Below are 144,179 nucleotides of genomic sequence, written 5' to 3' on the forward strand. Positions count from 1 at the left end.
ATGTGATCACCAGAGCAGAAATTTGCATTTTTTGGGATTTTCTAGCAATATCTCAGTATGAACGTGGGCAGTTTTAAAAATAGAATATTTTTTAGATAGTTTTCGATACTTTTATCACTATAAACACGGTCGAGATTTTTTATAATCGTTCATCGAAATTTTAATGGGCGAGGTGTTTCCACTGACGTCACTCTCGCTTTACCATGACATTCGGCCATAGCATTGTGGTCTGCGATAAAATGCGCGCCGGCTGCTCGTTCTTCTCATTCTGTAGGACCGGTAACTGAATACCGACATGTCGTCGCTTAGCATTTAGTGAAAGACCTATTTTCGCTATTGCAGTTATGCTAAAATGGCAGTCTGTTCACGTATTCAGTCAGGTTATCTTCTCGTTATTGGCTTTGCACATGTCTTACCGATAGAGTGACCTTTCTCTAGAGGCTTGCTGACATATACGGTACCTGTATCAGTACCGGTAACCTGGTAACGTACGGTACCGGTATTGACTTTACACTTTATGTAATACAGTAATATGATGGTTAGATTAATGTTTGTTTGTACCGTACCGGTATACGACTTACCGTATCCTACCTATTGTCAAAAATGCAATAAAAGTTTTAGTTTTCACTCTTTAATGCAATACTGGTGCCGGTACCGGTATGCTTAGGACTGTATGGTACGATAATTATTATACAGTTTTAGACTTAACAGTACCTGGTATGTGACAAATCAATTATCGTGTTGGAAATGTAATAATCAAATAATTTCTACATTAAGATCCTACTGTACGGTATATTATATAACATATCATTTACAAGATGTCAGGCCGAGTTTGCTGTGTCATCAAATGCACCAATCATGCCTATAAACTTCAGAAGTGGAAATCATCCCACTGCCCTATTCATAATGTATCGAAAGGTGAAGAAGGCTGTATTTGTACTCCACCGTTCGAGCATCATCCTTTTCCAACGGAACTCAAAGACCCGGAAGGTCGACAGAATTGGATACATAACATAAATAGAAAAGAACCGGGCAGTAGTAAGTGTGTACTTAATTGGCAGCCAACAAAATATTCTCGAGTATGTTCCATTCATTTCGTAGACGGGAGACCCACTTCAAGTAACCCATATCCAACTCTGTGCATGGGATATGAAACATCAATCGTATCAAATAAAAGATGCTTGCCCAGTTATAGGGCGTCTTATGCACCAAAATGTAAAAAACGTAGAACTGAAGTTTTGGCTGTTCCCACAAATTTAAATTTCGAACATAATTATTGCCTAAATGCAGATATGGGAAAACTTGCTCAAGTCATCAAAAGTCTTAAGATTGAGAATGCCAAATTACGAGGAAATAATAGAAATTTGAGATCCGAAGTTGCTAAACTAAAATGTTCATTTCGGAAAGTTACTGCTCTACCTCCATTACATACAGACAAGTCCGTGGCATTTTATACTGGGTTTCCTTCAAAAAAAGTTTTAGACAAAGTCACAAACCTTTTAAGAAGCAAGGCACCAAGGACAAACTTTTTAAAAGGCAACGCACCAAGAAAACGTATTATCAGCTCCAAAATCTTAATGTCTACCCGGATGCATAAACTGAGCTTTTCTCAACAACTCATTATGACTTTAATGAGGCTAAGACTCGGATTGTTAATCACAGACCTAGCTGAAAGATTTCATGTATCCCAAGCGACTGCATCAAGGGTTATCGGAAATATGTTGAAATTTTTGTCACATCAGATGAAAAGCCTAATCAATAATCCATCACGCTATCATATCATGAATTTACCCCGAAAGTTCAAAATAAGACCATACAATAAAGTCAGGTGGATCTTAGATTGTACAGAGTTGTTCATTGCGACCCCAAAGGACTTGCATATGCAGTGTATTACTTGGAGCGACTATAAACACCACAATACTGCGAAATATCTTTCAAGCGTTCATCCAAATGGAATGATTAATTTTTTGTCGCGTGGGTGGGGTGGCAGAGCGAGTGACAATCATATAGTCAAGAATAGCGGTTTTTTGAATTTGCTAGAACCTGGCGATATGGTAATGGCTGACAGAGGATTTCTCATCAGAGATGAGCTTCTCATTCGTCAAGCAGATCTATTGATACCTCCAGGAAAACAGGGCAAGGAACAAATGCCTCTAAGTGATGTGACAGCAACGAAAAACATAGCAAATAGGCGAATTGTGGTAGAGCAAGCCATAGGTCGCCTAAAAAAATTCAAAATTTTACAGTCGGAAATACCTATCAGACTATTGCCTCAATTGGACAATAATATGGTAATCTGCGCAGGTATCAGCAATATGAAACCACCCTTCTATTCCTAGGCGACCTAATATCCTGCCCCCCAATAATAGCCCTATGCTTTTGCTCTGTATTCGTGAGCTTTACCTATAGTTAGATATCTAAATTAATATACAGGGTGTCTCAAAAGTAAGTTACGTTTCAGGTACTTGTCTTTTCATTTCTTCAGAAAACATAGTATGGATAACTAGTAAAATTTAGGTAATGTTTGCATTTTTTAACAAACCATAAATGAAAAGGGGATTAACCTGAGAAATGAGGTGAAAATTCAAATTCTCTGAGGAAAACATTAATTAATAATTTTAAATTCTCTGTTTAATAGGCGCTAAGTTTGCCTTGCTAATCTACATGCTTTTTGCCAATCAGCAATTTTGCTCCTCATTTTTGGGGTTAATCTTATTGTCATTCTGTGGGTTGGGAAAAAGTGTAAACAATACTTATTAAATTTTACTACTTATCCATACTATGTTTCCAGAAGAAATGAATGCTTTATCACGAGTACCTGAAAAGCAAATCAAAATTGAAAGTGTATACCGGTACTTACTTTTGAGACACATACCTACATGCCTATTTGCAAAAACTACCTTTTATTTGTGGGGCTGAGCCATCACTGATTTCAATAAGTTTATTTCTATTTTTGAGCCCTATTTGTTTCTTGCAAAAACTGCCTTTTTTGTGAAGCAGAACCATTACTGATTTAAATAAGTTTATTTCTTGATATTTCTATTTTTGAGCACTTTTTGTTTATCTGCAAAAACTGCCTTTTATTTTTGAGGCTAAACTCTTGCTGATCTATTCATCTATTAAGGACTATTTGAGTGGAACCCAAATAATAGTTTATTTATATTTGCTTACTCCTCTGCTGCCTTAAATGATTTATTTCATATTCATTTTTTTACCTAATCTGACATTGAATGGTACTTCTAGTTCTGCTGTATATCCACATCCCCATTCATTAAACAATTCCTGTATGTAATCAGCATCATTTTGTTACTTGTACTCTTACAAATCATATGCCCACCCCAGGGATGGACCAAAAATTAAGGGTGATAGGCTCGCAGGACATATTTGTAGAAAGTTAAAAACCTTATTGATGGCCGATAAATCACAGTTAAGAGTTTGAGCAGCGCATGAAGTGACTGCGCCAACATGGCGTCTGACATTTAATGTGAAATTTTTGTTAAATGTTCAGATGCATATGTCTGGTCTCGTAGTAGATTATGGTGCTTGGAGTCGACTTTCTTTTGTTGTAATGGTGATTGCTTGGTCACCTTGATGTACAAATCGAACGTATTTAGTTTGATTCATCAAGTTCCTGTTAGATTTCCCAAAGGGTGCCCCCACTTGTATCAGTTTTTGGCATCTCTAAAATGCGATTTTTTGTGCAAGTTCATACTTTTATCATAGAGAAGAAATAAATGATTGTGTACTGCAAAATAATTAATCTGCTGAGACGGGAAACAGTTTGCTTTCAGTATGCAATAATGTTTGAAGCGAAGATAATATACTTCTTTAAGCCACATGGAAGCAAAGTAGCTGTATGGCTTGCCCAGCTTATACCCATCCAAAATCTTCTCCATCACTTCAGCTTCACCTTTACTCAAATACAGAGCAATGTCTGTAATGTGGAGGTTAGGCCAAAGAGCTACTCCATTTTTTTCCGCAATCCAGGGCAATGGATCAGATTCAGACGAATTAGGATCGGGTAACTTGATTCCATCTGGAGCAAGTAGGATATTTTGATATTCCTGCACCACAGAAGCTGAAAGCTCCTGCGGTGACTTTTTTATCTCCAGGTTCATTGCCTGTGTTGCATATGCAAGGGCAACCAACTCCGCTTTTGATTTTTTTGATGTCGCAAGTCCATATCTTCTCAAAAAAATCTTTAAACTGTCTACATTCCACCGCATTATGTCCTCCATAGTATATTGTGGCATTGTTGGATGAAGATTTTAGAATATATGTGTTAATTGTAAATAATCTGATAACAACTACAGGAAGATTGGCGAGGTGAAGCTTTTAGTCCTCGCTGCCGTAAGGTGGTTCACTAACAGCTGGTCGGTTACGGCTTGCTCCACCATCAAGTCCATGCTTCCGAAAACAAATAACTGGTTAACCAATACCAGACCTGGGCTGGTAACCGGACGAGAGGCCGTTGTTCGCCATATGATTAAGCCTCTCCCCCGGGATAAATATGTAAATCCTATTGCAGTATTGTATTCGCTGGACGAAAAGGAAGTTGCAGTAGCCTATACCGTTACTGAAAATATTAGGATCAGTTATGCATTTGTCTGTTAACTGAATAAAGATTAACTACCACTACCGATTTGTTCAAAAGGAATTATTTTAAATAGGATTTACATATATATCCCGAGGAGAAGAATATAAGACGGCCTAACTATAAGGCGAAACACGTCGTCTCATCTCGTCCATGTCGGTTACCGGTATGAGGCTGGTTAGTTAATTTTCTCCAAAGCATGGACTTGATGATGGAATAAGCCTTAACCGCTCAGCCGTCACTGCGTTACGGTATGTGAACCCCCCCCAACGATGGCGATGAGTCCAACCCGAATCGTACCGGTATTCCTACTTCAGTACCGGTACGGTACTGTCCTAACGCTTCTGAAACAAATGTTCTAAATCAAGTTTTTTTGGCCTGTCGGTATGGTACCGGTGGTTAAAATACGGTAACCTGTTAGCTTGTCTTCGGTATATGGTATCCAGCTGTACAGGTATAGATGCGTTAAACCTTCAACGCTTCCAGTATCCACGGTTACATTACCGCCTCCGTTGACGCGCATATTTGACGTACTGAAGCAATGTTGGCCGAATGTCATGGTAAAGCGAGAGTGACGTCAGTGGAAACACCACGCCCATTAAAATTTCGATGAACGATTATAAAAAATCTCGACCGTGTTTATAGTGATAAAAGTATCGAAAACTATCTGAAAAATATTTTATCTTCGAAACTGCCCACGTCCATACTAAGATATTGCTAGAAAATCCCAAAAAATGCAAATTTCTGCTCTGGTGATCACATTTCCCATAAGAGCTAATGTTAAAAAAAAAATTTTTACGTCACTTTTTTTTTTGCGCGTAGGATGGATTTTAAATGAATAAGGTCTATTACAAAAATGTTTTACAGTTGTTTTATTCTTGATGAGAGTTCTGAGTCCGCATTCCATCCACAAGTACTTTAAAATCCTTTTCCTTAGATCACAAACAGATGAATATGCAATTTTGAACTCTGGGTGAAGCTGTTCGTGGTGTCATTGTAAATTTGCTCGCCTCAGCACGACAACTGTTCTTTGACAAATAAGACACGTGGGTTTCCCATTTATCTCTGCAAAAGCAAATTCATTATTCCACGCAGGGTTAGGAACCCGGTTTTCGTCGTTTACTTCCCACCTCTTTGTCGCCATGACTTATTCCCTCCAAGCTGGACGCAGTGCAATACCGTTGTGAAGCGCATTTCCGAAGGTAGATAGAGGGTGCGAAGAGCGAGCTAAGTAACTCAATTTTTACGTCAACAATACGTAAATCATCTATTTGCTGTGATGACACAATCCTTAGTCTTATTATGCGCTGCCAGGGACGAGAAAAAGAATAACGAATTGAAAAATCGTTTATATTCGTTGCGCCTCGGATATTATGATATATGTTTGGGTTCATCAAAGATCTTTGGGGGGCCGCAAAATATGCATCGGCGTGCCGCATGCGGCCCGCGGGTTGAAAACCCCTGCTGTAAATTAAACTAAATGGTGCTAAATTAAATGCTTTTCAGGTTCAATATAATAACAATTCTAAAACTCCCACATTTTGGTCTTTGTAGGGAATAGGATTTGTTTGAAAACGAATCAGAATATTTTGTTCTGTTGCAGAAGATTGTTGCCATTCATTTTATTAATTCATGTTCACCGGTAATAGACTTCAAGAATGATTTGATTTTCAGCAGTGGAGTGGGTATATATTTTTGCGCTATTGCATTTACTGATTTATCCATGTGATTACATGGACATGGATTCTGAAGTTCTTTTAAGAGAGATATAAATTTTCAATTCAGTAATTAGTTGAAAAGCAAAGACAGAAGAACTGTAAAAGCAAACAGCATGTAAATGCCCATATCTGTCAATCAGATTATTTTTATCTGGTAATGCTGTGATTCGTTGATGTCTTTAACAAAATAACCTTAAGTCAGAGTGTGGAGTTACTGAGTCATGTATATATATGCAGTATATACATGATTTCTCAATTTTGGCATGGGTGAGTGGATTGGTATGCCAAACTATACCATATACCGTTCCTGTCTTTTATTTGCATATTTTAAAGGAACAAGAGAGCTATGCTCAAATATATGGACACGTAGAGTCACATAATTTTGATGACGTCATAGCGAAAAAAAAAGTAATAGCCTCCTGGAGAAAATTTTTATCTTTAACCACTAAAAATTTCAAAGCAATTGGTCCAGTATTCGAAGAGAAAAGCGACTTTTTAAAAACGTGACTTTTTAAAAGCGGTACTGAGTTAGCAGTCAGGCAGCATCTTACCTGTTCACTGTAGGCCATATACGGTAATTGATCACAGAACAGTTGTTCCCTTGCAAATTTTATGTTGTTTACACTTTAGGACAGATAATTGATCACAGAACAATTCTTCCCTTTCAAATTTTATGTTGTTTCCAGTAGACTCTCATCAAAATAAACAAATATAGTAGGCTACAAGTGCTACAACGCTTGCATTACTGCACTGGTAGGACCGTGAAAGAATAAGTTACGGTAATTTCATTGTGGTAAGACACCGGTACCGGCACCAGTACCGTACTTACGTACTGAGCTACCAGTACCGGTTAGCAGTCAGCCAGCATCTTACCTGTACACTGTAGGCCATATACGGTAATTGATCACAGAACAGTTGTTCCCTTGCAAATTTTATGTTGTTTAAACTTTAGGACAGATAATTGATCACAGAACAATTCTTCCCTTTCAAATTGTATGTTGTTTCCAGTAGACTCTCATCAAAATAAACAAATATAGTAGGCTACAAGTGCTACAACGCTTGCATTACTGCATTACTGCACTGGTAGGACCGTGAAAGAATAAGTTACGGTAATTTCATTGTGGTAAGACACCGGCACCAGTACCAGTTTCGTACTTACGTACTGAGCTACCAGTACCGAACCTGTAGGTCTGATATTCCGTTCCGCATACGATAGGCTATAAAACTTGCATTGCAGCATTAGTAATACCGCGGAAGGAATAAGTCAATTTCACTGCGTTACGGTACCTACCGGTATGGCAACTTACCAGTACCGACCTACAGTAGCTGTAGTACTGAGCAAGACAATCGATCGCGAAACCGCTTGAAATAAGTGTAAAACAGTGTTCCCATGAGTAAAAATAAATACCACGAAATTTTGTATGAAATATCATATCTCATAGGATTCATATAAAATTTAAGAATAAACAAAAGTAATAGCCTTCTAGCGAAAAAATTAATCTTTAACCACTGAAAATTTCAAAGCAATTGGTCCAGTATTCGAAGAGAAAAGCGACTTTTTAAAAACGTGTCAAAGAACAAGAACAAGAACAAGAACAACAACAACAACATAATATTGAAACGATCGTTATGTCCACTACGTGTCCAAAAATAAAATCAGCTTAATAGGCCACATGACGGGGCCGTTTATTTTTCAGTTTCGTAGCCCACATGATGGGACTACGTGGAAATAATTTTAAAATGTTCCTTAGAAATTTAGTAACAAATAATACCTTGTTTTATTTCCCAAAGTTGCACGTTTTACAAAAAAAAACGCTTTTACTACAAGAAATATGTGTTACCCTCTGTCCTATATTTTCTGCTTTTCCGACAACATTGGCCAATGAACGCAGACTTCTGCATAACGTAACAATTAAATTTAATCAGCTGTAGGCGGGCGGATGAATCTCAGTTTGTACTGCTCGATCTTGCGTTGAGTGGGGTAGACTTTCCACCGTTTTTTTTAGTTATTGGACACGTAGTGGACATAACGATCGTTTCAATATTATGTTGTTGTTCTTGTTCTTTGACACGTTTTTAAAAAGTCGCTTTTCTCTTCGAATACTGGACCAATTGCTTTGAAATTTTCAGTGGTTAAAGATTAATTTTTTCGCTAGAAGGCTATTACTTTTATTTATTTCAAAATTTTGCGTGAATTCTATGAAATTTGATATTTCGTCTAAAATTTTGCTGTATTATTTTTTATCCATGGGAACACGGATTTTAGTCAGTGTCATGACTGGCTGTACGTTTTGATTCTGCAAAATTCTTGCTACTGGAAATTTTTTGAGGGTACCGGTAGCGTCAAAGGTACCGGTAAGGACTGATTCGCTCTGGTCTAACGTGTCCATATATTTGTGCGTAGCTCTCTTGTTATCAGTTAAATTATGCTGAGACGATGTTGAAAAGTATAAGTAAGCTATTAAACACGTGTAGATCCTTACCATGGATAGCAATTTTATTTTGAGCACTAGCTCATATAACGTTGTTAAATAGGTATGGTGCGGTAACTACAACCCACTAGCTCATATATATAGCTCGTTCGCCCAGACAGAAATACAAGCATGGTTGTAAATAAATCATGCCTCGTTTTCGTGGGTTTGCATGTTATTTGTAAGTGTTTTTTTAAGTTTGTAAGTGCCACGTAACAGTGCAAAACACTAGCAAAATAAGCATCCAATAGTAAAGTATGGGGGAAATTTTTCCGGGGTCAGGGGTCGGAGAAACGTGTCAGGACGAAAATATCGCGATAACGGGAAAAACCTAGAAAAAGGTTTATAGGAAACGCTGTAACCAGCGCCTGTGACCATTTATCCATACTCACACAAGTGGAGAAACACGTCACGACAATCTTACGGAAAAGAATAAATTCATAAACAGCATACATGAACACGAAAAAATAAAATTCACGGACGAAGCTTACTTGTAAAGTTGTAAATAATTTTGGTGAGCAAAAGTGAAAATAAATTATGTGACAGTGCTTGTTCCGTAATGCGAACCCCAATAATAACATCTAAGCGACAGCACGCACCGTCAATTCGACAAACTTCCTGGGGAAACCGCCGAAATTTCACTGATACTTGCTCTCTGTTTTCGATCAAAATATTCAAAACTACAACTGCAACTACTTGGGTGGCGTAAAACGGCGAATGATGAAGAATAATTTTTTTTCTCAAAGTGAAAGAAACTCTAAATAGCAGGAGGCGTAAAAAGACGAGTTACAAATTTTTTTTTTTTTCAAATCTAGAATATAGGATAAGAACCCGATAAGACGGCTTAATCATATGAAGAACCATGACCTCTCCTCCGGTTACCAGTTGATGTCCGGTATGGGGCGACTCAGCCAAATATATAAATATATATATATATATATATTTACTTGATGGTGGGGGAAGCCGTAACGCGTAACCGAACAGCGATTACGTGGACCACCTCACGGCAGCGAGGCGTCCGGCAAACCTTTCGTACATATTTATCCCCCACAAGGTGCGAGCCTGCCGAGAAATATTCTTGGTCTTAATAAATACTACAAACTGTATTTTTTGTGTGTGTTTTCAAAAAAATTCAAGCCCTGCATATACGGGGTATTCCATCAATTAACCGCAATTGTATAGGTCATAATTTTTTTCCGATTACGAGTTCGAAACTGTCTGTGTTGGCAAGTGAATATAGCCCCGGCCCATAAATTTTAGCCCCTTTATATTAGATGTAAAATAGGCAAACAAAATTAGTTACCTCCATATGGTTACATATACTTTTGTAGCGCCGAAATTTCAAATATTGCTGAGCCTCAAACGACATGTGTCTCGTCCGCGCCGCTCGACTTTTTTTGTTTCAGATATACGACATGCTAGTATGCCTAATATATATTTGATTATTTGAAATCGGGTAAGTATCAATTTCGTTAACTTTCACACAAGAAAAAATTCGAATATTTGTTCCCAAAATTCCAGCCCTATTTCGACAAAGACCTAATTAACATTATTCAATCAAAATCAGCTGGATGGGTTGTATTGCGTCATACAGTGTTTTTGGGTACACAATTCCGTATATTATAGAGTAAATATTTTTTGCAGAATCAGGTACTTCACTATCAAATATAGATTTTTATGGCTTCCAAAGTTGCAGACATAAACTTTAACGCCTTTCATTTCCTAAAGGCTAGTTGAACTCGGTAAAAGTGACAACATTCAACTCAACTATCTGAAATAAAAGATAGTAAAGTGTGATAAAAAAAATACCAGAAAATGAAGAATGAGGACTAGTCGCTTCCGACAATGTAATTTACGAATGGGTGACAGCATAATACCAACGGTTTAATGAAAGGAATTCATTGTGAAGATTTAGCTTTGCACTGTAGCATTATCCAAGCAATATTTAGAGCAGGGGTCGGCAACCTTTTGTCGCTCGCGGGCCAAAATTAAGGTTTGCAAGTCATTGGCGGGCAGCACATATTTTTAGAAACTTGAAAACTCAACTGATGATACTTTTTATAATACAAATCAAGCAGTGATACATCTCTCGAATAGAATATAAATTTATTTCCTCATTGCATTGCATCTCAAAAAATTCCATTTCAATATTATGGCACCATGAACTTTTCTGCGTTTTGTTGCCATTTGTCTAATTATAATTAAGTTAAAGGCACATTAAACGAGTAATTGCGAATTATATGTATGTTAGGTTATAATATAATTTAGTCTACACGTGTAGACGTGGCCTCTATCTCATTGTTACAAAATACAGGTTGACGAAAGTCTAGCGTAGAAAAATACGTGAGCAATGGATTGTTTGTAAAAACTAAGTGAAATGGCTTTTCATATAAACCTCCTAAAGTCGAAGACAACAGTTACAATGCATATGAGTATTCGTCAGGATAAAAAGCAAAATATGTGATCAACCTACCGCTAGATGAGGGCAGTGACGCAGCACAATCCTTGGGTTTGTAAATGGATGGCCATTGTTGTTCCGCGAAAACGAGTCGAACGCGCCAGAGGGTTTCGGATATTTGTGTTTGTAATGTCGTAACTGTTCGATAAGAAAATCGCATTTAAAACTAGATAGACGAGATGGTTCACAGTGCAACAGATATCGTTGCTTATTGTCACTGTAATGGTTGAATAAACATATAATTTATTATCGTCGTTGTGATAGAATGGATATAATACAGAGCGTAGTCAAAGTGATAATGAATGAGCACAAGTGATATGACGGATATGTTAAAAATCTTTTTTAAAATGATTTTCTGATGCCTATGAAATATCCAAGTCAAAAGGTGATATTTTGTTGTACAGGGTATATTGGTGAGCACTCCGTTTGACAAAATGAATATGATGATGCTGTTCAGATACCTTTTATCTGGACAAGAGAACTCAATTTTTTCAAATATGAGCCTTGCTAACTTAAGATGGGTGGAGACAGGTAGTATAAAAATGACACCTGGAAAAAGGTTTTATTGGGTTACATGCTTGACTTAGCATTCCAATTCAAGAGCCTACAATTATATCATAGCCTACTGATTGAAGAGGTTCAATCTTGATGAACGAGCTGTTGCTCGCTCGACCTTAGAGGGCATTGAAATTTGTAACGCCCCAATGACTTCTATTATATTGCCTATATTACCACTAGCCTATTTCGCTCGAAATTTATTTATCTGTACCGCATAAATTGTACATCCTCAGATTTGTCCTCGTTTTCGTTATAGTTGTTTTGCCTGAAACTTGGATAATATTTTATATCGAATAAATATAGGAAAATTGAGAATTCTTCCGAGGTCGTAGTCAACGACTTATCATCCTCGTCTAGCATATATGTAAGGCATTTTTTGTAGTAAAGTGACAGAATTTCTCAGTAGTGCTCTGCCGCTCTTACAGAGTCACACTTCCCGTGCTGCTATAGCCAGTTGCGAGAAAAAATATGAATCTCACTAAATGGTCGTGATTGAGGAGCCACGCCCCCAGGCCCCAGTTCAGACAAAGTATTTTATACCAAAGTTTAAATGTACCTTAATCTCAATTGCTGGGAACCTTGTCTACTGACGCCAGTTGGGTCGTCGTATGCCTTCAGAGCGACGTGTCAACAATTGGGCGCACGAAGGGTTCCTCGTAGATACAGATATCTGAGTATCATATACCAAACGCTAGTTCTAATTCATCATTGGAGCCCAGGTTCCCCAACAATGTCTGTGTATTCCTGAGTTTGAAGGGTTGGATCACTGCAGACGGTCAACTTTCTATGGTTCCTTATTTATAACAACCAAAGTCAGCACAACGAAATGGGAAGCTTTGGAAATCTGGTGTCGATCGACCCACATTTGCAAAAGGCATCTTCTGGGACCATTAAATCTGATCCTGTAAAGCCCATATGTTTATGAAAGTGTTTTAATAAGTTATATTTAATTGATAATAATTTTATGCATTCTGGATTGTGATCATTAAAATCGTTTGTCATATTTTAGTGTGATTGTTGGATTAATTAAATAAAATGCAATTTTGGAAAGAGGATGGTATATCTGAAATATATTCAAGGGGCATGTTGAAATATCCCCATTCTGTTGCTGAGTTTATCCTCGGACGTCTTCGAAACGCTAACCCAAACAGAAAATATAAGAAATTTGATCTAATTTTGGACGCTGGGTGTGGAGGCGGTGGGATTCGACGTTAGTCAGAAACAGATAGAGGAAGCCCGAAAACTTAACATTTCAGATAACGTTTCTTTTTTCATAGCGAGCGAAGAAAAATTTCCAGCAAAAAATAAGTCAGTTGATTTGATAATATGTGCTTCATCCGCTCATTATATGAATATAAAGCATTTTGTTTCTGAAAGCAAAAGGGTTCTCAAAGATGGAGGTTTGGTCGTTTTGTATGCTCACGGCTTCTCAAATTTGACCGTGGAAAGAATAGAAAAGTCCGGCGATTTTACCAGTGTTCCTGGATATAAAATCATGATGAATGATTTCATACAACCCACTCATCAGCATTTATTGGACAATGGTCATCCGGCGGGAGACTGGATAAAACGATATAACGGCATTTACAGTCAGATACAGGGTATGGAAAAGGATAGATACGATAGCATGACACTTGATTATCCGCTAACTTTAGAAGAATTGAAGGATTACTTTTTGTCGAGTCCGGCTTACAAAAATTTTCATGATACTTTTAGAAAAGAAAACGCTCCGATGAACGTAATGGGGGACAGGCTTAAAGCTTTGGCTAATTCAAATGAATGCGAGGACAAAGATTTAAAAGTTTGTCTAAAACTTTCACTGTTTTTTGTGTTCTTTTTTTAACTTTTACTATGAATTACAAATGATAGTCAGGTAGCATGGTTGTATCTAAATCACCTTCTTGATGAACAATATAGTAGTTTTATGCTGGTAGATGTGGATTATTTATATACAATATGATATTGTTACAATACGGGTTATGTTATTATATATATATATGTCTTTTTTTACGTGATGATATTTCGAGTAATTTATATACGGATATAACTAAATATGTTCACTTTGGGCCGTCATTGCAATGAGTTACTGTTTGAGCATGAACAAACACAATATATACGTAAGTTATGTACGTATCCCGTAGAAGAACAAACACAATATATACGTAAGTTATGTACGTATCTCGTAGAAACAATATATATCTGGACCTGGTGATGCACCCAGTGAAAGATGTGTGTTTTCATATTTCCCTGAATTCACCAAAATGTTTTTCTTACTAGCATAGTCAAAATCGCCTTGTTAATATCACATAAATAAATCTGTAAAGCAGGTATGCCCAACCTTTGCAGTCTCTTGGGCCACTTTTACATTGGGAAATTCTTAATTTTAAATACCGGCCATATTCACATAAAATCAATCATGTCAATATTAAATTATCACTGGATTCTGAGTAAAGCTGGTAAGAATATCTGGTAAGACATGGCCTGGACACTTCACTTCACTCGCGCGTCGCTGAATCAAACGCTGGACAACGCACCTGCGAATTTTTATGAGCACACGAGAATCTGGACACATTTTGCGCTAACAGACAAAGACGCCAAAATTCTGTGTAATATTTGCGTTTTGGTGTTCTTTATTTACTTATTTCCAGTGGATATGATATTCAATGTTTAATCGATCGTATCTTATGTCAATGTCGCGTGATTTTCAACAACCTCCTCACTAAAGGTAACGTTTGTCAGATTTCCGAACGGATAAAATAATTCAAAACAAACAAAAAAAATAAACTTCAATGTCGCAAGCTTTAACATACAGTATACATGCGTGATAGGGAGAACCGTTATTTGGATGTAGATCTCCGGAACAACCGCATGAAAATTAGCTCACGAGCCTACTAAAAAAGCAATTCGATCAAGTGCAGCCCTTCGGCAAAACGAGTGGGTTGCGATAATGAGTATATGGTTATATCGGCGGTAATCTACTGATATGAACGATAAGACACCCTAACCTAGCCTATGTTATTTGTAGGAGTCCTCTGATGCAAAGACGCCACAACTAATCTGTTATGATGCCATAATATGGATTCCGAGGTCATGTATTGACATTTTTCTCATAAAATGAAGTCATTGTTACGGTTAATACTGTTCGGTTAATTTATGCTCAGCATAGTTTGTTTTTTAAGGTTGAAGTGAGTTTTTCAAGGTTATACAAACTCATTTATTCGATCGCAATTCAATTTTCGCACCGTGGTTTCATCGCAGCAGGGTCGTTATCGTAATGGCTTATTATCAATTGCGTCTTACTGCGCCAACCACTGAACTACAGCTTGAGAAGGTGTGCATGAGCCTTTATCGATATTTGTGGCGTTTTGAAAGATTATTGCAAATAAGAAACGCTTGGCAAGTTTTTACATCCATTTTACTTCAACCTATTTATAACAAAAAAATCAAATAGTACAGCCATTTGAACAAAAAAAAAACTCGATTTAAAACAATTGTTTTAAAACTCTTTGAACAAATCCCTAAATGTCGATGTCCACCAGGGCGCAAGACTTGATACATGCGTAATAAAAAGAACCGACATTTGGATGTAGACGGCCGGAACAATCACACCAAAATCACGATACATACTTTAGCCTATATAATATACTAAAAATTCCAAAAAGTCTGCTTACAAATTTATTAAAACCGCGGGCCGTCGTAAACATTCTGGCGGGCCTCATGCGATGATGCGTCCCGCGGATTGGGCAGCATTGCTGTAAAGCAGGGGTCGCCAGCACGTCGATCGCCACGTCTCGAGTAGGTGATCGCGTCTGATGTTGGTGAATTTAATAAAATACTCGAAAAAATTACTTTGAACCAGTTTCATGCAGCGCCCGTTGTGTTTTTAAAGTTTTAAAATAAGACGAATACAGTTAATACTGTACATATGCAAAATACGATGTACACATATCGTATTCGATAGAGCGTATTATTACGTAACAAATGCAAGTTTCACCGCTGCCAAGGTCTAAAATTGAACATGCCGAATATCGTGTGCTGTGACTGAAGAACGATCCTACAATAACCTCTGCAGTATGCGAAAGTTATTGTCTCGCTCCAAGAGTAGTATGATAAATTTTATTCGCAACGGTAGCAGTGGCATGAGTATGCCCAATTTTTTTCTAATTCCAAACGAGCAAAGATCGGATAAATATATGATGAAACGCAATTGCAATTCAAACCATTCGAATATCTTTTCATATAACGTACCTAGGGGCTATGGTCATGTGGTTGCTTGCGCGTTGTGGTTTCGCCGTCTATCCCAATTTGATTTTGTCAACAGAAGCAAAATAACAAAGCCCTAACATGATATATAGCATATAGCATAGCAGATACGTTCTAACTTGCAACCAGATCCTCGAAACAGTCGACCGTTTGGCGTAATTTAACAAGTTTTATACTCTCCACCGGATTGCATCTTTTGAAAAGAGGAGCGAAAACGTGAATGCTCAAACCATGATTCTAAATTATTAACTTTGTAGAACATATCACACACGCCACTAAAGATGATGTACTCTTTAAAAATTCCACAATATGACAACTCATTTATCTGGAAAATAGTGACAAGGAACGATTGTGAATTCAAACAACAACCGTTCGTAAGCATATATTTTACAGCACAATCCTTTTTGAAACCTGAACAAAGTCCACGAATGAGTCTGGAGATTGCCGTTCATGAACACGTTAAATTTAGTACACGCTTCATATCAATAACTTCTATCCTTTCCCATACGCTGTATCTTTCCGAAGCTCATCGTTACAACAAAGGTATTTCTACGTCCATTTTCGCAGAAAATACATCATGATATGTCATATTCATGGATAAAATAACTCCGCTAAGCGCTTGATGATATTTGGGACTTATCTCTTTAGTAGTTTGATTATACTTCGCAATATAATTGAAACTGCGTATGATACAAATTTAATATTAATCCAATGCAATAAGATTAATTAACGAATTATTCGATATGTTATCAGGCTTCTTGATATTATTGGTATGAGAAAAATAACGAGCGTCACGCAGTCTTATATTGCATAAATATTTGTGGTATTTTCTCAGCCACTTTCCGACCTGATTGGAAATGGCAAATTCAACGAGGACTCGGAATAATTTTGGTATATTTACCGGTCGATTGCTTGCGTATTCCTATAGATTAAATTACTATTATACATATACATCAGCCCATGATATACAGTTGAAAGGATTATTGCGAGTACCAAATTAGAATTAAGTCGACTGTATACATATATATATATATATACCAATAAATGACTACTTTTTTTTTAAATTGTTTAAAATGGAAAATGAAATATATATGTATTTTTGTCTTCTGGGCAAAGATCGTAGACTGCCCAAATACACCATAACATGACATTGTTACGAAAAAATGAAGTGATTTTATGTTATCTGCACTTGTTTTCACTATGAAATGGAACGCTAGCTTATTATCTTGGGTGATTAGAAAAGATTCAGCTTCGAAAGAATAGAGATCGAAAAAATACATCGCTATAACGGCAGTATCTGCGTCGACAAACAAAAGCGTGCATATCCTGAATGTTGGTCTGTAGAGCAATATGACCATTTCAAAACGATGTATAGCTTTCTTTATTGTGCCGGTTTGGTTGTTCTTCGTATGAGAAAGCATCAACTTGAGAGTTCTTTAACAAAAATCTATTTACATTCCTCCCGAATGGCAAAAATGTACCATACCTTCAGAAAACGATAAAATGAAGCAGAAAGTTTCAACAATGTTAAACGGGAGGATATTGAAATAACTGAAAAAAAACGTTGTGTACAGCTTGGTTAAAAGGAACAGGCCGTTGTCTGACATGCCAAATGAAAAATGGCATTGAGTTGGGAAAGTGTTTACATTCCCGATTCACATATAGCTGAGTTTATATCCACGGGGGATAAAACTTTTTTAAAAATATCATTGACCGTGTATACGAAATTTGTATTATAAGAAACGAAGCCTTCAATGTTGCCAGCAAAAGTGTTCTTATAATTTACACAAGGGGGAAGTCAATGAAAACTCATCTTTTATATTTTCCGTATTGTGGAAAGTGTTAGTACAACCGCTGAAAGTATACAAACTATCCTACTCAAAACAATGGCTTTACATTCCTGGGAGAACTATGTGTTCATATCGGCGACATATGTATAGGACAGCTATTAAGGATTGAATTCGGGATTTTATTCCGATTTTGTTTTTAGCGCCGGCTTTAATCTTTCTTCTCTCCGTTTGTAAATTACCTGTCCCAATTTTAAGCTAACAATATTACATTTTCTGATGCCGGAAAGCGGATATATATCTGTGAAAACCTGAGTTGACCTTCTGATGATTTTATTTTTCTATTGCGCCCGTTTTATTTTCGTAGTAAATAGAGAATAAAAACCGGCAAAGTCATTGCGTAAATCCTGAATGTTATTTAGAATTCGAAGAATGATCAATAAATCGACAATAATGGCAGTTCTACTAGTCAAATAATAATTCCTTGGGAAAAAATTTGCACAATAATGCATTAACTTGTTTGACATTTTCAACTTTACGAAGTGGTGTTGGTGCGCTTTATGCAAAACTAGAAATTGAAACAATACCCAAATACGACTTCTCAAATTTGTCTTTTCTGTTTGTTAGCAAGAGCCGAGGGGTAACTCTCGCGAAACTCAAGGGATCGAATTAGTGACACGCGAGTTCTGTGACCAAGCAAAGCGGCATAGATACTGGATATATGAGTAGTAAACTGACATGCTAATAATTGAGAGTATGGCATCGAAAAATTATTATTGTGATCCATGTTTTGTTTCGTTTTTATTATTACTATCTTGGCATCTCTGGTACTACTTCGTTTTGGTCTTCGTGTCCGTATACTTGAGCATCGCTCTACTTAAATTGAATATTATTACTGCTAGAAACATTGGAAGTTATTTTTGACTTAATTCAACATTTGAATTAAATTGCCATAAATATAAGTAAAAATAACATGATCTCTTTCAACGAAATAGTGAGTATATTTGTCAGCTTACGTCAGATCACGGTATAACTTCTTCAGACAATACAAGATATATATAACTATAAATATACCTGTGATTTTACGCAGACATGTTTCTTCATATTTTAATGTAGCTTTTCGGCTCTATATCTTACTACAAACAAAAATTCTCGTCGGCGGAAATATAAAATTGTAAATATAATACAGGGTGTCCATAAAGTCCCTTCACAATTTCAATTTTGTTATGAAATCAATTCTCAATATATATATATATATATGTTAACCAGTTTTTGATGTTTATTAATCAGTAATTGTTTCAAGTATTCTAACTTCATTTAATGCATCTGTGCGGGCCAAAACAACATATTGTATCGATAAATTCATTTTGTAATTTTAACTGCGAACGTCGAAGTTTGGCCTCACATTCCTTGGAGAACTATGCGTTCATATCGGCGACATAACATATGTAAAATACAGATATTAAAAGGAGTGAATTCTTGATTTTATTCTGATTTTGTCTTTAGCGCCGGCTTTTATCCCTCCGTTTGTAAATTACCTGTGCGAATTTTAAGCTAACAATATTACATTTTCTGACGCCGGAAAGCGGATATATATCTGTGAAAACCTGAGTTGACCTTCTGATGATTTTATTTTTCTATTGCGCCCGTTTTATTTTCGTAGTAAATAGAGAATAAAAACCGGCAAAGTCATTGCGTAAATCCTAAGTGTTATTTTGAATTTGAAGAATGATCAATAAATCGACAATAATGGCAATTCTACTAGTCAAATAATAATTCCTTGGGAAAACATTTGCACAATAATGTATTAACTTGTTTGACATTTTCAACTTTACGAAGCGGTGTTGGTGCGCTTTATGCAAAACTAGAAATTGGAACAATACCCAAATACGACTGCTCAAATTTGTCTTCTCTGTATGTTATTAAGAGCCGAGGGGTAATTCTCGCGAAATTCATGGGAACGAATTAGTGACACGCGAGTTCTGTGACCAAGCAAAGCGGCATGGATACTGGATATATGAGTAATAAATTAACATGCTAATAATTGAGAGAATGGCATCGAAAAATTATTGTTGTGATCCATGTTCTCCCCCCCCCCCCCCCCCCCAAAAAAAATTATGTAAAGTATCCGTTCTTGGGTTCGATGTCGATTGTCTTGCGCGCGCACACACGCTTAGTTTACTCTCATCTTCTTTTCAAGTTTTAAAATAAAATGCGCGCCTGTAAGTCGATATGCTATCTTCCAACTGTCTATTGGAATCATTTGAAATAAATACAAAAATGAAATATCTTCGCGGCACAACAATAATCATTCCGCGGCACATTGCCTATATGATTGGGAACCACTGCTCTATACATGTTCACGAACTCGCCGATTATAGTCGAGCATCGTTCTAGAGTTACGTGTGGAGTTGACGAGCCCACTGGAATTCCCGGGCACAAGGTAAGTGTGTATGGGTTTTAACATCGCAATTTTTCGTAGCTTGAAACGCTTTTTAGACCCTCAAGACTCATGGAAACACACGTTTTCCGGCGTTCGGCCGAACCCGCTAAATATTTCCATCTAACTAGGCAAATAGAAATTTCGGAACACCTCCCCCCCCCCCCCCCCTTGAAAATTTTGGCTACGCCCCTGGTGCTATCAACTGCTTAGGCTTTCACAGCATGCCATTGAAAATTATTTCATCTATAAACTAGTGAAAAACACATAATATTCAACAGTGTACGAAATTATTCCAGAGTTCTTACCGTGATTGATATTGATACCTACACAACCTGATTTCGTGATACGGCAATATTTATATGTTGATTATAATACCCTTCGGATAATCAATTCCAACAAAAACATGAAATATATATAATAATTAGTTACTCTGTGAGCCGTGGAACGACAACGCAGTTAACTTAAATACACTCGAGCTGAAAACGCTGCGAATTTTTGTTTATACATTTAGCCCATATTTCTTACAATAAAGTATGGAATGCAACATCAATTTCCACTTATCTGTAAAAATTCCTCGCTGGCAGCGAAAGAGTAGCTGTATTTATTCGAAAGCTGTTCTCTGTGACTCAGGCTTGATGCGTTACAAATCGAGGAAGAATATCCCAAACTTTGTTTACCTCCGCGGCACAACGCTCGATTCTCCATAGCCATATGTTGGCCAAACGAGAAGCCGAGTACATACATTCGCAAGTCTGCAGACTGCGAATCACGTGATCGCGCCTTGGGTCAAATGGCGACGAAGCATATCTTCCGTATCGCAGAACAGCGAAATCGAAGGTATAACGCGGAATTAGGTGCGTATTATGTCTTCGGAATTTCTGCATTTTGATGCATTGGGAGACGTGCAAATCGTTGGTGAAATGGAAAATTTAATTTCGAATCAAGCTAGTTTGTCAAACGTCATGAGCGGTGGTGAAAGTGCCTCAAATGGCGGAGATCAAGTTTCAGATTCACTCGAAACCATGGACGAATCTTTAATTTCGCTTCAACAAGTTCGATCGCAAAGTCCATCTTTTGAAGAAGTTATTATAGTGCAACCTGCCGAAGAAGTTATTAGTGACGAACCCATAAGTCACTCCAACCCTGTGCTTGGATCAGATCAAATTTTGGTCCCGCTGTCCGATCCACTTTCGGAACAAACAGCGGGAACATCCACTCCACCAAAGACAAAAAAGTCAAACAAGCGCCAAAAGAAGAGCGACCCAAACAATGATGCAGAACGAAAAGTGTCACGGAAATGGGAGCAAAAACAGGTTCAAATCAAGACATTGGAAGGGGAATTCTCTGTCACGATGTGGGCGTCAGGTAATAATTTAAATGAAAACAATATCGCCAAACTAAAACGAAATAACGTCTCTGCGTCGTAAAATAACGAAAATACAATAGCTAAAGCTCCCGCTATTTTAAGAGAAAAATCGAAGCGTCCTTCCCTCGGCACACCGATTCCGCCATTACTGAACGGCCAAGATGGCGGCCAAAACAACATGGCGGAAATGATAAATCGCGACGTTCCAAAATGGCCGCGCCCAGCCTACGGCGTTCGGTCCATTGCACTGTTGCTGAACAGCTTGCATTTTACTCACACACTCCTTTTGACAATTTTGTTCAATCGACCATCGGCTGCATTTTCAGATCACCATATACTATCTCCCAGTTGTGATCTTGATTTGGCAGTTGCTAACACTTTCAAAATCACCTCACTCAAACCATTATATAATATATAAGTATACCATATACCTGTATGCACTTAAGTCTCAGCTATCTATACCTGTTCACGAGTTGTTCAAAAGAACTGAGCTCAATTTATGTTCTTCATATTGTTTACATTAGAAACTTTGTATGGGCTTGAAAGCTGGAGGGTTGATTGTGCTATAACATATTCACATTTGCACTTGCTTATATTATTACTCTTGAGTCATGAATGAATCGTATCATTTTTTTTCTCCCCCCCCCCCTCCAAAAAAATGAAATGAAATTTAAATATGACTAAAAGAGTTCAGAGCAGACTTGTATTGCCGATGAACTTAGTTTACCTTGAATGTAACTGGACTGTCCGCTGACACTGGGTTATATGTCTTCTAAAACATTCTTCCAGTGGCAATGACGAGCATTGACACCATAAAATACATTGAAACCTTAAGATTTATTGTATAAAGTCCATGCTTCGAAAACAAATAACTGGCTAAATAATCCCGTACTCAACATGGACTGGTAACTGTACGAGAGGCTGTGGTTCGCCATATATTTAAGCCGTTTTATCAACTTCCCGCTCCCTCGGGATAAATATGTAAATCCTAGATGCTTCATCCTGAAGCTAAATGACCGATTTTAGTTCACCGCATAATAAAACTTAAATATATTTTAATTCCCATAAAAAAGACGTAATAGTACAACTCATTTCTGTATTAAATTGGTTTTAGTTGTATATGAGTGTTGCATGAATCGAACATATCTTGGAACCAAACTGTGTATTGTGTGTTTTTAATTCATAGGGAGAACTTTAAAAAATTGTTATCCAGCGCACACAAAAGGTGGTAGCCCTATCAACATTTTTTTTATTGAATACTGTGGGGCGTAGAATACCATTTAGCATACCATTGTATCGTATCGAAATTCTCCAATCTAATTAATAATATTTCTGACACTAAAAAATGCATGACTGAGAGTTCGGTTGAGATTTAATCCCAACTGAAGCAGACTCATCACACTTGTGAATTGTTATAGTAGAGCTGCGACACTTTCGTTGCATATGGAATACCATTAAAACCAATTTGAATGTTTGCATATTTAGACAACAAAAAGGCAAGTGAACTCAATGATGATTATGCTGCTATAGCTAATGTACCATCTGTTGAAACGGTCACAACAACACAAAATGCAACAACATCAGCTATTCATAATTCAACTAAGTCAGATACACCTCATTTCCCGGTATGAAATAACCATCAAATTCTATGTAGTTTTGTCATTTATGTATTAAAATATGATAGCTAAAGATTCCAATTGATAATATAGTATACCAAGTAATGTGTTTGACAAATTTCTTTATGAAAGCTTGTTCTGGTACCATACAGGTCATGACCATTCCAGATTGGTATGTAGATCAGAGGTTGTATCTTACCTTTATCTATACTTAGTAATTTCCAAATCTGCAAGAACGGCTTTAATTTTTGGGTATGTGATAATATTGAGATTTGTTATAAAATTTGCTTGAGGTTGTATGTATTCAGTAATATGCCCGAGATGTTATTCTGACAGCCGGAAGTTCGACCATCATATGTTCCTTTAATAATTTATGTTTTAGAAACATTCCAATGTAATTTTCTTGTTACAATTTAAGCATTTTTTTCGAACAGGTTGAAATTCCAGAAATACCTGAACGAGGTGCCAATGAAGGGGAACAATCCAGCAATTTCTATGTTTATACGTAAGTTAAATTATGTTTGATCATACTGGCTGTGGCAAAAAGAACATTACTCCCATGAAGATGATTTGACTTGAACTTGCGCTTCGATATGATTCGATGATAAGTTTCATTAATCTCGGATGCTTTGTACAAAAGTTTTGATAGAATTCATAAACATTAGTGTGTCACATTGACACTAAAATTTGTATTTTCCATTTCACCAACAGTATTTCAAATTTGAATTTTAGTTAGGTATTGTATTGATTGACAACAATGCTGAACGTGCACCAAAGGGAGGGAACAACGGATGGGCGATTTTTTTATATATGTTGATCATACATGAATAGTACCGGTAATCTATTTACCTCTTCATCTACACTTCTTATTTCCAATAATTTAAGCGAAAAGACAGTAAATTTCCAATTCTTCAATACAACTTCAATCAGCGTGATAAATCATATTTGATTCTTCTTTGGTATTTAGAGGACTTTTTCAAAATTTTCTCATTCTCAACCCCCCTAGCAGTTAGTCGAGTCATTTTGCTTTTATGGCTGGGTCACTTTGAGTCTGATTGAGTCGATTCAATTGCGTAGTAGTTTCAAATAGCATTGTTAAACTAATACTTTTTTTTATTTTTTCAGGCCTGCCTATAGATCGAAACCTAAGAAGTCAAAAACTGAAGAATCGCCTAGAACTGTAGCTTGTCCTCACCAGGTAACACCCAATCAGTTCGATTATCATTGTTTCCATTCATTAAATTACATTTTTGTGTTCCTGTTGGTCTTCAATTTGAATGAAGCGCATTGACTTCTGAAATGCCAGTGAGACTCATCTCATACAGACCCTGGTATTTTGTGACCGCAAATACAAATCACCCACTCATGTCAGCTGCACCGTTAAGAAGACTCGAGTCATTCACTCATCTCTAGTTGTTCGACTTGAGTCACTATTTATCAAAGACCTAAAGGGGCTCGAGTCATCAAATGGAATGTCTGTGAGACTCAACCCGGTTATTGACTTCAGACTCTGATAACTTGTGATTGTAATATAAACCCTCTACTAAGTACTACCGTAGGTATTGAATAGATATGATTTTAATAAATGTGATAAACATTCTTGGCGACCGTTGCAATGCCTGCCTCACATTATTACTTCCAAGAGAAAATAAGGTTGCGTTAAGAAAGTAGGGATTTCATCTTCAACATCAAATCTAGTTTTATTTGAAAACCGCTGGCCTAAATTGTAAACTATCGCTATATATTAAGTTAGATTCCATAATATAGAGCACCTCATTTAAAAGTATGATAAAATCATTCAAAATATATTGAAAATTTTTCTCAGAATATAGAATAAGTTAGAATATCGGTCTGCTGATGAATTTTTTTTTCTTCATTTCATCATTTTCTAGGGTTGTGCTAAATTATTTCGTGACAATGCAGCGATGAGGAAGCATCTTCATACACATGGTCCGAGAGTTCACGTCTGTGCTGAATGCGGGAAAGCATTTGTTGAAAGTTCAAAACTGAAACGACACATGCTTGTTCACACAGGAGAAAAACCATTTCAGGTAGATATTCATGAATGGTTGTAAATTCTGTGTTTAGAATGGGAACAGATCACTTAAAAGAAATCAATTTTTCATAGTTTTGTCTTTGGCAAGCAAGGTTCATTTATATGCAGATGGATCTACATATTCAGACCAATGAATGTGCATAATAGAGTTGATGATTATTGATTACTTTGTTTGGCTGTAAAAATATAGCTAGAGCTCAACTAATGCGTTTCCTCTGTTCGCTAGGGTGAAAGACTTTCCCCAATAAACATAATAAGGAACAAGTCTATTTTGACTCTTTGACCTCTCTCTCAAAGAGCCAATTTCCCAAGCTTCTGGTGCTTGTTTAAATTAATTTCTTCGAAAGTTTCTAATCATACTTGAACCGGAATATATATACCATATTTCCCGGCTAATAAATCTACCCGGCAAATAAGACGATGTCAATTTTTAGCACTCAAAAGGAGGGTTTCTCCATATAGCCGCCCCATAATTGGGGTAGAAAACTTGCTTCTTTGTTGGTCAGCTAGACACTAATATGCCTAATAATTTTATATGATTAGAACCAGATCATGTTTATTGGGTAGAATCATACTCCCAGAATTAACTATTTTTAAAAATAAAGCGGTAATTTTGAGTTGAAAAGCCTCAATTATTTTGAATAACATATAATTTTATATGGTTAGAACCAGATCATGTTTGTTTGGTAGAATCATACCAACAGAATTAATATTTCTTCAACAATAAAGTGGTAATTTTAAGTTAAAAAGCTGCAATCATTTTGGACAACCTTTTAATCCGAACTTTGAAATAACCCCTGAACAAGGTGTGATAAAGAGTACACTGTAGGTCCATGGGTTTGTTCAAAGCTGTGTTTTTCTGTCTGTGTAGTCGGCAAAACGGAAGGGTCATAAATCACTTTATCTCCTGGCCGGCCTTGATAACGGCTTGAATAGGGAGGGAGTTTTTAAAAAGAAAATGACAAATAACAGCTGCCAGTACAATGTCAATTAATAATCATGATTGGATCCCCTTTGGCTTCATGAGTACATATTAATAAAATATCAAACTAAATATAAGGTTCACACAAATCATGTTCTGAGCTTACCTGCCCAATAAGACGACCCCCCCCCCCCAAATCAGGCCACTAAATTGGGTCTAGAAAAGCGACTTATTAGCCGGGAAATATGGTGTATATATAGTTTTGTAGAATTTTACACCGAACAAATAGAGATTTATTGAACCAATTATTTTGATATGTCAATTTCAGTGTCCGTTCGAAGGATGTGGAAAGCGTTTTTCACTTGATTTCAACCTTCGAACACACATGAGAATACACACAGGTGATCGTCCATATGTTTGTCCATTTGATGGATGTGATAAGAAATTTGCTCAATCAACCAATCTTAAGTCACATATTCTCACCCATGCAAAGGCTCGTAAACAATCAAGTCCTCCCCCAACTAACTGGTGAATTGCAACAGACAAGCGTATGGAAATTGCCCATGATATTCAGACTTATCATATGAGGCCAGAAACCATGTTTTCAATGTGAAAGTTCAACAAACTCACAAAGCTGGTTAGTGATATAATTAATATGATGCGATATCAACAGAAAATCCTACAAGTTTTTCTGAGCAATGGATAGCGCAGGTGCTAGATGTGGGAGCTAGTAGCAGTATTTTTTCTCCCTTACAAGGGTACAAGGATTGTAGAATAAAAGTTGTCGAAAACGAAAAACATAATAGTTTAATGCCATATAATAGTGTATGGTATCTGTATCTTACAACGATGCGTAATGCCGCTTTCTTTTTCCTATAGTCTTAAACTAGTCTTGTTCAAGAATATGAAAAATGCTCTATGCATGCATCGCAGTGAAAATACTAAGACCAGTATCAACCCTAACCCCAAGATTCTGAAAGTAAATGCGATTCTAATAAAAGAAATATAATGTTTATTTCTTGCAAGGTAATCCCCTAATTAGTTAGATAGTCTCATTTATAGTTAACAAATTTGAAATTTACATTTTCAAATGCACACAAAGAACAAATGGTACATTACAGTGTAGAGGGGTGGTGGCGGCTTAAAAATGAATTTCATTCTGATTCAGATGTAAATTTTGGTATTTAGTATTATGTATTTTTCGTTATAAAATCTTTGTTACTCTCCTTCAATGTTTATTATCAAACAAATCACAAGGTGTTGAATAAAATCTACCACAGTTGTGCCACAATATTGGTTTAGATTTCTTTGATTCTGGAATGTTATAAGACTTGACTCAAGTAATCATGTTGGTACAACTTTTCTTGTTAAAACAGATTGTTCAAGCTTAGTTCTCAAAAAGAACAAAATTGAATTAAAATTTACTGGGTTCAATATCAATTTCTGACTACAGTGCAGATGATTTTGCGGTACTCTCGTAGTATATGTACCAGGTTAGGGACTATAATTTTATTCCGATTTTCCTCAAGCTTTTTTGTTTAACTAAGAATATACGAGTTTGGGGTGTCTGTGTTAGCCAAGTGAATATACCCCCCGCCCATCGGTTCCAGTCCTTTTATACAACTTGATGTAAAGTAGGCGAACAAAATCAGTTACCTCCATATTGGTACACACACTTCTAGAAGCCCTGGTTTTGCTGCCATATTTTCTTCATTTTTATTATATCTTGCCAAAGTTTGTGACAGCCCATCTACTTTTAGATTATTGGAATTTGCTTGTCCTTTTCAATAATATTTGTCTTGTATTCTAAGTTCCAGAAGATCATTGTGATAATGTATTAATGGTTATGGATCTTGAATAAATTTTTTATGTCAAAAAAAATTATCAGACTGGATATAATCAACAAATTAATTTATATCCTACAAGTCAACATACCAAAGAATAGGTTAGTTTGATTTTGAAGAAGAAACACATGATGAATTTGGTGGGTGTATTGACCTAGTAGGTAAAGCATTAGACGCAACGACAATGGCATTGCAGGTAAAAATGACCACCACCTCCCAAAGTTGTAATAAATTGGTAAGCAATGTCTCCACAGTGTTTCAGAACTATATTGGCACCATTACCTAGCAGAACCTCGTTCTTAGCGAAATACATCTAAAAAATTGTAAAATCTGTGCTTGCAGAAAACTGCGAATTTACTAAGTAGACGATTTACAATCTCTATTTTCAATCTCTGATTTTGTTTATAAGTGACTATGTTCCTTGTTAAATGAAAGAGAACATTTTGAATGCTTGAGGTAATATTTGTATACTTTTTCGCCAAAGTAAAATTGTTGCAGTGTACCTATTTCATTTTTCAAATAAGATGTAAATTTTCAGAATAAATGTTATTTTGAGTATCAAATATGTGAGTATTTTGCTTTGTAAGAAGAAATTACCCCGTCTAGAGTGAGGTTAGATCATGTCTATTAGTCCTATTTCTGCTAAGTGAAGTCTTAAGGGGGTGTCAAAAGAACAGTACTGCTTCCCAGCTTAAATTCGAAGAAATGATCAACTTTATTTCACTCTCAAATTGTTCTGAACTTGACTTTGAGCCAGATAAAATTTACAATCAACTCTGGGTTGCAAAAAATTTCATATCTGACTCCAGTTCTGAAATTATCAAATTATGATAACGAAAAAGCTTTTATTATGATAAAGAGTGTTCATAACACATCATGGAATAAATGTTATTTGAACTTTATTAAAAGGAAGTTTTGACTTTTTTTTATTCCGGCTCAGGCAGTCCCGAAAAAATCAATTTTTGATCTAGCAAAAACACGCCGCACTCAACAGCACTGCTCGGATGATGAATCGATATCACCCAGAGTTTGCCTACTATTCGAGGCATAAAGCCCTGAAAATTTTGATTTTTGAATGGCAAATATATCAAGGATCTCTGTTTTACTTCTCATTCAACACCATTCGGACTGATATGTTTAGGCTACATAACACAATGCTTTAAGATGAATTTTTAGCTATTTTTATTAGTTATCTAAAAGTTATCTTCATTAACTTTAAAAAGTTCACAAGCCAGTGGATAACAAGAAATCAAACATTTCAAAACAAAGCCTGCCAATTCTTAAAACCTGGTATCCATTGACCAACAAGTAACAAGCCACGCTTATAAATATATTATTTTAATTCAGAAGCTCTATTCGCTAGCAAAACTACCCAAATGGCATATTATATATATGTATATATTGCAAGCAATAAAGACCATTTTCAACGCAATTATAGTAAATTGATTACAAAAATATCTGATCGAATAAATACAATAAACATTTGAACCTTTTTTTCATAAAAAATGTTTGACATTGTGAATCAATTTAATAAAGTTTCGTTCTTAGGTTAAATCTAACAACTTGCTCAATAGTTTAACCTGTCTCTACTGACGGAAGATTTGGCTTAGATGAAATTTTAGATAGATCTAAGTTTATGCTTTTATAGATTGAAGACCAGAAAACAGAGAAGTTGAATCATTTAGACCAAAATAATGAAATTATTCTTTAACGTAGCAAATCTTAGCTAAATTTAACACCCATGTATCGAAGAATTTTGGACTAACATAAAAACATAATGTAATAACTAAATCAGGTGACGCAAGATTGTAAAACAGAATTAATTTACCCTCAATGAAATGGTGACAAATATCCCAGATATGGTCATTTGGGAAATAATAGAGCATATACAGACAGGGTATTCAGAAAAAAAAAAGTCTGAAAAATTTGTTAACTTTTACAGTATGTCAAATGGTTTGGCAATTATGCTAAACAAAAGTACAAACACTTTGAATATTCTATTCTCAACAGGTTATATGACCAATAAATAGCTAGGTACAGAGATAGTTATATTGTGATTTGACTTGCCTCCATATTGGGTTGCCATTTCACATCAGGTTTTTGGACAACACCAATACATTTTTGCAAAAGTTATTTAATAAATGCCATTGAAAATACCGCACTCTTTTAGCATACTTAGTTGCAGACCAATCAGTTGTACAGCAAAAAATTCTGATAACATTCTGCAATATCAGTTAAATTGCATGATTTGTTTACGAGGTGTTTCCATACCTTCAATCAGTATACACATTATGCTCATACAAGACTGTAATCGCCCATGATATGTAAATAATGGGGTTTTTTTGGTACATCAGGTTCCTGCAATCAGTGAAACAGTAATTTTTTAAAGTAAATCTAGACTCGAATTTGCTTAAAATGGATCAGTAAAATTTCCTTCGTTGCAAAAAAAAAGTTGGTCGGTAAATTGATTGGAAGGAATGCCAAAGTAAAACCAGAATATTTTACTATTCAGAGCAAAAAACCCAGTGCTGTAGAATTTCACGAATACAAAGCAAATATTGATGTCATAGCAGTGGAAGACTTGTCTGTTCGAGGAATGAATTCTGGTACTTGTATGCAAGAATGTACAAATTCACAAGAATGTACCAATTCACAGTAATTAAGTAATATGGTTTTGGTTAATATACTAGCATGTTTTTTTTCGGAAATGTCCATCAAATGCTTGGCAGTGTCGACAAAATAAAATTGGCATACAGAGGAAAATAAGATGTTTCAAAAACCTTATTTATCTCCCTCTAACAAGAGATCACCCGAATTATTTGCAAAAATTTCATAATAAGTCCATGCATTGTTTTAGAACCGCAAGTTTCAAGACTTTTATTTCTTGGAGATCACGCAGAAGCGCTGCATATATGTATCGATTTGTGTCAAAAAGTTTCCGTTTAATGTGTAAATCAACTTGAAGTGTCTTTCAGGTCAGGAATGAAAGATCAATATTGTCTTGAAGTAAAAATCGAAATTTAAAAACATGTGACTGGACTCTTTTGAAATTGATCAAAGTGTTATATATTTTTGACAAATACACATTATTAAATATCAATATGATAAAGTGTCTGAAAAAATATAAAATCAATTTTTGGAAAAGGTAAACTGTTGGCAAGGGTAGTTAAGTTAAAAATATAGTTAAAACATAGAAGACTGGCAATGTGAAACAATAAAAAACAAGAAAATTGCAATCAGTAATGTAACATTCCTACTACTTTCAAATTATAAATGGAAATATGCCAAATAAGGTTGATAACATAATTGTGATAATGTGACTGAAATTGTATTGTTCATATTTCATTCCAAATTTTTTAAATTGGCCTAATTAATTCAATGTAGAAAAAATTTTGAAACAAATAAAAAATTGTTTATCAGACCTGTTCAAGAATTATAATTTTAATACCATAAACACCAGCTTGATAGAAAATTCCATTCAGAATAATGAGACAAGCACGATAAATGAAAAGCAAAAAAAAAGCATTGTGAAATATAATAATTTGCAAAGACTAGCAATAATATTGTGTTACAATTACATTAAGCATGAAGTGCAAAAAAAATAACACAGTTCATCTAATACTATACCAAGAATATTTCAATTAAAGTTTAACAGTATAAGAAAATCATTTTCGGTTAATGGATGTTTCCCCAAGCATCGACTTCCTTATTTGATCATTTTCGGTTAATGGATGTTTCCTCAAGCATTGACTTCCTTATTTATTTCTGTAACAATGACCAATCATCAATACGTTGACAGTGATTTTTTACATTTCAGACTGTGAACACTGGTCTGTTATTATGAGTTTATTCATGTCAGTTTAAGTTTTTCTGGGGTCAAAGGTTGCGTAACATTCACTGTTTGTGTAACAAATATGGTATATGCAGTACATAATTAAAAACACTTAGAAAAAGAATTTTTCTTATAAAAGTTACCATTTTGTATATCATCATTCTGTGTATATTAGAGATGGAATAATTGTGTATAAAAATTGCAAAGGTAAGTAGGTATAAGGCAGCCAAAGGCAGGAAGTATCAATACATTTTTACAGTACCCAGTGGGATAAGCAATACATTCAGTGCAATATGAACCAGAATAAAGTAATAATAGAAGATGCAATTTATTTTTTATATCCCAATAAAACAAATTAAGCTTAAAGCGCAATATAATATACAGTACATACATTTGAAATCACAATAATTTTTATTTCACAATATGTAGAATCAATTGACTTGTAAAAAAAAGTCCAAAAAACATGGCCTCAAAAATTAAGAACAAATCGTGAATTTCCTTTTTCCACATGCCACTTGTGCAATAATAAAGTAAAATTGAAAGTTTTTCAGTGTGGCAGCTGGAAAAAATTATCCCGATTTGGAAAACTATTTGGGGAGTGACATACCATCTCTATCTAATCTCATAGATTGATTTGTTTTTTTTCAACCTGCAAGTTTATATAAAACTTCAACCAAAATCAATGCAATATATACCGACGGCCCAAAGAATCAAGGATATCCGTTTTTCTTTTTATAAAAATATTGAGTTGAAACTTGAACAACGGCAAAAGTTGCTGCATTAACAGGAAATGCTCGGATTATTGTTGAATTGAGACCTCTAAAGAAAGAGAAATATTCAGTTAGGAAGTTTTGAATTAGGTTCTCAAAAGTAGCATAGTACTTCCTTTATGTATATATATATATATATATTTGTAATTTATTTCACTGAATCGAGGAGTTACAGGGTGCCCCAATATAGTAGTACCCTATGTTAAAATACAAAAATAAACATAAATTTTTTTCTTGATTGATATTCACAAAATAATAGTTTTCGATAGGATACAATATGATCTCAATTTCAAATGTATTGGTAATAAACCTCCCGGCCTCATGGTAAAATTTTCATACCTGTATAAAAGTCTTGGTCCCTCTTTTTCGATACCTTTCTTTAAACAATCTATAGTGCCTTTATATTTGGAATTTTCAAAATGATCGGCTTGCAGTCGTGACTTCAAGACGTCGAACGGATAGGTGATAACCCATGACAAAATACCTGCTATTCCACCAGACAACATCATCTTTAAAATAGTACCAAGCTGATATGTTTCAGTTTTATCCACCTGGTATAAATATCATCAATTAGCTATAGTGCTGATAGGGAATAGAACATAGAAACTAAATACAGAATGCTTGAAATAGGTTGAATACAGAATTGCAATTATTATAATATATGTTTACTTATTCTTTTCGAATAAAAACGAAGGCCAAAACGAAGTAGTATAATATCTTTTACAGCACCGCAAGCGATAGTCTACCCCATCAAAACTTTGCTGACCACCAGATATCGCTGAAATATGATCACGGAACTAGTGAGCGGAGCAAAATTTTCAATTTTGATGACATGAGAAATAGCTTCAAAGTGGGAAACGAATTTCATAGAGTAATAAGTTATAAGTATAAGAACAACAATCTTTAACTACTGAAAATTTCAAAGAAATTCATCCAGTAGCTAAAGAGAAGGGCAATTTTTTCACAACAACAGTTTAAATAACAAAATCTTCCCATAGGTCCACTTCGTGTCCAAAAACAATATCACAAATTAATAAGCCATAAGAAGCTTTTCTATCGTAATTCGCAGGGCCAGTTTCTGAAATGGGAACAGGGATGACGAGTGAGATAGTCAAAAGTGGAAATAAATAATGAAATAATGATTTCTTGTTATAAAATCAATCTTTTAGAAAGTAATCCAGGTAGTGTTGTGTGACATATAAATATTTGTCATAAAGTAACTATTTACAACAGGATTTTGCAACGGGCCACAATCTTTTTGGCTTTAAATGTTGTCTCATATTTTTTTATCGAAAATATTTATGACAGTAAATATACGATAACAATTTTATCATATGGCAAACAAGAAGATATTTTTAAAAGCTGACGATCTTGACTGTAATGACTCTTATTATTTGTGAAACAAAGTCAAACATATATCACAGTTTTCAGTCTCCATCAATCGAATAAAACAAATATTTGACTGGAAACTAAGCAAATGACACCAAGTTCAATGAACCAAGAATGCTGAATTATATTTTATTTAAAATTATTCACAAAACAACTGCAATCATTGGTAAATACTAATAACATCAAACTTCAGTTAAAATATACCAGCATTATTAACAGTATGGGGATAAAATAACTTGATAATTACCGTACATCTTTAAATGAGTAGTAAATATTAATAAGAAATTTCATACCCTATCAAGGCTTCTGCTTGTCTAAGTAAATTAACTTTAAAACTTCACTATTTATATAGTGAAAGAATTGGCAGTATAAAGGAAAGCACATTTTGAATTGTGCATTGTTGTGTTTGCTACAACAAAAGTTTAGTTTATTTATCATTCAAATCACAACTCTTCAAAATCTCTTGACAATTTCAAGTACCCTTGATACAGCACTGATTCCCAGATTGACACTGTTTCGAAATAGCGTTATTAGGTATATGCCTATGGAGAAAGGATGTATTTCATCACAACCATGAATCACTTGTTAATAATTAATTCAAAATTTGAATTGAAGTTGAATATTACCTTGACCAAGAGACCCAAACCCAAATATAATTTAATAACAAAAATATAATTATCATGACTCAAACACATTGAATTATGAAATAAACATAAAAAAATGGAAATTCATGCATCAGGACTACTCAGAGTGCTTTTTGTTTATTGACTTATTGATTGAAATTCAAGGATTACAGTCATATGCTGTCGAAAATTTGAATCGCCATGAGCATTGATCATATCAGTCAGTCGTTAGGATTGATTCTATGTTGACATTACGTGAAATGTTACTGTGTTTGTTTGTAACTTTCCTTGGTAATCAGCAGTGTTACTATGTATGACTCGGGCATCATCAAGATCAAAAGTAACCGACCACAATGGCCATATAATGTTACACAACAGGGGAGCGCAAAATAAATTGAACATTTGGATCAATTCGATATTTCACATTCTTGTATAGGAAGAGTTTCAGAAATAGGCCAAATTTTGAATAAATATTCGATATTGCATACTCGAAAACATAATTTTAGAATGTATATGGAACAGCGGATTATTTGGCTTTGACCATCTCTGTACGCCATCCATATATATATATATTAATGAAAATCATGTATTTTTCGTTTAATTAAATACAACTATAATAAAAAAATTCAAATATGAATGGAAAAATGACCAAAGACCAAACACGAAAGCCTAATTTATTGGATTGGACTTTCTGAATATTGAAAACAAACAGGAACTTAATAGGATATGCATGAATATTGATCACTATAACAAAAACACATTGAATGGATAGCCATTTGCAGACCTTTGTGTTATTCATGGAATGTAACTGAGAGCAATAAAAGTGAGCTCAGTTAAACTCGATATCGTGATATAAATTCGGAGAACTCACTATTCAAAAATATTCAAAAACAGTTCTAATATTGTAACAAGTTTCATTGGCATAACACTTCAAGGACCTCTTTTTGAATATTAAAGTATTCATAAAATCCCATCAAATTGAATGGAAATTTCGAATTTATTTGCAAATCTCTTTTTGATTTGTATTAATAAGACATAGGCGATTTTTCATATTTTGGCTAAAATTTAAAAAGCGTATATCTCAGTTTCAAGACTCCAGTCCATATTGAAAATAAACATCCTTGCTATAACCAGGACAGATAAATGATTGGAAATGATACTATTCCAACTCAATTCTAGGACTTTGTTATGTATACAGGGTTCTTATAGTCCTGTTCCATTTTTAATTATGTTAAGAAGTCAATATACCATATCATAACCAGTTTTTTTTATTTTTTTATTTTATTTTGAAGTTTCGTCCTTCATTTAATGCTCCTGCAATTTGAAAAATTTAAGTTTTTTAAACATCTTTTTATCATCTATAAGATACTCACCAAAAGTACAGTAGATGTTAAAATATCATATGAAGCAAAATAACAACCGAATGCTGGAGTTTCACGCATGAGAGTGAGAGTCATTCCTTTGTAGCAACCTTTCATTCCATGGGATTTGTAAATTTTTTTTATGCAATCGATTGAACTTTTGTACATATTCTAAACAAGAAATATAATTGGCATCTCAATTAGAATGATACTAATAATTACTCAATAAGTTAATAGCATAAAAATAAACTTGCATCCTTGAAAAATTGAAAAAAAAAAAAACATTGCATCCGATTTGAATTTATGTACAATAAGATAAATAGTTTGAAGCTTGTATCACGATGTACCGGGTACTGTGGAAAACAGCAGCAATCATATAATTTGTGACAGAACTGCTCCATTTTCCACATGATGAATAACACACATTTTACTATATTTCATCAAACTGTTCAAATTTCATGTACTGAATTTCAATTTCAATTTCTTGGATGGATATGCTCAATCAAACCGAAGCGCATATCCAAAATATTCAAACATAACATTAAATTGTCCTCACATCGCTTTTCTTTGCTTTTTTCCCAATACCTTGAACTTGCATTTGTGTTTTTGCTAATTCCATAGGAGCACATATAACACATTGAACAGCACCCGCAAAAGCACCACTGATGAAATGGGTGTACGTTGTCTCTCTTCCAAGGAATGTAATAACTTGTGCTTGGACACCGAAAACAATTGCATTTATAAAACTGAGTCCAAGCAGAGGAGAAGACATTCCCTTAAACAATCCACGCGGCTGTAATAAAAAAGCATCGGTTAAAATTTAGCAGGAAATATGCATAAAATGTAAAAATAATGTAACATTTTTATAAAACTTCTTTTACAAATATAAAAGAAATAGCTATAAAGAAATAGCTTTCTTCAATCAAAGAATAACCGATTAATCTGCTGTTTACTTAGAAGTTAAAACTATGAAAGTTGGATGAGAACAAGAATAATTGTGGAAATGTATAAAAATTTATTCAGAAATTTTAGTTCAATTACCTATAAAGAATCAACCCTCACTTACAAAACATTTAAACATCTAAAGCCATTCAAATTCAACCATCCAAAATTCAGACTACTGGTAACAGCCTTGTGCTTTAAATTAGGTTAAGTTTCTCAATATAAATTCTTAATTTCCAGTTAACTTTACATTTTTTTTTCTCAATAAATCCAATCTAGTGTCCATTATGCAATACCAAACAAAGAAAAAACAATATCTTACACTTTCATTTTTAACAATGGATGTAAGACAATGCCAAACTCCCCTATACAGTGATGTTCCACTCTGGGTTTGTAACCGTACCTAGGTGATTGAAAGAAGAAATAATAAAGAATGTTGGCTATAAATAACATCAAAAATAGAAACTTTGGACTAAGTATGAAATATCAGGAGTGACAATGTAACAATTGAATCCAGTTACTATGACAATTTAAACTTGCATCTGTGTGTTACTGTAACCATACTAAGATATGAATAAATAGAATGAAGAAAATAACTATAAAAGATCAAAAATACCAAAATAAAAGTCCCATGCAGAATAATAATATACAGGCTCCTGTTGCAGTCAAAATTTGGTATTAAGTCAGTTCTGGATATATTTGAACAAGGTTTATTTTATTTTAATCAGTATCCAAATTTAATATGGGACTTCATGTACATCCTGTTATAGATTATTTTGGAATTTTACCAAAAATTAAAATATATTGTCCATGACTGTACAACACATTGTAAAGTATTATTGCTCTTTATGATACAATACAGCATCATATCAACTATGACAGAATATTCATTATCTTATTCACCCTCTACATACATATTAAATGCAATTGACATGACTAAAAATCAGTCATATTTTCACCATTGTTAATCATGATGGTCTCATAAAGTACAATATTGGCAGTATAATGAACAAACACTACAAAAAAACGTAGACTTCCTCATTCGTCATCATTGACGTCAGCATAATACTAAAGCTGACTAGGAATTTCCAAAAAATTTACTTCAGATAATATACAAATTTACAACATACAATTTCAAGAACAGGTACTACTGCACTAGTTATAGTTATAGTGAAAATGCAAATCTACAATATTTAAAATTATGATTGCAAAAAAGAGTTCTAGATTATTAAACTTCATCGAATAATTTTCACATCATGTCGAATTGTGCCAATATTGCTATCATTATAAACTACCTCAAATAGTTAAAAATAATTAGGCCTATTCTTACAGTATTTTTTCCAGCCTCTGATATTGAGATAACGTTTCAGAATATCAGGTAAATGGATGCCCTTGAAAAGTGATAAAATACCTACATTTGTCAAGATTTCTGGGTTATGTATCACTGACACAAATCAATAGCATTGTACAGACACTACCGTCTACCGTACATATTTTCTATCTTTGGAATGAATTCTTATTCAAAACTTGGCATTAAAAACAATCCCCAAATCACAAGCTATGATTATGATTATTATTATTGTAATTAAGGAAAGTAATCAAGATTCAAAATAGTTCAAGCTCAGCCTAGGACAGTGCAGGAATATTAAATTGAGTCATAATATACCTTCACAGTGTCAAAAGGTTGTCCAACAAGAACTCCAGCAACTCCTTAAAAGAAATATTTAATATTCATTAGATTACATATATTGCCTGAATGATGAAAATGATTAACAAATTAATTACAAGTATATTGTAATAGTTATATTTTTTTAGTCCCACCGCCGCAATGTATGAGGATAAGAATTTCATACTTATCCTAAGGGAGAGGAAACCCGATAGGACAACTTGATCGTATAATTCAGGGGTACTCAATCTTCGGTATTATTTAGCCTGTGAACAGGTTGACTATTATTTACGTAGCCCGCAAATTGGACACTTGACAAACATATTGATAAAATAGTGTCGAAATGTGGCAACAAGGATGTAATTAAAATATAGCATTATCTATTGAACTCATGGAATTGGATATTTCCTTATCCCATAACATCATATTCTAGTCAACTGTCTATAAATTTGGAAGAACTATAGTCAGATAGTACTGTAGTATGAATTGAATAAAAGTGATACAGTATAATAAAACAAAGAATGAATGAAAACAGTCGAAAAATACATTTAACAGTTTAATGGATTCATCATCTACCCAATATATTAGGGTTCAAATTCAAGTTAATTCGAATCTTTTTCATTCGTAATTTTTAAACTTACTTCCCAACATAGAGACATATCCAAATGCAGGAATGACTCCAGATACTGACACAAAATTAGGGCGATGAGAAAAATTTGAGAACTAATACAAATTACATAAATTAAGCTGTTTATACCTGGCCTATTTACATACCTCCCAGACATCCAGAGAAAAATTCTACATAGTTGATCATCGGCATTCTCTGATATCAAAACACAGAACATCACCGCATCACCACAAGACCATCGATATCAAGGGATTAATTTCGGAACAGCTTCTTCAGTGCTGTTGCTTCACGCGGCAGTCTTGACCTTCACACCCACCACCTACCTACCTCTTCAAAAGAACAAACAGGAAGCTCTTTGGTCTTGTGCTGAATGGCGAGACAGTCGAAGCAGAAGCGAAACTTAATAAACGATACACGTGAGTCAATAAGCACGTATTATTTTGTGCGGTATCGTCTGTGACACCACCTACGAAAATCAACCAATCACGTGCTATTATTCTCGCCCATTTTCTAACGAATTGGAGAAGAGTTCTTCACAGTCGTAAGGAAATAAAAGGCCGGTGAAATGTAGAAGTCTAGCAATCATCTCGCACATAACTATCCCCGCATGGGATGCGAACCAACGCGGGGTAATCAGAGGTACTCCTAACTCTTAGCACGATTCACTGAAATGTGCCGATTACATATATATCTAGTCAATCATTATAATCATATGATACTTACTACCAAATCCGCCTTACAATCCACTATCAAACCTCTGACCCTGTAAATATGACAATGCAACCGAACTGCCCAGTAAGTAAGTTGTGAAGGCCATTGATATATAAATTATTCTAAAAGAATCGTGCGAGACATTAGCGGCATATATTCGACATCTGGATATTCTCAAAAATCTCGTGCTGGATCTCTCCGATGATTGCTTTTGCAATGTTTCGCTCCATGGCCGGACCCGAGACCACAGTGAACCATATGATTTTTTCCTATTCCAGTTACAAATAACTTAGGTTGCTACTCTGGTATGCCATTTCAGGATTGTGTGATTTCAGCTAGGGTAAGGAACTAAATTCTATGAGTATATCTGTATGAGATAAACCGTAAATAAATTCTAAACACATAACGAAATGACACCACAATTGGTGCCACTGATATGCGATGGTGATCCCATACAGAAGGAACACCTAATTTAGTTATTACGTGTGGAACACATGCATGACAACAGTCCATGTCATACACCAGAGGTGGACAACCTGCCTTCGACTAAAATCTTCAAAATCGCTCGCGATCGACTGATAATGAGTAACCACTAGGGCTGGGCATTTTCGAATACCTTGTGATTTCAGAATCGAATCGAATAATTTTTTCGAATCGAATCGAATACTTGAAAATATATAATTGTAAGCGACTTTATTACAGTAATTGGTCCTCTCAACAAATGAATTACTGAAGACATAGAATGATTCACTCAGATAGATTACTGAGCGTTCACACAGAATAACAAACACGTTTTATGAATAACCCACTACAGAAAATAGTCATATGTTAGAATTCCGTTGAAAAAATATGACTCGAATGAAAAAAAAAAATTGGGGAATTCACCTCGACCATTAGCGGAAAGATAAAAACGAGATGGCGGCGATTCGAAATTTAGCTCTTAACCGATTCGAATAATTTACTATTCGATTCGAAATGCCCAGCCCCAGTAACCACGTGTAGGCCTATATCCGCGGGTTTAATCTATATGCGGGAGCTAAAACCCATGGGTTAGGGTTAGTTTGGGTTCAAATATCCGTAAAACAAAAAATTTCCATAGGTGCAATAGTATGCAGGTGCAAATTTTCATGGGTTCAAATGTAATGGAACCATTGTCAAATCATACATGTTACATGACAGCTCGAATTTCAGTATTTAATTTACAATTTCTTCCAAGTGCATCGCTTGCTTGAAATTAGGAAAAGATGTGCATTCGGATGCCACTCCTACCGTTACAAATACAATTTATCACACTAATCTTGGAGCGAGAGAATAACTTTCGCATACAAGTCATTTCTCAGTCAAGACACGTTCATTTCTAGAATTTGGCAGCGAACAAACTTTCATTTGTTAGTAATAATCCATCTACCGGCTTGCTCAGACTCAAATACTGTATTGTATATCGTATTTTGCGCATGTACAGTACTATATTGTTCCTGTTTAAAACACACAGCGGGCGCTGCATGATACTAGTTCAAGGAAATTTTTGGGTATGTTGTCAAATTTACAAACATCAGACGCGATCGACCGGTCAGTCGCGATCGACGTGTCGGCCACCCCTGGTATACACAGATTTAATTACGGCAGTGCATGTGGAACGGACCACTCAATCATAAAATACCAAACCAGCGCTTCTTGCCAGTTTAGTTCAGGTTCAACCTTCCAAATGCAAGTAGCGCATTGGCGGAATAGGTAAGTGGCAAGCCCCCTAACCTCGCGACGGTGAAAAATCCGATTCTCCTTCAAAAATAGAATAGGACCTTGAGTGAGACCATCACAGGCGACGCAAGTGTTATAGGTGGAAAATATCCAAGACTGTTTTAACATATCATACAAGCAGCGAGCCAGCACAAGGTGCCTCAGCAGAGTTGGTTGAAATATGGTAAATTTTATACATCAATATCAAAGAAACATGAGAACAACATAGTTCAAAATTTATTGAAAAAAGTGCTCAACGTCGCAATTGAATACTAACCTACAGATACTCTAAAAGCATTCTCAGTAGTACTATGGCCATAGAAACCTAAAATGATATATTTTACTTAACCACCATCAAATTTACGTTTAAAGGGGTGCTTAAAGCTGTGTGAAAACCAACAAGTAGAATGTCAAAAACACAACCATATGGAGGTTCTGAATTCCTCGTTCAAAACATTTACATCAACCAACATATTTATAAACTTGAAGACAGACACAGGGAGTCACTCATGGTTGTAAGTGATCATTTTAATTTGGACTGGATTATTCTTCCAACATATCACCAAGATCTTCCATATATACAATAACATTAGGCGTGAAAATGTAACATAAGACCTCATAGATAACATTAGCAGCCTTTGACTGCCCCAGTCAGACACAAAAGCTGTCAATAACAATTGAAAAGGTTTTCACTTCCCAAGACAAACACTCATTAGAAAGGCTAAAAGCCATTATGCTTTAAAATTACAACAGCCAAGTGATGTTCTTCAGGTTTCAAAATTCTCAAAAGTGAAAATCGATACAACAATTGACTAAAAATTGGCTAGTAAGGCTAAAAATAACTAAGGCAAGGGGAAAATTTTGTGTAGATATACAACATTATCGTTGCTTATTTTTATTTTTGTGTATATGGTAGTTCAACAGACATTTTTCTATATCAATGAAAAAAACATACAAAAACTTTGCGTGATTGAACAAAAATGATGACACCTATTACAAATTTGATCCAATTTAGCGATTCCCCAAATGTGAGAATATATTTTCAAAAATGATTTTTAGAATGCAATATCAAAGTTAAAAAATATGAGGTAAAACCTGAAAAGTATAGTACAATAATAAATTTGTTTTTGTTTCAAAACAGCACATTACTTTCTAATACAATAACATAATCCAGTGCTATGGTCTGCCACACGATAACCGGCAGATTGTCAAGTTATTCATAAATTACAATGAGATAGAAATTGATTTCAGTCCAATATGAACAATTTTAAAAACCATGGAAAGAATTATTATAGAAAAGAGTGTTGCAGAACCCAACCTTAGGATGCACTTTGCAAATACCCCTTTCCTTAATCTCACATGCAACTGGGGTAATTAAATCGAATGTTTGAAAGATAGTAAGCACAAATATTGACAACACTCTATACAGTGTTAAATACAACACTACCGGCATATATACAAATTTTCAGAAAAATCCAAGATATGAATTACAAAGCGAAAATGTTCATAGCGGTTTGATCATAAAAGCGATGCTAAAACGCATTTTAATCTGTTCTTTAAATTCCATACAGAAACAAAAATTTTATCTTGTTGCTAGTGGCAACAGTCACTCCAAAACCAGGGAGACACAGAGGTATATCATCATTAACCTTATAGCTACGCATAGTACTTGTGATCAATCATGCATCTATTATTATTCGCCTAAACTTTTTCTCATGTTATAGATCATAAAACCAGTTGTAAATGGTATCTTGGTAGTGTTTTCACCATCGGCAGAACTCTATTATCAATAAACCTGAATTATTGAATCTCTAGATTGCCCAACACCGATCCACTGAACTGAAAACAAAAATATTGAGTTTAAGATTGCAAGCTGTCTTTAGCAATGCATGGATTTTAATGGGGGGGTCAAATCCGAAGCTATTGGGTATTCAATTAGGGCCACATCTGTGTCTTTATTTCGGCACATTGGCCCCATTAACTTAGGTTTACGTTTACTTTTTTTAAATAACTGATTTCAATATTAGATTTTTTTACAGTTGCTCATATTTGCGTTTAACTATGCATGAATTGTGATGCCATAATGAGAGAAATGCGAATAGCGCTGTCTTGATTAGTGAACGATCACTTGCTCGAAATATACAGCGCCTGGTATTGGCGTTAAATTTTTTGTGGTTACTCAGTTTTTCAAAAATCATTTATCTGTTTCAACTCTAGAATCTATTGAGGCGGCGAGGCGCACTGTCAAACATATTTTGTGAAAAAACAGATCTTTGGTAAAAACAGTTGAGTAGCTCTGGAACAATTTTAAAGCCATTAACATTCAACCTTGAGGCTATTTGCTTTCATTGCAAAAAATTTCAACGTATACTCTCTATCATATATCTTCATATCAGAGGTATAATGTTTCGTGATGCTGTTTAAATTATATGTATCCAGGTAAAAATGAGAACATATAAAAAATGTATTATAAAAGATCGCTTAAATAGACGCAATAATGTTGTTGTGACACACCAAATAAAGCTGGTTTACATACTTGGCACTTGTAATATCTCTTGAATTTTGTTCACGTAACATTGAGCATTATATGGCAGTTCTTCAAATGTCCTACAATTCACAGTGCTTTGTTTCCACCCTGGTAGCGTTAGGTATTCAACATCTACATCACGAAGTACTTCTAATGTTGCTGAACATAAAATAATCGAATTGATATATAAATAGCTACAGAGCAGCCAAAAACTTCCGATGCATTATTACAAACCTGGAAATTGTGGCAGTTTCTCTCCTTTATGTGTGTACGCGATACCAATCTTTAATTCCTCAAAATTATCCAAGATGTCCAACTTTGTCAAGGCAATACTAAAGTAAAAATATGAATAATATAAAAGGATAGCAACACAACACAGTAGTGACAGATTAGTTAAAGCAATAGTCAAGTTTATTTTTAAGTCAGTAGAGACAAGCAGTACAACATACAAAGTTAAGATAGATGTTCTAAAATCTAATACAATTAATGCAGTCTGGAATTTTTAGAATTGAACAAATTGATTTGAACAAATTCTACCTTGACAAATTATTGATGACATGAGCGTATTTAACCATGACAAGGTCGAGCCATCCACATCTTCTACGTCTACCTGTCGTTACACCAAATTCTTTACCAACTTCCTGCAGAGTATCACCGATTTCCTGTTGATATATTGAAGTAATAAATACCCAGGAATAATGCAAGAATGAAGCAAGATAATTTTCTAACAAGACGTTTGACAGCTATACCTTATACCTGGTAAACATCTGGGCTTGGAAGAACATGAATTTTTCATATGATGTACTTATATTTGAAAGGAGCTAATTTATTTTGAAGAACTAGAATAATTCTGGTTTAGCATTGCCTACCCAATTTATTAAAACCTGGGTTAGGCGGTAGGCATGGGATTTGAACCCATGCATTTTAATATGCGATGAAATTATGGTCAAGTCTAGTTGGCCAAAAGATATCATAAATGAAGGTATAAAATTAAAAATAAAAAGATTCGAAAATATTTTTGCAGCGATTCTGGTAGAATTATTGATGATTTTGTAATTAAATCAATACTATGTGGGTAATAAAGAAGAATTAATGAATATCAAATTAATATGATATTACTGTTTTATGTGAAGCAATAGAGAGCAATGTAGAGCATTAAAGTGTTTGCAAATTCGTAAAAAAAATTATTCCATGTCACAGATATATAATAACGTGTCAATTGTATATTCATTCCCATTTAGGAATATTACCAACACAACCCAACATATTAAACTGGACAAAAACTAAAACAATAAAAGGTGTATTAATTCTATGGCACTGTAACTATTATAACAATTACATTCATACATAGAATAAAAGCGAAGTATACAGTTCCTTAAATATGAGTTTTGATAAAAAGATCATTTGAAAGAGAACAATAGAATTCACAATAAAGGAGATAAAAATAGACTATTGAATAAATATTATTTTAACATTGCCAGTGTTAAAATATTTAATATAAATACCACAGGTGTGAATTAAAAAAGACTCAAATATTTGAACACAAACAATAAAACATTGTATTTAGGGGCCAGGGCAAAGAGTTCCGCACGTGAAACCATTTTCTTTTAGTTTGTGAAAAACATGTAGTCATTACGCAATGTTCCTTTTTTGTTCATTAAAACAATGAACTTTCAACTTCAACTTATGAACTTTATATTAAGTTTTTATTTGAAAAAAATATGTTCAACCTCTCCCTGCATACATAGTACAACAATAAAAGACCATGATATGGTACTTTACACTTCTGACTCAAAATTTACATAGGAAGTTATAATAACCTTTTTCTCGAGCAGTTAACTTCATCACGGTTATTCTTGGCTCAAAACATTGTTCTTTAGGCCACATAAAGACATTACCAATAAAACTCCAGTATAATATACAGATGAGGAATTGATGTTTTAGAAATATCCATTACCGGTACTTACATATGCAGATAGCAGGTAACATTTTAAAAGCTAACCCCATATGAACTGCTGATAGGCATAAAAACCTGATACTTACGTTACATTGTTCAGTAGGAAATGGTCCTGCACCAACACGAGAAGTATAAGCTTTCACAACACCAACGACATTGCCAATAGAAGATGGAGGGAGGCCAAGTCCTGTACAAATCCCTCCAACTGAGCAGTTTGATGAAGTAACGAATGGATATGTTCCTGAGGATTTGAATACACAAAATCATCTATTATCAAAAGTTCACACAATTTATGGCATAGCTAAAATGTAGAGATACAAGAAACTTTTGGTATTCGAAATATTCTACTCTGAAAAACATTCAACTTTTGAATATCCCAAGTGAATTTATTATACAACAATTTATTATATGCGAAATTTTGACATCTAAAATGTGAATAAATTCAAGATATCAACAAAAAAACTAATAATTTATCTGATAATTACTTTTTCAAAACTTATTTGATCTAGAATTATTTATACAAATACATTGTGTTAATAAATAATGGTATACGGATACACCATTTTCTGATAACAAGATTATATACAGATATATAGCATAATTAAATATTTTTGAACAAGTTTATTTTGTTTCATCACAGAGCAGAAGAATACACTCTTGTAGACTACTTCAAAGCAGATGAATCCTTATTCTATTTCATTTTTGTGATCTGTAGTTTAGATTAAGGCAAGTTGACAACCAGGACTATTATCTCATATAAGGTTGCATTTATGAAAATTTTTTTGTAAGTGAATGCTATAAAACATCTCACAAAATGCTAATAAAAACTTTGCAAACACTATTTTATTCAATCAAACACTTACCAAAATCAATATCGAGCATTGTTGCGTTTGCTCCTTCCACCAAAATATTTTTTTCTTCTTGAGACTGTGTAACTTCATGCATGAAAAGAACTGCATCTTTTACCTGAAAATATTGTTAAAACTATCAGAAATTGTCAAAATTATGATCTAAAAACACGACGGTCACATATTTAGGTACTCCCGAAGTATGTGAACCAAGATGGCGGACACCGGAGCGTAGTATGTGTACCAGGTTAGGGTTAGGCCATAATTTCAGGTACAAATACTACGGGAGTTACTTGGCTAGTCCACGAACTCATAATAGAACTAAAATAAGGAAAATTGGAATAAAATTATGGCCTAACCCTAACCTGGTACACATCTTACGTTCCGGTGTCCGCCATCTTGGTTCACATACTTCGGGAGCACCCATATTTATAATATTGAACACACAGACGACTCGAAGAAGGTAAATGTTGAAATTTTAAAAAAGAAATTTTTAAAAATATTGCCTGGTAAGAGGTGCTCTTTAATTAAGCTGGTACCTAATCGTAGTATGAAGCAATATTCACCATAGTATTTCAAGGGAAAATTTATAGAACGAAAATAAACATTTGCGATATTTTATCAAAACTGCTTTTTCGCCCTTTTGACTAATTATTTTTTTTTTTAAGAGTTAACAAAATCTAGAAACCTGCTGTTTCAAATGCTATACTCAATTAAAAATATGCATTCGATTCACTAAACTTTAATATGGTAGAGAAGTTTTAAACAAGACATATCTCACCAATGGCCTTAATTTCTCTCTCAGCTCATCGTACCGTAATAATTCGGATTCAATATCAATTTCAAGGTCAGGAAATTGTTTCTGAAACATCATTGCCAGCTGTCGATATCTGGAGAATAAATGAACCTTAATGATGTGATAGGGAATTGATTTTCGTACCTCATTACTACCTGTTGACGATTTTTTCCTTAGACTAGCAGACCTAGGCTTTAATCTCATATGGGCTGACTGTTTTAAATAAACATGATGCAACGAAATAAACTTCTAGTTCAAACTATATCATTGCTAATTTTTCTGCAACATGTGTTATAATGTATTCTATGTTCACATACCAAACCTAATAGGTAGGATTTACATATTTCTTCCGCGGAGAGGAAATGGAGGAAAAAGACGGCTCAATTTGATCATATGGCGAACCACGGCCTCACGTGGTTAGCGGTCCATGTAGGCCTGTAGCGCATTAGTTAGCCAGTTATTTGTTCTCAGATGTATGGAATTGATGACTTAATAGACACTCATCGACCTTTGACCTTACAGGTACGGATAGCTAATTTTAAACACCAGTGAAAAATAATTAATAATATTACTTTACTGGTATTAGTGATGCATAGTAATATGAAAAATATTAATTAGAAGATATCAATCCTAGTTCCCTGGGGAAATCAGATCATCAACATATCGAAGAAGTAATCAAAACAGAAAGCAAGACATAATGGGTAGGTGTGTAATGTACATTACATAATGTTACTAATATATAATATATTCCTACGCATTAATTTGATAAACCTACTTCTCTGCAAAATATTCCCGATTCCCCATGAGTTCACCGATTCTGATTCCATGTCGTGCAGCTTTCGTGGAATATGTTGGACCAATCCCTTTCTTTGTTGTTCCGAGTCTATTAAAATGAATCAAGAAATAGAATCATATTGACATATACAAAGTGAGGAAACCTGATATGGTATAGATTTTTGGATATGGGCTGGGCTTTCTCCTCCAAATTAGCTTTGAGAGCTTGATAGCAGCCCCCTGCTTAAAAGATCCACAAAATTTTACATACCGTGAGTCCCCACTAAAGGTAAAATTTTGACATAATAGAAATCAATGTAATTTTCTAAATTAAAAAGCTTAGGAGATTAATTGAATTTCAAAGATTGTATTAAATAAATTAGGTAAGTTGACTATGGTACTTAGATTAGGATTCGAATGGTCAGTAGGAATACCGTTTTTATAAACACATAGTCAGATACAAATAATAAATAGATTGTTTTTAAAGTTGTAATAGGAATGATTTATCATATTTACTAGTCATCAAAAAGTACTAAACTGGTAAAATATTGACCGAAAAATGAATTCAAAAGTTCAACTTTGTAACCGATCATATTTTTCGACAATTATTTTAAAATCTCCATATTTCTAAACGCATACTCAATTAGTATTGAATCATTATTAACCAACAAATTTATCAACTTTTCCTAACTAATTAATAAGTTACAATTATAATTAACCCACTTCTTAGTGCCTTTTTGTGCTTCCTGCATTCCATCTACAGCATGATGAAAATCAAAAACCAGATGTGCTCGTTCGGACACAATTAAATTTTCTCTCCACCATGTCAAACCTGAACAATGTTTTGATAAAATAAGGTTTTTAAATTTAGCTAAGAAAAGCCATATTGAAGTCGCAAAAATGTACGTTACTACAGACCAGTAGTAGAAAACTTTGAGAAACAATCTGTATGAAATCAATTTCAGGCAAGTACACATTATAAATTACCACAGGATAATTTTATGACAAATTTATGACAAAACAACACAAGTCGGTAAGACTGAATTTAGTTGTGAGTCACACTTGGGCATCAAACCTCTCGAGTCGAGTTAAAAATAATACCTTTCTCCTCATTACTCTCAACTTCCTTGAACAATGAAGGAACATGAACAACACAACCATTCCCAATAACTGCTTTGCACTTCGGATTTATGAGTCCACTTGGCAGTAGATGAAAAAAGTATTTTTGATCGTTCACAACAACAGTATGCCCAGCGTTGTTTCCACCCTGATTACAAAAACATAATACCTTGCTTTAATATTAATAACTAAAACATTCCATATTATGAGCACTTCATTTGATCATTCCACTTCAAATTTGAAAGTACTAACATTTTTCAAGCCTACGAACATTGCTTACTAGGAAAATTATATAGCAAAAAAGGCCAAACCAAATAATTGATAATGTAAGAAATTTCAAAACAAATAAATCACAATCTGAAAACAAGATGTATATGCATACAATTAAAAATATTAGTATCCAGATTCCAGATATTGAAATATTCTTGAAAAATGGAATAATACCAACCCGCTATAACAAATTTCAGAAAAGTAATCCAAAACATATTTATCTAATGAATTTATTGTTCCAAACATATTTATGTTTATATTCATTTCGGCCCTATAAATCTGATAAAAGAATTTTAATTAAAACACAACCATTCTCCATCTATATTATAATGAATCTTGAAAAAAAATCATATGAAATATAAAAACACACTTGTGCACGGCAGACAATATCAGCTTTAGTAGCAAGAAGATCAATAATTTTTCCTTTGCCCTCATCACCCCATTGTGTACCAAGAACAACGGTTGCCTTGTTTTTGCATTGGTTTGTCAACGGCCTTTTGAAACCATTTACATGATCACCATCTCCATTCATTTGAGCATAGCAAGTTCCTGACATTTTGCTAGTGAAACACGATGTACACAAAAACAAAAGCCTACCTAGAAACTCTAGAATCTAAATATAGAGAACTGCTATGAGACATGGAATAAAAAATCATAAGTTGACAAAGAGATTAAGAATTTACCTACATTTATAAAACTGAAAAAAGCAGACATTCAAACAATATTTTTTCAGTTCAAAATAAAGATATATAAAATAGTGAGTTCGCGACCTACTACTGTACTAGTTTAACAACTGTTAGTCACTTGCCAACAGTTCAGTAACTTTCAGTCTAGCAAAGAGAAGTTTCATTTCAATCTAACCAACCATTTCAGTTTCAACATGGCAAATTTAGATAGCCGCTAATTAACACATTATTATTTAATTACAAAACAACTGAGTAGGTGTTATAACTTATTTATCTGCTATTTAAATGCTTCGAATTAAAGTGTCAAGTTTCTCACATAATCAATTATGTAACAGAGAATTGAATATCTGATAGCCAGATAGCATTTCTGAAAAAAAGACTTCAAAACTATTGCTGATATCATTTATCTCTTTTCAAGGCTTATACATCAATCCAAAAATCAGAATATTTATTGAATGCAAAGATCAATTCAGAAATTTTTGTCACAGAGCAACAATTTAATTCATTTATTACAAGTGTAAATTAAGATTTCAATTTTTATGTTATTGTCAAAACTCCACATCATTTACAGACAACGATGTGGCATTAAATAACATGACTGATAGCCTGGAAGTTGCGTAATGATAATAATACACAATCACATATGAGTTAGGTTATAGGACATTTGAGCATATTCGTCGCAATATGCCAGTACGAATACGCTGAAATTAACAGTTGTACAGAATTGAACTGTGTTCCGAGAAGTAAGTTCACCGTTCCACACATGTTAACATCCTACTGACATAACAGCACCTATCCCTGCCATACAACACAATTACACAACCAGAGAGATTTACAACTTAACCTACAATGCCAACTCTCACTTACAAGTATGAATTGAGAAATATACCAAGGAGTTCTTAGTAAAGACAAAATAAAGTATGACATGCTGTGTCTGGCATTGGTATTCTATGAAGGGATTATTACTGTATTAATATGACTAATCAACCAGAAAGTAAATAGGAAACAATAGAGAGAAAAGCGATTAAGATTAAGTACGTAAGAAAGATCAGAGGTCACAAAATGCAATCTAAGAGTATTAAGAAGGAAACAGCTTTCTGTTCAGGATTTAAAGATTTGAACATGAAGATTAGCTATCATCAAGGTTGCTTAAGTGTTAATCATAATTACCTACTATTGTTTGTTTGTTTGTTTTTTATTTGTCATTCTATTTAGATGTTTCAAATGTCTGGGATAAATAAATAAAAAAGTAAAGGGGGAAGCATGAAATTACTAGCCAGCAGTTACAGAGTATTAAACAGGAAATAGAATACTGCAAATATCTCGATTTTTTTCTACCAGAAGGACTTAATAATGGGAAACAAGACTATTTACACCAGTGCAAGTCATTCGGGTATATACCCCTGGGTGTACCAAAAATTTGAAATCACAGTACTGCAGTAGTATATTTGTAATGTATTGTTGTAGGAGTCATTTCTGGTGAAAAGTTGTCTGATTCCAAGATGTCCCGACATTTGGTTCAATGGAGCAAACACAATTTGTTTATGAAACGATGAAGTCTGACACAATAGCCGATACGGTTGGGCCATGCTTGTCTTGATAATATTTTTATCAATCGCAGCATGACCCAGCCACCATGTGACCAAAATAGTGTTTTTTTGGTTAAAACTCTCGAATGCTACGATTAAATTTCTATCCCTTGGTTAAATAGAATTATTTTTTCCCAGGAATTTAACGGTGACGTTTTTAGATTGCGCTTCATTTTGGTTTATTGCACAATATCGGTGACGTATTTAGATTGCGCTTCCTTTTAGTTTATTGCACAATGTCGGTATGCATTCACTCTTTTATTGTCTAAATGTAGGGGCTATTCTAGGAATCAGAATACTGGGCCGTACTGCAGTACTGTATGTTGGTATGGCAGAGTTGAAAACATACAAAAAAAACACAACCAAGTATCAAGCGGCATCGATAAGAGTTCCTGAGAGATAAAGAGTTATTATTTTCACAAATTGAATTTAACGTTAGATTCAAAATGAAACACAAAATGTTTTTTGATTGAATTTTCCCAATGTAGTAATTTAGTCTAACACAGTCCAGTAAATCCTCTATAACTTCACAACTTACTCTATTGCTGTGTATTGGCATACAGATATCTGAATCCGAAATATTTGGTACGGTATTGCTTAAATTAATTGAATGTAAGTTAGACTACTGATACATCACACTGTCTTTAGAGTCCAGGAGTCAGACTTCAAAGGCCTTCCGATTACAGTAATACCAGAATACGGTACCGGTACCGGTAAGCGATAAGCTTACAGGACTGTAGGATGAAAAGCAAAAATCCACAAAATCAAAGAACCAGTACCGGTACCGGCATGTTACAGTGTTAACATATAGTCAAGTACCGTACCCAATCCTAGTTGAAATTTATTGTTATCACAAGAACACACTTGCACACCATATCGTAGCGGTAGATTATCTTCATTGTACAACAAACTTTCATATTTTATCACATTGCGGTACCGGTAGCATAGTCTACTACAGTAATGGTAAAAAGCTCAAGGTCGAAAGGTCAGCACTTCCCGCTAAAACTGACACTGCTGCCCACTTCAGCAATTTTGACGTTGATTCAACTGGGAGAACATACACCTCATGTGTTGTCGAGTACAAACACAAGTAAGTGAGTGTATTTCAAATACACTGTCTTTTCTCAGTGAATAAAATAACTCACAAATGCATGCCATACAATAACGAAATTTGATAAAATAACCTCGGCGGGTGGCTCATCGTGCGAGATATTATATACATTATAATTATATACAATATTGCACACCATACTTTTATTTGAGTATATATGTCTCGTGAACAGTTTCTGTGAATATTTATATATATATATTATAAGACTCGTGGTGGCTTGACCATGGTTTTGTAGGCTTACCATACGTCCCGGTTTAGCCGGGACAGTCTCGGTTTTAACAAGCCGGCCGGTAGACTCAAATGTCCCGGTTTGGCAGCTCGGCTGCCATGGGTAAAAGTTCATATTCAATATTATTATAATTTTTTTTATTTTATTGAAGACAGCCCACTTACCACTACTGATTTGCGACACACTTTACATGTTCAGAGAGGGAGAGAGAGAGAAAGAAATTTGTCTATTGTTATGTCACAATTGTGATATGTTTTAATGCGTCACCTGACGTTAACTGCTCTGCCGTTAAGTTGTCGAAATGCCAAAAAGAAGGTGCAAATTTTCCAATGAGTTGAAGAGAGATTTTCCTTATTTGGAGCAAACTGAAGAAGGAAAAACACTTTGTACTCATTGCAGATCTGTTTTTTCTATTAGTCATGGCGGTCGTTCAGATGTCAACGATCATCTCCAAAGCAAGAAGCACCAATCATTATCGGCTCGACTGACCAACTTCTTTGCGATAACAAATTCGAAAGATTCTTTGTTTTTGGCAGCCGAAGAGGCCACAGTTGCCTATCATACTGCTGTTCATGGCCAAAGTTTTCACTGCACCTCTAAATTAATTTCAAATTTTTTTTTAGCCTAAATTTGCATTAGCCAGAACTAAATGCGAGTCGATGATTGTTAATTGCATTGCTCCACTGCTATCCTCTGAACTCGTATCAGTAACCATCGATGCATTAAGCAGAAAAGATTTAAAGCTTGTTCTAGTTGTGGTTCGTTATTTTTTACCTGATGTTGGTGTGAAAAAAACTATTCGAATTCAAATCTCTACCCGGAGAAACCGCCGAAACTTTTACTGAATACTTGCTCTCTGTTCTCGATCAAAAACATTTAAAAGGAAGAGTTGTTGGATTCTGTGCGGATAACTGCAACACCTACTTCGGAGGCGTGAAAAGACGCGGTACAAATATTGTTTATTTCAAACTAAAAGAAAGCCCCAAAAGAAATATAACCGGTATAGGATGTGCGTCTCATGTAGTTCATAACTGCATTCAACATGCCGTAGATACTTTGCCTGTTTGTGTAGAAAGTTTTGCCGTAGAAATTTATAAATATTTTTACATTTACACTGTCCGAGTAACAGAACTGTAATCATTCTGCGACTTTGTTGATATTGAATATCAACGGCTATTGCAGCATGGCAACACTCGGTTTCTCTCATTATTACCTGCTCTGCAGAGGATTACGGAAATTGAAGGCTTGAAAAGTTATTTCAATTCTCAAGAAGAATGCCCGACTCTTATACAAAAATGTTTCGACGATCCAGCGAAATTTGTCCTTGGCCAGCTCACCTACTTCAAAATTGTTCTCATTTTGGAAAAAGATAATACTAATGCTGTAGATGTTGCAAATATTTTGCCTGAGGTGAAGCAAGAAAAAATGGAAAGTGTGTTTATTCCATCACAAGCGATGGATAACGAAATATTTATCCGGGCATAAATCAAATGCAATTTGGCTTACTTTGCCCGTTGAGGATAAGTGGATAGAAATGTTCAAGAATTTTTCAAGCAAAATATTAGTATTTTGAATTAGCAGAAACTTGTTGAATTTGTATTTTGTTTGCCTGAAACATCGGCATCTGATGAACGGCTTTTCTCAATTGTTAAATTTTTTGGTCTGAAAGCAGGGGCGGAATGCTAGAAGAAAATATTAAAGCACTCGTCCCCTGCAAAATTAATAGGGATCTGCCATGTTATCAGTTTTATGACAAAATCAAATCAAACCAAGTATTTTTCCAAGTCACTAAAATATGGTAATCCTGGGTATACAGTATTTCTTTCATGTCTGATAATTCATCATTATAGCCCTGCATGGGTCACCAAACTACGGCCAGATCCGGCCCGGAAGCCTCCTTTCATCTGGCCCGCGATAACACGAAAAATGGCGATTTTTTTTTCAAGGGATGTTTCCCCGAGCATCGACTTCCTTGTTCATTTTGTAACATTGGCCAATCAGCAAGAAGCACAAAGTGCCTAACATTATATCCTTTCGTATCCGCTCAGACACTTTAGTCACTATGACACATTTTTAGTCGTGGTTTCAAACAATACCTCGTTTTCGCGATTTTGAATGTTATTCGTTAGTTTTTAGCCGCGATTCCGAAATTTAAGTATTAAATAAGTCAATCATCATTTTGCTTTCTTATGAGTTGTAGTTTAATTGCAGTAATCAAACACATTGTCTAGAAATAGCTGTGATGAAACAAGCTAAAATTCTCTACCGGTACGCAACTTTCATATTCAATCGTGCTACCTTACTCCAGTTCAATTTGTTAATAAAATTGAGCTTCAGTTTACTAGTAGATTATGAATATATATGACCATTGTCGCAAATATTTACCTCAAAATCAATAGCATATTTTGTTAGAAACCATATTAATGCAAAAATGTCAGATTTGGGAGAAACATCTTCGTTACATATTAAAAAAAAGTTAACAAATTCGAATTTTCAGCGCAATCTGCATTTCTACTCCTCACACCCTCACCCGTACGGTTTGTTAGTCGTTGACTCTACCTGTATAATTACAATTTTTACACAAAACGTTCGACATCTGCAAGTTTTTCATAAAGTCGGATCTAAGATATTAACCGTCATAGACAGTTGCAATAGAACTAACATCTGTGCAAATAAACACATAGCTAAGCTAACATAGCTAAATGTCGCCACCGAGTATATCTGTTAAAATAAAGGCCTTTTCGAGACACCACAAAACTCCAATCAAGCTTTTATCTTTATTTCCCGAAATTACCCCTTTCCACACGTTTCGTTTTCTGTAGGAGGACAAGAGTAGAGATGTATCGGTATCGGCCATTTTTTGGTATCGGTGATGTATCGGTTAAAAATATACCGATATATTCAGATCTCATGTAGAATGTTTTGAGGTACACGTTAGTTTACGGTTCTTGGGAGCTGAAATCCTATATATAATATTTTCGGCTTCTGCAAACCCACTTACAGGCGACTCGCCCCAAGTGGTCACTTCAAGTACAACCCAAATATGAACTTCGCCAGTAATGATTTATAACATCATCGAAATAGTATTTATGGCCTGTCTGTCTGTGCACCTCGAATGTTTTGACGCTTGGTCGATTTGTTTTGTTACGTCATAATGTGATTTTTAAATCAGTAAAACGAATCTGCCGTGCCTGCTAAAACCTGTCTACTCGCCGCTCTCCTGGTTCATCGGCATTTGTCCTGAGTGATTGGCGAAAATGGCTGGTCCTTCGCGTAGTGTGGTATGGAAATTCTTTGAAGTTGTAAAAGAAGATGGATGTAAGGTTAAATGCGAGCTGTGTGGTGGCATTGTGTCCAGAGGGGGAAAATCCTCAAAATCGTTTACCACCTCAAATTTGAAAAAGCACCTTGAAATTTACCACCCAGAAGATTTCGAGGCAGAAAAGAGAAGAATTCGAGAGGAAGAGGCCAAAGGCACACAGGTACGAGTGTTGAGACGTACTTTAAACAATTTCAGTCGAAATCTGGAGAAACGAACCGCGATCGTAAATCACAGCTCAGCGTGGAAGAAGCTTTTTCAAGATCGAAATTGTGGGACATAAACAGCTCTGAAGCCGAGGTGATACACCGACTAAAACCCAGGTACAATATCCCTAGTCGCAAATATTTTTCTGAAACTGTGATTCCGTCAATCTATAAATCTGTTCGAGAGAAAGTTCAAATGATCATCCAGCATGCAGATAATATAAGTTTTACCAGCGATATATGGACAAGTATGAACAACACGCTGTTTCTAAGCATTACTGCCCATACGATCGATGAACATTTTCAAGATAACGTCATTGTGCTACGCACAATTCATTTTCCGGATTCTCACACTTCTGCAAATATCACAAATATTATCTATCAGGTATTACATGAATTCCACATTCCCAGCTATAAAGTTTGCGCGAGACAACGGATCAAATATGATGGGAGGTATAGCGGACACGGGCTATGATGCTCTGCCTTGTTTCCTGCATACGCTCCAACTAGTCATTAAGGATTCTATTTTGGAGCAAGATGTAGTTAAATAATTGCTTGAACAATGCAAAAGAATCGTTAGTCACTTCAGTCATTGAGCGCTGGCTAATAACAAACTCACGGAACTTCAAAAGCAGCATTGCTTGTCGCAGCATAAGCTCCTCAACAGCGTTCCGACAAGGTGGAATAGTATCTACCTCATGTTGGAGCGAATGTTTGAGCAAAAGGTCGCTATTGCAAATAATGTGCTCGATACTCCTAACTTACCAACAATCGATGCTAATAAGTGGAATCTAATGGGTAAATTAGTGAAACTCCTGGAAATATTCCACAAAGTTACTGTTCGACTGAGTGCTCGTTCAAGTACGATATCAGAAATAATTCCACAGGTTAAATATATCATGCACTTGTTGAATGTAGCAATTTCTGGACCGAGATTTCATGGTCTTGGTGGGACACTGACTTCATTCAAAACTTGGGCAAAACTAAGATTTCAAAAGTACATGGATAGCTACAATTGTATTCTACAACATTCTTGGACCCAAGGCATAAAGACGTCCTTTTTGGGGCGGAACGCCTTGTCGAAACTTCGAAGTTTCATCGAGGTACCATCCGCCAAAGATTGTTGGAGAAGCTCGAGAAACGCAAATTAGATGCTGCAATTAATACAGGCGAAACTGAAACATCATGCCCAATCTCAAGTGGGACGGAGTCGGGAAGTGATAACGGTAACTTGGCTCCGCGTGAAGAGGACTTTAGTGATTTGGATTTCGAAAAATGTTATGATCGTCTTGTGATGGAAACTGAACCAATCTTGGACGAGGATCATGCCACTAATAAGAAATCGTCTAGAAGCGAATCTTTGACATTATTCTCAGAGATTGAGAGATATGTTTCATGTCGCCGAATCGAAAAAGACGAGAATCCCATATACTGGTGAAAACAAAATAAATCGATATTTCGTTGCTTGAGTTCTCTGGCAAACAAATTTCTTTCCTGTCCACCATCTACTATCGAAAGTGAAACACTATTTAGCATTGGCGGAAATATTTATACACCTCATCGAAACAGACTATCACCTGATACTGCTGAGGAGCTAATGTTTTTAAATCATAATCTGAGATATTTTGAATTTCAATATTGAAGTATCTTGAATGACAGATGTCAATTCGATGTTGTGATATAATAAATAAAAATGGCCTTTTTTGAAAGGCAGTGTAGTTTTTGTTGTAGTCAGAATTTGATGATTGTCAGTGTGGTTTAAAGTTTAGGGAGTCTGAGCGAACGCTGCGCGACACGGGATACACCCGAAGTATGTGAACCAAGATTGACCCCTATCTCTGTATATGTACACTTTTGGAATGCAAATTATGATGCAATTAATTCAAGTATTTTAATAAACCGTTAGCAGTGTTGACACGTTCCCGTGTTCTGAGATATCCGACTTTCAAGTTGAAATATTATTCACTGTAAATACTGTATGCATACAGGTATTTTATGAATTTTATCCAAATCGTCTCGTGAGCCAGAGAGCATTATGTACATATATATACATCGATGTTGTTACATATTATTAGAATATCGGTATCGGCAATTTTGAATATCGGCGTATCGGTATCGGGTCCTTTTCGTCGGTATCGGTGAAAAAAGTGGTATCGGTACATCTCTAGACAAGAGTATCCCGTATTCAGAAGCACGAAGCAGCTATGTCAGCGAAAGAACTCTAACTCACATTACCCTTAATGGGCTCACAGGTTCGAATCCTGTAGGATGTTTATGGACAAGAGGATTGCTGGACTCCTCACCGCCTAAGGTTGGTTTTTGACCGGTAACAACAACCAGACTAAAGCAAAAAACATATAATTCGAAAATATCAAGTGTATCTTTAGATAAGGAGTATAACATGTTGAAACGAAGCATGTGATTAATTCAAAAAGTTCATCATAATTATGAAGTTATATGGTCACTATAAACAAGAGAGCTACGCCCAAATATATGGACACGTCTGTTCGCAGTGCAGTACGGTTTACCGTACCGTCGATCAGCGTAAGGAAAAATCGTAGCAAAGTACCGTAAGGACTTCGTTACGAACCATCGACGTTCGATGTCACGTGATCAAAAAGAAGAGGAGTGTCGGCTATGCGTCATAGCAAGCAAAAACAAATCTCACAGAGCTAACAGAAATATTTGAAATAAATAAAAGTAATAGCCTTCTGGAGAAAAATTTTATCTTTAACCGGTAAAAATTTCGAAGCAATCGGTCCAGTAATGAAAGAGAAAAGCGGGTTTTTAGATTTTCCACTAGATGTCCAAAAAGTGTCAAAGAACAACAACAAGACCAACATAATATTGAAACGATCGTTATGTCCACTACGTGTCCAACAAGACCAACATAATATTGAAACGATCGTTATGTCCATTACGTGTCCAAAAACGATCGTTATGTCCACTACGTGTCCAATAATGTTACCATATTTTTGTGACATGAAAGCGGGACGACTCCGAAGACCAACCCCTCAGTTGTAATTTTCTAAATTAACATTGTCCGATTTTACTACACAGGCCTACTTGTATTGTCATTGAGAGTTGAGCACCGGTACATGCACAAATAAAAACCATTTACTTTAGCATTTCCATCCACACTTTGAGAATACTATTATAAATTCTATAATGTTCTACCTTAGTCGTTGGTTCTACCTTAATATTTAGTCATCTAAAATTGTGAATCTTAAACATAATAGCGAGGAGGAGGAGTTGACTTTGATGACCGTCTGGTCGTATTACTCCCTCATGCCTATTCCAAACTAACTTATTACTTGTTATTAATATTATTTTCATTATTACGATGAATGTTGTTTTATTTTGGTTGACGAAAAAATAAAATCTCCTTCTCTACGTTCAAAACGAAATGCCCGGACGTTTATCCATTGGCCGTTATTATCGTTTATTCAATATAGTGTAATGAGACACGAAATGCCGTTTTCATAAGTTATTGTTGTTAATTAATCTTGCTGTTGTGTTAATATTAACAAAGAATTGCTTTTATCAAATATTCCTATACGCGTGCCCACCGCCGTCACACTTTGTCCGCCGATCTATTCAGCAAACTGTAGTGCTCTGGGGCCTTACAGCACCGGTAGCGATGCACGACTCCTGTGTCCATATATTTGAGCATTACTCTCTCGTAGTTTTTAGAGCACTGTTATTGATTAGAGCTCTGATAGAGTGATACGTCAGAGTATTGTCATTAAAACGCCATATATATATATACCCTGCGTGTCTTTTGTTGTGTGCGATAGCAAGCGAACGCTTGGCGCGATTGGCCATACCGTCGAGGCATTTCGTTTTACTATTGATTTTAGGGTAATTCTCTCGAGTTATGTCTAACAAATCAAAACATCGTCCATGCACTTTCATTGTAGCCAGTAGTCTATTCACGAGCCCTCGTGCAAGATCACTCTTCTGATTACTATCAAGACCCGACTCCGGGAAATTCAACATTCCGCCGCCCAGCCGACTTCAAATTGCGTCTGTATGTGGTCTAAAAAGTGCAGAAATTGGTTTGAATAATTATAAAAAACTACGTATATGTCTCCCTATGTAACATGTTTGTCGTTTTGACCATCTAGATTTAAAATCGTCCACTGCTAGCGCTTCACGTATATTAATAACTCACGGGAAGATTTCGGAACGAGTTACATCTTATCAAAAAAGAAACTAGAATATCGGTTAGAAACCGAAGACTTATCGATCGAAGGTTAGGGGAACCCCAAAACAGTGGTCTTACTCCATAGTGACATCACTAATTAATTAATAACTCGCTAATTATAGGACATAATCCATCCAAAATCAGTAGGCTTCTGATCCGAGCTATGATGAATGCACATGCAAAATTTGGAGCAGATTCAACCTCGTTTCGTGAGATATCGCTTGCATCTAACACACGGACATACACACAAACAGACATACAAATACCTATCAACATACTTACCGATCTTGAGATCGATAAGTAATAACAGCAAAATTTAATCGTAGGGAGACCAGGAAAACCCAACTGGAACAAAAACTGGATTATAACTATAACCCAACCATAACGTAATGAAATACAACAAGAAAGAGGTGAAATTATAATAACATTGCATGCGAATAAAATATCAAACACAGCATGAACACAAGAGAGCAATGCTCAAATGGATGGACACGAAAACCAAAACGAAGTAGTACGGGTATGTAAACTTTCACTAGTATTGTATTCTTCCCGACTTTGGACGACCACCAAATCGCGAACGTGGAATCGCCACAAGGTCCGCAATTTTTTTATTTTGATGACGGGATTACACACAAAAAAACGAATCCCAAAGCGCCCACAGAAATTTTTAAAATAAATAAAAGTAATAGCCTCCCAGCGACAATACCAATCTTTAACCACTGAAAATCGTTTGGTTCAGTAGTTAAAGAGAAAGGCAATTTTTCACAACAACAAGTAGAACAAAACTAACAACGACATCAACAGCATAATAACAAAACGACCATAAGTCCACTTCGTCTCTTGTCCAAGATATGCCATTTTACGTCGATGTATTTTATTACAGCAATTACAAAGGGTTGAACTATGTGTTCTTTGTTTCTTCTTGCCACTGAAGTATTCTACAAGACGTTTCTTATCAGGTTTTCTCGTCTTGATGAAGTGAAATGTGTATCTTTTGTCTTAATGGACCTTAAAATAACATCATTATGTATTCAACTATCAAAAACTAATAGTACACAACTCAATGCAAACATGCTGTTTGATATTTTCAACTAAGGAAGGCATTGTGAATTATGACATGCAGCGTTTGTATCTTATCAAAATATTAATATTTTATAGTTATAAATTACATAATAATCTGGGTTTCCATATTCTATCTAAGTATAGTGACGAACAAAAATCAGTCACACGACCTCAGGGCGCATTTTAAAGGTTTATTCAAATTGTTGCTCCTGAGATTGAAAAAGTTTGGAATAACTCAATTGTTTTGTGAAAAATGGACTACATTGGTCCTCTTTTCAATGGTAAATCAAAATTTATGCCCTCGAAACCGAGAAATTTTGAAGAAATATATATCATTGTTTACAAATTTATCCACAATTTTTTATTGTAATAAGAAGTTCCTGTCACGCCACATATTGGTCCTCCATTTAACAACGGTATATAAAAAAAAACGTTGGATGTCACCTCAAAATTATAATCATCATAAGTTCTCGACTAGCATTAGTGTTGCTATTGCATTATGATCCATACATGCTAACTTTTAAAAGCGTGCTAGATTTGATGTGAAACCTACAATATTTATTAGTTTTTTTTTTTTAATTTAAAAAAATGAATACGCTTGATTTTTGTTTGATCAATTTTTTTATTTGTATTTGTAAGTTATCCGTGAGAATTTTGATTTGTCTCAATCTCATACCTAATTATCGGACAAATTAAACAAATCATAGATACATTTTCGATTATTCCTAAATTTATTGTTTGTACAAGAAATAGTCACATCGCTACTGAACAACTCTAAAAGATAACGAAACGATACTACGCATTTTGAAATGTACATTTAATATTTTTGCGGAAAAGCAAAGGTACCAGCAACAAATTTTACATCAAATTGAATTTGATATTATGCTGGCGGTAAATATTCACCCGTTAACAAATCAGAGCCGCTCGTACAGCACGTCATATTGCCTAGATCAAACCAAACTTACCTAAGGCCGAAGTTGAAGCCATAGGCTCTAACAAACTCCTGATATCGACCCTCGGAATAATACAGATTAGCGTTTACAATCTTCAGTTTGGAAACTTAATTAAGCTCGCATTGAAAATCCCCAATTCATTACAATTTACCTATAAATCGCATTGAATCATGCTGTATAACAAAAAATCAGCTGATGTCAACGTAACGTGTATAATGCAATAACTAAACGCAAAACCAACAAAGTTCGACAAACTAAACAGTGTGTTAACGCATCTTTAAAACTTTTCGACTTATTTGCATTGAAGATAAGAATCGTTATTGTAATTTATTTTTAATTTGCAATATGACGCATTGGACAACTGGCACGCGGCATTAGTAAATAAAAACTTCTACTAACTGAATTAAACAATTTTTCATGAATTCCAACGTGTAGAATAGGATACAACTCAAAGATTTCTATTGCAGCTCGTCTTCTAATGGAAATAGGTGCCGTTTTGGGCATTCGACATCACTTCGAGCCATTGTTTGAACGTTTTTACGTGGAATGGAAAAATTACTCTACAACACTTTTAATCCTATAACAAAAATAATGATACTCCTAATTCAATTTCTTGTTAAATATTACATGCCCGAGGAAGTCAGACTAAAAGTTACAGAATTCAAATTTGTGACAGCGCGATGTAGGAATTTTGATTCATCACTTTTTAACCGATGTGATTCTTATTCCTTCCAGTTAGTGCATAAGGATCCACTAATACAGAAACATACAGAAAGGATACTTAGCTCTTCATACTAACTTCAATGAGCTATTCAATCTCTTCAAGAATATTAGAAATGTGAATACAGTTTTGAATTCAGGAACAACCCATCATAAAATATTGATCCTAACCATGAATAAAATCTCCAGAACATTGGCGATTTTTCATACCTATCATGTCATGAATATAATTTTCCAGCGTTGATTGTAGTATAAATTTAGAAACAGAAATTTAAACTTCCAACACTCATTCTAATGACGTAAATGATGAAGTAAATGTTTGCTAATATGATGCGAGATAATTATTTTCCCGATAAGTTTCCATCAGTTTAAAGTATTCGATACGGTACTGATTTATTTATAGCATTACAAATTGCATTATGCGACAAGCGACATGTACAGATACATAAAATAAATAAAAATAAGTTCCTAAAATAGTTCTTGTCTCGATAAGTTTTATTTACGAATGATGAGATCATGTGATGTCATACTCGGTGCTTACACAACCTTTTTTGAAGATTTTCCTTGTGATTTGACTTTAACATAAGAAGAACAGTACCGGAATAGCGCTGTCTATTTTTTTGCACGGAGAGAACATGGAACGGCCAAATTTGTATTATGAATTTATATTCAAAGCGACATGTCCTATTTGAAAATCTAATAATAAAAAATATATGGGTTGAAACACTAGAATAGACCGAAACGCAGTCATTTTTTAATTCCAAATTAGTCGAATTTTCGATTCCAGTCGAATAAAAATATAAAATAAATTTTGTAGCGTCCACGACTTTTGGTTAAAGATCGCACTTTTTTCGAAGTCCACGAAACTGACGAGAGTCGAATTATTTATAGCATAATCAAAATGCAGGTGAACGCAAAATCTAACACCGAATCCTTCCTTAATAAAAGCAATTCCAATCATTATTAAGGCATTCAGTAGCAAATATATATTTATGCGTTATCATAAGTTTTATAAATCATAAGTTGTAACGCCAGAGTCCATGATTCATTTGTTATTTATTCCTTCATTTTGCAAAACATATCATATTGTACATAACATATTATTAGTTGTTCAGAGCGTCGAATATTTCATCAAAATAGGATGTTGCTGTCAAATTTTCAGCAGATAAGACCGATGATTCGGAACCGTTTAACAGTTTTCAACCTCCCTGTGCAAACACAAAATGACATCTTGCATGCGTTACCAGATTAATCCTATATAATCCATTTATTTATCTAGATGATTTCTAATTTATGTACAAAGTATTTAAGTGGATCATCTCGTAACTTTATCACCGCAAAAAACTGATAACTTTTGTGTGGTGTGTAGTTTTACTTAATTTGTTTACCGGCGCTCGCGCGTGGCACGTGTCAATCGGACATGACGCCATGGTGATTGCGTCAGATGGAGTCCTTCATGTTCTTTGTGGTCGCCAGATTGTGAGGGCAGTTTTCAAGATATGGAAACAGTATTTCCCGACTTTATACGCAAATTAATTTCGTACATTCATCAAAATTCATTCATAAGCGACGAGAGACACTTTATTGGCCATTATAAAGAATCTAACTTTGAATGACTCGAGAGCAATTTGTGAATAGGAATAAACTTTATACGTATGATGACCTAATTGCAGTTTCGTTTAGTAGTAATTAAAGTACATTACCATACTGAAGTAATGTAGATAAATACGACAAGTTTCACTCTGTGCATTATTTACGCCCATTTGTAATATATATAAATACATGATATATGTACATACGATATCTAAGAGGAAGAGAAAGCAATTTAACAGACTAGCAATCCACTTATATGCCTCACGAATATCTAGTAAATGTTGGCTCATAAACAACCAATAATATAGAAAACAGTCCGAATATGCACTCCACATTATTACACAATAAATTATGAATTTCGTCTTCCAACTAGCCCATAGAATTTTAGCTCAATGTATCAATTACTGGTGACTAGTTGTTTAAAATACAGAAGTCGGGATTTTTTTTATGTGTACATTGCTGGGAAAACAAAACTAAATAATACCTCTATATTTATTTGTATCATACCCTTTCCCTTTATGGGCCAGGGTACAACATTGGGTTGGTATTATTACAATGCCGCATTTTCTGATGTACGGGGTCTAAATAAATGAATAGCCAATAGCAAAATCAAAGTTAATCTCGGTTGCCGACGATTTTCTTAATCTTTTCACCTGATTTTCTTCCATGGGTTTGGTTAACTCTATTTCAGATAGGGGTGGGATTCATTTTCCCTGTGTCCGTTCAGTATATTTGATGCTCAATATAAATTCGGTTGTCCTACCAATAATAAATTGCTTAAATATACAGGGTGTTCATAAAGTCCCATTTCAATATTAATTTAATAGATGATGATTAATGTTTTTACCTCCTTCAATAGAAATAGCTGGAACAAACAAACTTCAAAAAGATATCGATAAATACCCTTTGCAATTGAAAGAGTTAATTGTTAAGACTTTATTACCGCCCTGTAATAGTTAAGTTCGTTTCATTTTACCGTAAAATTTAAATTCATGTACTAATTCTATTACAGTACATATTTCTAAAATTTAATATACATTCAATTCCCAATATTATATATACAACAAGGTATTTAAAAAAATCTGATTTTCTGTGGCAAATATGGCAAATTTGATGAAATCTCGAATTGTTACAGTACTGACTCTATTGAATATTTGCGCTTTTTACGCTGTGCAATTTTTATCATTGTTTCATGGAACGAAGAATATATCTGGGAAGCGTTGTCAATCATTGTAATGTGTGAAAAATGTTAGCTACGGTTATGAATAGTCGATGCCATGACAGATAATGAATAACGCAGATATGCACGATTCAGCAGTATCTTGATTATCGGAATTATAATATCCATAAATAAAAATGAACTGTTTGGAGATTTTATATACCGTGGGAACAATTATGCTGGTAACCTTGGTGACGTATCTCGTGATTATCGGAAGTAATCAAACATACAATTTAGATAATTCGTTGATAATGAAGACAAGATGTAAACATTGATTACGGTAAGAATAGAAATTGAAAACGTGGATAAATAGGGGGTTAATATAAGTTAGATGTTAAAATTTGGGGTTGAACGTCGCATTTTTTCGAAGTTTGGATGTCGATTTACCACTGTAACAAAACTTCGAAATAGCGGTCATAGCAATAGTCTTAACTGTGATAGCATCTTAAATTGCACACAGTCCAGGGTGTAATAAATCAGGTGGGCAATGCCGAACCTAAAAGATTTCTGTCCTTTTATTTGAAAGTAATTCCTTCCATATTGTGAGATATTCCTGGCTGCTTGTTTGAAGCTTCATTCGGAGCGAAAAGCGTGAATAAGCGTGTAAAAGAATTACTACCACAAACGGTGAAACTACAATTAAATTTCAATTTTATTTTAATGAGCCAAAAGATGATTTAGTGCTAAATTATTTGCAACGAACCCAGAGAAATGTAAACCCTTTAAGTAGTGAAACATTATTTTACTTATGTTATCTTGTAGTACTTGAGTGCTAAACAATGGTATTCTATGTATGTACACTCTCACAGTCGCGAGATCTGATGTGACGTCATTTTGATAAGCGATATGTTGTCACTTCGATTCGTAATCCACTCACGTCCTTGCATAATGGCGTTACATGTCCTAAAATGTTGTTTGTATGTCTCTCTTTGTAACAATAACACGATTTATTCCAGATAGATAGATAGAGAAAAAAAAAAGTATGTTTGCCACTGCAATATACCACGAAGAAGAAAAAGCCAAGAAAACGTGGTGCTGCAGCCTTGGGAATTTTAGTTATAGCGTAAGTTTAGTCAAAAATAGCATATGTTTTATTATCACATTTCCGTTAATGTATCACAATATAACACCCAATTTAATTGGTGATTTGACGTTATTCAAACAGTGCGAACATTTTCTTATATGTACTGCGCTTTTTTAATCGCGAACTCCTGCATTTGTGTTTTGTACAAAAGGAGAAAATTTAGGTTGATGTAATTTTCTATCATATAATCAATTAAATGATAATACTTTATTATGACATATTTCAAAACCTCTTTATGAAAAAAACCAATTTTTTACAATTTAGCCGATCTGGGTAGAATTTTTTTTTTCAAGCCATGAGCCAGTCAAAGATTTTTGCATTTCTGTCCTCATCGTCAACTAGAAGATCGCATTATATGTCTCTATATTTCAATGGCAAGGGTTAGTGTTCGTCACCTTTGAGTAAGTTCAAATATATTAAATTTGTCATGCACTAAACATGATTCAGAATGCGTTTATATATAAAATGGCCATACATTACATGCATATGTCTGGTTATCTACACGCCACATTTGAAATTTAAAATAGAAGAGTAATAAACAATTGCAGTTCTCTCACCCTATGTTACATTACTCCGCTGACAAGACTTAAATAAAGAGAGAGTAAATCGAAGATGTATGTATAATCGCTTAATCAGCAGTATGTGCTTCGCCATCAAAAAGGATAAAGAAATTATCATGTTATTTTCTAATGATTAACAGGCCACGTCAAAACCTGGAAAACTTTGGGAATTGCTCATTTGTGAGACAGGGCGATCCAGAGTCAACATTCGATGATACAAAATGAAATTCGGCTGATTCTTCAGTTGAAGAGAGCAGACTTAGAAGAAGAAAAAAAGTAGACATAGGATCGAAACACGCAAAAAATCAAAAACCATTCACTGTATATAATCATAATTACTTGGATAAGAAAATTATTTAAACCAGTATGGTTTTTTTGAAATAAGAGATAGGTTACGACAGGATCGCAACATTTATTCTGAAACAGACAAAAGACACATTGGAGACACAATTATGTAGAGAGCCACTGATGAAAGTGGAATGCGACCATCTAGTTGCAGAGTCGTGGCGTGGTTTTCCATATTGGAAAATATTTTAAACATGGATCTTCAAATTAGTCTACTTTTTGAGGCTAGGATTGTGAAAGAATCCGAACCCACTTATAATTAACGGTATTCGGCGATTGAAAATAATAAAACAATATCCCGATCTAATCTACTATAACTGTCAGTCAGGGTTATGCCAGACTCTCTCCCTACTCTACTTCTATTCAGTTACTGTGCAGCAAAAGGCTTAAATCACATAGTCTAAACTTCTACATCTCGAAAATATTGACAAAATTATTTTAATTGGAATTTCGATACTTTTTATTAGAGACATAAATGAATATTGATGTAGTGTTTTAAATAAGATGCGACAACATTCGATATCTTTTCTTTGTTTGATATTTCATCACACTCTTGATATTTCATCCGTAAGCGAAATGATTAAAAACGTCGCCCGGTTTATTCGTATCCAAACAGTTATGTATTTAATAGTAATAAATATACGGTACCCGTAACACTCTCATGCTTTCTCAAACAAAATGGCAGAAGAAGAATATATACTATTTTTTAATCAAATGTTATGGTTCTCGAGTGTTACTGAAACAGAAGTATTTCTATTCTGAAACAGGTGATAAGTTTTGATATATTTTGGGATCTAAACTGAATAATTATGGCAAATTTAACAGAACCCTTGCCCGCCCTATCTTCATGGGTTAATAATACTGGTCATATTTTGACAAACGAAGAAACTTTATATAAAGATCGGAATTTATATAGTTCGTCCTACTACAACAATGTTGCTGAAAGTTTATCTCCTCACCCCGGCGAGTATGCACATCCATTTCTATCTGATGGCGGAAGCGATGAATTCGTTGATACCGGTGAAATTTATAGAGAAAGATATTATAGCAATCCAAACACGATTGAAGAGGAAAGAATGGAAAATTACGGTAATTTCCACACTCTACAAAATATGCAGGTTTTCTCGGAATATGCGAATCAAGGTAATTGAATGTTCTGAAATCTTATATAAACTGTATATATATATATGTCATTTTTACGTACACTCAATCACTTGCTGTATAACAACTGACGGACACATTTTTACAGAAGGTGTCAAATTCAACGATTTTGTGCATTTAAAAAACTTATTCACGAAAATTGAACATATATATTTTCATTTTCAGAGTCGGAAGACGTAGACCCGTTTCCAAATAGTTCGCATTTTTGGCACGACGATCCAAGATCAAATTTGGAAGTATTATCTTGGGAACAATATGAAAATCAGCCAAGTGCAATTGCTGAATGGGATACTGATCCAAGTGAGATAGTTTTGAATAAAAGTTTTGTCAATTTGAGAGCATCTCATGCGGTCAACAGATGAAATAGGGATGAATATATTATATGCGTATATTCATACCAAGTAAAAATTGAAAAAAAAATCAGGCTTGTCGGTACCTAAGCAATGGATGACAATGTAATTATTGTGAATTTAATCTTCCTACAGCCTGGGACGATTCCGTGTTTACTTACGAGCGTGAGCAAGCCGGGGATTCAAAGATACAAGATGTGCATTTGCACGAGGGCAAGAGAATGCCGTTACGTCAAAGACTTGCAGCAAATCAGAGAGAAAGGCAAAGAATGAATGTAATCAATGAAGCATTCGAAAAGTTGAGAACTCATGTCCCTGTTCTCGAGTGCGAAAAGAAATTATCAAAGGTTATTATTAACCAAATCATTTTATTACCGGCAGTTTCTTAAAAGTGGAATTTAATATATAAAGACATAACCATTTACAGCATTTACCCTCTCGGCAGTACGTGATATAAATATCCTGAAATGACAGAAAACTTAAAATTCATATTGTTGACTACAGTTTGGTACGGCATAGTTTTTCGGAGAAAAGACCTTGAATGAAATTGTTAGCAAAAACAGAAAGGCGGATCCTTTAACAGTGAATAAGATCGAAGTTGCAAATCCTCTTCCATGCAATAAGTTCTTTGAGTTGATACGTTCGCTGTTGTGTTATCTTAAGTCATTGTTGTAGTGATTTAAGCCCCTTGCAATAGATATAACACACTTACTCTCACATAATTCACAACTTGTTTGTGTGTGTTTTTAGGTTGATACTCTTCGAGCAGCAGTCGAATATATCAAGTTTATGGATCATCTACTAATAACAACCTCTTCAAGAGCTAATTTACCTGGTGGACAGAACGGTGACAAAATAACAATATGCTATAGAACTCGTAAACTATCTGGAAAGTCAAATAATTCATCAAATCCAGCTGCAGATGAAAATGACACAGATAATGATGAAATCCACAAATATTCGTTGTCTTGGGAGAGCAGTGAATTACCATCAAAAAATTGCTTTTACCGAGACAAAGAATTGGTGAAGATTCGTGCGCCGATATGGACTCCTGAATTTCCAGGCCGACGCAGTGTAAAGCGTCAACTATCCGATGAATTTGAATGTAGGCCTACAGATAATAAGCTACGGCGTTTGGGACGAGAAGATGATTGCCTACAACAAGCTTTAAACACCACTTTACTCTTTCAAGACACTGATATTAATACGTGTATTCATAATCAACAAACAGTCCAAATTACAGAGGAAGATCTTCAACAAACTCTCCGAGAATATGGCGGAGATTTTGAAACAATAACCTTCACCGATTTCAACGGCACTACAGCCACAGAAAACACAAGTTTAATTAATATGCCAGAATATGCGCCAATGTCCAGTCCTTCAACGAACAAAATAAGTGCAACTTACACTTCTATTTTAGATGCGTCATATCCACAAAGTACAGCTATGGATCTCTTGTCCAATATAAAAACCACAGAGAAAGCCAATAGCAACATCGTCGAACAGCAATGTCAGATAATGGACACTTTTTCAACTGACATGCTGGAATCATATCAACAACTTCACGGCGAAGGTTTAGAAACGCAAATTGTTACTGACACGCAATCACAATTATGCCTACTTCCGAATCTTATTTTATATTCTCAAAAAGACGATAAGCTGTTTTCAAACCACCATATTTTAACTCACGGATGAAACAGGATTTTCCGAACAATTGTGTATCATTTACCCACATAATTTAAATGTAGTGATAATTAAAATACTTTTATGGATGTGCATCAATACAAGTACAGCCTGGTGAAATAAAAGTCCATTTTTACATTAACGTCATTGTTTTCCATATTGAGGCTCTCCGTGTACATTTAAGATCCAATAGCACAAATATAAGGTCTAGCGCGGGAGAGCGGTAGAGCGCTTGAAATCATAAATCCATCTCGAGCCCTGGTATGCGGAGTGGAAAATTCCAAACGACTTAACTCCCGGGCCGGCTCCGGGTTGGGGCAGAGCATTTTCGAATATCTAATAATTTCATAATCGAATCGAATATTATTTTTCGAATCAGATCTCGAATACTTGAAAGATATGTAATTGTACTGACTGTTTTATTGTAATGAATCCTCAATACACATAAATCTGTAAAAACCCATATTCTATTACTCAGTCAGTTCTCTGAGTGTTTGAACACAATGAGAAACATGTTTTATCAATAACTCACTTTGAAGAAAAGAGTCACATATTAGAGTTGTATTTTAAAGTAAGGCTTGAATAAAAAAATAAGAGATTCACCTCGACATGCAGACGAACAAAAAAACAAGATGGCGGCGATTATAAATTTCCGTCTGAACCGATTCGAATAATTTACTATTCGATTCTGAATGGCGAATTCCAAATTAAAATTTTGACTCTGTCTCTGGCTCCGGAATTCGACAAAATTAAATATTGATAACAAAAATTTGGCGGGAAGTAGCCTTTTCCAATGAATTCTTATTATTAATCTTTTAAGCTTAAAGCTTAAGCTTTTTAAGCTTCTGTAAATAATTTTGAATTCTATCATCACCAATAAACGTTTGGAACTCCGACTCGGGGGATGACTTCGCTTCGACTCAAACTCTGACTTCTACTCCACAGCCATGCACACTATCATATTGGTTTTGAGGGTACTCCCGTAGTATGTGAACCCAGATGGCGGACACCGGAACATACTACGTAGTATGTGTATCAGGTTAGGGTTAGGCCATAATTTCAGGTACAAATACTACGAGCCCCGAACTCGTAATAGAACTGAAATACGGAAAATTGCATTAAAATTATGGCCTAACCCTAACCTGGTACACATGTCACATACTACGTTCCGGTGTCCGCCATCCTGGTTCACATACTACGGGAGTACCGTTTGGATAGATGTTTGTGGGTTTTTTTTGTTTTGTTTCTATAGCGACATCATACGGATGCTTTCTTGAAATGTCGTACCAGATATGATGTAGGAAATATACATATTTGAAGCATGTGGCGTTTCTTACAAATGACCAATTATTGTTTTATTTCGGCCCTTCAAAATGTTAATGAGCCAACTTCACGATATACATATGTCACAAGCGTGCTTTGTCCGTCATACTGTTACTTGAGCTCATTTAGAGCCATAAAACAAACGTTTATCTTTTTTTATGCTGTAATTAGAGTAATCATGGCTCCAAAAGGAATTGCAAAGCATCAACCTTCAGCTTATACTGAAAAAATCAGATGTACGAGCAATAATGGCTGCAAGGGAGCCGAAGAGCATACCTACCGACCAAAATTATCAATTGCATCATGAATAATATTCTTCGTGAGTTCACGAGTCGCTTTACAATCAACCAAGAACTGTATTGACTATATATGTACTAGGTATCGGCAATTTATTTCGATGACGGTATTTTTGTCGGTATCGGCTAAAGTAGACCAACATTTCCGATATATTCGGCTCTGTGATGTGACCTAGAATTCTTTGAAAGAAAAGTTAGTTTACGGATATTGATAACTAAAAGTATTCTTTGCCCTGGAGATATTATGCTCGCGGGGTTGGCTGACTCATACTGTAGTACAGTGAGTGATGCCCAATTGCCCACAAGCGTACCGAGAGGGCTGACCACTGAGCCATGTCCGTCCCATCCTCGCGACACGAAACGAGTATTACGGCGTCACGTTTTCTGCTAAAGTTTTATTACCATTTAGTACTCTATTATGCTTCTAAATACAAGTTATTATCAAATATACTTACTCATAACTAGAAGTTTGCGCAGATTTTAAGAAATATGGACGTCATTGATTATGACGTCATTGTGCATTTTAAAACAACATTACGCCACAGTGTATTTTCCGCCGTGTGCAAAATGCAAAACATGGCCATATTCTAAAGTTTCAAATTTGTACAATGTATTTATTACAAACGGATGCCTTTGATTTTTAATTGTTCTAAGTTATATATCATCTAAAATATCTAAATTAATTTGTCTATTTTCGCCACCAAAATCTCGGTATTTACACTTCGAATAATATAATAGTAAATATGAAGAAAAATATCACAATGGATTTGCTCTTGGAAATAATTCAGATATGTGCCAATCCGTTTTTTTTTAATTTCATTAGTAAATAATTTCACTAAGGATAAATGTATTAGCTGCATTCATCCGAGTGAGTAAATAATATCAACAATAAATGCACCACAAATGCTGAAGATGACATCATGCAACATATTTCAAGTTTCATACATGACTTTATGCACGCTACCTTCGTGTGCGATGTCAAAAACACGGTCTGTTTCGCTTGACATTTATTAAGTCGTCTTCTGAGTGTTTCTACATCCATTCTTCAAGCTTTAGCCCGTTGCGTGAACCAGGTCCTTAAAAGAATGCCGTTGGAATTTTTTTTTTACCATATACTTCTTCCGCGGTGGGTGACGGTAGACTGACGCGAAAACTTTAAAGTCAATTATGTCATATTAGCGTAATGTTATATGACGCTGCAATAACAAAAGTCTTGCCGCATTTACGTCAAGGCGTTTATGGTATATTCACTCGGGTTTAATCAACCTTGGTATGAGAAGAATCTAAGATGACGTATCCGATTTTTTTAGCATAAACACTATTGTCGTTTTGTTTCAAATAATATCTGTAAAGCTTTGATCTTTAGATCTATATTTTAAATCAAGTTTTTATACGACTTTAACGGTTAATATCGGCGTGCTTTCTAACTACAAATTATAGTAATTTTATTTGCCTTTTATTTTCATTTCAATTATGTGTATTTGACTAGCCAGTTCTGACCATCTCCAATAAGATGTGGCATTGTAAATGAAAATGATATAATAAATACGTTGTGAATATGACACAGCATCCCATGTAGGTAACTATAAACAGACAGTTATATTTTCTATTTAATAACCCCATCCATCATTCTGAAATCAAAATAAATATAAAGATATATCTGTTGATAATATAATGTATGTACTATGTGTTATAACAGATAAAATCAACAATACGTCCTTGCAATTGACGTATTTGTCGAAAACAACTCTTTAGTATTTATTTCACTGTCCAAAAAAGCCTAAAAATGAGGTAGCATTCAAAGGTGAATAAACTCGTAATCCTCGTGAATTGAGGATTATTGCCTATATTCGATATTCATTAATCATTGAATACGGATTTAGAGGCGCATTTTATCCACTTTCAATTTGGTGGATCTTGTATTATGCATTTATATGAAATACATTGAATTTTACGAAATTTTTCTCTTTGCATAAAACGAAATATCTGATATATGATTTGTTTGTCAAATGTAATTTGAGACGCTATTTTAGGAAATAGTATACGAATGTGCGTCATAACAATGCTGTAATTTGTATGGAGGATCTTACGTATTAAACTAATCAATGGTTTCCATTTTGTGCCTCCTCACAATCACCCACCAAAGCCTACTCGTGCATACTGAAATGTAAATAATAACTATGGCTAACACAATTATCATCAATAAGCATTCAAATATGACTTGATACATCCATATTGACAATTTTAGATTATATATCTTCTTTTTCACGATTGAGTAAAACGCGCTATGTCTGCTTATCCATATGGAAAATGATGAAACATTATAACCAATATTTGAAGTTTATGTCTGGCATTCTGTCTTCTATTTTTAGATGGCTTTCGTTACTAATTCAATTATCTACAAATCTTGTTTTACGTTTCAATGGTTTCAGTCAATTAGGGGTTTTATTAACAAAATGGCAAGAAAATAAGGTTAAACTCGTATTTTCAGTTGATTTCACAATGGCTTTAAAATAGCCAGTCCCATTATATTGAAAATTATTAAATTTAATCAACTTAAAGGATTTTTAGCAACAGTGGTCCTAATACAAAGTAGAGAATCGCTATCTGGGACATGAAGGAATTTGTCAGATAATTGAATTTATTAACGTCCATACGGACATCGTCTTGTTGAATCATAATGATCTGGAATACATAAATGGAATCCCAATTTCCCATTTTTTTTGTTATTGAATTCTCTTCAATGTTCTCTTATGAGCAACATGTCCTGATTATTATTGTTTGTTCCTGTTTGTTGAACAAAAGAATATACTGCACAAAGGAATTGAATTATATGATTGATGAGAGTGAGGAACCGAATGTACTTGCTTTCTTTGCACGATATCCTTCAATTGGGCGTGTAATATGGACGTTTATGTGTATGGCTGTGCCTTGTTCTGATAATAGTTGAATGATGTTATAGAATATAATTTTTTCAACATGAACATTCGGTTGTAAATGCAATAACGTAATCCAAAAGAGGTTATATTAGATTGAAAAGTAACAAATAAGTTTTCTTATATATTATAGTTATAATAATTTATAATAAAGTTGATGGAAAATGGGTTTCGTTATTCATCAATATTCCTGCATAAATATTTCATAGCATACAAATGGTAAACATTTATAGTCAAAAAATTCAAACAAATGCTCATTTCAATAATAATCAGTTGAATCAAATATGGAGCATTAAGGATAAATCAACAAGGACAATACGATAATATGATCGACACAAATGTGTATGAATAAAAAACAGATTTTATTTTGCAAATATTTATTTGTTTTAAAACCTGGAATTGTTTTTTATCGGATTTCACAAAGTATCAACGTTCTAAGGCACGTAGAATCCATTTTAGATATATTGTGTCGTATGCTTTCACACCCGAATATATATATATACATGTCATGAACGATAGTGTACAACTTATGTAGCAAATATGATTTTGAGCCTTCTGTTTAAAACATCTCAACGGCGTCGGTCATTCCATGGAGATGGAAACGTGAGTCATTGAACTTGATCAGAATGGACGCTAGTTGACACCAGTTGTTATTTCGTAAGCATGCTTGAAAATATCGCTAAATTTTAAATTAGCAGATTATGCTAATTTGTCTACAAAAAGAGCCTAGGTTACTCCAAGGTAATGTGAAGTAGTTTTGCGTCGTAATAAGTCCCTATGTCTTTGATTCGTATGATCTAATCAGGCATTTGGAAACGTAACTGTGACCTTCTTAATGGAAGTCTACTTGGGGTTTATATTCATTTCTTTAATTCGCAAATGGCATAAATAATAAATAAAACATTTCGAGTGGTTCTTATCATAAATGAACTCAAAAAACCTTTTTTATTCTTCAAACGTACTTGTTTTTAACATCGCCAAATTAGAACTGAAAACGTTAAAATACATTTTTTCAATTATTCGAATCTAGAATTCAATAATGTGGCCTTTTGAAGAAATGGTGATACAATAACGACGCGTCGCCATTCGTTTTTACGCATACTTTACAAAGAAATACTACAGAGAACAGGTAATGAAGAAATAAAATCCCATTCCAAAAATCTTTTATATAAAGGCCATAGTACTGCCAAATATGAGAATAGAATGACATCTTGCTTCATTTTCTAAAAGTCATTCCTTCATAGGAAGTCGTGCGTGCAGGCCGAAATATAAATTATTTAACTGGACTCGTACCAGAAAAACACAGCCATAACAACTTTATACCAATATAGAATGTATTTCCGATGCCTAGTTTATATGTCAGGAAATTCCAAACTTTTCTGCATTTAATGAATAATAAAACAGACGAAAAGTTTAAGATTGAAAATTGGACATAAGGCACTGATGAAATCCAATACATCATCAGAACTTTTAGTCATACATCCCTGCCATGAACTCTAATTGTCACATAGACGTTTACATCAAAGATGAGGACTACGTAGTTTTCGTTTCCTATATATGATATTAATTAAATGAACTTTGCGAATGTTCGAAACCTCTGTATGTGAGCCTTTTTTGAATAGCGCAGTTATTTAGGTAAAGGCCCTTTCACGTTGCGATAAAGTGATGGCGGTAAACTACATATATATATATATATAATATATCTTTTTGGGAAGTTCAAATGCTGAACGAATGTAACTAAACAGCTTTGACAGTAGGACAAGACGCTTGTTGATAATGACTATAACAGTGGTTCCTAAATTTTTCATGATCCGTTGCCACCTTTTAAAAAATTCTCATGACTTATGGGCCCTTGATCTTCCGTAAAAACAATCTATTTGCTTTTATTACGTTTCCCTCAGTTATTTTATGTGCCACGTTTAGGAGGGAAAAATGCGGCAAATGAAAGCATAAGAATGAACGCATTTGCAGTCAAGGAAGCCCAGTTTTAGAGAACCTGGACGACAACGTATTTACTAATTGTGTGCATGGGCGACCCCCCGAAATTTTTTTAATTTGGAAATACAATTTTGCGCATTTGCAGTGAGACATAAATCATTACGCCTTTTCCAACACCATTTTACTCTATTCTCGAACGATTTACTGGAAAATGATTTTTTCCTGGTATGCTATCAATAATCCTTTCACCAAATGAACCAACTGAGATAGAAGCGCGCATTTCATCTAACTTCGACAGCGAAGTAAGTCTGTAGAGAGATCCGTTAAGATATTTAGACTTGTTCAGAGCAAAAGGCTCTTATAAGCTTCAAGGTTGAAATAGCCAAATCAATGACGTTGATCCCTTCTGTCCTACACGTTGTGCGTTCGTTTCATATAAGGGATATACTATGTAGAAACAATGCTTGGATGAAAGTTTTGCCAGTTCATAATTATTACATCCATATGAAGAAGATTGGTATTTCGGGATCGTCTGGTCTTTTATCAGTGAGCTCCCATCAATCATTCTATTAATTTAATTAACTACTTCATGTGCAAGTGACGTACATTAAATCCTTGTCCTAATATCATTATTCGAATTCAGCGGACGATATCTCTCAAGGGTAAACAAGAATGAGGGTTAAAGGTCAAGATCTAAATGGAACGAGGCATGGAAGTGAAGGATGTACGACAATACATTGTAAACAAAGTTTTAAAATTTCATAAGTATAGCAATGTAATAGAACGGCCCGGCATCGATCAAAATAATTATGCTCAGATAATTGCACGTCGATTTCTGAGTTGGGCATTGTCCCATACGTCACCGAAATAGAGATGTATCACTGCATGTAAGCGTATTAAGGGTTTTGATCGAACCAGTTTTATCCTGTTCTGTCCAGTTGGCGGGACTATCATCCTTTGCAAGTCTGCACCCAGCGTGAACCAGCTCTGTATTCTTGCCATAATTCCTCCCTCATTGCCAGCTTTTTTGGTCTCTTGATCAACAGGTAAAAGGAGCAAATAAACATGCCAAAATTATGGTTTTTAATATTTTTATTGTTGACGTTTTGATCAAATAGGTAAATAATAACAATAAAAAAATAATGAAGAATATCGGGGAACGAAACAGATAATTTTATTGAAATTAGGAGGGGGGGGGGGTGATATTTTAGCAAAAAAAAAACATTCCTAATCCATTGCATTTTCAACACAACTCATTATATATAGCCAATGCTTGAGATCAACATTTTCATTAACGTTCATAATTTGAAAAAAATCTGGATTGAAAAAAAAATCCCCATGATAATATACCAAGGTAAACGCATATACGGTATTTGCACCAATCAACTATGATAGAACGATAAAAGCAATAACTCAAAACGAAATAGACAACATAAAATCACAAAGTGCAATATCGTTATATCAGAGATAGGGATATCAAGCAATATAATATAAATATATTTATTTGTTAGAAAGCAAACCTGTACCAATTGAATTCACATATATTCAAATAAAGCTTCAATGCATTACTTTTACGTTCATAATCACGTTTTACGTTAGGTGTTTGTTAGGCCAAAAAATGAATCCAAACTCTCGCAAATTTAGTTGATTATAGGCTACTACTGCCTGTTCAGGGTCAGTCTTAACCAGTCAGAGGACCCATGCAAAATCATTGCACAGGCCTAGATATTGATGATAACAAAAAAATAAGGTTTTGTGATAGAAAATTACTTCGTCTTTACATTTTATAATTCCTATAGTCTATAACTAAATACAAAATCAGGTTTAAAGTAACTTTACTCTACGGGCCTTGCGTGTAGAGGTTACCGTGATGTATCCTTGAAATAATGCTTTCTACATAGGACATACTCAATGATAAGAACTATCAAGCGCGGGGCCTATGGGAATGCGGGGCCCACAACGGCCAAACAGGTTGTGGTGGCCTAAGCTAAGTCAGCTTCTGTTTTCTATTGATCGTACCAATGTTTTGAACGTATTTCAATCAGTTATCCGTACTTTTGCACTCGACATAGAACACACTCAATGACAAGAATTATGAAGCGCGGGGCCTATGGTAATGCGAGGCCAATTGCGGCCGCACAGGTTGTGGCGGCTTAAGGCCGCTTCTGTTTCTATTGATCGTACCAATGTTTTTGAACGTATTCCAATCAGTTATCCGTACTTTTGCAGTACGTGGTTTGCCTCCGAAATTTTATCTGGCGTTTATCAAGATTGATTATCTATTTCGCAATGTTTTTCTTCTTGTAAATGACTAATAAACGAATTATGGATCACTTTTCCTCGGGAATTTGTACATAAACGGATGATCAATTAAACAGATATCATTGCTGGTATGTAGGGTTTTACGGCGCGTCAGATTTTGTTATGATTTATGGAGACGTTAAGCGTACGTTTTGGGTTAGTTGCAAGTATAAATTGTCTATATTCGGTATTAGGGTTGGGAAATTTTGGAATTTTACTGTGACGTCTTAAACGTAAAATTGTCAACAATGGTGATTTCAGTTTGGAACTGTTTTTTTCCGGTTCAATCACAAACATTCTTACATAATAATTAATAATAATCACAATAAGCTATGTACGCACAGAAAAAAATGCGAAACAAAAAAAATCTACCAGTGGATGGCAATACTTTAGTTCTTGCCCATCAATATGAAAAAGCATAATAAGAGTCCAAATATTTTTATACAAATGAGACTTCGCATTTCGCAGTACGAGTGTTTCAACAATGACGGCGTTGGCTCAATGGGCGGATCCAATAATATCAAAATCGTGTGCAGTCACAGAACGATAAAATATCAAAATGGCGCTTTTACGCGAGATGAAAAATTGCTCGTTTCGAAGACGTGAACAAACCGCTATTAAATAATAGCAAATCTTCAATATATTTCCACCATACATTTTTTCGAGGAAAATTCAGATAAAAGTATTAAAAGTCAAGTTACTCAACTGGATGATGGAGTCCCCAAATTTTCACCATTTTTATTATGTTGTACACATGTCCACATCGATATTTTTTTTTTATAAATATTCTAAAATAGATGGTATTAGTGTATAAAAAATCGCAATTTGATAAAGATCGAACATACTGTATTGCTCTATGATTTAAAATGTTCGATGTAGTTCCCCGCAAGACTAAACCAACAAAACTACCGTGACGAGATTCGGAGAGGATCAGTTAGTAAATTCGCGGTTATGTGGTTCTGTATATATAGTTTTATTAGACAGGTTGAGATGACAATATGACATATATGAATGAACTTCAATGACGCTATCTCATACGTGGGGTATAGACAGAACAATGGAGGGGCGGCGCAAATTTGATAAGCAAAAAATTGTCAGTAGAATTGGTCAACAATAACAATGTAAGGTTGGTACTGAAATTCGATTGTGTGGTTTAATGAGACGACTAATTCTAATTCCACGTTCGCGAAGATAGAATGAATATTAATATAGTTGCCGCGGATGCTTATTGCTCAGTATTATTAACCTTCCACGCATTACGCAAACAATTATGACGTTGTGCGTTAATCTCAATGGCGCAGGGGATATTTTGAATGCGGTTGATCGCAATTATACAAACCAAAGTGCGTTTCTTTTTCGTATATTTTGCGAGCAGTTGGTATACTAGTTATTAACTATTGTTGATAGAGACGACCGTGGAAATCCGGTATCACGAATCGATAAATAAGCCGCGAACAATCGCTTATCGTACGTTGAAACGAAAAACATCAACCACTCCACTGTTTGAGGTCAAGGTTAACTAGTATTGGGCTACAACGGAACAAAATACGTAATAAAGGACGTGCATAACATGGTTGGTCAACACTTACGACACAAGGTAAACGGTACACAGTACTAAAGAGTACCAAGTATGTAAATATTTGGAACGGACTAAAATGCATTTTGGCCAATGTGTGGTGTAGATGTTAGCACATACAAAAAAAAACGTTCGACCCAGAATATTTTTATGTTTCGTCGAAATATTTGAAAACACATTTTCCATCAGAACGATAAGAAGCTATGCAGCCAATGATATAGTTTCTACCAATAAAAATCAATTTGCCAACATTAATTTTTCGCAAACCCCCAAATTGAAGTGATTACAACAGATAATTTAAATATCTGGTCCTAATAAAAGGCTTGAGTCTGATACTATGCAATTTGTACACCATAGTCAAAATATCAATACAAATGAAAAAATAATTCCGACATGAAAATATCAAATATACTTGAATGTTAAGTCTAAAAATCGCAATTTTCTTACAATACCAATTTAGAATTTTACCTGAAATTAATTCATTCGGATTTCATGTCTATTGTTAGTTAAAATATTTCCCTCAATGTACCATAACATTACTAGTAAAATGTACCATCCTCCATTATTGTGTGGCGCCAGTCCCGATACAACTACCGACAATGCCCATAAATGGCATTTAAATGAATCCACGATAGCCAACCGAACTCTCAAGTCTTTTGGATATTATTGAGACACCGTTTCGCATTATTTGAACTCTTGGAACGAGATTCCGTATTTTTCAACCTCTTGGGTGTAAACGGTCTTCAAGCAAGCGTACCGCCTTCAAGGTGGTCACGTACTAGAACTTTCCCTCTTTTTAAAAATTGGAGACGGTGGCACAGACCGAGAAGATGAAGTTGACGGCTGCATGGAAAACGTATTCTCACCTATTCGATCTCGACGACGGGTTTGCCAACACCAACGAAACCGTCTTCTCCGATTTCCACGTTTGCTGCAGGTTAGCAAACGTATAAAAGTGTTACGAAAGGTCTTATTGCACGCCGCGTAACAAAATGGGTTCAATGTTGAATTGATGTAACATAAATAATACGCAAAATCCCAAACAGCTGTTGGTATTGTCGCCTCACATGATTTCCCGGTGCAAAAAGAAGAGTATAGGACGCAAACGTTATAGGGCAACCATGTAACGACGAATGCTAGTAAAATTGCGCTCAAAGTTCGTGCCGCCTTGCGGTCAGTCGACGGCATTTTTGCTTGACCAGAAGTGGGAGCTTCCACAGAAGATTGACTTCTCGGAATAGCTGGGGGTTTTTGAGGTGGAACAGGGAGAGAATCTCGACTTCTTTTAAATCCATCGCCCTCGCTTTTTGTCCTTCTAGCTAGACATGGTACGCGCTGATCGGACTCTTCGTCTGTAGTTATTATGATTGGTACTACAAAGTCTTTATTATGGACAGAGTTAGAATTTGCAGAATTACAGTTTGGAGAAACTGTGTCACCCTGTAAAAGAGCGCAACTTTCGCCTTTGTCCACGGGAGTCGTACCAGAACTCGATCGTCTTGACAATGTAAGAGTATGTGACTGATCACAGCAGCTGGATTCGGTATCACGTCTGTTGTAGTTTTTATCAGGAAGACTTTCTTCCATCTTTTCTCGTCGTTCGTCGGTAGTCGATGATTTAAATGTATTTCGAATTGATCCTACAATTGTCCTTTTTAGTCTTTGGAAATGGGATAGCCTCGCAGCAGTCGTTTTCCCGTCTGTTGCATTGTTGTTGACTCCGTTCATATCTGTCGAACTATTACTCAGTGACGCCGTGAAATTTACCCGAGCTTGAAGATCACGATTTTCCGTATGGCGATCCTCACAAGGTGACACGTCGCCACAAGAAGCTTCGTCCGGGTTTTCTTGTAATGGATCGGGACGCCAAATGGGCATTGCTGAAGTACGAAAACTGGATGATGGAGTCGAGTTTATCCGGCGTCTCGGAGGAGAATTATCACCAATTGATTTAACACTGGCTGACGAAGGTGCTGACTTTTGTGCGGTTGCCGCTCTTTTAACGATGGGAGATTTAGCGTTTGATATCTTATAACTTCTCAAATAATCCAAATACTGACGACATCGTCTTGTTTCCATAAATATACGCCAGTATAATATTATCATAATTAATACAGGCAGATAAAAGGCCAGTATGGCCGTCACACAGGTTATAATTGGGTTTTGAAAAAATTCAATTTGACATTGTCCGTCCTCAGCTAATCGATCTTGTACACGTGGCCATATTAATATTGCCGGTGCCCAAAGTAGCATCGAAAATATCCACGCTAAAACGATGGCAACTTTGGCCCTTGGTCGAGTTCTTTTAGATCTGTACGTGAAGGGGCGCGTGACAGAAAAGTACCGGTCGAGGCATATTAGCATCAAGTTTGCAACGGATGCCATACTGAGTGTATAATCCACACAGAGCCAAATGTCGCAGAAGATATGTCCAAAAGGCCAATACTCCGTAATCATCATGATTGGATATAAGTTCATTGAAACGACACCTATTACGAGATCTGAACACGCCAGGCTCACCAAAAATAGGTTGTTGACTGAACGGAGCCGCCGATTGCTTCTGTAGGCAATAATGACCAACAAATTTCCGCCCACTGTTACAACCATCAAAATAACAGCAGCCAGTGCGATGAACACAACCTGAAAGTACGAATGGAATGAATTAAAAAAACTTATTTTCACATTCAGGAAATCGATTAACTTGACCACGCAACAAAATCTTATTACCTAATATTTGTAAGTGAAAAATTGAAACATATGTCATTGCATATACATTGAAGTTTTTAAAATTTTCTACGAAATTTCTAAACCGGCGATAGTTATTGACGTAGAGTTGTAATAACACAATTGATGCTTAGTGTTCTATGCATACGGCTGAGGGTGTTTGTCCTCCATTTAACGTGTATTAACTGAACGAAATCCATTCCACGTATGCGCATAATCTCCATTAAACACAACACTATGTATATTAAAATAATGTTGGTATTGAAACCCCCAATAATAGAGATTATCTACAATCACAAAACATTATGTTAACAGCCGATAATGGATTATGGTGAGGCGAGGTGACACAGTGGAAAGGTTAAATAAATATTCAGATAATTGAAAGAAATGAAAAACAAATTTGGTTATCGTATGAATTGGATTTTATATGAACCGATAACATGCCGAGGACTTGCTTTTTAACGAGCTATCGAATTGCATTGTTTTGTCCATATTGCTTTCTGCGTTGGCCCAAAGTATGTCGGCCTCACCGCTTCAAAGTTTATGTCCACCCTTCAAACTACGAAGTAATAAAACAGGTAATACTGTATTAGGTATATATGTCAAAACAGGGAGATTCTGCAGATCTATAAATTGTTTTCTGCTACTTAAGCATTGTTAAAGAGATCCATAATATGCAACTACTCTACATTTATTAATATGCAAATTATGGGCAAAATTGGTAACAAATTTGAGGAATATCAATATAAATGATATTGATATGAGTGGGAATTATTTTTTAGCAAATGTTTATTTACCACTATCACCTTTTCTTCTAGAGAACAGACTTGAATATACTTTATCAATAACACGAGACTAAAATTCGCAGGAACTCCAAAAACAAACACATAAGAGCAAATAGACTATTTATTTACAAACGTTCTTAAGGTGACAGAAAATCCATTAGCATAGATAATTGATAAAATATAGCATTTTCTCCGAATGATAGGATTCGTTAGGTTTACAAAATAAATCTCGCGTGATAGTGATTTATGGTTGGCTACCACTGTCCAACAATGAATGGCATTTCCATTCTGCGTAGCCGACAAATAACTAACGATTTGCAAAGATTATGACTATACGTCATTCCAATGGGTATACACCGGGGCTACTCAACTATTTTCACCAAAGGTCCGTACACAAAATTCAAAAGTTATCGCGGTCCGGTCATTTCAAAAAATATATTTTAACCATGCAAACAAGAGTATTGTTTGACCAAATACGATAACACAATTATTTGAGCAAAACGATTCATTAGTCGACTTCGTGTCCAATAGCAAAGTTATTTTATTTATAAGTTATCAATATTTGTTCTATTTTAAATTTCAAAAACACAAGTAAAACCTGACAAATATCACGCAAAGCCCCAAAACAATTTAATGTTTACCACCTTGTCTAAAAAACTGTGAAAAATGTATCCAAGCAGCCGCTAAAACTTTGGTTTTTACGCCACTATTGACATCTTGTTGATTAGCTAATGCTAAGGGAGTAAACAAGTGAGTTGATGCTCTGAGAAACTTATATTGCTATGACAATTTTTTTCAGTGATTTGGCGAAAAATGCAAAATGCATTACACCACATTAGTGAAATAAAAAGAAACGGTGATATTCAAAGTCAAGAAGCAGTCTGCGGTCCAAATTGAATACTCCAAAGGTCAAGAAATCGTCAGCAGACGCAATAATTCTCAATTCAATGCCACACTGCCCTAAACCGCATAAGCGTAAACGAATGCAAGAGGCATGCAATAATTTCAAAGGGTTATCAACAAAGAAGTTCGGCATGATCAAGTATAAATTAAAAAATCTTGACGTCGTTTATACCGTTGGGCCGTTCATGATCATGTGTATACTATTTGATCTGGCGCGCAGTCGGTAAATATTTGGAAACGTATTTCAGGGTAACAAGTAGAGCCAGAAAGTGATAAGCGAGTAAATATGTGGTTACATTTATGAACAAAAACTATGTTGAAACACTATAAAGTTTGACATGACAAAGGCTATAAAAACGGGTTAGTTTAATTTCTCTTAGATATAATTTACTTGGTGCGCCCATTTTTCAATTTCATATAAAAAAAGTTTTCCGATGAAGATTTTAAAATAAGATAACCGGACGAAGGGGCAGCAGGATAATCAAAATAATGACCATGAACAAGCTAGGCTATCTTTTGAAAGGTAGTATCAGCGACTGGTCATAACGATTACAGGGCCCTTTGCAAAACGGATTGGGCGAGGCCCAGTCTGGGTCGTGATGAAAAAATAAAAAAATCGCTTTTACATTTTATTACCTTTTAACTGAGTACAAAATCGCGATTAAAGTAGTTCGCTATACACTCTTAACTTAGCATCACTTTCATACACCTTTGAGACCAAGAGCATGAAGGAACTCGGCGAAACAATTGCAGTGATGTACGTGGAACGAATGATAGGAAGTTCGATACACGACTCAACAAATCAACTTTCAGAAGCAACGTCGAACATCAGTGAAAAAAACGCTAATCCGCGAACAAAGTGAAAATTGATTCGGCTTAGGTAAGCATATCGACAAAAGATTAGGTATATACAAGTGAATACCAATCCCCATCAAATACCTCGAATCATCTTGCATTGTAACAGAAGCGGATAAAATATTTTCTGGTGAATGATGAAAAAACTTGAATATTATTCATTGATTATGTTGATAAAGATTTGAAGTTGGCATACAAATACAGATGAATACAGTTCGCCCAATACAGATGAACCCAAATCATCAGCACCGTATGGAATAAGACTATAGTAAGCGACGTGGAGTTGAAATGAACTTAAAAAGCGAAATTTAATGGCAAAATTAATAGAATTACTTCGACTGATGGCGAGATAATGAACCCAGAGGGCCAATTACCCGCTTCATGAGGATAGATAGGTGGTTTTTATTAACATGTTTGGTAATTAGGCGCTGCTTCCATCACGAAAATGACATTACGTTGAAACGAGATAAGATGAACTTTAAAGCTGGGATACTGCTTTGCCCCAGAAAGGGAGTGAAGGAAGTGCACAAGTTTTCATTTGGAATTTATATCTTTTGGAACAATAATAAATACACTATTGGATACAGAATATTATTGATATACATTATTCAGAACTCACGACTCATAAAAAGTTTTGATATCCATTTATTTCTATGACCATTAAAATGATTTTAATAACACAAGGATGCAGTGTCTCAAGAGGGTTGTTTCATCGGCTAGCATTTCATCTCTGCAGGTCACAGTTGCCAGTGACCTGTCATAACATGAAAATGATCATTATATTGTTATATGTCAACATGGTCATAACCAGTGAATTTCAAATGACATTTAAGTAGACTAATATATCGATATATGATACTTAAACGATGCAGAAATGAACGAAAGAAAAAATTTGTGGAGAATATTTGCACTAAAATCACAGTTAGGTTGGCAATTGAGGACCAACTGGTACAGAATGTAGAAGATATTGTGTTGTGACTCGTGTAAATTCATCAAAGGCCACATTCATCGCACCGTAATCTTTAGTCCTCTGAGGAATACGACATTAACTTGAAAAATAGCCAAAATAGAGTAATATGCCTTCATGGATGGCATACATGCCAAGATGGCAAGTTTGATCATAACTACGTATACCCAAGGGAAAATGGGGTCAAGGCAACAAACTAAGCAGACGACATTTTGTAATATCTGGCAAGATGATTCTAATGCGGGAAACTGTCGCCAGCATTGATTGTGACTTAGATTGATACTTTTGATTACATATACTATGAACTATTTCCAAATTTTGGTTACTACCGCATCACCACTTGGTATTATGTGAACCGAATGCAAAAAAACAATGTTAGCATACTAAAATAATGATGAAACATATATTGGCACATTACCAAGAATGAATCACAAGCCGCTAAAAAGTATAGATGTTGAAAAACATATTGTACAATTTCTTTTTATGAAATATGGTTTGGAAGATAATGGAAGGCGAAATAATTTCATTTCAAATTTTAAGAACGATTTCTGATCAAAAATGCTCTGTAACATGGGGTATCCCCACCATCAGCTGTCATACTAACGTTCGACGAAGGTTGATTTTAGCAAGTGAATTTGCAAGTGAACTGTAACATGGGGTATCCCCACCATCGGCTGTCATACCAACGTTCGACAAAGGTTGATTTTAGCAAGTGAATTTGCAAACAAGTTTCCGCATTATCATCACAATCCAAACAAGTTTCTTAGCAAAAATGTTTACTGGTCAGATCAAACAAACATACTACAAGCGACAAAACGCATCGCATTTCCAGTGCTGTTAGAAGAACTTAATGGTAGAAATTATTTTCAATTTTTAAGTAATGGTACTAAGTAATTTACTAAAAAGCGTTTTTCAAATAACAAACAATAACTCAACCATATGCATGAAGATTCGCCGGCACCACATACTCGTTTGAGATATGAACTTGCAATTTGAGTGCCGTGGAAAGCTAATCGAAAATTAATTTGGTGCAACGTGCTAGCAGACAAGACAGAAACAGGGCAACTCCTGGGATGATCAACTAGACCTATTTGTTTTTTTTTCAGATTTGAATCGGTTACCCTCTATTTATCTATGTAGAACACCGCACACGGCAATAGCATACAGGTAAATGCGAGGGTGTGGGTTTCGCCTAAAACTGCGAAGGAAATTCCATACATACTTTTTAAGCTGAAAAAAATATTATTCAACAAATTATATCAGAATGCCAACATTTCATTTTTAATAAAGCATTCATTATAGGTCTTGAACTAATAAGGGTCAAATTGATTTCGATGTCTCGATTTATTGTCGTGCAGCATTGATATTGAAATTATTGGCATGCACATCCCAAAGACCTAAAGGATCGTGAGGGTTTGAAAATGTACTCTGAAAACATTGTAAATGTGGTGTGACAGTATGACGCATGCAACATACTTTGCAAAAATTTGAACAAACAGCGTCTTAGTGGTTTTATTGGTAGTCGATAACAATCCATTGCAAATAATCGATCTGGACAACACATTAGAACGGCCATTTTTACTGCGATCTTAGATGGGGAGTTTGTGTTGATATAAAACCCTAGTCACGAATAGCCAAGTCTATCCTACAGACAATTATTCAGGTGTTTTTTGTTATTTAAACGATCGAAGTTGGCACCTCTCAACACGTCGTTGGGAACAGCCAAGCTCGTCGTATCGGTGAGAAAGAGACTGAATAATAATATTTTTTGCACTGATTAAGCCGTTATTAGCACGTATCAAATATCCACCAATTTGGACATAACATATTATACGTGCCAGACATCTGTGGTACACACTGAATAATTTGAAATCAAGGGTTCCCAATGGACAAATTACTTGCTCTTCAACATCGTGAAGCAAGCTGCACGCGCCGCACGACCTTTCCCATTTGCATCTGACTTTGATTAAGGATATTTTGCCATTACGTTGAAAAACAACTACATGACTTGCATGAACTCATTTTAGATGCACGTAAGTCGTTTGGTATTACCGGAAATGGAGGAAGGAAGCAATAGAAATATGAGCAATGTTAGGCATATGCCTCAGAACGTTATTATTGTTCATGTCATGTGTCAAGATTGGTTAGTTTTGATACATACCGGTATATGCAAAACACCGTGCACGGAAACAGTAAATACTGAGTTATTTGGGGAGTAAGTTGATTTGACATTATATTTGTGAATAAACTCAAGACTGAAAAGCCCTAATTTATTAAAATTTAACAATAAAATGTCGTTGTGATATCAAAATAACATTATCAATTTCACTGTACAATTATATTGAGCAATTTTAAACAATTTTTTCACAGCAACGTTCCTTATATTTGAAACTAGCTGAAAGTATATATATATTCACAGAGCAATACTCATAAAAAGTTTCAAAAAAAGAACAATTTTCAAGTGCTGGTGCATTTTTGTACTGATTTAATTGTATAAATGGTGTGCTGATGTATATTGGAATATGCCAACTAAAGCTTTACGGCATATTGGAGTGATTTAACTCTGAATTGTCTCATGTATATCTGTGTATTCAGGATTTGTACGTTGGTTCGAAAATTTGATACATTACACAATACAGTAGTACAATACAACGAAAGTCACCAGTCATGTTTAGACAAACGTGAAATAATAAACACTTAATCGTTGAGCTCAGGCGATTTGATGAGCTCAAGAGTCTGCGACGATTTTGAGGGTGTGGTGGAGGCGGTTTAGAGAGGAGAGGCACAAACGAATGACGCAAAACGAACCCTTATGTAGGCTACCTTGCGCGTCATCAATGCTACAGTAATGGAACTCGGCTGCAAACAAGGTTCAATTAGACTAATAATACTGCATTCTCATGATGGTGGTTAATAATTACAAAACCAGAAAAAATTACAAAGAATTTTGTTTGTGTCCTAACCAATGCTCTTTCTTGTACTGAAATAATAAGTAAGAATAACACTTAAGAATCATCAAATGATTTTCTGAAAGTCTAATTTGTTTGGCCGACATTGGCTATGATGCATTCGCATTTCTGATATGTGACAAATGCAGCCTGCAAATAGTGTATCAATACATCATCCATATCCCAACAGCGGACAACTCGGCATGGTGTGACTAAGATTCGATTTTTTACTTGGACCCCGAAGCAATACATCATTATTTCAATACTACGATTAGTGTGCTTCGTTGGTTGCGGCGGCCCCATAATATCTCAAATACTGCGTGAAAGAGCAGACAGACACGATACGTGTGGGAATTAAACTTGATCACGCGGGCACGGCCTTGTCGATGTCGACACACACCTAGACTTATAAATACAGAATTATAATACATCGGCAGTTATGACCGAGATATGGACCAACGTTCAGTCGGATTACACGCAACCATAAACGATCGTACGGCGAATTAGAACCTCGTCTATCAACAAACTTAAGACGAAACATGAATTCCGCCTTGTAACGCCGGCGATAACGCCAAACACGATGGCTGAATGACGTAGTTGGGCTTTTGACCCCGATTTGAAGGCATGGATGTCAACACTCGATTTAATTTTATGCATAATTGTCTTAGAATATCAAGCGATGCAACTCTCTGACTTCATTGCAGATAAGATGGCGCGCTGGATTGTTTGACGTCTTATGTTAATATGCTCGTTTTGTATAATGCTATGCATTCAGTTATTGCGAGAAAGACTAATATAAAAAAATATGTATATATTGCTATATATTTATATATAGCAAAAAAATCAAATAATAACATATCTTGATTGTATGTCGATACGCCCAAACCACAAAAATCACAATCGTGTGGCATTTCATACAGAATAAGCCACTGAGCAGTGAAATAATAAACACAAAACGCGATTCTGTGTCAACAATAAAGCCAATTTGCCCAGATTGACGTTCAAAAACGCACATGGTACCCTTTGCCTTTTTAGTGGCATTGAGCTGTTAAATTGTTTTTTTTACAAATTTCTATTTAAGTAGATAACCGTATTCACGTAAATACTGTGGTATTTATTAATTATGTAATAATAATTATCATAAAATAAATCGCAATACACATCGATTACTTTGACGCAAGTCGGGTATTTGGTTTCATATACAGAAAACCACAAGAAAAATACCATTACATACTTAGGTATATCTGGCAATGAAGTCACTAGTTTAATCTTATTCTTGGGCGTTACTTACTCGAGAACGTAATATATCGATGAAACATATTTATATAATATATCTGATCGCGCTTTGCGGATGTTTCTTTTAACAAAGGTCAAGGGTCTTCATTTAAAAAGTATGAAAAATAATTTTTTATTTTAATAATGTAGATTTAATGACATACGACATTTGAAACCCTTTAACGTAGTGAACCGTGACTCTGAGTCCAAATCAGGATATAGCCCTGTGGGCTGGAGCGTGAACAATTTCACATTACGGTATATAAATCAATTATATAAATTAAAGAATATTACAATTTCAGACAAATTCAAGACACTTACCCCAATAACAGTATGTCTTCCCAGTCCCAATCCCTTGTGAGTATTATTGGATGCCATACTGGAGAAATCCAAGCCATCCGAAAAGGTCGGCGTAACCGTTTCGGCTAAGCTATTCGAAAATGATGATGACGACATTTCGTGTCCATTAGTTTGCTCTGACACTGAAGTCGTGGTAGTATTCTGAAATTCCATGATAGTCTATAATATGTAGTTTGACGGTAGTGATCTAAAACGTTTTTAGTTTCCGAAATCCAGTTCTTGGACTGTAAATCCGATTTTAGGCGGCTTTTTCTGCATCAACACTAGCTCTAAATCTAAACATTATGAAATGGTGTTCAAGGCTTACGCCTGCAAAAGTAAATATATATATTCATATTATATTGTTATTAATAAATCAATTCCAGATCAACTATTACAGCAGGTGGATAAGTAATGAGCTGAGCTCTTTCAGGCGATTACATCCGGGGGTGGTATGCACAAGCGGTGCAGACGTTACACAGCATTTGTGCGAAGCTTGTATCAAAATATTTTTAAACAGATAACTACATCATGCTTAAGACTTCGGTAAGGCTATGCTTACACTGCACACCCTAAATTAAATTATGACATCATCTCCTACTTGCTAAAACAGTTACTGCAATTGACTTCGCTACACCACAACAGCAATCAGTCATGCTAAGCGTAGCGAAGAGCAAGAACACGAAAAATGAGATTAAAAAACGATTAAAAAACTGTCATATTTGAAAACAATTTTTATGTTACAATCTGTCGACTAAAGCAAATATGGAATATACCAAGACTACAATTTACCGAATAGGTCGATGACATGGAACTGCTTGCTCTAAATAAGTTATAGCAAGCCATGCAAGCAAATTAGGTCAAATTGGCACACAAAAACGACTGAAATTGTTACTACCAAAATCTGGAAATTTCATAATATATATAATATAGGCAATTAGTTTTTGATGCCAATGAAAACCATTCTTCTAATTATAAAGTTCCTGTTTGACATAGTAATTATATAACCTTAGTGAGCCTCCTGCTTGTAAACTAACAGCTGTAATATCCTAAATATGAAGCGAGCTCTGGAATAAGAAGTATTTGTCAATATCATTCTGAATCAAAACAATATAATGCGGTTTTACAACCGTACAGTTCATGCATAATTTACCAAAAGCACTATAACTAACTGCAACAGGCGGTTTCGATTGTTTTACCTTTAATTATTCACTTGTTTGAACCGACTTAGATGAGATTTACATTGGATTACATTCCTACGATACCGTCAGTTTGCCCACAATGATCCGATAACCTGCTTTAAAATTACACCTTTTCCCTACTATCACAACTTTTGCATGTTTGTACGTTTGTTTGTTTTGCCGGAAAACTTTAATCAGCTAAATAGCACTGCTGCAATAACAAGCTGATGCAAGACTCGTTCTTGCCTTCAAATTGAATGTAGCATATATATTATTAAACATAATGTATATAACATATCAAATTAGGTTAATTCGATCACGATGGCGGTCTCGTCCCAGCTCATATACTGGATTAACTTCTCGTGGTTAAATGGCATGAACCTGAACTTTCGTGACGAGACGTCATAACAATGTCAGGCTGCTCGTCAAATCTCCAAAAAACATTTACCACGATTGGTAACAGGGTGATATGTTTGCTGCGTTATTCAAAACATGAACTACTACTTTACGCACCGCCATGTCACGTCACGTCCGCAATATTTGAATTCACTTAATTGCCCGAAGATTTTCTTGTGCTTCTCGAGGTATTCAATAAATACACAGACCACTTGCTACCATTTAGGTTCAAAAGGTATTTCTTTTCGTGTTGTGGAATAATGGATGACTTGACATTCTTTCAAGCGTATATTAAACATAATGACAAAAGATTCTACTGAACAAACCTCAATCGTACCGGATGGAGAATAGAAGTGTTTATTGCAAAGCAAAAAACAAAGACAAAATTTGCACGCACATAGTTTTAAAACCAAGAGCTAAATGGCCTCAAAGTTCTAAGAATCTATAACTTCAAAATTTGAAGCCGATTTACTGGCTACATTTTTCAAAGAATAATACCAACATCATCTTGACCCCATAGAAAGATGAAAATGGATGTTTATTCCGCTGTACTTCAGTGTTTAGTGTAAAAATCAAGTTCAATAACAAATTTGGCATGTCTTTTGAAAATGGAGAATTTTGACGGATTGGTAAGTAAAATAATATAGTAATATTTTCTCACGTCAGATTTCTTGGAAACGACGTTTCGGAAAACCTTTAACCCTTGCTCTTTTTCACGTGAACTACATCACTTTGCATTCAGAAATATTGGCTACGAGTTACAACGCGACGTCGATGACGTCAATGGCGGCGATATGGCAAATTGTTGTTGAGTCTCGAACAACACTTTCCAATTCCTGATTTAAATTTGAAATACTAATTTTGAGCAAGAATTTGAATTCTCGCTTAAATTACCTCAGAGAAAAATTATATCTATGACGTCATCTCTCAGACAACCGCGAAACGTCTACATTTAAGATACAATGGATGGCATTGTTTCTTTCTCAACTTTGTTGCGTATACTATAAGCCGAACGTAAAAAATTTAAATTGATAGAACTCCCGATAAAGGTCCGTGTTTAAACACTTCATGTAAACTGAAATTATTCTATGGAACATACTTAGTCTATTACAAACTGATAAATACTTTTAATACGTAGATGAAACATAATAGAAACCCTAAATCTCGATAAGCGAAACTTTAAACCCTTCCAAAACCCCAGCGGTATCAAATAACTGCCAAACACAAACGCGCGACATTTCTACGAGTCGGAACGTGTGGAATAAAATAGTAACGATGTGTGAAAGGTTTCCCAAAGATGAGCTTTTACTAACCTTTATAGAAATATTACATGAAAATTACATACACATGCAAAATTCTATTAAATTTGAAAACTGAATAAGAACTACAAAGTCGAGTTAACTATAGTTATATGTACATTCATCAGTAATGTAATTGTTCTTTGACAAAATCAGGTACAAATATGGCGTACCTGGCTTATTCCCGTTTGACTCCAAATCATGGCCTCACAAATTTTATTTTTATTTTAGACCAACATCTTTAACAAAGATGTATACCGCTCAAACGAAGATACAGGCAGGTAAAAAATACTAATTCATAAATTAATTATTATATATCTAAAAACTGAAGCTGTCGGCAAAACCAAAAAAATCCGAATACACAACCCATCTGTTTTATATCCCGAACCATATCTAAATAAAATGTTAAAGGTTTATTGAAATCAATTATTAGGCATAACATTTTTAATCTTATTCCAGTAAGAATACTGAAAACTGGTCAAACAAGAGGTCCCATTTCCAGCTCCCAAATCTTATTTGCCTTCCCAATTACATTCCACCGGAAAATTCGCGGCATTCTGAAATTTACGGTAACCACTGTATAACCAAAATTACCTTATATCAACAACACATTTGAATTGTAAACAAGTAGGGGCATACACAGGAGTTTGCGATACTATTACGATATGAATAAAAAAGTACCACCTGCAACAATGAACGTTATTGTATCTGTGATGTTTCATGTTAAACTTATTTTTGTTTACATTCTTCATTTGTAAATGGCAATAAGTAGTAGAAACTGACTCCATTCATCCTTTCTCACATTAAAAATACGTCATATAGTATTACTGCTCATAAAATTCAATTTACCTCACGATAGGATCACAGACGTTCACAAATTGCTTATTATGGGCTTACAGTATTTGATACGACTATGAAATAAGTATACGCCAAAAATACATTCCGTTCGTTCGCCTTGGTTTGCTTTACAGTCCATATTTAGCGCCCACGACGGATCTGGGCTTCAAACAATTTTACACACACTGTTATCGTCATCATATCGACTTATTTGAAAAATGAATGTTATTACAGGGGTCGATAAATCCGTATTAACTTCACCGTTTACTATTGGTTGCGACACAAATATCGAAAAATGACTACTAAATATGATACCAATCCCATGCGAATTAAAAATGAATTGGAACAGAAGAAAACATGAACAAGAATGGTATCAACTCCGACGTTAATTTCATTTCCCCGTATTAATTTAGCACTCGGATTTGATCCGGGACTTTGGATAAATAAATTCTCGTATTCAAGTAAAGTTTGATCTTGAATATGCAGGTTCAGGCCTTGGTTAAGTTATTTTCAAGAAGCAGATTCTGACACGAATACCTTCAAAAACTCGACATCAAAATCTACCTTAATTCTGTGCCTCCATTTCTATACAATACAACGCCAAATAATAAATCAGTAAATAATCGTACTTACCTGCACAACATAATGCAACTAAAAATGAACTACACGAGGTCGAGCATTAACTAACGTCAGCAAACGCTGGTACGCCGGCACTTATGGAAAAGCTTATGGACACTCGACGAGAATGCCAGCAGAAGGGTTTTGTTTATGTTATTGCCGTCTCACGCGCCATGATTAAAAGAAACAATTTAAATTGTCGACCTTTCTCGATGGCCGAGATATAAAAAGCTTCCATAAAATACCAACTATTTTTTTCCGTGTTCAATGCGCGATCATATATAATCGTGGCTGCCCGAGAATAGATCTCTGTCGAAAATTTTGCGTTATTTATTGAGGTATAATTTTCGTATTTTTGCCAGAGATATTCCCCCAGTTAAAAGATAAGGTAAACAGGCGGCTTCGCAAACAAATAAGCCATATATCTCGCATACAATCAAAGTCGCCCATATACGTCAAGGTATACATTATACACTTATTATACTGCTGTCGTTTCTATAACTGTCCATGACCATTATTGCCCAGGACGGAGGGATAACAAAAACTAGACAAAACGTGTTTGATCAAAAGCTCAAAGGGACAAAAATACACGTTCGGAGAATCAAATGGCGCCGATCTGGTGATTTAAAATAGCCATTCGAGGAACAAAGGCAAAGGCTTAATATCCAGATATGAGCCTGTTATTTGCAAACTTGATCTATAGGATAAGTCCAATCTAATAGGTTAATACAATGAAACACATATGTGACTTCTGCCGACAACAATAGGATGACTAGTTCATCAAATATTCTATTTGAATACAATTTCGCCGCAGCATTTTCATTTTCGAATTTCTGCCTCGCTATGCTATTTTTTTGAATTGCTCACTCTAACTTTAAATATTTCCGCCCATTACACAATGGTTCTGGCAAAATTCTTTCTATGTAGGTAATTCCTACAGTCCTCAGTTCACCGCACGGTGTTTATCGCCTGCTTTGCAATCCTTTACAGGTCTCAGTCCTTGAGATCTCTCATATCGGGGTTAAAAAACAGCTAACTTACACTGCCAAGATGCACGCTTTTCAAATCATCTACACATTTTGATGGTGTCAGTAGGCAGATATACTGAACAATGTGCAATACGTTCAACTTAATTGATAATCGCTGCATAAGCTAAGTTTCGTTTTTGCCTAAAGCAATAACTTGCTCCCTATTCAGGTAGAAAACACCGACTAATGCAGAGCATGGGTCATTAGTCGTTAGATTTGAATCCCATTCGCTGCTATCGATCAAATCGAAGTCGATAAATGCTAATTCTAATCGATGTTAATGACCTTTATTGCGAGTACATTAGCGTAAATTGGAACGAATTTTACACGCGATTCATTGAACCAGGTTACGGCAAATGTTTTTCATAGACAAAAGACTTTTTTTGTTCCTCCCGTAAGTACAAAAACGCCCTTTTTCATTGTAATTATGAACATCTCAAATGTCTCTAACCTATCTTTTGATAATTGTAACGTACTAAACACGAGGGGATCTGGAAAACCATTCTATAATTATTTCACATTGCATTTTTCTTAGTTTGAGAATCATAAACCTAAGACTGCAATGTATCAGAACTGAATAGCCACAAGTCATTCACTAGGCCCGACATTAATATTTCTATTTCTCGCACTTCAGGGATTATTTCATTGTTTGCTGAATTCTACATCCGCCCGAGCAGCGATACCTGGTATAATGGCAGAAACCTGAACACACAACGCCCTTGATGGACAACATTTATTTTATCAAACCTCGCATAACTTTCACACAAACACTTCTTGATACACGTGACAATTTACAAAAGAGAGGTAAGCCCTATACGTCATAGCCCGGGCCTGCCTCAATAAAAAAAACAAAAGCCTGTCCTATCAACAGGGGTACTATCGATATCAGAACAATGAATAATATCAAAAACACATCAATATGTTTTGTAATACTGTAAAGCACTTGGAACGGAACGCGACATTCATTGTTTGTGGGGACCCGAAGCACTCTTGAAAATCACTAGTAAGGCTACCAAACGTTTTCCGTATTAGTCTGCTGCCTTCAAAGTTCGAACAAATGAGGTCGTTATATTCTTGGCCACGTGTAGGTGAAGAATCGTAAAAGCTTCTCAATTTGCGTTTCTGGTGAAATTTGCCACAAATTTAACAACTGAAGCAGTCTACCAAATACATAAACAAACAAATTTGGTAATAGTTGGCTAACTAACAAAACAAACAAATCTTTTGAATGATAGTTAGTGTCCACCGGACGAATGAATTTCAAACATTATTTACATAATAGAAATTACTTGTGAAAATATTTTCTTCAAATCCAAGAGTTATTTTAGCTAGGGTGTATGCTAGTTAACAATGCCTGCATTCAGATTTGCCTATCATCGATGTTACCCGGCATTTGAAACAGAGAAATCAACATAGTTCGATCATGTCTCTTATTTTTGCGTACTATACTAACTACATCACTTCGTTCTGAACTTTCTAACCTAAGTAGAAGCCATTAAAACTTTCTGGAAGCTAATCTAACTTCCTAGCCTTTTCGGAAACGTTTTTCGAGTGCTACAGCAAACAGTCTCACTTTATGATTATAAAAAATGACTACTAAATAATTCCAACAAGATATATAGCCTTATAAATAAGGAAGTAATAGTTGACAAGTAAAAACTATAACACGACAGCGGCGGGTAAAAAACGAACAAACACGAGTGCGCCTGTTGTGAACGCTTCTAATCAGCTCACACATTGCATTTGTTGTGTCACGGCCACGGCTTGCTTCTTGTTGATTAACCATTGTTACGGAATAAAAGAAAAAAGGTCTGCGCTAGAAGAAATATATAATGCCGATCTTAACGACGAACTAAACATGTTGGAAGTTTATGGTGTGGGTAATGTACACTGTTAATTATGATAATAAACGTACTACCAACTTTTCGTAAACGCAGCAGCTTTGGCAGTATAAAAAATCTAGAATTCATACAAAAACATAAACTGCGATTACACTTGAGATTTAATCTTTGCCATTGTATCGACATTGAAGGGACAAATTTTAGCGTCCGTGCTATCCTTCAGTTATAACTATAAGGGACACAATTTGATAAGTGGTGGCAAAACATGTCTTGACATTTTTGCTGGCATTGAATTAATTTACAACGTATATTTGAGGCTCGATTTGATTTGAATGTCAAAATCAATTTCTGATTAGCATTAATCAATATTATAACGCTAAATCATTCTATATATACATGATAGAAGTCAGCGACCTCTGCTAATAATAATAAATGATAAAGCCTATTATCAATTACATAAGGGATATCAAAAATTTAATTGTCGTCGACCATTACTCACTCAACCGTAATTCTATTTTCATACTAAATTGACTCAGCCGACCATAAATATCTATATATAATAAATAATGAGAACACATCGTATTCTGTAAATGAAAAGTCATTTGCGTGTCCAATAATAATATTTATTTGTTGAAAATACCTGTCAGAATGGTTACAGATACATTTATGTTAATATATATATATACATACGTGAGAAACACCAGATATAGTATGCTCAATTTTTGGGATAGGGCGTCAATATAATCAAAAATTATTATCCCGTGATTGATTCAGTGTTTCAAGAATGTTATTCGACCATTAATAGAGCGTATGATACACACTCACTTGATGTTTAGTCTATCCTCTATTGGTATAAAAATCTTCTTCCGCACTTTAGGAATCAAACTACCGAGTGTTCTAAAATACCCACATTCATTTACGGTAAGTCTCTTCAGAAAAATTCAACTTACCACTTCGGTATATATTTTCAAACGTTAGTCACGCCTAAAACAAAAGCCCCACACTTTATTAGTACCTCGGTACTTCCCGCAAATATTGGTGCCGATATAAATTACTTCTCAGTCTATTGGGTGACGCCTCATTCACACCCACACATCTACACCCAAACAACACTATCTATTTATTCACATACCTGTATGTGCCAAAAATAGGACATTTCTGGTGCATACATAGTAAAGAGGCGTTTCGCATATGAGAAGATACGAGATCATTATGAACGATTAACATTAAACAAGGATTAGTTGGTTTTATTATTCGCTGACCACATTTCTCAATATTGTTCTAAATGTACCTTGTGATTCATATAAAAACCATGCCGCTTCGCGATCTAGTTTTATGTCAAGAAGTGGAAACTTTACTCAGACACTTGGCATTTCTGGGAAGATCAAGTTGCGTTAGGTTAAATTTTGCTGTGAAAATCGATAATCTGATACTCATAAACTCATATGAACTTATCCACCAATATTTGAGGATAATTTAAATACCGCTGGGATTTTCAAAAAGCTTTGCAGCCTAAAAGGGAAATATGCGTCGTTTTCATTATAACAAATTGTACAGGTCATATTTTTTCACTCAGGATCAGCAAAATTCTTATTTTCAATTTTAGCATGCATTTTTGAACCTGGCCTTCACTCAAATAAACTATACACCTACATTCATGCATATCAATACATTCATCACTCGTAAATGTTCTCTGTCCTGGGGCAACTTTTCTACATCAACCCATAACAGATACACAATTACGTGGCGTACCAAATTCGAGCAAAGAGATTTTCAGAGTAGAGGCTAAGGCTATCAAGAGTCATTTCATTAAAATAATGCAAGTATATTATGACTGGGTTGATCATATGGTAATTGTTGACGTTAATTTCAACATCATAAACACTAAACAGGTGAAACCACAACTAGGAAACACACTGTTACGACGCCCGTAGGCACTTTTTTTTTCAAATTGCATTATACGATACATATCTAGGTACAAATTGGTTTATTATTCATGATAAATATTTGTACGCCTTTACCAAGTATGAATATAGGGTAGCAATTTATTTAGGGGATGACAACATCATTCGGTTATGTAATGCAATCCAAACACAATTTTCACACTAAGTTATAACCAATAGTGATGCTCCGGTCATTTATAACAACCTGTGTAAATGTACTGTATATCGATACCGGCAGTAACGTTTTATGATTTGTTTGATTCCCCTTCCACATACTGTATTTAGAGTGGGTTCGATTTACAGGCAAAACAATTGGAATCTTTCAATTTCTATCTTCGATTATTCTCCGATAACAAATGCATGGAAGATAATTTTCTGTACAACCATACAACATAGCTGAGGTAATTTCTTCAGTTCGGACCAAAATGTATCCGAAATACTTACACTGATTACTTTCTTATAATTTGCAAAAAAAGACTCTGCCTTTATCACTTTCTATTTAGGGATAAAAAGCTGTATGAAGAATAGCGTTAAAACAACAAACAGCCTTATCTTAAAATTTTCGCGACCTCTCTCTAGATTAGAATGAAATGACTCGCAACATTTTTCGATGAAACTTACTTTACATTCTGGAGCATGCACGTCATAAACACAATTATGACCTCCTTTTTAATGGTTTTCGACATATTTTTGGGCGTTCTGGTTCCATTTTAATTATGACCCAAAATTGGAACGTTTGGCTGCTAGGAAAAATACTATAGTCACACAATTTCTGAAATTTTTAATTTGAACATTCTGTTTAAAAAATACCCCAAAAAGACGACATATACTAATATTTTGAGCAGCTAACCCTTTAGACATTCTTCATGTTTCGGAATTAAATATCTAATTAAAAATTTTCAACAATTTTGTATCAATCCAAATTTGTATTAATTTTTATGTTTGGATTTCTATTTTCATCAAGAGACACACATACCGTATTTTTCATATCACTATGTAAAACAAACTCTTCAACAACTAGGCAAAAAAATACTTCATTCATTATCTAGTATAACCGCAGATGACTGAATAACGTGCTTAATTAATTAACGTGCTCACATAATTACCTTATGTGATTGCATCTGATTATCCTTGAGAGATAAGCTGACATAATAATATGAATAATGTATATACCATTTTCACCATTTCAGCGCACGTATGCCTTCATTACGCGTTTTTGTGTATCCAACAAAATGCACTTGCCAGAATTCGCGCTATTGCCAATTTTTTCACTTCTACGGATGGTCTGCGCGCCATCGCCAAGAATCAAGATGTTCATGCGACTGACGCGAGAAAGAAGCACGACACGGCGAATGATCTTTGCTATTTATATACCGGTATATATATATATATGATTCAGAATTTCACGAAAAATACATTGTAGCACAAAGGTAAATATTTTAAAAATGAAAAATAGCATGGAGCACTATTTATCGCCGTAGATAGCATTTCAAGACAACCAATTGGCATCTGTGCAGAATAAAATATTACATTCCTCGTTATTTTAAAATGTGAGCGACATTGACTTCGAAAAATAAAGCAAGGTCGGCTCTCGTTTTGATACGTACAATAAATAACGCTTCGTTTCTGCATTAGCAAATGTTATTATAACAAACTATCATTCCTGGAATAAACCACTTCTTTGTATATAAATTTCTAAAACGTCCTTTAAAGTCATCAATACCCAAAACCTATGAAAACCATTCGTTCGACCATGCTGCAATTGTTCCATTGTTTTTTCGATAAACTCGCAAACCTATATTTCTCGTCAATATCAACAAAATTGTCCCCGTCGGCCAAATACAGTTGAAACGTAGCTAAGACTTACACGTATTTACAACCTTTCAATTAATATTCATAACACGCTCGGTTCTTCAAATGACACTGCACTGGCACAGCGAAGCTCGTACGTTGCTGTTTGGACAAGAACCCTCGAGAAGTTAGGTGCGGTTGGTTGCTTGTCAATTGATAGCATATTTGTAACACTTATGGTGGAACATATTAAATGCTCATTATTGATCCAAGTATGATCAATTGTTAAACTGTATCTTGTTGGCGCAATTTATGACTGACCCATACCAAGCAATATATGACAAACGGCAATGTTTTACTGACAAGCATATTTTACTGACGATAACGTCAATGGATGCAAATTACGCTGGGTGAAATATTTATATATTTTTCCTCACACTGCTTACTGGAAATCACACATGTCTAAAAAATCTACAACGGCTAAATATTTTTGCAAATCTCCAATATGTTATTAATTGACTATACGTAACTCTAGTTTAAATCTCTTCTTGTAACTGGCGCCACTTGGAAAACCACACCACAAACTGTATGCAATTAATCTCATGTTGCGATAAACTTATACAGCAATTTATATCATTCTTCAAGCTTCAGACACATCAGTGACGCTATATGTATATGTCAGCAGAAACATCTCAAGCTCATTATTTCAACTGTCTTGGGACTGTCTCATATAACAAACATATTGAAACTTTCAAACTTTGTCATTCAGTATTATTGAATAATGATCTTTCCTATTAGAATAATTAGATAGCACAAATCCATAGCTATATAATATTAGTTTTATAAGATAGCACTCTATAACTTTCACTCGATCCACTTCTGTACCGCGGTCACTCGGAGAATGAGTTCAATACAACTCGGGTATTTGAATTACAGCATAACGCATAAGTAAACTTTAGCGACCATTATGTCCGCACAAAGTAAACAAAAATTATCGCTTACTTATTGTGAGCCGTTATTATAATATAACCTGCCTCATTCAGCTTTATTCTCTCGCGAGCTCGGTTGTAGTGAGATCGTCTTAAGGGCTCTTTGGTCCTACCCGAGTTTACTGCTGCCAATTAAACATAAAAATTAAAAGAAAGGAAAGTAGGGAAGAAATTAAACATGTTCAGTTAGAACCTGTCTCACTAACTGAAGCTGATAGGAGCCAAAACAAATACAAGTTTTAGCAGATACCGGTAATTAGATTTCATTTAGATTGTACTTTGAGATATCCGTTAACCTGTTCTTGAATATAATCACCAACTTAAAAATCGTTCATAACTAACAAAAATGAATGAATGACCAGCACCACGAAACGCCGATCCTGATTTGAGATATGGTACCACGCAAGCGCTCATATCGGAAGTCTTTTCGATTTATATGAAGCGTAAAATAAGAACTAGTATATAACTGGAAAGCGCGCGCAACCTGACGTCTCTCTCATATTAGCATCTCCAGTGAACAATCGACGCGTCAAGAGGATCCGCGCGGGCGATTCGTGTCTCACATTTTATGTTCCCTGCAGTTTAAATGTTTGAAATATACCGGCTACTGTTTATTACCAAACCTTACGCACGAAGTAAAACAATCGTATAAACATATCAGTTGATACTTTTTCGTCGGTCGCCCTAAAAGGGCTGCCTCAAATTTTGTGCGAAAATTTGCTCAATACGCATAAAATTGGCTCAAAATTAATTGCAGTTGGCTCAAACTCATTACTATACTACTGCCTAATTCCTTCATGTTACGTCAATTGAGACGTAAATCAAATGAGACTAACGTTACCCAATACCTACATAATATACTCTTCAGAGAAAAATTATGATAAGCCAAGAATTTAAAAACGTACAGCTTGAAAATCAAAAATAAAATTAGAACCATAAATCATGTACACAAGTTTAAAAATGAATGGAACAAGGATTTTTATCCGAAACAATAACAAAGTTATAGAGATGACCCCCTCAAATTTTACTGTAAGTTCAATAGAGAAACAGATCAAAAATAGTAATACTCAATGGTATTATATTTTATTGAGAAAGCATAAAGCAGACAACAAATTTTCAACTTCGAGCTTCGGATTTTTGCATAGTTAATTTTGGTTTATTTGAAAAATCATTTAGCGGTTACTTATAAAGCAATACGGCTTTGATAATGGAAACTTAAAAAAAATTTATGTTTGTTATAATGTTAAAAGAAATTAAAATGCGATATTTTGTTTAACCACTTGGCGACTGCGACTTTATGTCATTCATGTCCCGTAATATGCAATTTATTATGAAAACATTGGAAATAAAACATAAAAATAGCTACGCGATGGAAACAGTCCCATACTTTTTTAGGTTTCTATTTGATGTATCAACAAGGCGAAAAAGCTGGCGAAGAACAGTAAATTGTATAATCTCTAGCAGTTTATTTAGCATTGCAACAAGATGAAATGTCATTCGAGGTAATATCTCGAGCCAAGAACTCGTATTTCACCTCAGTCGTAACCACGCGCGATAAAATTTCAACTGAAGCAAGTTCAAAAACATTTCGGGGCGGAGGAAATGAGTGAATAAACGAAAAATGGATATAATTGCTTGTATCAGATTGATATAATCTGGTTTTGAGAAAAATATTGTTGTCTCCTAAAAGGAAATTTGTGGTTGGAAATATACTTAGACTACGTCCTATTTTAGGTTTGCAAAAATTGTTATATCTACAGTAAAATGAATGAAAATTTGTATAAAAGATATCAGGAGTCATTCATCCATCTCTAATTTTTCTTCTGACACATACTACCTTGTTGGCATGCAGTAAGAAGGAAGTGAAATACATTATGTAATTACATTCTATTATGGGTATATATACTGTATATGAGTCCATCATCCAAGGTTAATATAAATAATGTTGACCTTAACGTCTTTTTCAATGACACCCTGCTATGCCTCCTACCTTTTTACATGCCGTTTTTTGAATTTATACTTCACTGTCATATCGTCGTCGAGTCCCAAGTATTAATTTAAGTGGCAATTCGATGGGCTGAAAACTTCTATGAGTCTACTTACTGCACATACACATTATTGATTGATTTTATTAAATTTATGATTCCAGTTCTTGAAACAATATGCGAGTAATTGAGTGAAATACAATGTTCTTTTTGAGCTTGTAATATTAAACGAACAAATATATATATATAAAATAAATTATATAATTTTTTTACATTTGGACTTCTATTTGTGTATGATTGTATCCAAAATTTAAGGAATCTAGGACGTTTTACACACAAGTTACGTTCTCTATCGAGTATGTTCAAAATGACCTCCTCGGTGTCGGTGACATATTTTTACCCCACCTTTCGCTGTTTATCTTACTAACGATTGCCAACTAAGATAAACTGAGAGTATAAACTCTTCAAGTGGTGGTTGCGTACCCACAATTTCTAACTGTAGAGCAGATCAGCATTTTTTATGGAATTAATTAAATAGAAGGAGTAAAGCTTTCGGCACGGTGGGATTTGCATGCAAACTTAGTAATCAGGTAATTGCGAACAAGCGGCGCACATGGATCATGTAATATTCAAGATGCGGTTTCGAAGTTTAGCCAAAAAAAGATAACACTTCCGGAATGTTAGTCCGGTGTTTCAAATATTTATTCACCGAATTTCGGCGTATAAATATACATGCTTGACAATATCATGTTCTGTACAGCAGTTTTTGACTTTATGTTAGCAGCAATATACCTCGTGACTTTTGTAATCCCATTATGCAAATACGCGTGTTTTCCAAGAAAATCCCATGAATATAGAAATATATTAATGCAACAAATCAATTATTAGATCAACAAGATTGAAGAAAGCATAATCCTGAACTCCTTATAAAATAACAATAAACCTGCGCATTGAAAGACATCTACGTGTGTACACGATTTACGCAAACATACATATATGCATAATTCATCTAATTATCATGCATGTAGTGCCGACTCCGCATCCGACGCGTAATTACACTTACAAAAATAATTAGAGTATTTGGCCAGCCGCACCGACCGTTACAAACATGCATGTTTCCGAAGTCATATGTACAATTTTAAAACATTTTTATAAAATAATAATTCCTCATACTTCCCGGAAATGTTATAACCATGAAAGCATATTTCAGAAAAATCATGGTTTGAAATGGTAACCAAAAACGGTTCCCAACATAGCGTCAACAGCATGTCGAAATGGACGGGGCAGAAAACTGTTTCTACATGCAGTTTACAAAGATCGGCGACACATTTAATAAAATTTACCATTTGTTTTTTGATGTATTTTGTGATTGTTAATCGGGTTGTTGTTTCGTTGTAATCGACTTTATGCTATATGTACGTGCACCGCGTCAGTAAGATAGCGATACCCGCAAAGTGAACGTTTTCGCTAGCAGACGTAGTGTCTGTTGTAAATCGTATGGGATAGGTTTTGCAACGGGGCGATGACACTCGTCATTCAACAGTGTAATGCTTCCCGAGGTACGGTATAAATTGTAATGAACGTCCTGCATTGTCTAATAACACGCGATACCACGTTTGCTCAAAGATTCACATAAACGTTCGTTGCCCATTAAGATGAAATTGGCAAACTCTGCAGGGCACATCTTGATATCTCAAACCGAGAATTTGTTTTGTACAGGCTGGGCCAACCTGTATATTCAAGATGAAAAATCACCGTTTTACGCCCTTCCAAACATAAAAAGCTGACTTTCTCCCACGTACGAAAAAGAAGACGCACAACATCATGAATATTGCATAAAATGCAGACGTGAAACAACAGAGAACGAAAAACGAAGAAGAAACGAAATGGTTATGTGCACGAATAAACAAGGTGAATGAAAAATTGAATGCTATTGAGAAGAGTACTGTAACTTTCCTGAATAATGGTAAGTAAGACTGCAGGTAAAATAGTCACAATGTAATGAAACCATATTGCACAGATTATAGACCACAAAGTGCGTCAGAAAAGCTATAAAGAAATGGTGGCTGATACGACATTCTTATTCATTTTGGAACAAGACTAACAATTTTCACAAGCAGCAATGACTATAACTGTATTAATTTATAAGGAGAAATAAAATTTAAGAATATTGTATATAAAATATACAAAAATTAAACATTTTCAGTTTTTGACAACATTATTTGAATGAACAAAAATTGACATGAACAAAAATTTAACCACTGAAGTGCATATCAAGAAGTATTAACAATGGTATAGAGCAAAAATGTTCATTTCCAAACTTCTGGACGCGTTCTAGAATGATGTCTGCCTAGTAATAAATCGATATATATGTGTGTGAAACAAAATTCTATAAAAATCTTGGAATGACGATTGACTAAAAAAAATAAGGGATAATAAATATTTCAACCATTTACAGAAATTTTTGTAAAGTTTTAAGGTAATTAAAATAGTTATAGTATTGTATTATTATCTATAAAATATATAACCATAGATAGCATACATAACTAAACCTGATTTTCAATACTTCACAAAGATACACAATGCATGTACCATAAAAGTCAACACAAACAACGAATTTAAAAGTCATCTAGCTAATCAACGATTCTTGCAGAAAATATTATTTCAAGCAACGCTCCAATTAGTCTGAATTAAACGAAGTATTTTCAGAAAGCATAATCTACTCAATTTAATACAACTGGAATAGAGTCATGGGCAAAAGATTGGTACAATACTAACAAAACCCAGAAATTTTCAACTGGAATAATGTCGTCAATATCAATGAAGAGAAAAGGTCCTGATCAGTACATCATTGTGTTCTGAAAAAATATGAATCTTTTAATATAAAGCACACTGTTTAATCAAATGCAGAATCTCTTATCGCTTTTAAAGACAAGCATTCATCAATATGAGAGTTAATTGTACTGATTGGAACTTCATTGCAACAAATAGGACAAGGAGCTGTATCGATTACAGGCTCAGAGCTAAATACCAAATTAGGATTAATATTTTCAGTACCACATGGATTGTCATCTATTTTCAACTTTTTATTGGCAGGTTTTTTCAGCATGTTTCCTACCATAGTTTCACTGTCATCACTCTCACTCAAAGATGGGAGCCGTTTTGAGAGACTTCCACTTTTTATCCTTGTAACAGCATTGTTTTTTAAAGTTGACGTTTCTGCAACATCTCCATGTGAATCATCATTGCTACCGGAAACCTGACTGAACGAAAATTCTATTTCAGGTAAGTCATCATCATCATCGTCAGAAATGATAGCGATTTTTGAACGTAATAAAGCAGATGTCAATCCATCCTGTCTCTTACTTCTATTCAGAACATCTGTAAGAGAACATTCTTCATCGCTGTCACTGTCGAATGAAGGAAGATGAACCTTATTTTTGTTTTTATGACTCGTTTTCAGAATGTCATTATTTCCTACATCCGTAGACTCTTTTTTAGCAAATAGGATATTTTTTTTATCGTCTTCAATTCCAATGGTGTTTGCACGTTTCACAGGGTGAATTTTTACATTAATATTCTCTTTATCAGACTGTGAATTCTCACGTTCTTCTTGGCTATCATGAAAATAGATAGCCCGTTTGCTGTAACTTGTCAGTGCCGGAGTGCAAACAAAAGCTGGAGCACCCGCATTAACAGACTTTTTTCCTTTTCGCTTCATTCTCTCTAGCAATTCGGGTATTGTTATTTCATCCTTTGCTTTCTTTTTTGGAACCACACGATTGTTAACAATGTTTTTTCGTTTCCCTGAAAGTAAGTTTCCCCATCTATCTTCCAAACTGGGTTGCTTTTTATCCGTTGTTGGACTCTCCAGCAAATTAATATTAGAATTTAATTTGGTATTATTATTATCCTTATTGTCAAATTTAGAAAGTAATCTACTGTGTGCTGGTATCCCACGACCACTATTATCTTTTTGATAAATTTGGCCTCCCAAGCGATTGCCAGTTTTAGAAGATTCACCAGTATCGTTAGATCTTGACTGCACTACAGGATTTGTTTGTTCAACAGAGTCTCGTAGTTCTTTACCTTTCTTAGTTTGTTGTGACAAAAACGATGTGATTTCCATAACTCCTAAAAAGACATCCGAGTGTTTATAAAGTAAATTAAATGAACAGTCTGAACAGAAGTAAATGAAAAGACCAAGCAATAAGAGTGTGGTTGGTACATGATCGTAAGACGGTACATGAAGTTGAACCGGCACATTATTTCCATTCCCCCAAAAAACTAGTAACACAAAGAGCATGCAAACCTTGCCTTACCAAAAGCATTTTTTTCTCTGGGATAAATACAATGACTTGATCTGATAATCAATGAATATCAATTATATTCTATGCACTTCTTTGCAAATTATCACAACTTTCATAGGAAATACTCTACTAGAACAAAAATTTCTTACAGTGCAAAGTGCCATTACTATACCGAAAAATGTCATCATTTTTTTCAGTAATTGGAAATAGCTTTAGTTAGAAGTTGTTATATTTATTACACAACCTTTTCATCGCAGTTGAAATATTTCAAGAAGTTCTATCTTTTCAATCAATCCTGAATTTTGAAATTCAATTCACCTTTTTCTTTGGGTTTCTCCTTTTTTTCTTTCTTCTTCCCAAAATTTTCAGGTTCTTTCACCTTGATATATGTTCCTCCACACGTCATTTGATGTCTTGGCCACCAAGTATCTCTTTCAGAAAAATAGGTATCAAAGCATATCTTGTAGAGATTCAATATATTAAAAAATGAATTGCTGATTTCATTTTGGTTATTCATTAGCATATGAATAGCTGTGCAGAAAAAGTATAACACAGAAATCACATAACCCTAACATGGGGTATTCTACATTGAATCATTATCTGTAATTGCTTTAATCCAAAATGAACCAGTTGATACGATTTATTATTTGTTTATTATCTGAATTTTTTTTTATTATTTTATTACATAATGTTTATTCACGCCACATACCCCGAACGAGAGACCCTATAAAAATGGCCACTGATATGTAACTTCAAACATATAAAAGGGGCTACTATCATTACAGTCTTACACTTTGACCGTTAGGTCATTGTGAATAAGTATGGTTTTTAGTGGGTTCAGTCGGCAGTGGCAATTTTAGAGATGATAAGCAAGCAGTTCTTGAAATGAATATGATCCAGCAAACTAACCTTGGTGATGGGGCTCTATTCATTGAACGTTTGACAAAACCAAAATAGGGTGGTTTCGTACGGCACGATCCTTGGCATCTCCACCAATGCTGACGCAATTGATCAACTTCATCGTGAAAATTATGATAAATCTGTGAAAAAAAAGAGAAACTTTGAAATAGACATAGCAGCAATGAAGTTCAAAATGAATTATAGTAATTGCTAAATTTTTTACTTTTGTTTGTAATATATAATTATGTAATTGAAGAAACTACTGAAATTAAAATGTTCACATGATTGTTAAAATTGGATATAAATTTGGTGTGTTTTTTGACAAATAGCACTTACAATTTTAATTAAATTTGGTAGGCAATTGAAACAATTGTAAAAGGTGGTATTGAAAATAAAAAATACCAAAACCCTGGAGTATCATCCCAAGCTTATTTACAAGTCTATTAACATAGTTGATGAGATACATGAAATGAAAATTATATGTACTTTTCAAGATCATAAACCATACAAAATCCGGCAAACAAAAAATTCAGGTTCTTTCCAATTATACTCACTGTTATATTTGTACCAGTTTCTTTGTTAATTCTGTACATATGTTTACAAAATTCCGGCCCATGTCCATCGTGATCTTTGTTATTATCAGTGACAAACAGCAATGCATGTATCATTTCATGCTAAAATAAATGAAGTGTTTCAGTCCTACCATGTGAAAAACTAAACAAGCATCTACTCATGTTATGTGGCCACTATGATTGAAAACATGAAAAATTTATGCCAAGCTAGTTGCGTCTACTTCCGAATAAGTCTTGGCACGTTGGCAGGTACTTTAATTCATGTAAACAAATCCGCATCAACATCAGGCACCTTAAACTGAATAACAAAATAATTTTTTCTCTCATATGGTAACATATATGTAATACTTGATTCAAATGAATACAGAATGAAATTTATATCTAAGGGGAGAAAAATGCAGCCAATTAATTATATGATACACCACGGCCTCTCGCCTGATTATGTGAACCACCCTACGACGAAGTCCTGCAATCCTTTTACACATAATTTTAACATTTCCAACGTTCTAAGAAAATGGATAAGAACGGGTCTCACCAATAAAGTTTCAACAAGATCTTTTCTTGGTCTGAGTTGAAGTAACGGTTTACTCAACCTGATAGAACATAGACCTCCTCTACCTTCGTAACAACACAGCCCAGCACATCTAAAATTTCAACACATTAACTTAAAAACAGTTTCAAACAAATTGTTTATTTGGGCATGATCCCTTTTCAGTTTATAGCTTGGGAGTATGAGATATTGATGAATCCTTGGAATTAATCCAACAGATATATTTTGCCAAATCCCCGGAAAAATATTAATATAGTATACAAATTACGTTCTTGCTTTAGTTAATAATTTTTGTATTTGTCTAACAATAGTCATGGAGAATTGTGTTTTCCATTGCTAATTAAAACTACTAACAGGTTGATAAAAGAACATTTGAGAAAACTTACAATGTCATTCTCGGACTCCATCGAACTTCAACCATGCTTAATTTACTCCAGAAATACATGGCATTAAATTCTTGAAACATCACACGGACATCAGGGCTTGGATCAAGAAGTTCCCATGAAGGATCAACAATTGATTTTGGCTTTTCCTTGCCATCATGAAACTTTTTCGATTGAAGAACATTGTTGTTTATCATTTGTGTATCATACTGATCATATTCATCACCAGGATTGGCATATTCTTTATCATATTCTTCCTGTAGCGCTAATGCTAGAGCTCTATCGGCCTCTTCCATAGCTGGTGAAACACTTTCAGACTTCAGAGTCAATTAAATTATTCTAACTATCAGGTATGGAAAAATAAATGAAAGTTAACGTACGTTACCCTATTATCGCCACTTTTTATTACAATCCATCCGAAGTCTATCTACTTCTGGTAGGCCTAATAACTTCTCTATATTAACTCAGAACATTAGCTACCGATCGGAGGAAAAAATGCCAACAGCAGCGAGTCGCGAAATGAATTTGCTATAGCGACACCTCACGAATATAGTGGAAATGTGGGTATGGCGATAATAGGAACTACGATTATCCTATTATTGCCACTTATGTCAAACTTTTTTTTCAATAGCTTTTCTCTTTAAATACATATTCATTTGCTCTGAAATTTTTAATGATTAAAGAGTGTTGCTGCTGCTAGAAGGTTATTACTTTTATTTATTTCAAACATTTATGTGGGCCCTACGAGATTAGTTTTTCACTTCAAAGTTATATATGATGATGTCATCAAAATTAAAAATTGCGCATCGTAGCATGGTGGTTCTGCGATCACATTTAGGCGATCTGGCGGTCAGCGAAATCGGGAGTTTTTTTTATTAAATGAGACTACCGTTACTGTTAAAGATTTGATAACACTTCTTTTTAGTGTTTGTCCTCACATTATTGAGCATTGCTGTTTTGTTTTTTCACGATTTTTCCGGTTCTCCCTTTTGGCGAGCCAAAATTTTTTATCCTATTTTCGCCATCCTGCGGATACAATAATTAACAACAGCACGATATTTACAAACACTTCCCATTTCAAACTTGATTCAACGTCGATCTAACACTGACTGACAAAAACTAAAATAAATAAACACTGTCGCGCCATTTTGGGCTGCTAATTAGTAATTACCGCCCTCCCAAAAAGTTGGCCGAGCGTGATATCAGCTGATTTTTACATTTTACAAAAATGTATGTTTTTATTGAGATGTCTTTACGCCACCGGGTGACAGAATATGTTTAATATTTATCACTTATGACGTCGCAATCCGAAAACAACTCATATTCAGCGCTATCTGAAAGTGTGACTGCAGCAGGGCGATTCTAAAGGCATGTGGCGAAAATTGGCAAGTGGCGATAATAGGGTAACGTACGTTACATAATCTAGTTTTCTTTTTATTCACTACATGTACTAAGTAATTCAGCATTATTTCTGGAGTATGTATGAATTCATTTAATACAGTAATACTTTTACAATTTTACCTCTAGGTAACAGACATACATACAGACATACCAGTATACAGACCACTTCTTTGGCAACACCTTTCAATTTAAATTCTGTACATTTTAAAACTCACTCAGGGCTGCAGGGTTTTGTTTGCTAGACTGATTCTGTAATCAGTTTATTCATTTGTTCTCGTCAATTATTTTGTTGTTGAAATATTTTTGAAGTTACAAAACAAGTTCAGGAAATCGGAAGCATGCTAGGTATTAGGTAACATATATTGCTGTACAAGTATAGACAGATAGAAGAAGTCCAATTACAATAATATATAAACAATCATATCTCAATCAGGTAAGGTCTAGGAATGGTGATATGGACCCGTTTGAATGACCCCCTTTGTACAGTTGTAGATGACACAGTTACCGGTACATATTGATATTGGGCTCCCATTTGACATGTTTGATTTTGCAGGCAGCTACACAGTACGGTACATGCGCTGCCATTAAAGTGCAATGTTCATGTAAAAAGCTTGTTCTTTTATGTTTTATGTTATATAGCCTATTTATGTTTTAAATGTCTCTGACATAAGTGAAAAATGATAACCCTGATGCTATTGCTGTTAAAAGAAAAAATCTCAGCACAATGGTTAACTCAAGTTGTGGAAATAAACTTGGTACTACAGGTAGAATGGCCAAATCTTTCCTAGCTTTGTTACTTACCGACTTAGTCCTCTACACGCAATCACAAGGTACAAATACCGGTATCTCATTTTTTTTTTTGTTTACGAATATCTCAAACCCTCATTAACTTTCAGCAAACAGTCGCATAAAAAAACCGCTGGCATTTCTGCATTTACATAACTTTTCGTCAAGGGGAATCCCCGCAACAGAACAGCATGTTTGCGATAGAGAGACAACGAAATTTTATTTTTTTTCATTTATTAGCCCGGAAAGACAACATGCGGCACAATCGTAAATATATACTACTACGTACAATACACGTACATATATAAAAATAAAAAATAAAAAAAACGTTTCCACAGGCCGTGAGGCAGTTGGCCGTGAGACGAGGAAATGAGTTTCGTAGCGCACATAAGGGAACTACCTGGAAATAATTCTAAAATGTTCGTCAGAAATTCAGTAACAAATAATACCTTGTTTCCGTTTCCAAAAGTTGCACATTTTACGAAAAAGACGCTTTTACTACCAAAAATATGTGCTACGATCGATCCTATATTCTTTACTTTTCCGGCAACATTGACCAATGAACGCAGACTTCTGTATGACGTAACAATTAAATTTGATCAGCTGTGAGCAGGCGGATGAATTTCAGTTATTACTGCTCGATCTTGCGTTCCTCTTCATCGCCCTTCTTATTTAATATTATTATTAGTTAAGTTATGCTAAGGCGTTGTTAAAAGGTGTAACAAATTTTTGATTCAGGCTGTTGAAGGACGCTAGATGTTTCCAGTCACTTCTTTCCTGTTTTCTTACTGGCTTTTTCTGCTACCTTGGTTTGTTTCATATTCCTCTACCATGGATATAGGCCGTGAGACGAGGCCTTGAAAAACGCCGAAAAAAATGAGTTGAAAATGAAAAACATTGCCGTTTTCTTTTGTAGTACAGTATCTAAAATTAGAAAGAAAATCAGATTTGGAACAGCTTGAGTGTAAAAATACCACTAAATACTGACTAATACTTCTTATATATACATTAAGAATTTTAACTGATGTACTCAATGAGCGTATATATTCTCATTGGATGTACTTCAGTCCTGCAGTGTTTGCATATTAAGAATAGTTTTTGGTAAAAGAAAACGTGAAAGTGTAGACTCTTACTTCAAATCACTAAATATACTTAAGGTTGAAGATATGATGAAATTTGAAATACTATCTCTAGCTCACGACTTCCATAATAATGCGCTGCCCAATTGCTTTAATGACATACTTGTCAAAAATACCTCCAACCGAAGAAGTAGTTCTGATTTATTCGTACCTTTCATGAGTAAATCCGTGAGTCAGCATTCCTTGTCTTTTACTGGACCCAAACTTTGGAATTCTCTTCCCTTAAATTTGAAGACGTTAAAGTCCAAAAAATCTTTTCAAAAACAAGTCAAGTCTCATTTAGTTTCCAAATATTAAAAATTACTACTGGTGGTATTCGATGACAAAAACTTGGGACACTCCACACTTGCACATTAATGTTTTAATGAAAATGTTGAACAGCTATAATAATATTGTGCCACGACTATAATAATATCTTGCCACGACTTGGCCAGAACTAGTCCAGCACCAAAGAAATGGTATTGTGACATGCATGAGTATATATATATTTTTTTAAATATATAGGTAGCTAACGTACTCGGATGATATTTTCTTTAAATAACTGCACACATTCTATCACTTCACGCTCGTGTTTTTATCTTTTTCTAGCTGTGATGTCCCTATCATACACGCTTGGTCTTATGTTTGAGTGGTGGTATAAGGGTTGTAGATAGTACAATATTGTTCCTGCAAGGTTACTAATTATTGCAACTAGGCGAGCAGTAGAGCTATGTTGGATTCTCCCCTTCAGATTTTAATTTGCTGTGGGTCATTGTAATTGGATGTGGTTTTTATATCATTTATGTATGCATGCGTTTTATGTTAAGGCATGGTGTTTGAGTTGACTTGTTGGCCAAGGTATAGATAGTAAAATTTTGTGTGTTTTTTGCATGGTGTGATAAATTTTTCTCTGTCCCAAGCAGAATGTCATCATAGATCATCTATCCATCGCTATATAATGACAATACATCCCATTTAATTAAACAATTATTTTTTGCCTGTAATAAATAGTTCAGAGCGTTCCCCTTCACCCAATCATTGAAACATCTACTCGCAGTTTTATTTTTTGTTTTTCAGGTTACTTCAAAGTGATTAAATGAAGTAAAACACATAAGGAAAAAAACAAAAAAAGACTCCCGATATCCTGTGAAATAACAACCTCATTCCCATATCCTTGTCTGAAATCAATACCCAAGAATGAAAAACCTCACTTAGACCCTTTGTAACCAATTTATTTCCACATCCTACTTTACTTAATTATAGTAATTTTACTGTTACCGGTAACCTAATTACTTATTACAATCTGGACTATAATTTGGCAATAATAGGCTCTAATTTGGGGAATGAAATGGTCTCGCCCACCTCTTCATGCACCCAATTCTGGCAACTTTGGTTGGGCAACTTGGCATTTGACTCCAACTATAATCAGCTTGGCAATATGTTTTCAATAGAATCTTCTTTTTATATACCTAATTAACGATTAGAAGATCGATCAATTTGGCAATGGCAACCATTACAAAAATATCAATATGGTGTGGCAGATAATTTTCTTTTCTAGTATTTATTTATTTTTTTGTTTACTGTATAGTATACCCTAAATTTATCGCGTTTCATTCTTACTTAAATAACTTCTCAGTGGTTGTGTGTGTGTGTGGCTGGTGGGTGCATGTGAGCGTGTGTGAAATAACTTGATAATTTTAGGTGAGTAAACACGTACCACTTCCTCTTGGCAAAACCTTTCATCTTATATTTTGTACGTTATAAACCTTATCTAAGGTTTTGTTTGCTCCCCTGATTTCATAATCAGATTTTATTTATTTGTTTTTATCTGTCAAATGTATTGTTATGCTGATTATGGAGTCGAAATAAACTTATACTTATACTTATACTTATATCTACTCTGGATTTCGATATATCACAGTCTGAAATGCCTATAGACTATATTTTAAAACACCAACTGTCCGTCTACAACTTGATTTCTCACCTCTCAGACAGATACAGATATTTATTTTTTGTCTTGCAAAAACATCGTACATTTAAACAAATGGTAAAAATTAAATAAATTCATTGAAAGAAAAAGGTACAATATTTGAACTGCAATAGACGAGGGATCGCGAAAAGACAATCAAAGGTCCTCATGTCAGCGACACCATTATAGAGGCAGATTAAGTCAAACAATACAGAAGTAAACCAGCAAAAATAAGTAAAACAATTTGGGAACTAAAATGTACGTGAGAACGGAAGATTCAATAAATAGGGTATTGACGAACTACTAAATCAACTCAACTTCATGCTCCAGTGAGCACGCGCCCACAACAAGGAAATTGCTGCCGTACGTGACAACTTTTGGAAATGCCATTATTTGTTACTAAATTTCTGAGGAACATTTTAAAATAATTTTCAGGTAGTTCCCCTATGTGCGCTACGAAACGAAATATAAACGACCTCGTCTCGCGGCCTAGCAGTAACTGACTGGGTAACGATACCACCATTTGGTGTCATTAAAGTCTTCGTATTTTCATACGAAGCCAAATATTCTGGCGGCATAGTGACATATGCGGCCCATATTAAGGTACTTACTTTGATTTTTACAGCAAGCACATGAAATTAAGTATCAATGACAATTTCAACAAGGTGAATTTGACAGCCCGTGTACCAAATAGGGAAAAATGGGGAAGGTTGGGACACTTTTTTTCTTTTGCATATTTTGAGCCGTTAATTCTGCATATTCTCTTGAGTTTGCGGGACTAATGCATAGAGGGGTAAATGTAGTTTTTATTCAGCAACAAAGAAATTCCTTTGCGACACACATCTTACTACCAAAATGCTTTGAAAAACGTCTGTCAAGTGTCCCACTGTACCCCACTTGTGGGGCACAATCGGACAGACCCTAGGGCACAATGGGTCAGTCTGTCAAAATTCAACGAAGTATGCCCTTAAAAATAAGCAATTAATCAGCATAATCGTCTAAAGTACGGGGAGACTTCGAATTTGAAGATTTAATATTTTTAAAATCAATGTTCAACTGAAATAGTTCAGATATTTTGACAAAACATTTTGCAAAAAAATTTGATTATTTCCTTCCTCGAATCTAAATCTGGAAATATTATTGATTCTCGAATATATTCCATATTGGGCCATGGGTCGAAAGAAACCATTATATTACACAAAATATAACGCATCTCTAAGTCTCTAAGCACTTATTGTATCAAACACTGTCGAATTGTGCCCTGTAGAGCATGTTCCACTGAACCCCGGTCCATTGTTCCCCATAGGAAACAAATATTTTCAGACCATCCCACGGCAAATTTCGGAAGGCACAGCCACTCGCTAACGTTAGGAATATTTTACAGTGGACTGACGCTAAAGAATATCAGACGATGGTTTGTCTCGTTGGAAAGGCTAAACTAAAAAAAAGAAAAAACTGGAAAGGTGAAATTTTTTTTTCAACTTCCCAAAACCAATTTCACCCCATATCTTGCGCCGCTCTACCCGTCCGTTGTCCGTTCGCGGGGACGTTGTAACTCACCTAAGGGCGGATTGGAACATCGAGCCGCGAACAGGATTGCGGATATAGTATCAGTGTGATAGCTGATTTTCTACTGTGCCCCATGTCCCAACGTACCCCACCTTCCCCTAAATGTCTCATTCAGTATATTTAACGCCACATGGACAATGAATGGTCAAATCATACAAAAAAGGTCACTGGGTTTACCGTGTTTCCTCGAAAATAAGACTTACCCTGAGAATAGGAACTAGCCTCAATTTTGAAAAATGATTTGAATATAAGCGCTCCCCGGACCTAGTCAAAAACGCGAATTTTTTTTTGACCTGTTAAATAGCAAGAAATCTCTCCTACACGTTTTAAATGATTAATGATCTATGTTTTGCAGTTATTTTGAATAAAAACGTGTTATTAAGTAAATAGATATCGGTTTTCATATTTTGTATATTTTAAAATCTCGTCATTAATTTTCTACTTTGTAATTTTGTTTTTGATAAATGAAAATATAAGACATCCCCCCAAAATAAGCCCTAGTGTTATTTTGCGGGTGAAACTGAAATAGGTCCCAGTCTTATTTTCAGGGAAACACGGTATTAAAGTTGAAAAATCATTAAGCATAATAACAACTCGAACTTAAAAGTTAAACCCGAGATCTTTAACCTGGGACTCAAATATATACTGAAGTCCTTTGCTCCAGTTATTTGTTTGTCGAATTTATGCTTGCTTATCTTTTCATAATTGAATAAAAGTGTTGAATGCTCCTATATAGTCATCCAACAAACTGTGAACCCTGTGCATAACAGTGAATATGGGGGGAGTGGACTCGGATGACCGTGTGGTCGATCGCTCCCTCGAAAACTCGCTTACATTGAAAGCTCATTCGCTTTCTTGTGTCGATAGAATTCACCTTCGCTGGTTTTAGTAATGGAATTGTATATGATTGTCCAAAATGGCCGTAAAAGTCGATGAATTGCCTGAATTAGGGTTTTGAATTTATTTCATCAAAACAAATATCGATATCGCGACTAAAATAATGATGAGTCGAAATTCTGGGATCAGAAACGAAGTATTAGGACGCAGCTCTAGTCTAGATGCATATCCCAGTACTACAATATCACCACCAGATAGTAAACAAAAAAAAAAACACACAGTAAAACTATCACGAAATCATATCACAATGTGAATACAATTTTGCAGATAAAATACCCGAGTGGCGGTCATTGTGAAAACCAAACGTTCAGGTTCGTACAAAAGACAATTGTAGCGAATTCACGAATAGTATACTCGCCGAGCCCGTAAAAATATCAAGAGACTCTGTGCCGTGCAAAGACGCACAATAGTTTCGATATTGTAATAAGGCAAGTAAAGAACTTTAGGTATACTGTCTTACACTAGTTTTGTTTGCTGTCAACGGCAGGTATGGAAGGACGACTGAGAGGTATGGTTGCTATTTCGGGACCAGATTGGAAAACCCGTGGTTGGGATTTTCACCTTCTAATTCCGGGATTAATAAAATGAAACACACACACACACACACAAAATATTATGAGCAGTCATGTTTATTTTTTTAAAACCGACGCAAAAACAGTGAGCAAGAAACCCAAGAGCCGAAAATGCACGCCCAGCCTCAACTGACGTATAGGTTTGATTGTTTTTAGTGCGTCATGCAACTTTCCCATTTTTAGCCTCTCCCTGCTTGTCTCATATAGCAGCATTTCTTTCTCAACCACCCTTCGATATTCATGAGCACGCCCTTGTTCATCTTCGCGACCGCCCCTTCCCCCCTCCCCGACTTTCGATTTTTTTCAAAATAGTGCAACCATTATGCAACTTGCTGCAATATATCTGCTCAAGAATAGGTCCACCGAAAGGAAAAATCCGTTTAAAATGCGAATATTATACTTCCAAGTAGTCCTAAATACTTCATAATTGGGCTGACTGCACCTCGCATGGGTCAAATACGTGGTTATGACTAGAGCTCGACCGATATATCGGCCAACCGATATATCGGGCCGATATTGTGTGTTTGCCGATATATCATATCGGCCCAACCGGCCGATATATCTTGCCGATATATATCAGCGCTAGTCGCTTTTCCACGTCCTAAAAAATGAGTATTTATTTCCGGGAAATATCTGCGGCCGAGCGTTTTCTTTTTTTCGCTTCTCTCATTTTGCCTTTCAATGAACAGAGAGTTCTCTTCTATATTTCTCTCTCTCTTTTATCTCTTCGAGCGGCGCAAAATCCTCGCCTTCGAATATCTTGCGTCCCCAGTCTAGGCTTGCACGTAATCGACAAAAATCAATTCCGTAATTACGGCAAAATCGATTACGTAATGACCCCGTAATTGCGATATTTTTCACAAGTTTAAACCTATCATAAAAACCATTTGAATCCACTTCTTTTCCGAATGGGACATTGAAGTTTGGTTTTCATATTACCGACAGTACTACCCGCCGGCGACAGATGTTAAAGACAAAATACAAAGGAGTGAATTAAAATTAAATTTATTCTGATTTTTATCTTGTTTTATTGTGTTGGCTCTGATTTTCCTTTATCACCTTCGCAAATTAACCGTCCCAATTTTATGCGATCAATTTTATCATTACCGTATTTACCGACACTGGTATACGGATATATATGAAACGATAGTTGCCTTTTTTAAAATCGACTTTCGTATTGAATAAAAATTTCGGGTTTCTAAGATATTAATCAACGACAAGCGTATTCTCTCATTTGAATATACCTGCGCCTGCCTCGCGACGAAGACTTGTTATTGCTCCGTTTTTTACATTATCCGACTTTGCTACCTAGTTAGCATTTTAAAATAATTATTGATGCTGACTTATTGACGATATTCCGATTACCAAGCTTCATTTTATATCAAATCATTTCGCGGCCTAAATGTTATAACATTAATTGCGATAAATTTAGATCAAATATTAATTATTTAGCCGGCGATAAGTTCTTACCCGTAACTCGTTGTAAATTGATGCTAATAAATTCTATTTTGTTTTTTAATGCGCTGTGATTTGTATTAATAAAAGTGATTGAGTCGGGAAAAGAAAGTAGCCTAGCCTTCTCTCCTTTTGAGCGCTTATAGCGGTGGTAAAATTCGTCTCATGTCTGTTTCACGGATAGAAAGAAAAATACGCCTTCCGGAATTACAATCAACTATCACACATTCTTATTTATCATTATCAGCGCCAAATAAAAAAGATACCAAATCGTAAAGACAAAAAAGTCTGTCGGTGTTAATTGCGTTACGGTGATAACGCTTATAATAATATCGTTTTGACCGTGAAATCAAACGCTCGAACGGGGTGGCAACGCGTCATGCCGGCTCAAAACGGCTGCGAAAGCGCTCGACCAATAATTACGACTTTACGTAATTCGTAACTTCCCTTCCGTAACTCGAAATAATTCCGTAAATTACGTGCAAGCCTACTCCCACCTACTATTGTATGGATCAAAATGGACTTCTATAAGCTTTTTACTGACTGCCTTTTTTCTGTTGTGCATTAATGTGTGTTCTTATTTGCTGTGAAACTTTTATTAATGATGCAAGCACTGTGTAGGACTTCTTTATTTTTCAACACAAACTTTTAATTGACTGAAACGGAATGTTTCTTTCTATTTGTATTTACTGCGGGTTCAGGTTGTAGATATCGGTATGTCCATATCGGTTATCGGTCACCAGTTGGCCGATATATCGTTATCGGTATCGGTGCCAAAAAGTGATATCGGTCGAGCTCTAGTTATGACGTCATAAAAGCCACCCACACAAAAAAAAAATGGCGCGCTCATCAACCCCCGGGAGGCCGTATTGAATAAAAATAAATGCAATGTGGCCGCCAATAGCAAAAAGGTTTTGCACCCCTGGTAAAAAACAATCTTTGAAGAATGTTTTTCGCCAAGTCAACAATTTTTTGACGGGATAGTAAGACTACTCAGAAGATGATCAAGTTCAGCTGTGGTGTTGGCAGTCACGCGATAGCAGTGCGCGTGCCCGGCGCATTAAGATGACATGCACTAGATAAAAATGAAACATGAGCAGCTGATGTTTTTCATATTTTGACTAAATATATATAAAAAATAAGGTAAGATATCGATTTAATTAATTCAAAACTCAGAGATATATGTCACAGTGCCGTTTATTAAAATCTGTCTAAGTTGCCAACACTGGGTACGACTGTGCACAGTGGTTGGATTTGCTCGCATTGGTTCGGTACCACTGCTGTGTTACAATAGACGTCATGAAACTAAACTCATAGCAAATCTCATGCTAATCAAATTCCAATAATTCGACTAGCTGATTTTTATTGTTTCAGGTGGAATGTGTTGAAAAACATAACGTCAAAAGTAGAATATACTGTATTACCCAATATATATCAATGTTAGGAAGGGGATCATTGTTTCGCTTTTGGCAGGAGCGTACATAGAGCGATATGGTTGTGAGTCGTCATGACAAAAATTTCAAACGACCTTTACTAATATGTACTTTGGGCAAGAACCAGAAATCGTCCCGAACAGTTTTAAGTGATACTATGATTTATTAACTTAACGTATACCTAAGCTATTACCCATACGTAGAGACGAAATCCATTACCCATTAAAGACGAAACTCTGATTTTGTAGGATAGTCAGCGGTTCCCAAACTTTTCGTTCGTGCGGCACCAAATTATCACGGAAAAAACTCACCGCGTACTTACATGAAAAAATGCTTCTTTTCAAATAAAACACAATTTTGTTATCGCTCATATGTACTTTATGCATTACAAAACTTGTAAACATTGTATGTTCGCTAAACTCGGTTCAGCAGAAATATAAACTTCAGCTCTGAAAATTGCATCAAGTAGTGTCTACCTCTTGTTGCGAAACGATCGGAGCAGACACTACGTAACAGAAAGTAAACGACATAGAAAGGTAAATTGAAATTATTGATACATATACGCCGCATTTATAATAAAAAACACTAAAACTTTTATAATAAATGCAATATGTAAATTATTCAATCATATTTAGGTTATGTTTAACGGTTTAACACAATTCTGTTAATTTTCGCGGCGCACCGCTGGGATAGATAAATGTGTCGGTGTCAAGATACGTTAAGATTGGTGAATAAGTTGTGATGGTATAAGCATGGATAGTACGACATTCCAAAAGTATTAACCCTGCTAAAACGCTTAAAAACTGTAAAAAACCGTCTAAAAACACCAATAACCCTGCTAAAACGCTTAATATCGATCAGTACTGGCCTGTTCGAATAATTTTAAAATGATGTCATTATATATAGTCAAAGGGTGAAACGTTTAGCAATACTGTGCTGCGCGTAACAAACGAAGGTGGAGGGCTGTGGAATTTCTTCGATTTTCTTCTTTCTTTGTCCTGTAAAACAATTATCCCTGCCCATATTCAGTCCTAGCACGAATTTCTCAGTCACTTGTACGTGATAAATTAATTAACTTAATTACAGCCTGCATTCAGTCTTGGCGTGGTTTGGCATTACAGGAAATCGGTCGAGTAATAATGCGTGACTTATCGAACATCACATTTTCTCACTGTGACATAATGAAATTTTAATTTGTTCTACTTGTGTTAGGTACGCTCCAGAAATCCAACATAGCAGCGGCAATGGCTTGTCTAGATGAGCATTGCACGTTGTGATCGATCGACGCACCGTACTTTGTACTGTATTATAGTGAGGCTACCTGCGAGGCGGTATTTGTTGTTGGCAAGTTCTTAGAATTATCACGTTCATTTCTCAATAAAACGTCGGCAGAGAGGTCTATTGATCATCAGAAAAGTGTAAGGTGGGTTATATAGCATTGAAACGCATCACCACCTCCTTCTTCGTTAAGCTTTAGACAGATGCAGACGACAGCTTCAGACATACTGTCGCAGAAAAATACAGTCGTAGGTCCAGGGTAATTTTCCGTCGAACAAGTAATTACTTCCTAGATTCAAAAGATGGTTGGAATGTTTTGAACGCCCGAATGATTTTCACGTGTCCGCTGGTTTAATCCATTTTAATTCTGGACTGTGATGGTATGCGGTAGCAATATGAGAGACCATTTTAGAGGGCGGGTTTGTTTTATACGAGATGCGTGCTCAAACTTGACTCACAATCTCGTCGCAGATCGAATTATTTGCTACCGAGCTTCACGTCACGGAGTTGAATTGCATGCCTGTTTCCGTTTCAGTGGAACTATGTAACTGTAGATGGAGCAGCTTGCGTAATAAAATTAGGTTAGTACATTGGATTTCAAAACAGGCCCGGTGGAAGGTATAGGTGTGAGGTTGATATGTCGTTCACCGTATGACATTTTCATTGGGAATAGGTAATCAAGTTTGAATGAAGTTTTTGAATTTGTCAATGATAATTATCGCCCGCGATGCGACATATGGTTAATTTAAATGTGAAATACAAGGCGTTTAGAAGGGTATTTTTTGTGTATAAAATTGCGCAGTGTTGCAATAATGAATGCGAAATATTTAGGGTAAATATATTTCACATTTGGCGAATATAAACATATTTCGTTGATAGCCAATGTAGTGCGAAATATCGATATATATACCTTTTTGAATTAGAAACTCGAATCACAAACGTGGAAACAATAAAAAAACATAAATCAACGTTTTACTTTTAAATTACTAATATTTAATTTTAATAATTTATATATACTTCCGTTATAGAATTTAATATAAAACCTTAATAAGATTGCTTCATACAATGTCAGAGCAACAAGTCGAAGAAACCGTACAAGTCAATGATACGCCTGTTGATCCACCTGCAGAAATGGAACCGCCAAATCAGATCAAGGAATTCAAAAAACCACTGAATGGACGGGAAGTTCTCAAGACTCCACCTCTCAGCGAAATGTTAAAACAACAGAGCGTGCCCGTAAAAGGCCGGGAACATGTTCGACGTAGTCCCAGAGTTGATGACGGCGTATTTTTTGGGACGACCTTTGACGGCGTTTACACGGTACATGATATGTTTATGCATGGCTATAAAATCAACCACGATGCTCAATGTGCTGGCTGGAGACCGAAACCTGACGAACCATACAAGTGGGTAACCTATCAACAGGTATACGAAAAGATTTGTAAAATCGGATCAGGCCTCATCGAAAAAGGAGCGCAGACAAATCAAAATCAATTCATAGGAATTTATGCTAAAAATAGCTTGGAATGGCTGGTAATTGATCGTGTTTGTGCTGCTTATTCAATGGTTTCGGTGCCACTTTATGATACATTGGGACCAGAATCGATGACTCACATTGTAAACCAATGTGAGCTCGGAATTATTATCGTTGACACCAACGAGAGGACAATGAAGTTGCTCGCAGATGCCAAGTCAGGAAAAACCAATACTCTCAAGCTCCTTGTAGTCGTCGAGACCCCCACGGAAGATACCAAAGCATTATGCAAAGAGTTATCTATTGGGTTAATTTCGTGGGATGAGCTTGAAGAAGAAGGTAAGGCATGTGGTTTGAAAGAATTTGTACCTCCTAAGTCAGATGATCTTTTCACAGTCTGTTACACAAGTGGAACAACCGGAGCTCCAAAAGGTGTCATGCACACCAACCTCAATGTGGTGGCTCTTGCTTGTGCATTTCTTGCCAGTAGCTCAGACTACTTTTATGGTCTATCACCTTCAGATGTTTTATTTTCCTATCTTCCATTGGCGCACGTTTTCGAGAGGTATATAGAATGTGGGGTATTGATGCACGGTGGAAGCATCGGTTTCTATCAAGGTAATCCAAAGTTACTAATGGATGATGCTGCAACTTTGAAACCAACTATCTTTCCTATGGTTCCCAGACTTGTAAACAGAATTTATGGAAAAATCATGACAGCTGTGGGCAACTCTGGAATGAAAAAGGCCGTATTCGACTTCTGTCTCAATCGTAAGATGTCCGCTTTGAAAAAGGGAAACGTTTCGGACGACACAATCTGGGATAAATTAGTTTTTCATAAATTTCAGGCAGTGCTTGGTGGAAGGGTAAAGTTGAGCATCTGCGCCGCAGCACCAATATCTGCCAAAGTACTGAACGTTGTTCGCTGTGTTATGGGCATTCCAATCGTGGAGGGATATGGCCAAACTGAAACTACCTCCGGTTTCGTGATTACCCTCTACAAAGATTATGAGGGTGGAAATGTGGGCTCAGTCCTACCAAACATGGAAATAAAGCTTGTCGATGTGCCAGAAAAAGAATATTATGCAAAAGATAACAAGGGAGAAATTTGCTGTAAAGGCTTATGTGCATTTAAAGGCTATTACAAAAACGAAGAGAAGACTAAAGAAACCATTGACGAAGATGGATGGGTTCACACAGGAGATATTGGAGAATGGTTACCAAACGGTGCGTTGAAGATAATTGATCGCCGGAAAAACATTTTCAAATTGTCACAGGGCGAGTATATAGCTCCAGAAAAAATAGAGCAGCTCTATACAATATCAGATGCTGTTGGCCAGGTATACGTTCATGGCGATAGCATCAAATCAAATCTAGTAGGCATAGTAATTCCCGATGAAGATAACCTCGCAAAATGGTGCAAGGAAAAGGGAGTGGACGTTAATGAAAAGTCGTTTGCTGATTTGTGTTCAATGACAGAAGTAGCAAAATTAATCATGGATGATATGAATAAAATCGGTCGACAGAACGGTCTCAAGTCCTTTGAATTAGTGAAAAAGGTTCACTTAGACAGTGACCCATTTACAGTGGAGAACAACTTGATAACACCCACCCTGAAATCAAGAAGAATCCAGATTGAAAAGAAATACAGAGCTCAAATTGACCATATGTATGAAGACTTGGACTAATTAGATGACGTCAACATGAAAAAAGGCAGATAACCAAACAAATTGTGCCCCGGGGGATAGTCTGTATCTGTAAATATATTCAATAGAAAGCAGCTTCTAAGATAACTTTGCAGCCTTCTAAAATTACGTGTTATATTATCCCGACATCCATCAAAGCACATTCTATGATCCAATCATTTTTATTACTATAGTTGTGGCCCTCTGGCGTTGTTTACGTTTATTCTTGATGAAGTATCAACAACAATATAATTTTACTCCTGTTTAAATCCGCCATATTTATTCAACCTTCAAGTTTATTCACTTCTTTCATTCGCAACATCTCAGGTAGTCATGTTATGGTAGAACGTTTGCATAATATTTTCGCCAATAGACTCTATTTTTGCTACAAGACTATTATCCAGCGTGGGTTAATATCAATATTATTTTGCATGTCCCGTTATGTTTTATCTAATGTTCTGTTATGTATAGAACAGCCATTTAACAATTTATCAGCCATTTATCGTATCTTGAAAGCTGATCTCTTGTGCCAGCGTGCCTTATGTTTGTGTGATCCAAATATTTTGTTACGAATATAAACGCCAAGCATTACTATTGTTGCGCATGTATTTGTCGGACTGTAATTTATACGATGATTGGTGATGTATTGCAAGTTGCAGCCTACCAAGTATGGATCTACAGTAAAATCTGATCCCGAAGACTACAACGACCGAATGTTTAATTTAAAGCATTTCCTGGTATTTGTCATCATGGAAACGTATAACTAATCGATTCATTATTTCTGTTTAATATTTTCGCCCGACTTGTTTGTATCATTAATATATATATTGTACCAAATATTCACAATCCAGTCTTACTTTGTAAATAAAATGATATTAATAAAACGAATACATTTAAAATTGATGCGATGCGATTTATTTTCTTAAAATCAGTTAACAGGTAATCTAATTAATTCTTAGTTCACAATGGAATTTAACTCCGAGTTATTTGCCCAAGCAACTGGGATGCGATGTTTACGCATAGGCTGTGATGCAACTGTACAACAGGTTACAAACGCAAGAAACCATGCGGCAAATAACTCCGAAATGCCCGAACACCCGAAATTCCGATGCAGTGAAACTAAGAATGGCGGGAATGTGTTGTACGATTTTCGCTTCGAAATTAGAATAGAAGAGATGATGTAATGTTTAAGCAAGAAATAATAATCCAAATTTAACAAAAAAGGGTGTAAGCCTAAGAAGACAAAAATTCGAACAAGGTGTGAGATAGTGTGAATGCAATCACGTGATTGAATTTGGAGTAAAAGGCAAATGCGCGATATTTATATTGTCCGAAAACTCACTAATATTTGACAAAGAGAATCGTTACAACTTGCAACTTTATCCCAAAATGAGAAATCAATGTTAGGCAGGGTAAATTCAATTCAAAGTAAATTCCCTGTTCAAATTTTGCTCAGAAACATTCAAAACTAGAAGAGTTATTCAACGAAACAAATTAATCCATAATAATTTACGGAATAGTACAAATTTCATATGTTGCACTTTAATTATCAACGACACGACTTCGGTGGAATGAGCCAGGTCTGCCTGCAGCAACCTGCTCAAGTGTATGGGTGATTAACTATTGTTCTAGGACAGGGTGGTCCAAAGTTGTCGGCTCCGGGGGCTACAAATTTATTTTCGCATTCTTTGCGGGCCAAAATATTGCCATGAAGAGGTAAGTAGTGCAATACGAAACACTTATATTGTGCAAACACATCATCACCAAACACCAATTTTTTGAATTTTTTCCGAATGCTACGCGGGTCACTGAAAATGAGCCGGCAGGCCATATATGTGGCCCGCGGGTCTGGGTTTGGACCACCTTGTTCTAAAACAACGAATGCCAGAAGTCGTACTAAATGGCCTGTCCAACAATAAATTGGCTTGTAAATTTTAGTCATAATTATATCGGTTTGCGACATTTACATTAAACTTTCATTCTAACAGAGCTGAATATATGGGCATGTCTGGTGTTCGTGTGTGTTCTTGTTTATAATGTGGCTCTTCGCCGTAATAAAGTACAGAATGTGGCTCTTGGTCTCTAACTGGTTGGCCACCTCTGTTCTAGGTTGTCATTATACCACTTGTGATTTGAATGTGACATCATCACATGAGAACTGCTGCTGGTGGTTTTAGTCAGTTCAATATTAATTGTTTCAATTGGAACTTTGTATGACTAAAAATAATATAAACAAATGGATGAATCACTATTCCGTTACTCACTATAAAAACAGATTTACAGTTGAAAAATTACAGATTAAAACGTACTGTTGATTTTTTGTGGAGATACTTATATGACCTCACAAGAAGCAACTTAATAAAACGTTTTTCTGAGAAACATGATTTAAATTAATAATTCATTCCGCTCGCTTTTATATGACACACATTTATTTTTTTGCTGCACCTAAAATGTTTTGAATATAATTGGGGCCCATAATAAATTTGTCCATGCACAAAAATTGAAATACCGTGGCGCCAAATTACATTCGGATGAATCCATGAGCTTCGTTATGTTTATATTTAAGCTGGAAACAAACTTGCGAAAACAATCTTTAGCAAAAAATAGTAGAAAAGTAATTCTTCGTATGCATTTCGCTCAAATCCAAGTCTTTTCCCTCAAAATCCCATTCTCGCAGAAGTCCTTCTACGTAAATTCCATTCTCGCGAAACTACTTTTGCTTAAAAATCCGAATATCAAAATCGACATTTTTGTAACGTTATTATTAAGTTGTGCGAACCCAGATAACCAGGAAATGTTTTGCTCCAAGTGTTTATATTCTAGTTTGGAAATACCTCCCCAGAGCATGCTTTATATTTTAACAACGAGGGATCAATGTTCAAACTCATGTACGAATGCCAAAGCGAAGTAGTACGGGTTCGAAATCGTCCGCAGTGGACTACCGATACCGCTGTCTTCATGGCTTTCCCTGACCACCAGATAGCAACAAATAATACAAACGCGGAACCGCCATCATCGAACACTAAGAACGAATCCCATGAAACCCCCAGAGATTTTTGAAATAAATAAAATAATTCCATAGCCATCGAATATTTCAAAGCAATTGGCCCACTAATCAAAACAAAAAACAATTCCTTCATAACAACAACAAGAAAAGAAATAGTGTACCAACAAGAAGATCAGCAATACCACCAAAACGATCGATAGCTCCACTTCAAACGCATAGTTGTAATGTTCGTATATTTCATCCATAGGGCACAAAAGCGTATCATCCTCGGAAACATGATCAATTGAATCTTAACTGCCAGGATGGTATTGTCTCTGGGTTATCCATAATATTCCAACACCATATGTTGTCGAGTTACCTTATTATTATTCATCGCCAGCTCAAATACCAAGTATAATATCGTCACGCTAATAACCAAATTGCGTGAGTCACTTTTTGGCGATTTCGAGTTTTCCATGTATATAATAGTTATTTATGTCATTCTGTGTACTGTTAGATTTTACCAGATGGATGCTGAAACGCATGAACGGAAGATAGTATGTGACGCACGCATTGTTGCAATTGATCAGTGATAATGAGTTGTTATTGGTTTGACATAACCAATATATAATATATATTTCAAACATAAAAAATGATGTTTTAAAAACAGATTATCGATTTTGGGATAAGACATAATGGATACCGTAAATTACATATACGCTATTCGAATGTTTGGTTTTTAGGACTCATGAATATAATCAAGTTGCAAAATTGCGTATGTTTCTAACATTTCTGCGTAAGTCGCCATTATTGCGTCACACGCCTACGTCATGCAAATCCGGCTACGACTAAGAAATTGAACCATGTTAAATTATTTACTCTTAATGATATAGCAATATCTCCAGTAAGTTTTATGTGTGTTGCTCAAAACAGATAAAAATGACTTACGCACTTTTGTTATTATCGTGACGAGATGTTACTACCAACAAGGGTAAAATAGCACATTGGGAGTCCAAGTTCGTCTGAAAATTTGTTAGTGAAGTTATAGGTAGGTTCAGATTAACTTCAACCTTGGTTAGAATTTGTACAATTTCCTTCGTAAAACACGTATCACGAATTACTGGGGAGACACGAATCCCTGCCCGAATATCAATTTTTATTTTTGTGACAAAAAGATATATATTTATTGCGTTGTTACACATTCGTGACCCTAAAACTCGTACCATGTTTAATATTACGCGGTTACCTCTAACATGCTATTTTGCACTAAATTTAAACTGTCTCATTCTCATTATCTCGGGCCGGTCTTGATTATAGCATTCATAAAAACTTTTCATAGAATAAATACCACGAGTATTATGGAATATAACACAGTCTAGCAATGTTTCGGAATATCATTAGGAAATTTAACCTGCCATCGGTCAAATGGGTCAATCAGCACGAGACAAACAATAATCTAAAATACATTTTGCTACATTTTATTTTCCGTTTCGAATGTTTCATCATAAAACTATACAGAAACATTATTGAAGACATCAACTTTTTGTGATAACAATTGCAGGTAGATCATATGTTATCCTGGTCTTTATATCATCTTCATTCTTTCTCTCCGCTCCAAGAAATCTCTTTAGCCGCTCTATGAAAATATCAAGTGGGTCAACGTCTGGACGATTATTCTTCATCAAAGCATGATATTCTCCCTTTGTCGTCCAAAACTCGCGATAGTTTCTCAAAGTCCAATCAACAGTAAACTGCATCCCATCTAAGAAAGACTTCGCCTCAGTTGGTATTTTTTTGAACAGTGGAACGTAGCGTTCTAGAATGAGATTATTTCTTTCGTGTCCGTTGATATCTTTCAGGAACTGTCGATTCAGCTGGTCAAATTGGTAGTCTAAATCTTTTTGGTTAGAAACCTTTTTCTCTGGAAGAAGTATCATGGAAGCTTCTAAACGAACGTAAATTACTGCACAGCCATCAGGTTTCAAGACTCTCTGACATTCTTTAGTAAAATACTCGATATCAAACCAATGAGCAGCATCCACGCATGTAACTAGATCGATAGAATTATCCTCGACAGGAAGATTGTTGTCAAGCATTTTCTTATACGTTACATTGTCAAATTCGTTCACATCTTCCGCCACTTCCAATTGTTCGGCACTGATGTCCACTCCTAAAATATGTTTGAAATAGGGACTGAATGACTTGATTGCTTGTCCGCTACCACAGCCAACATCCAACATGCGATCAAATGTTTTCTCAGCAGATCCTCCTTTGCATTGTCTCAAACGTCCAACAACTTGTTCGGCAACATGTGGCGGAATTGTTGTCCTATATTTATGATATTTCTGTGCCAATTCCTTGCCTTCATAAATGCTGATAAAATCATTCAGCCCCATTTTTCAAAACTCTTGAAAACTTATTTCTATTTTTTATTGCAACAAATGTACTAGAAAAACATAAAGTTAAAAACTTTTGATGCATAGACACACCTGAATATTTTTTTGAGACGACAGTTACACGAATAGTTGCGTCATATTTTGATAACGTCTTTGAGTCATTGGAGGCTTGTTCAACAACCGCACTTTCTCACGCCCTACAAAACTCTCACAAACACTCATTTTAATACACTTTACTCACCCAAATTTTCAAGTATTATCACGTTATTTTAATTTAAATCGTTTTATTCGATTCGCATACCACGACCACTATCAGTTATATAAAAAAGATCTGCATTCTGACGACACCCAAAAAGTATTGTAGGAATACGAGTACAATTACGTACTCATAATTGTATATTCATCAACGCAATGCACTACTCGATGGTGATGTTTATTTTGGAATATTTATCTTACATCAGCAGCGTTTATTGATCAGCACCAAAGCAAACAAGTAACATTTTGTAATATATATTTGTAACATAATTAACAACACACTGAGCATCCGGCAACCGCGAGTAATCAACGTAAAAGACTGAAACTCAAAAAAAAAAGATTTCAAAAGCAAACACAACAATACAAACAAAAAAGGTCACAAAAACAAACACTGAAACATCTACAAATAGACAAACCTGGAACCCAATATCAATCTTTCAGCCAGCACTATAAAGACAGACTCAACCCATCCATCTCTAATATTCTCGTATCTTTTAATACATTATTTTTAATTTTTATCATTTGCAGCCATATCTTGTTTTATCTGACTATGATCTAACGAAAGCTAATAAATATACTTATTATTTCGTATAGAAAGAGATTATGTTATTTCTAATCAACAAATATCTGATTTTTCAAAAGTTACACCGATTGTTCTCATTTGTAAAAAATGTAGTTTGAAAAGAATTTAAATCTTGGAGCTTATATTATTATATGTATATATATTGTTCAAATACACGGGTATAAGATTAATCCCATAATGAGTGTGTTTCGCTAGTGTTTTGCGAAAGAGACCCTTGAGGTGTTCCTCGTCAAATTCGGGTATTTATTGTTTCGCATTTTTTGATTGGCATAGAGTAAGCCTAGAAAATGTTTCATTGGGGTTCGACTTCAACAAAAAGGTTGAAAACCGATGTCTTACGTAAACTATTATTTGAGTAAATTTAGTGCAAATGAATATGTATTTTGATGCTTCAACCTTTCCTTGCCCATAATCTATGACTTAAGAAACCTTACTTGAACCTTTAATAACCTATATATTCCCGTAACCAATTTTCCTACCTCTGTAGGAAATATACTGCTCATACTGCCTTAATTAATTATAATTACCGGTAATTTTATTGATTAATAGTATTTGAAATAATTTGGACGTTCAACCTTGCATTCATGACTTTTTCGTTTACATCGTAAAATTATTTTTGTATTGAAATGGAGTATTTGCGATGTTAATAGCATATTATACTGAAAAAGATGACGTATTGATGACGAGTTCTGTGAGGTTGTTTGGGAACAACATTATGAAAGAAAGGTAAAGAGCAAATTTATTGAAACCCCGTTACCACAATGACACTAGTAATAATAAACAATAACATTAATCAACTTTACAGCGGAATGGGCTATATTTCTCTGAGACCCGAACAAAGCTCTTTTTTCCACTTCATGTAAAAACATTTCAAACCAATTTTCCCTTCTCTGAGCATATATGTTTGCTATACTTGTCAACACAACGAGCATTTGATAGAAAATGTCCAAATATATTTATATCGCTACATTGAGATCTATTGGATAGTCTTGATAAGATGGGGACATTGATAACGACTGGCCTACTAGTTTCTTTATAGTTAATGGTGGTGATTTTGCAACAATGGACTCAAATGTGCACAGATTCAATTGATTTCCCGCGTCGATGTAGCTTGTATTCATGCATGGACAACAGCATATCATACAAATATAAACCTTCGATGTTTGCTATTCTCTCCAAACATCGGACATGCAATCCTTTTAAGATATATACTGATCTTTACTGTGGCCCATAACTTATGGTGACCGTACATTTAACCCATGTGTATATCCGCGGGTTCAATCTATATGCATGGGTTAGGGTTAGTATGGGTTCAAATATAAGTCCGCAAAACAAAATGTCCATAGGTGCAATAGCATGCAGGTGCAATTGTCGTGGGTTCGATCATTGGTCAACGAAAAAAAAAAGATGTCGGCGATTCGAAATTTGCTTCTGGACCGATTCCAAAAATTTACTATTTAATTAAAAAAGCCCAGCCCTATTCACAATCTTAAACATTAAGCGCATAGCAAGATTCATTATCAACAAAAAAAAAAATTTTCTTTTTCTAACCCACAATTTGCTTCCATGCATAAACACACTCAGGCGACAAATGCATTCTATTTTCCTGTGCTTTGTATACTATAAAGCAGCGGTTCCCAAACTATGGGTCGCGACCCACTGGTGGGTCGCAAAAGAAATCTTAGTGGGTCGTGAAAAGATGTAGAAAGCTTTGATTAATTATGGTTATTAACATCGGTGGCGACTCGAATACGTAAATCTTCAAAATAACGAAAGAAAATAAAATTAATTAAAGTCTTAAATTCTAATCTGTGGAAGCTTCCCTTTTACGATCTTCTCAAAGAAACAAAAATTTGCTACACAAAGAATGACCATATGGCTATTTTACGTATTGCAGTTTTGTACACTGTAAATCACTTCTCACCGTGTTTCCCCGAAATTTAGACAGGGTTTAGATTTATTTACTTTTGAAGAATACCACAATGGTTTTTTCTGGAAGCGATCTTTTGTGTTCATTTATCAAAAATGAAATTACATTGTGGAAAATCATAAGATTTTTTAATAAACATTATATAAAAACCGACATCCATTGTTTTTATTTGTTTTTCCTATACAAAAATCAAGTGACAAATATCATAATTGTGATTGTGACATCACACAATCTTGAATAGGGGTGTGATCTTCACCATACCTCAGGTCATTGAACCTTTTCTCTCACACACATTTTAAATTTATTTTATGGTTAGGGTTTAATTAAAATCATTTTCAAAATTCAAATTAGGTCTTATTTTTAGGCCAGGTCTTATTCTCGAGGAAACACGATAGTTTTGCGGTGATTAGCCATAGCTGTGTTCTGTCATAAAAAAATGAAAAATTAACGCCAAATGGGTCGCCATAAGCTGTGCTAATAAATAGTGGGTCGCAACTACAAAAAGTTTGGGAACCACTGCTATAAAGTATAACTTATAGGTCCGACTTTTCGTACTGAATACAACTTGGTTTGTTCTGCAAGGTGAGACATTAAATTATCATCGGAAACAGCCTTAAAACAGCGGATTGGGAAATGGAAACCTATAAAATTGCGTGTAACATTTAACTGTATAACCAAGGAAGTTTTCTAGGTGGGGGCCATAAGGGCAGCCGCCCTGAGCAGCACGTTATAGGGGTGAGTTTGTTGCTTTGTTTGATGAATAAAATAATAAGAATACAAACATTTCACTCTTACTTGACCCCTGATTGATTCATTCTCATGTATAACAACATCTATAATTTGTTTATCTCTCGTATTCTTTTTAAAGTTAGGTATAAGGCGCATCATTATCAGAAACTCGCCCGGGTAGCAGAAAAGTTTGACACGCCCCCGCATGTAACGCAAGCCTTTCTTTCTGGTGCATTCGCATTCCAGCATGTATATTTATCTAATGCCTTCAATATCTGTCCTGGTGAATGCAAGTTACAAGACCGATTTCCTGATTTTCAATGGATCTAAGTCTATACTTCCGAAAACAAAAAATAACTGAGTAATAATTAACATAACCGACATGGAATAGTAACCGGACGAGAGGCTGTGGTTCGCTATAGGGCCAAGCCGTCTTATCGGCTTTCCTCTCCTTCGGGATAAATATGTAAATCCTATCCTAATTTTTTTTTTAACTCTAAGCAGTGTGTGACTAAATGCGTGTATTGTTTCTTCAATTTTTGTAAGAAAAGTGAAATACTTCCCGAAAATTAATACAGTAGCCTACTGCTAAATATCGTCATCCCATAATTTCATGATGCTCTTTGTCATAAACATTTACGAATGAGTCAATTACACAATTACCAAAGCAAAGTAAATCAGACTATTCCAGCATTGTTCCATAACTATAAGTACAAACCATGGCCATATTTTTTTTTATTTTAATCAATAATTAAGTTATCGTACAGTAATTTTGTCTTCAAACATGGTCAATTTTCGATATGCACATAAAAATTTTCAACCTACTTGTTTTTAAACTTGCCAAGACAATCTTAAACTATCGAGGGTCACAAAGCGCTCGTGTTACAATTACAAGTAGTAGTCAGGGAAAGCGCAGTTTGATCGTAAATATATATACTACTACGGTTTGATAGGGTAGTGGGTATGTCCGCCAACTAATCACAACAAATGTATTTGTTGTTGAGGTACAACAAAAATAACGTAAGGGTTAATTCAGCTTCAATTTGGTGAGTAAAGCAGGTCTAGCCAATACAACTTGGTTTGAATTTGAATGCATCCAACTTGGCACTTCTGATTGGGCAATTTGGTATTAGGTGATTCCAACTATAATCAGCTTGACGATATCTTTTGAGGAATATTTTTCTATCCACAGTATATAACTCCTATTGGCTAATTCATTATCCAATTTGGCAATTCTCATAAAATTATTAATATGGTGTGGCGAAATATTTCTATTCCTGTTTTTTATATGTTTGTATCTTTTTCTTTTTTTAGTGATTTCATGTCTCGCTTTTTTCTCTCCCGATCTTATCGTGACTCTGTGATTGTGTGTGTAACCGTTTGACCAGAGCCATTATCCGTGCCCTAATTAGTCCTAATACAGTAATACTTTTGGGTGAGCGAACACGTACCGTACTACTTTCATCAATACGTACCTTTCCATCTAAAATCTGTACTATTCAAACCTTACTTGAGATTTTGTTTGCGCTCCCGATTTTATATTCAGTTTTATTTATTTTGTTGTTATCAATTGTTTTATCGTCTATTATGCTGGTTATGGCAGTATGGAGTCGAAATAAACTTATATACTTATACTTTTATTAAATAGGACTGTAGGTAACTTTCAGACTTTAGATTTAATCTAGCTTTCTCAGTTTCTGGAGTCATGAATTCTTACGAAGGAGTGCCGAATAAGAGACAGCGCATGAATGATAACGGAATAAACTTAAAGGTACTGTAAATACTAAAATATCATAGGCTATCTGCATAATAGCCTATTTCAATAGAGCTGTATACCAGTATACATAGCAACACCGACACATTCATTTAAAAAATGCAAAAATGATACGATATCAGTATTCAACTAAATCTTATCACAGTACTGCAGTACCAGAATATATCCCAATACTTAATATTTTCTAACCTAGATCCAGTCGTACAAGAAAGTTAAATTGTGGTATGTTTCATTGAGAGAGAGAGAGAGATTTATTTTCGTCAACCAGAAAAAAAAAAACAGTCATAACAATAAATAATGGTAACAAAAAATACACTTTTTTCGGTATAGACTGGAAGGAGCGATACGACCATGCGGTCATCGGAGTCAGCTCCCTCCAAGTTTACGCTGATAAGTTCACAGTAAAATATGACTATTTGAAGTGACCTTTTTGTTCCGAATATGGGATAAATATGTGAATCCAAAATGCTGAAATGGGCGAAATATGCTCTTCCTAAGCTTGATTCTACATTCTGCTTTTTTCAACACCTAAACTAATCATTCGTATTTCATACAAAGATTGCAAAGTAACACATAAATACTATCATGTTTCTGTAGGTTCTGTCATAATGCAGGTAATGTGATTTCAGGATTTTCATTCACTGGTATTAAATTTTTGGCTTGGGAATCTTGTGTTCTTAATTTTTATCAACCTCATTATTGCTGTATTGAAAATAATCATTACCAAATATTTCACACAATTTCTTAAAACAACTTGGATTGTTTGGACAGCACCAAATCCTTTTTGCTAATCAGTTCATCCCAACATTTAAAATATATACTGATATATGTTGAATGAATAAACTTCTATTATCCAACTAACTAGTACCTATAAGAATCTCTCAACAATAATTAGGATCCATTACATTATTCTTAAAAAGACGAAAAAGTGGGTATCTAGCAGTCTAGTGTAGTTAAGTACCTAAAGTACCTCTAGTGGGTGTAGCATAACCATTTTTGCACATGTCAATCCTAACCATCACCTGATTACGCCATCCAAAAATACACAGACCCGAAAAGTGTTTTAAGCATTCCAAATATATTAATTATATCAGTAGGTCACAGTTCTTCATTTCCAGGATGTTCGAACATTTGGGTAAATAAAACAAACACGAAACGAGAGCGTCTGGCACAGCTATCATATGCCCATATAGTCACATTCTAACATGTCAGGTCATCTTTCGTTTTTGATCACAGTAGGGTAGGGTTTTGAAGAAATTTCTCTTCTATCTACCGATCTGTGATACCAAAAATCTTATTCTCTCTATTATAGGGTGAATATGAATCTTCTGAGAGCAGTGAACCTCCTCACAAATTCAGGTAAAATTATATCAATGTCATGTTTTGTGGCAGCTTTTTGATGAGAAAAGTCATCTTCACTCGAACTAGATGCTGCTGATGTTATTTGAATTGACTCTGCTTGCTGTATTTTTTAACGTTAGGATATAATATATTCATTCACAAGTGTTTGCTTCATAATTTAAGATTGAAAACCGCCTGATATTTTTTCTATTTGAGTAGTAATTAGGGTCTATGTCAGGGATGGCGAACCACTGACGCGCGGGTGACAAAGTAACCCATCATGTTTTTTGAGGTGACCTGCCAAGTCCCGAATTGTGAAAAAAACATACCAACATTTCAATAATGGAAATTGATAATGAAACCAATCGTTTTTTGATTTAACAATAAGTGAGCTAATGAATGTCTGAGGACAAGCGTGATGAAGCACATTGTACCACAACAAATACAAGTTTGTCGCTGTCAAAGTTTAGAGACTAACAGACCAATGAAATGTTTTAAGCGACGAACAATTTCACGATCTATATTTTACTTTGTCTTTAACTTCTTAACACTTAGCGAGCCAAGAATTGTTAGTACTCGATCAGTCGATTGTATTGCGAAGATTTTAGTCAATCTCCGTCGAAAATAGGTTGGACGGCCCTGTACTATGGTATGTGAGCCAACAATCATTTTTCCGTGATAAAAATCCATCAATTTTTGATCCATTCAAATAAAAGGTTTTCCAACCCTATCTATGTGCTATATAAGGTAAGTGGGCATGCCCACTCCTGTTTCAACTGCCAGTTTTCCTGGTTTCGTATTGTTACCCTGTTGTGTTGTTGTATAAAAGAGTATAAATATTTTTCCATATTCACAGCCACGGACCACCACCTCAGCCCAACAAAGTTTTGCTATTCACGATCATCAATGCAATATATCCTATAACTACAGTGAGTACAATAAAAAAAAATTCCAACATTTCTGTAAAATGATTATAAATTTAAGTTTAAACTAATGAAATTTTGCATATGCTATCAATGATGTTCAAAATAGTACGAATTATAATGATATAAGCGACTTATGTTGTTAGTCTCAAGACCTATTTTTATGTTGTAGTTGTGTATCGGTTATTTATATTTGTTATATTGGATTTACGTTTTGTAGAAAGTAATGGAATCAATCTGCAAAGATATAGGTGAAGTTCAGAGAATTGTCATTTTCCGCAAGAGAGGAGTGCAGGCAATGGTTGAATATCCTTTTCCAAAATTACAATAATCTATATTTTACCTAAATTAATGAGATTGGAAATAATAGGGAATATGAATCAAATTGGAAATATGATATTCTGCATAAGTTCTGTTTTGCATCCATAAGTCATTAATAAAAATATCACAAATATTTTTTATGTAGTATATATGTGGTAGTCTACTTCCGTAGTGTGGGTACCAGGTTGGGGTTAGGTCATAGTTTTATTCTGATTTCCCTTATTTTTATTCTGTTACCAGTTCTGTCTGTGTTAGCCAAGTGAATATTCCTCCTGTCTGTAGGATTCAGTCCCTTCACACAACTTGATGTAAAGTATGCGAACAAAATTAGTTACCCTTCATATTGGTAAATGAGATTAACATAATCTCTGTTCACGAAATGGTATGGTCCATTGGTTTAATATGTGCCAATGCTCAGCTGGACTTTTCAGACTTGTTTCTGCTGTCATTATTTCATCATGTAGGGTTCGGATGTCGCATTTTTTTTCACCTTGGTTTCATACAAACTGCGATCATACTTTGTACATACCGTTGGTCAGATCATTTGCTCCATCAGATTTGCCAGATATTGTATTCTTTGGAATTAATTTGATTTGATGATGCATACAAAAGCTGAGAGTAATATTTATTTTTGTAATTTCAACAACAATATATTGAAAAATAAATGATTGTATCCTTTTCAGATTTTGATTCTAAACATTTTTTGATATGATTTCCAATATCTTCTTTAACTAAAAATATTAAAAGCACATTTGACAGTATACAATCAGCTCAACATGCTAAAGCTTCCCTCAACGGAGCAGATATTTACTCTGGATGTTGCACATTGAAGATAGAATATGCCAAGGTCAGTGTCATTTATTGGTGAACTGTTTTTACTTCACACTCAAAGTGATATACTAACAAAAATATTTGATTTTAGCCTGCTCGTCTTAATGTTTACAAAAATGACAATGAAACTTGGGACTATACTGGAGCCCTGGGTAAGTCACTAATTATTTTTCCAAAGTATAAAGAAATTATTTAGTATTTCAATTCAATTCAATTTATCCAGTCATTTGAAACTGAGTCTAAAACACAGAATCTAACTAGCGTTTTTGTTTTTAATTCTTCATTACACTATTCTTTTTCTTATAAAGAAAGCGTTTTCGGCTTAAACTATGATATTGTCATTATCACGTATCACCTATATCTTTGATTTAAATGATTTGTAATTGATAATGATAATTAGTAATGATTGTAATTACTGTGTAACTTAAAAAATCATGGATTATTTCATGGGATTTGAATATAATGGAAACGCTGATAAAATATTATTGAAAAACATTAAACAAAACAAACAACATTGCTGAATTTCCAAATATTCACAATTTTTATTCTTTATTATTTTCTT

At 35.1% G+C, this 144,179-nt stretch overlaps 8 protein-coding genes across 10 annotated transcripts in view; 3 read left to right on the forward strand and 5 right to left on the reverse strand.

Annotated features, from left to right (window-relative positions):
- The first annotated feature begins 21,016 nt into the window (after positions 1-21,016).
- LOC120336435 (uncharacterized) lies at positions 21,017-28,659 on the forward strand. The gene is made up of 6 exons (XM_039404115.2): positions 21,017-21,657; positions 23,144-23,283; positions 23,709-23,779; positions 24,400-24,472; positions 25,167-25,325; positions 26,581-28,659. Exons 1-6 carry the CDS (start codon positions 21,156-21,158, stop codon positions 26,782-26,784), a joined length of 1,149 nt encoding a protein of 382 aa, XP_039260049.2. The 5' UTR covers positions 21,017-21,155; the 3' UTR covers positions 26,785-28,659.
- A 759-nt stretch (positions 28,660-29,418) lies between these two features.
- LOC120335440 (mitochondrial basic amino acids transporter-like) lies at positions 29,419-39,936 on the reverse strand. 2 transcript variants are annotated; one of them, XM_039402942.2, is made up of 8 exons: positions 39,454-39,936; positions 38,680-38,723; positions 37,336-37,416; positions 36,628-36,864; positions 36,084-36,242; positions 33,038-33,249; positions 32,624-32,747; positions 29,419-31,861 (listed from the first exon to the last, which is right to left on the reverse strand). In XM_039402942.2, the coding sequence occupies exons 1-7, from the start codon at positions 39,497-39,499 to the stop codon at positions 32,639-32,641; spliced, it is 888 nt and encodes a 295-aa protein (XP_039258876.1). In that variant the 5' UTR covers positions 39,500-39,936; the 3' UTR covers positions 29,419-31,861; positions 32,624-32,638. The 2 variants fall into 2 exon arrangements, with proteins under 2 accessions (XP_039258876.1, XP_039258875.1); XM_039402941.2 differs by having other exon boundaries at positions 29,419-32,747.
- A 2,040-nt stretch (positions 39,937-41,976) lies between these two features.
- On the reverse strand, positions 41,977-50,687 carry LOC120335630 (adenylosuccinate synthetase-like). Its single transcript, XM_039403170.2, has 11 exons — positions 50,417-50,687; positions 49,759-49,924; positions 49,381-49,489; positions 48,659-48,766; positions 47,869-47,977; positions 47,103-47,205; positions 46,326-46,480; positions 44,820-44,944; positions 44,517-44,614; positions 44,292-44,441; positions 41,977-43,594 (listed from the first exon to the last, which is right to left on the reverse strand). Exons 1-11 carry the CDS (start codon positions 50,600-50,602, stop codon positions 43,542-43,544), a joined length of 1,362 nt encoding a protein of 453 aa, XP_039259104.2. The 5' UTR covers positions 50,603-50,687; the 3' UTR covers positions 41,977-43,541.
- Positions 50,688-79,696: 29,009 nt separating this feature from the next.
- LOC120335416 (muscarinic acetylcholine receptor M2-like) lies at positions 79,697-93,639 on the reverse strand. The gene is made up of 2 exons (XM_039402918.2): positions 93,272-93,639; positions 79,697-85,133 (listed from the first exon to the last, which is right to left on the reverse strand). The coding sequence occupies exons 1-2, from the start codon at positions 93,461-93,463 to the stop codon at positions 83,265-83,267; spliced, it is 2,061 nt and encodes a 686-aa protein (XP_039258852.2). The 5' UTR covers positions 93,464-93,639; the 3' UTR covers positions 79,697-83,264.
- A 14,400-nt stretch (positions 93,640-108,039) lies between these two features.
- Positions 108,040-114,285, reverse strand: LOC120336638 (uncharacterized). The gene is made up of 6 exons (XM_039404356.2): positions 113,915-114,285; positions 113,514-113,622; positions 112,961-113,080; positions 112,416-112,546; positions 111,825-111,937; positions 108,040-111,330 (listed from the first exon to the last, which is right to left on the reverse strand). The coding sequence occupies exons 1-6, from the start codon at positions 114,205-114,207 to the stop codon at positions 110,093-110,095; spliced, it is 2,004 nt and encodes a 667-aa protein (XP_039260290.2). The 5' UTR covers positions 114,208-114,285; the 3' UTR covers positions 108,040-110,092.
- Positions 114,286-126,833: 12,548 nt separating this feature from the next.
- Positions 126,834-130,451, forward strand: LOC120335959 (long-chain-fatty-acid--CoA ligase 1-like). Of its 2 annotated transcripts, none has more exons than XM_039403571.2 (2): positions 126,834-126,970; positions 127,462-130,451. In XM_039403571.2, the coding sequence occupies exon 2, from the start codon at positions 127,521-127,523 to the stop codon at positions 129,549-129,551; it is 2,031 nt and encodes a 676-aa protein (XP_039259505.2). In that variant the 5' UTR covers positions 126,834-126,970; positions 127,462-127,520; the 3' UTR covers positions 129,552-130,451. The 2 variants fall into 2 exon arrangements, with proteins under 2 accessions (XP_039259505.2, XP_039259504.2); XM_039403570.2 differs by having other exon boundaries at positions 126,932-127,062.
- A 3,618-nt stretch (positions 130,452-134,069) lies between these two features.
- On the reverse strand, positions 134,070-134,930 carry LOC120335394 (uncharacterized). The gene has a single exon (XM_039402890.2). The coding sequence runs from the start codon at positions 134,928-134,930 to the stop codon at positions 134,070-134,072; it is 861 nt and encodes a 286-aa protein (XP_039258824.2).
- A 5,111-nt stretch (positions 134,931-140,041) lies between these two features.
- The window catches only part of LOC120336384 (heterogeneous nuclear ribonucleoprotein L-like), a 10,866-nt gene continuing 6,728 nt past the window's right edge, over positions 140,042-144,179 (forward strand). The window contains exons 1-6 of the mRNA XM_078109721.1: positions 140,042-140,198; positions 141,514-141,560; positions 142,399-142,471; positions 142,686-142,771; positions 143,537-143,633; positions 143,709-143,769. Coding sequence (XP_077965847.1) covers positions 140,133-140,198; positions 141,514-141,560; positions 142,399-142,471; positions 142,686-142,771; positions 143,537-143,633; positions 143,709-143,769 — 430 coding nt within the window. The 5' untranslated portion in view covers positions 140,042-140,132. The remainder of the gene's footprint in view (positions 140,199-141,513; positions 141,561-142,398; positions 142,472-142,685; positions 142,772-143,536; positions 143,634-143,708; positions 143,770-144,179) is intronic.

This window comes from Styela clava, chromosome 2, assembly GCF_964204865.1.
Source record: "Styela clava chromosome 2, kaStyClav1.hap1.2, whole genome shotgun sequence".
NCBI classification, from domain to species: domain Eukaryota; kingdom Metazoa; phylum Chordata; class Ascidiacea; order Stolidobranchia; family Styelidae; genus Styela; species Styela clava.

Bases quoted from the DNA above. Each gene is read 5' to 3' on its own strand.
- LOC120336435 (XM_039404115.2), top strand. From the start codon at position 21,156: ATGTCTTCGGAATTTCTGCATTTTGATGCATTGGGAGACGTGCAAATC. The intron at 21,658-23,143 runs GTAATAATTTAA...TTGCATATTTAG, and splicing joins TGTCACGATGTGGGCGTCAG to ACAACAAAAAGGCAAGTGAA. The intron at 25,326-26,580 runs GTAGATATTCAT...TGTCAATTTCAG, and splicing joins CAGGAGAAAAACCATTTCAG to TGTCCGTTCGAAGGATGTGG.
- LOC120335440 (XM_039402942.2), bottom strand. From the start codon at position 39,499: ATGCCGATGATCAACTATGTAGAATTTTTCTCTGGATGTCTGGGAG. The intron at 38,724-39,453 runs GTATGTAAATAG...ATTTCTTTTAAG, and splicing joins TTTCTCTGGATGTCTGGGAG to GAGTTGCTGGAGTTCTTGTT. The intron at 37,417-38,679 runs GTATATTATGAC...TCAATCACCTAG, and splicing joins AACCTTTTGACACTGTGAAG to GTACGGTTACAAACCCAGAG.
- LOC120335630 (XM_039403170.2), bottom strand. From the start codon at position 50,602: ATGTCAGGAACTTGCTATGCTCAAATGAATGGAGATGGTGATCATGTA. The intron at 49,925-50,416 runs GTGTGTTTTTAT...TTTTGTAATCAG, and splicing joins ATATTGTCTGCCGTGCACAA to GGTGGAAACAACGCTGGGCA. The intron at 47,978-48,658 runs GTAGGTTTATCA...TTTATTCTCCAG, and splicing joins CGGGAATATTTTGCAGAGAA to ATATCGACAGCTGGCAATGA.
- LOC120335416 (XM_039402918.2), bottom strand. From the start codon at position 93,463: ATGGAATTTCAGAATACTACCACGACTTCAGTGTCAGAGCAAACTAAT. The intron at 85,134-93,271 runs GTAAGTGTCTTG...TCGTACTTTCAG, and splicing joins GAAGACATACTGTTATTGGG to GTTGTGTTCATCGCACTGGC.
- LOC120336638 (XM_039404356.2), bottom strand. From the start codon at position 114,207: ATGGAAGAGGCCGATAGAGCTCTAGCATTAGCGCTACAGGAAGAATAT. The intron at 113,623-113,914 runs GTAAGTTTTCTC...TTGAAATTTTAG, and splicing joins TGGAGTCCGAGAATGACATT to ATGTGCTGGGCTGTGTTGTT. The intron at 112,547-112,960 runs GTGAGTATAATT...TTTTTTTCACAG, and splicing joins AAACTGGTACAAATATAACA to ATTTATCATAATTTTCACGA.
- LOC120335959 (XM_039403570.2), top strand. From the start codon at position 127,041: ATGACATTTTCATTGGGAATAG. The intron at 127,063-127,461 runs GTAATCAAGTTT...ATACAATGTCAG, and splicing joins GACATTTTCATTGGGAATAG to AGCAACAAGTCGAAGAAACC.
- LOC120335394 (XM_039402890.2), bottom strand. From the start codon at position 134,930: ATGGGGCTGAATGATTTTATCAGCATTTATGAAGGCAAGGAATTGGCA.